This window comes from Agelaius tricolor, unplaced genomic scaffold (genome assembly GCF_023055355.1).
Source record: "Agelaius tricolor isolate 1412-34295 unplaced genomic scaffold, bAgeTri1.0.p SCAF_10, whole genome shotgun sequence".
In the NCBI taxonomy this organism is placed as follows: domain Eukaryota; kingdom Metazoa; phylum Chordata; class Aves; order Passeriformes; family Icteridae; genus Agelaius; species Agelaius tricolor.
In genome coordinates, this window is record NW_027269270.1 from 24,860,825 (window position 1) to 24,978,097 (window position 117,273).

Consider the following 117,273-nt stretch of genomic DNA (forward strand, 5'->3'; position numbering starts at 1 on the left):
TAGCTAACATTTTATAGCTACTTTTTGTTAGAAATGCTGGTCATCAAAAATGTGTTTGCCAAATGTGACCTGAATGCAGATGGGGAAAACTCCATGCAGATTATCAGCTACACTTGTGTTACTCCCTTATTTGAGCTCTTTCTCCCCTTACAAGCCAGACTTTTCCTAGTAGCCTTCACCAACATGGCATTTGTCAAGGACAGTGATGATCAGTGGCTGTGGCTATGTTTAACTCAAGATGCAAGACCGTTAAACTATTTAAGAAGTTCTTTCCACAATGACTACATTTTAGAAACTACCACCTGGAAGGAGTGTACCGAGCTTAGTGGGGACTTTTTATCCCCAGTAGTTTGTAAAACAAATGGACTACTAAAAGATTAGAACCCATCTCTGCCTTTGTACTTTCCATTTGACTACCTCCTGGTGATGAAACAACAGCTACTCACAGGTGAATAACTGAGGGCCCCAAGAGAGAAACTTATTAAAATTTTAATAATGTGTCGCCTATATTTATAATTCTGTAGAGCTGAGCTGAGTGAACCAATGAATCTACCATGTTACATCAGAGCCTCTGATCCAAATCACCTCTACTGTGGAAACAGTACATGCTGGTGCTGCACAAATCTCCCTAAACCCAACAAAAATACATGTGAGATTGTCTGTGCTGTACAGGAGAATGATTGCTGCCACGTAACTTCAGCTGCTGCTCAGTGGGAGCAGCTCTGTGATGGGAGGCTGACAAACAGCCAGTGTCCATGGGATGTGTGTGAAGGCAATATTGGATTGATCTGAAGCTTTCTGGGAATTTGAGAGCAACACCCAAGCAGGTGCATTTGTTGCTGGAAGTGCTGAGGCTACAAACTGTGCTCCCTGCTCTGTGGTAGCTGTGAGTCTCTTGGGTCTTATCAGCAGCTCACACCCCACAGAGACCTCCTGCCTGATAGAGATGCTCAGCTGAGAGAGGCTGCCTCACAGCTGTGTTTTCTTCACCTTGTGCTTCTCTGACAAGAAGGATGGGCTGTACAGATGGTAAATTTGTTTTCCAAGCTAAATGAAAACTGTAATTTCAAGCTTGCTTGCCTTGGCACTTCTCACAGCTTTCCAGTTCACAGGGATACTGGCAGGGTGCTCATCAGGGAGGGAAACAGTTTGGTCATCCCACAATAAGGTGAGGTGACTGTTCCAGGTAGTGCAGTGGCTCAACAGCAGGGATCCTCACTGCTGGACTCTGCTCAGGTGAGAGAGCCACACAGTTTAACACCCAATCAATTTGCTGCACTACCACAGTGTTCCCAGACTGCCACAAGCCCAGTTCCAGTGAAATCAGGCCCCTTGGCCTCACAAATTTCTTTTCTACTATGCTAGCATGAGCTTCCCTCCTCCCTTCTCATGCAAGAGAGTATTTATGCCACAAGTCTCTCACTCCACTCTTCATGTAGCTATTCTGTATTGTTTGAGTTGATGCAAGAGTATTTTACGTCGTTACTATGTCTCTTCTGACAAAGGAATGAGGCCCAGCCTTCCTAAAAAGATGCCAGTTTCGAAGCATAAAGACCATCTCAGAAGGGAGACGAGCCTTGGGAATGACACCTGGCAGCCCTTTTCCCTCTGGGTCTGAGTTAGTCACACATCCAAGCTCACAGTCCTGTTAGGACATAACCCACCCAGCTGCATGGTCTCCCAGCCTCCAGCACTACTGCCCAGGAGGAAAGAAAAATCATCAAGTGTAAATGTTTGAGTCACAAACAAAGGGTGGGTGAGTAGGACTAGGTGAGGCTGTGTTGACTAACCCACCCCAGCAATAGGCAAGTATCGCTCCCAATTTCTCCTGAAGGAAATGATCTGGCTGTGTTAAAGCTCAAGGTGGTGTTGAAAGATGCAGAAACATCTTAACTCTGATCATGGGCCACCCTGCCAAAATCCACCCAGGACTAGATCTGTCTGGATTTAGATAGAGACATCACAAAATCAGTGATAAAAAGCAAACAAGGAATATATCATTGTTGCTATTGCATCTGACAGTCAAATCCCTTGAGGCAGAAACAATTTATATGTGTCCCAAAATGACTCATTAGGAGCTGTTTCAAACAATTGGTGTCTTCGTATTGAAAAGGCAAGTCCTGATGAAACTGGCAAGGACACAGTTTCAGGTTACTTTGTACTCTGTTTTGTAAAGCTGTATGCAGGGTTAATGACAGTTTAGTACTAATTGTGTATCTCTGGCAATTTGCAGAGAGACATCTAACTAGAACCTTATTCTTGCTTTTAACATTTCTAGCTCTTGAACAACAAAACAACTGGAAATTAGAGCACTGCTTTCTCAAATGACTTTATCTGGGCTTTCAGGGTATGATACAATTAAGTATTTAATTGTGAGGCTCTCTCTGGACAGTGTAAAATTTATGAATCCCCAACCATGGCGCAGCCTCCCTAGAGTGTGATGGCTGTTTACTAGCAGCCAGCAGTGCCAAAATAACTCCTTGGAGTAGCAGGCTGACATGGGGCTGGGAGGAAACAAGACAGTCAGGGCACCTTTAGCAGTAAAGCAGCTTACCTGTTCAGTGACGCTAACAAACAGATGCAGAAATACAAAAGTGTGGCTTCTTATCACAGGCAACACGTGTGAGCGGGCTCTGAGACCTGGCTGCTTTCAACTTCCAGGAATTAGCTGGTAATGCATTAGCTGTGCTAAGATAAACTCCTGTGTCAGCAAGGCCTGCTGTTAACTCTCCTTTGTGTGTGTGTGTGTGTGTGCTGAGATACACTCTGAAGAAAGAGCATTTGGTGCTGTAGCTTCTGGTCTCAGCTTCAGCAAGATAAAGACAACTCTTATGCAGCAGTTGTTCAGTGAAGGCCATTTGTTCAGCACAAGGGAGAAATGGTTGATAAGTTTCATTTTTCATTTACAGTGGATTTAAATGCCTTTGAGGAGGAACATAGATTTTAAATTCTGATCATTATTTAAATTATTTGTAAAATTCTAACTGACTTCTATCTGATTAAAATGACAATTTGAATTTACAAATCTCCAAGTGGTTTTCTTCAGGGCATGGAAAATTAATTTCCAGGAGGATTTAATAAATGCACAATGACATCCACAGTCCCTGCTCTCAGCTTATTTTGAATGACTGGTGTGTTTTGGTGTTTCTGCACTTCACTCTTCTGCTGATTACCAGCAGGACTGTTGATCCCTATGCACTAGCACAGCTGAACTGTCAGTGGGAAGAGAGTAAAGGCTCTGGGAGCATCCTGTCTCCTGGAGAAGACATGGTGCTTGGACATGGGTTGAGCTAGAGCTACTTCTCAGATTTTCTTTTTCTTTTCTAGTTGCAGTTAGAGGACACCCCAATTGGTAAACGTTTTTGTATTTCATGTGCTTGTAGGTTTCCAGAAGCCTGAACTTGGCATGCTGAATAGGTCAACCTATTTGACCAGAGTGACACCCAACTTTGATTTGTACCCTCTTTGGGCAAACCTTTACTTAAACTTCAGTTCCTCCAGATACAGAAATTTCCAGGAGCTTGTCATTTCCTAAAGAGCTATAGTCAAATACTGGTGACATGCATATATAACTTTTCCTAAAACTGGTGTTTCAGCACATGATACTGGGGGAGCAGTTTGTGGCATTTGTGTGTGAGACAAGAGATGGTGATGTGTTTGGGAATAGTTTGACTCTCTGGACTTGTGGTTTGCAAGGAAATCTGAAGCTATTTGGTTTGGGGCCTCTTCCCACAATTTTCTCAAATTATGAGAAATGTTATTTTTATACCCTGCATGCTTTTCTTTTTGTGCAGCCACAGCTTGCTGAGGAAGGCAGACCATTTTTCCACAGCCTCAGACTGAGACTGTGACAGAACCTCTGGAGCTTGGGATGGGAAGCAGCCCCATGAGAGGTGGAATTGGTACTGATTAGAACTCAGCTCAGAGGGCTTCCCACAGTTAGCCCATGGAGCAGTCCAGAGCAAGACCTTTTACTAATGGATGTCTTAATGATTTCCTGGGCGCCCACCAGACTCTCTATCCAAGACACTGAGAATTGGGCACCTAGAAGAGGACTGCTAGCAGTGACAGAAAAAAAGAAAGACGAATAAGAGTGGAGTCTTTTGGAACATGTTTTCCCTGGGGAACTCTGGAAACAGCTGTACAAACACTCAGATGGCAGCTGCATGTGTCCATATGTGCTGGGCTCAATTCCCTGCCAGGTAACACTGAGCCATGACCGTAAGCTTTGCTACCCTACTTCTCCCCAATTCCTACTCAAGGACCTTCCCCTCATTTGCTCCTCCAGTGGGGATAACAAGCCTTGGCACTCAGGGCCAGGTGCCAGACTCAGGAGTTGCCCAAACTTTTGTTGTATTTGAAGAATGCCATGTTTGGGATCTCCAACTCCCTTTTTAAAAGCACTCTTGATGTTTCAGTTCATCTTGTGATGTTGTTTGCCACTGCTGAGAAATTAAACTTTGCTGTTGATCTACACATGTATGTCTACATATGGGTGAGATGAGAATAAATCCTGAAGGGAACTATTTCCTTTCTCAGTTCCACAGATTGCCATGAGTCCCAAGGACTACCTTTCCAACAGAAGCCTTGAAAGCATAACATATTCAAAGAAACAGGCACGTAAACCCCCCTAACTTTAGCGTGGAGAGAAAGAGGCTCCCAGGGGACCTTCTTGCTCTCTGCAAACAACCTGAAGGGAGGTTGTAACCAGGTGGGGGTTGGTTTCTTCTCTCCAGTAAGAAGTGACAGTGATGAGAAGAAATGGCCTTGTGTTGATCCAGGGGAGGTTTAGGTTGGATACAGGGGACAATTTCTCCACTGAAAGGTGGTCAGGCATAAGAACAGGCTGCCCAGTAAAGTGATGAAATCACCATCCCTGGAAGTGTTCAGAAGGCGTATGGATGTGTCATTTTGGGACGTGATTCAGTGCGGCTGGATTAACAGCTGGACTCAGTGACCTTAGAAGTCCTTCCCAGCCTCAATGGTTCTATGATTTTATTCTGCATTTTTGTTGCATGTTAGAGGAAAAATATCTCCTGCAATTCCCAAGATCTGCTGCAACCACCTCATCCCACAGTCACCCTCACAGAACTCCTGACCCAGCCTGAGAGCACCAGGTTGGCATTGAAGCTGTTTTGCAATGGCTCAGTGGCCATTTAAAGATTTGAAGGTAGTGACGACTGATGAGAGCGGCAAGGAAAGTGCAGAGAGCCCGGCCCAGAGCAAAGATAAACACTCTCCTGGCCGCAGGTCCCGGCACCCGCGGGGGCCCTGGGCTGCTCCCGGCTGCGGCTGCTCCAAAACTTCAGCAGCAGCAAATTTCCGCTCTCCTCAGGCCTCTGTTCAACCTGCCCGCTGCAGGCTGCCCTGACAAAACCTGATCTTTCCCTACCGGGGTGACCCCATTCACTCCCGTTCCCCGTGTTCCCGTGGCTGCTCTGGACGTTCCCGCCCCCAGAGGCCGAAGACAGGCTGGGGACAGGCCGGGGCAGGGCGGATTTCCACGATTTCCATGGCGGGGCGGCCATGGCCGAGGAGCCGGCGCCACCTCCTGGGCACGGCTGAGGGGCCACAGCCGGGCCGGGAGACACCCGCACCGCGGCTGCCAGGGCACAGCCGGGCCGGGAAACACCCGCACCGCTGCTGCCAGGGCACATCCAAGGGCAGTCGGTGATCGAAGAACAACCAGATAGGTTCCCTCAGCCTGGGAGCCCCGCCGGCCTGCCAGCGGCTGGGAGGAGAGGCGGGCACTCAGAAAACCCTTCAGTGTTATTCTGTGTTTTGTATCTGTGCTCCCTTCCCCTTCCTCGCTTGGTACTGTGGGCTTTTGTCCCTTCCAGACTGGTGTTTCTCAACCCGCTCAGCTCGGGGCAGAGAGCCCAGCGTGGTCCCAGGTGCTTTGCCAGCTATGGAAGAACGCGCTGAGGGCCGCCTCCCGGCTCTGGCGTGGGACGGCTTCGTACGGGCAGCATGTGCCATGCAGGCCTCGTGGAGCCCTGGGACTTGCTCTGCTCAGCAGAATGCCAACCATGAGAACACAGGCTTGAAGAAGTACCAATCTCACTGGTGTCGGGAAGCCACGGGCAGGGCGCTTTTCCTGGGCGAAGGCGGAGGGATGTGCTGTGCCGGCACATCACCCCGACAGACACGTCCTGAGGGCTGGGTGAGTACCCGGGCCCTGCCCGAGCGGCAGCCACAGCCGGCCGTGCTGCGCTCCCCCTGCTCCTGTTTCCAGGCGGGATTGGGCTTGTGCCAGGCAGGCCGGGGCTTGGGACTGGTGGGACCTGTGCCTTTCTGTGCAGTCGTGCCCATAGAGTCTCTGGAGGTGTTCAGTAGGGATCTTCTTACTTGCACTTAAGAGCTTCCTGAGTTCAGTGCCTCTCAAGGAGGCTAATCTCATGCTGAGATTTCTCAGAGCTGTAGGAGTTAGCAGGAGGCATGGGGCACTGCATCCCTGTTCCTTCAGTTTACTCAGGGTCAGCCTCAAGAGGTTTTCATGGTTATTATCTGATGGATCAAAAAGAAATCTCATCAGTACATCCTTGCCCTGATAACTGCTACTCTGCGTGGAAGGAGGTGGTCTTCAATGAGTGAGGTGACCAAATAACCTGTGAGAAATGGGAGATTTACACAAGTGAATTGCATTTCTTGGCTAATATACACTGATGGTGAAATAATAAACTTTGGATATGCTGCTGTGGGAATGCATAATGAATGTCATGGAATCATTGCTGCTGTGCCTTTGGAAGGGACTAGCACTTCCCATCCCACCCTTCTGCCATCTTCCCAGACTGCAAGCCCTCTGCTCCAATGCCTGTCTCTCACTAGGTGAGGGAATGATATCTTGCACAATGCAGTTGTTGTATCTGGTGCTTTTAGGCACCAGAGAGAGTTTCTGCTAATGACTATTCCTGGCAGGAACCCCTGTGGTGGTGCTTCTGTTAAAAAACAGGAAACTGTAGAAATAAATCTCTTCCTCTCTAGGGTGTTTTGTGGTTAAGCAGAGTTGCAATGCAAGGGACCACTTTTGCCTTGCCATTGGCTTGGTGTGACTGTAGGCAAGTAATTTCTTCTCTCTGGAGTAACTTCATGTCTCTGAAAGTCTGAGAAGCCTGCTTCTGACATGAAAAATTGGGTGTTGAATCACTTGTATAGCAGTAGAGGAGTGTTTTGTTCTTGTTCAGTTGCCTTTTATTATTTACCACATCAAAGAAGGAAGTGGTGGAGGTGATTAGCATAGGGAGAAACGCCTTTTGAGGAATATGAATTCACTGAAAAATACAGTTTTGCAGAATAAAATTATTTGTGAGTCTGGGTTGAGTTCAGTGAATTGTTTTGGGCAAAAATGAAGACGGAGAACTTTTTCAAGTAAGGGTTTTTCTGACAGCCTCAGAATAAAATGTGACACATTTTGTGGAAAGTGATGTTTGTATAAATCACTACAATTTCTAGGAAGGAAAATGGGACCTGTAGTGTGGCCCAGAGGAGAGAAGGGCTCAGAGGTGACAGAAAAAGCCTGAAAAAAAGTCATAAACCGTCTAAGGTCAGACTAATTTATGGGTTATGATAATTTCTTTCCTCAGCCATCATTCAAACCTCTGTGTCTTCATCCTGATAAACATGGACTGATGAGAGGACTCCCTGACATTTTTCTTATTGTAGAGTTACAGTTTGATGCTGCTCCTACCTGCAGGAAGAATTTGGCTTGCACCTCAGTGAAGAACACAGTGGAGTGATAGCAATTTCAAAAGAACTATTTGACACTGTTGACTGTATCCTGCAGATGGGCTTTAGGAAAGGGAGTGAGCCCCCAGAAGGGGCTGCCTTCCTTTCCTTATTGAGGAGAAAGTGCTCATCATCCTCCTTTACATACCTCTGACACACAGCTTTGTGTAACTCCAGGAGCCTGGGAGGGAGCCCTGCTTTCTGAGGCAAACAGTGCCAGACTCAAGCTGTTTTCAGTTGTGTTGTGCCCCCGCTGTGTTCTAATCTGTTTGAACTGCAGATAGATTGTCTTATGGGGAAAAGCTCCCAACAGACAAATCCTGTCTATCTATTAGTTTTGTAACAAGCCCTAAAATCTTGGAGGACAAGGGAAAAACTGCTGCAGCTATGCCCCAAGATTTGGTGGTGACTGTGAGGTCTTTATGTTGGGAAGCACTGTTTTGGTTTTTGGTTTTTTTTTTCCTTAAAACTGAGGGACTTGGCTTGGTGACTATAGTTATTTATATTATATATATTATATATTATATATTATATATTATATATTATATATTATATATTTTATATTATATTATTACTATATTATATAGTTATTCATTATGTCTGAATGTGCTGATGGGGAAAGTGAGGGGTCCTTCTGTAAGGACTTGATTACTAAGGATCAGGAGCGATGAAATAGCTGGAAGACATGCGTAACATCATCTTAAAAGGCTGGCTTATCCATCACATGTGGCTGCCAATGACGAAGCATTCTCTCCTACGTGCTGGATAGCATTCCTGGGTGTCCCTGGATAGCACCCTGGGTGTCCCTGATGCAGCAGCGACTCGGGATGAGCTCTGCGGGCAGGACAGCCCCGTGAGCGGCACACGCGGGGCGCACGGAGCGCACGCCAGTCCCCGGGCCGGCCAGGCAGCGGCACTGAAAGCACGGCTAAAGGCCGGCCGCCAGCCCGGCAAGGTGTGTGCTGCTGCACGGGAGGCGCGGGGCGCGCTCTCTGCTGGGAGGCTGGAGCGGGGATTCGGCAGGAGTCAGCTGCAGTTTGCAGAGCACTCTGTCCCTTGCCATTTGGCAGCTTGCTCTGTCAGCCCGAGTGTTCACAGTGTGCATCTGCATCCCAGCTGGAATCCTGGGGCTCTAATTCACCGGGGCTGTCACCAGAGGAAAGCGAGGGTCTTTGTTGCTTGCTCAGTTTGCCCTGCAGAATGACATACTTCAGCTTTCCCTTCTGCAAGAGAGGTGTATTTTCAGCCTTCTTTTTCTTCTGCCTCATCTGTCCCAGGAATGAGATGCTGACTTGGCTCTTGAGTGTATCTGCAGACTGCCTGAGTGCAAAGAGAAGCTGGAGGCAGAAGTGTTGTTAAAAGCACATGAAAAAAAGGGAGTGTCTGCATGGCAAAGGTTCTCACTCTATCTAGTGACAAAGGCAAAGATTTCCTATTGATTTTCTAAATTGCAGAGTAGGCACAATGCAACAAATGGTTTTGAGCTGTTGTACTTGAAATGGCTGAAAATATTTTGATGAAATAATTTTGTTCAGAAAATACTTCTCAAAAGGGGGTGGTTTTGATTAAACTCCACTTGGATCGAGGACATAGAGAGAAATGATTGCATGCTCTATTGCAGTGCAGAGCTTTGCAGATCAAACACTGTGAAAACAAACAATCTCTCCAACCTAGTGCCCTGTTTCAGAGCACCATCTGCCTTTTTCTTGTACAATATCTCCCTCACTGGTACTACAGCTATCCCCCTCCCTTGTGTAGGGACAGAAAGGGTGATGGGCCAGTGCAGATTTACTGTGAGTTGCCAGCTGACTCCACTGGTAGATCACTTATTTCCCCAGACTGTCTGAGTTCATGTGCAGTGTTGTTCAGGTTGTTCTTACTGCAACATGAGGTTACCATCTACTTGCCCACCTTTGGTTGCCTTTAAGTGCTGTTCTTTCCTCAAGGTGTCTTTAAGGAATGCAGTTACTGCAACTTGACTTCCTCTGGTTTTTCAACCTCTGAACAAGAAATCAGTTTTCCCTGGTGTGTTTGGTCTGTAAATGAGCAAAGGAATCACAGGGATTTCAGTTAGCAGTGGTCTGCAGCAGTGAGGGACTGTGGTGTGCAAAAAGACCTTAAAGAAGCCTCTTCTTTGGCCTATGAGGTCCTGTGGCTTTATGTAAGCAGCTTGTAGACAGTCCCTAAGACAGGAAAGGATGGAACCAAAGGGACTCAGTCTGTCCTAAAACACAAGTCAAACCTGCTTGGGATGCAGAATGCAATTTTTCCTTTACTGCTCGCTCCACGCCTCTTGCCAGGTAGGAGGGTTCAGGCAAAAACCTCAGCTCCTGGCAGTCCCAGCCTGGCTGTCTGTGCCTTACATCAGCATTCCCCTCACCTAACAGGTATATTGCTTTCCTCCTCTGCTGTCTGTCTCTGATTGATGCTGTCATTTGTGTATTGAGACAACCAGAGCTTATAAATCCTTCCAAATACCCTGTTATTAAAAAGGGATCTCACCTTCAGCTTCAGGTGGTGAGAGGGGCTCATTATGCTTCTGTTTGTTAGCTGTGCTTGTGCAGGCAGTGTCTCTTGAGGCTGGAGATGGCGCTTGGGTGTGTGGTGTAACGCAGTCAGCCAGTAGTTGTGTGTGTCAAGAGGCATCTGGAGGGCAGGCAGGGGTTTCAAAGGCAGCAGCCTGTAAAAACTGAGATATTTGCACCTGCAGTGGGAGGGCTGGCAGCATGGAGACAGGCATTTGTGACTTCTGAGTGACTGCTCACTCCAGAGCAGTTCAGAGTGATAGCACCATCCCAAGGACCCTTTGTTGTTGTTCCTTTCCTGTGGCTGAGGGTGAAGGTGGGTGTAAAAACCAGAGGTCCAACTTAGCAAGTGCAAAGTCTGCCTCACAGAGCCTGTTTGCAGGGCCAGAAACAGCCAGGATGAGCAAGGCAGGCACTGTTATGAACAGATGAGAAGCTCCTCATCCTGCTTCTCCTGTGTTCTAGGGGCTCTGCTAACGTAGGGGAAGGCAGGTGTGGACCAGCCGTGCTCCAAACCTCACTTACAGGCTGATATACAAAGATATTTATGAGAAGAATCCTCCACGTACAGGTTTAGCGGTATTGACTGTCTACTTCATGTCACCTCCAAAAAACCCATAAAACTGAGACAAATGTCTATCTCTGTGCCCAAGTGGATTCAGTTTTCTTGCATTCTGGAGGTTTCTTCCCCATTTTTTATTATGTTGCCTCCGGCAGAAGGTTCTGTTTTAGGGCCAGTGCAATGACTATCATAATTTTGTCAGGCTGACACATCAGTATGGTGCCAATCATGGTTATAGAGACCCTGGGACCACTTCATCACAGCAGCTTCACTCCAAGGTTCCTTTTAATCTTTCCTAATAAAATTTAAATGACAGTAGCTGTTCCAGTCATGAACCAAGAAAAACCTCTTGTATTATTTCCTCTTTTTTTTTTTTTTTCCTAATGTTTGGTTCTCTGGTTTATATTGACTAATTTATATGAGAGCTTCCAGAGATGGATATGTGAGTCTGAAACAAGTGTCACTTCTTTTTAGTGACTCTCTTCTCAGCAGATAGGATTTTTCCAGAAGGATGTGGAAAATTGTGTAGTTGGGCCTTTGCCATCTTCATCATAATCCAGGCTGAGGTTCCTGAGGCTTATGGGTGGTTTTGACCAGGAGCTGTTATTGAGCTTAGATACATATTTGCTGCAGGTTTTTCTAATCAGCCATGAGAGATCTGACCCACTGGTGATGCTGAGGTACCTGTCAGTCCCACATTTAATGAGGTGAGCCAATTCTCCTCATATACTTCTACTTTTCTCTGCTCCCAAGCAGAAGATAGTGGAAGGAGAAGTTTAACAAAACTGCACAACCATTTCTGTTTAAGCATGAGTGGTATTAAATGGCCTGCCCTACTGGGAAATGGGCCTGCCACTTGGAAGGAGAGGTAGAGTGGTTTTTAGCAGATTTTTGGATCTTGCAGGCTGCACAGTCCACAGACTTGGACCAGCCCCTGAGAAAAAATTTTTGGCACTAAAAGTCAACCCACAGAAGACAGTCTCAGCCTTCCTAAAGTGTGAGGGGTCAGGGAGCTGTTTGGAAATCCTGTGGCTTGAACCTCTGTTTGAGCTGTTTCTAGCACTAAGCACAGTGGGATTGGAGCAATAATTTGGATTGTGCCCATGTCTTTTGCTTATTTTTCATTTAACCTGCTGATGGCCTATGTCTTGTATTGCTTTTCAGATCCACTGAGAGTAACTGCTCATGACTGCATTAGTGGGAATGAATGTTTATGACTGATCCCTTGGTGGTTGCAAAACCCATCATGCTTCATCAAAACATAGCACTGCTGTGGTTCAAGTAAGTGTTTTTTTTCTGGTCTGCTCCTCAGTCTGTTTCTAGCAGAAGGCTGGAGAATGACCAGAATCACCAAGGCTGTCAGAGACCTGGTGGGAAGGAGGAAGGATGCTGGTGTGTGTGTGGGTGTCAGTCTGGTGGGGTGGATGCTGCCCTGGTCCAAACACCCCATGAGTGATGAGTTCATGTGCCAGGGTTGTGTGCTCTGGGAGGGGAAGTGCAGGGTTGCTGGGCCAGATTCCAGGCATTGCTGTGTTCCCTCCATGTCATTCATAGGTCATGAAGCTGGAGGGAAGGCAGGAGACTGAGCTGGTAATGTGAAATCCAAGTGCTGTGGCAAAGAGGTGGGAGATGAGGACTGATGTCATTACTCATTTCTCTTAACCTCTCGTCCAGAGAATTTTCACTGGTCTAGTATGGGGAAGACCTGCTGCAGGTCCTTCACCAGCACAGACCTCTTCTTTGACATAAAGAGTTTTTCTTCCTTTCTTTTAGCAATTGGCCTAGTCTCACATGTAAAGAAAATGTCAGTGAATTTAATCAAGGTATCTTCAATCTCCTTTCTGTATGCACATCAGGGAAGGTGATATGTGGGGCCTTATTAATACTGCAGCGGTGAAATGTCACTGACTCTGTGGCACAAGCAGGCCTTGATTTACGTGAGTATGATAGAGATCAGACTGGGAGACTCAGACTTCAGCGTCAAAGGCCTGCAGAGTTACATTATGCTTCCCTCCCTGGTGATGGAAATGAAGTCCTGGGGGGAAAAGAGTTGTTTGGTCTCATCTGAATTCTTTCTGAAGTAGTGTTGCCTTCAGAAACTCTAACTGGCAGCCAGTGCCTCTCTTCTTGGCAGTCTTAGCGGGAAAAACAAGGAATTAGTGATCTGGGAACAACATTTTTGGCATTTCTCAGCCATCTATGTTATCCCATTTAGCTACAAGAGGGATTGTTACCAGGAACATCTGTGGTGTCTGGGTGGAGGATGAGAGAGCATTTAGGAGACACACTGTACATCCCAACCTCTGTCACTTTCTGGAGTCAATCCCCAACAGGCTGTCTTTGAAGGGGATGATATCTTTTGTTCAAATTTCCCATCTTTACTCAATATCCATGTCCTTCCATCAGCCTACACCTTTCTGCATGACTGTTTGGCCCATATCCACTGGCATCATTGTCCTTTTGTGCTGATACCTTGCCAGCACGCCTTGAGATCTGGCCCTTTAGCAACATTGCATGTTCTGGGAGACTTGCCCTTCAAAGACTTCTGGCCAAACTGTGTCTGTCTCAAGAGCTTGGATGTTATAAGGCATCATCAGCTCTTTCTCTCTGAAGTTTCTTCCAGTTGGCTCATTCAGAAAATGCTGCCTAGACTGGTATTTGCTTTCTCAAGTTTTAGAAGTTGTGGGGGAAAGTGAGCTAAGCTCATATGTCTTAGGGATCCTGACATGAAGGTAGGTATACTGATCCTTTGGCCTAGGGAAATGGATTTTGTAGTAAGATGGGAGCTCTGGCTGTTGCTTTTGCAAGAATGACTGTGAAGACCATACATGTGGGTGTCTGGTGGCTGGACAGGCCTTTGCTGCTTGTTCCCTTTTGTGTCTGTGGTTCTCACCTATTTCCTATTACAATGGTGTTCTTGGGAACCATTTATTATCGTTTCCCTTCTGTAAGAATTTTTAGCAGAAACTAAAAAAATTATGGGAAATTTGGCATAGTTACTATTTTTCCTCTTTCAGGTGCATGTTCTCCTATGGCATATGTAATTGCCCCATTCTAAACTGAAAATACCCCCCTAAGTGCTGTCTCCCCAGGGACCGCCTTGTTCCCATTGAGGCAGAACCAAGGTCACATGTGTCATATGAATTTCTGGTGGCAGTCTGAGTAGTTCAGGGGTTGTTTTCAGGGTAGATGGGGACCTTGCTTCTCATTTTCAAGAGACCAAATCCTTTTAAGCTCAGTCTAAACCATATAAAGATTTTACAAGATGCCTAGAGTTTGCCACAGACTAAAGCCATGCAGAGACACTTTCTTGAGTCTATTACTTTTGGTGGATCTCTAAAGAACATTATAAATGGTCAGTTTTGGAGCCTAACAAACCCCTAGGGGGTAACTGAGGCTCAAAAAGATACAGTAACTCAGGCAACACGTTTTAAACCCCTTTTCTTTTCTCTTAAATTTTAAATCCTGTACCCCTGTGCCTTTTTTTACCATGTGAAGTTTCTAGCAGAGAGCGCGCAAGATTCTGTTTATAGGGGACTTGGGTGTGAATTATTACCTGTGAAGCTTGCAGTCAAGGTAGTGGGTTATAATACTAATTAAGGCAAATGTCACAGCAAGAGCATGCTGACGTTGTCAGAATTAATGGCCCAGAGCATTACTACTTAGCACACCTTTTGAAGTTAATGGAATCCTATTAATTGGGATCTTGGAGGGGCTGAGGGACACAGAGTACATCACTCCTGAGCAGCATCTCTGTTATTACATTAGAGCTGGAATAGCATCCAAATTCCTCCTGCTTTTTAGGACCCTTTTGCACAACCATTTCACAGGTGGGTGTCTCTGATAAGCACCAGGGGAAGGTTGTTTGATTCTAGGGTAAGAGGTGGAAAAGTCAGTTCCTGCTGTGGTTGCAGAGAATCACTCTGTCTCCAGAAACCAGTGCTGAGGACTGCCAAAATGCCTCTGGAACAAAACTGAGGGGTGAAGGAAATGTGTTCAAAAATACTGTGTACCTTTGTCCCTGAGTCTGATTCTACAAATTCATCTCCCCTCCAGAGCACTTGTTCCAATGGGCACAACCCAGGGTAGTGGTGCAAGACACAGTGTCAGAGCACTAAAACAAAAGTGTCTGTCAGCAGTTCCAAGTTCTTTTGGATATTAGCCAGCTGTGGTAGCACTGGAACCAGCACAAGGCATGGTTAGACCTAATGCCAACAAAATTCTAGTTTTGAAATAGAAAACAGCAAATCATGGAGGGCATTTGCTTTCTTTGGAAAAAAAAAATCAGCCTGAAAAGCTTATACTTATAGAAAACCAAAGCTCAAAACTTTTAATACAGTGCTGTGAGCAGATGAGGAAAAAGAAAAAAGCCCAAGTTTTCTACTGAGGATTTTGATTCTAAAGCAGAATGTTCTCATTTTCATCCAAGTTTTCCACATGGGGGAAATAATTTTTAAGCATCTCTCATGTAAAGTAATTAACCATAGATGAGAAATGGATGATTTCAGAAGAAAAGGAACACATGCTATCTTTAGATAATGGTATTAAATCCATTGTGCACTGGAATGGAAGTTTTTATGATACTCTAGATTTTCTGTGCCATTTTATCCTTCTTGAGTTTAGATTTTAAAGAAATTACTTAGCTATGATAAAACCTTTTTTCAGTGTTAACAGGAGTACAATTATTAATTGTCCTTTGCAATGTTACTGTAGGTTTGTGATTACTGTTGACTAAATTTGTAGGGTTTCACATTCTCTCCTGTGTTAGCCTAGGGGAAACATACATATTTGCTAGAAATGATGATGATTCGATGTCAGCTCAGTTACCCTGAATAAGTAAGGTAGTAGGAAGTAAGAAAGTAGTACTTTTCTACTGTGTGAAAGTAGAAACAACAGCATGGTTGAGCCAGTGCTGCCCACATGGGAAGATCCCTCTCAGCTCCAATCCCAGAGGCTTGACTGCAGTATCCATCCAGAGCTCATCCCATATGGTGCTGGTCAGCTGAGCAGAAGCTGTAATATACGAGCCCTAAATCTGTTGCAGGCTTCCTGCATGATGTTAGACACACCTCACCCTCACTGCTGGGTCTGCTGTGCAGCCTGTAACTGGCTGCAAGGGAGGGCAGGGCTTTCCAGCAAAAGCCCTTCTGCTTAGGGCAGTTTCTCTCAGGGCTTGTTACCCTGACCTGAGGCTGCAGAACTGCTTTGCTCCCAAGCAAGCGCAAAGTGCTCCTGGCTGTTTAAATCTGTCGCAGTTCTGTTTGAACTGAAAGATTCCTCTGTTCCTCAGAGGAGTGTGTTGTAAAACAGTAACATTTGTTAAATGGAGAACACATAGGGCAAGGACTCCATCAGCTTCAGGAGACAGTGAGTAATGATCCCTTAATATCTGAGAGCTTTAAAGCTACTATAATATTCTTCAAAGTCAGGGTAGCGTGGTGGGGCCCCACAGAGCTATCTTGTGTTCAGGAGCAGGTCAGTGCTGAGCACACAGCCAGACACTGTTCTTCAGCATCATCTCTGCAGAGGGAAGCATTAGTTGCTGTGCAATGTGCATCCCAGCCCAGACAGATTTATGATTTACTTCTGAGCGTTCCGGTAGCACCCATCACTCAGCTGGTTACCTGCGCCTGCCAGACACTGCTTTGCACTTGGGTTGGTGTCTGCTCTGCCCTCTTCCTGACACAAATCAATGTGCTAAGCCTCAGTGCATTTGGGAAGGAGGTAAAAGTTACACAGTCATCACCACAAAAGGAGGAATGGAGGGGAAGGTCATGTCTGTGATTGAATAGGAACCTGTGGTACAGTTGGATGTGGGTCTTGATGTTTTGGATCCCTCAGACTTGTGATACCAGGGATCTCTATGCGGTGCCATGGCTTCGTGTTACCCTTTGGGCAAGGTCCTGGCTTTGCAGAGCTCAGGAGCAAAGATAGGGCAATAACTCCATTCAGGCTGTCTCTTCCCCTCTTGTGTCAATGTCTTGAGCTGTCCTGGGCACATGGCAGAGTTTGCAAAGGCTTCCTTACAGCCACCATGACCTCTGCTGCCATGCACAGCACAAGACTGAGCTGATCCTCGTCTGTCACATGAAGATGTACATTTATGCTATTTGAAACTTGGCCAAATAACAACTAAGTGGTAATGAACTGTGGGTTTTTGGCTTCAGAGTCTCTGGGACAGAGGGATGGAAGCAGAGAGATGATTTATATCCTCAAGTCTGTTATTTACAAGCAGTCATGCTCCTCATCTTTCTGTAGACAAATGGAAGGAGTTGTAAATTTGCCATATACAGTCCCTTGAGCTAATGCTTATGGGAAATATAATTTAAAACATTCATTTGTCCTGAAGAAGTGAGCCTGAACCACACTGCCATGGAGATAGGTATAAGACCCAGGAATAGGTGGATGCACTTCCATACCATCCTTAGTATAAAGAATTTGCTATCCATACAGACACAGCTGAAGAAGCAGGAGAGAAATTAGGTCTCCTGAGTTGCAATTCACCTAATTAATCAGTGCAACAGATGACTAGTTAAGGACTAATTAAGGGCTAGCTGTGGGTCAGGAGAAGTGAAGCAGCTACCAAATAGGCATGACAGCATTGGGCATTCATTCCTTAACAGATCACATAAACCTGAAAGGGTACCCCCCTACTTTTAGTAGGCCTGGGACTACTCACATTTTAGAATTAATCTGAAAAACAGTTATGTCTTGTTGCTTGTGTGTATGTCTGGGGGGATACAAGCATTATGTGAGATAAAGTGTGGGTGTCAGGATCAGGCCTCAGAATTTTTGCATTTCTTCCTTTCTGGACACTTTTATGAGGACAGTGTTGTTCTGTAGAACTCACCCTATGCAGAAGCATTTGTTAGAGCAGGGGTGGTGAGTTTTGTTTGCAAATAGTCTGGTGTTTTAATATCATCACTCCTCCATGCCTGTGCTTACCACCCACATCAGGATTTTAAGGAAGAGGTGAAATATAGCTATTTTGTGCACTTTATCTGTTTTCCTTGTAAATCTTCTTTCCATCTGAAATGAGGATTTTTGAGGGCTAATGTTAAAGTCAATAGATCCAACTAAATGGATTAGATTCCCTTTTAATTCTAGTAATTGTACTGGCTTGACTGGAGTTGTTACTGATTTATAAGGAATTGCCATTTGTGCCATGGACTTCTTTAGTGAAGGACAAAGCTCAGCCTCTGTAATACTTTATGTCTCAGTTTCCTCTCTTCCACCTCCACAGTCTTGTTCCTTGGTGTGAGTGGACCCAAGTACAGAGAATGCCCAGTGTCTGCTCTGGCTCGTGGGCAGAGCTAATGACAGAGTCCCAGCTGGGCAATGGCAAGAGCCTTCTGGCTGTCCTGCTTAAGGCTTCCACTCATATCTGAAGCACATCATTTTTTCGTGCTAGAATGTTATAATGAATTATGGGGATAAGACTTTGCCTGTTTGTCTGGGACTACATCAAAGTAGTGTTACAAGCAGATTGCCAAATTCCTTTGTGCTCTGGATCTGCCGTTCTTCTGGTGTGTACATGGATCAGGCATGCCTGGAGCTCTGCAGGGCATGATGAAATGGGGCTTCAGAGGTAGCTGCAGCAAACTCGTAGTCCTGGGGTTGTCATGGTTCTGCTTGCCTTCCTGCTTGGGTATCTCAGTGCTGTGCTAATACACTGAGTTCCTTTGCTAGCACTGTTAGCTTCCATAGATCTGATGCTCTCTGGCTTTGATCTCCATTTCCCACACAGCTGTTAAGTGCATTTTCTCTTTTAACTGGGTGTTTCATGTATCTGGCAATGGTGACTGCCCTATATTTTCCAGCACCACTTTTGTGGCTATCTGCACTTATTTATTTCTCTCCCTCCCAGATATATTGTTTCTGTCATGCCATTGGGTCCTCCCTCAGTGCAAAGAGGCAGAAAGAAAAAAAAATCTCTTCATAAATTCCCCCATTTCATCACCTGCTGACTCCAGTTCACCCCTCACATTTTTACTGGAGTAATTGTCTTGTTTACTCTCTGTCTGGCACAGGCTTGTCCACAGTGCATTGTGCTTCCTGGGAACCTCTGTGTAAGTCTGGTACTCAATATCTCTTTCTGGTTCCTTAATAATCCTCCTAACTCACTTTGCCTTGTTTTTATAGGTCTTCTAGTCCCCTTGCAGGTAGTTCATATCTTTAATACAATTCTCTTTATTGCTTCTACTCTTTTTTACCTTCTGGCCTAAAAACTAAAAACATTGCCCTCTAATGCCTCGGGTTTTGCTCCTAGTCTAGACTCCTGTAATTAGCACTGAGCTCACAAAAGGTAAAATAGTAATTTTAGAGAGCTGCCCATGAACCTGTGCATGTGAGAGAGCATCCAGGGGCACAGCTTGGGTTTCTCTGCCCCTCGAACTCTCTGCCCTCCAGACTGTCTGCCCTGGATGCTCCAAAGGCCATGCTGTTCCTTGTCTTTTCTGTGGTCTATTGTTTTTTTCAAGTAGTAACTTTGGCTCTTATTAGACCTGTTTGGCATTTATCACAGTGGAGCTTGGCCTGCAGGTGTCTCCTGCTTGCAGATAAGAAAGATGCTTCTCTGCTAGTACTAGGAGGGTTGTTATCTCTCATTTTTAGGCTGATATCTGCAGAAAGTCCAGTGCCAGGTCAGTGGATGCAGAGGGGTGGATTTGACTGGGTGGTCGAAAGCATGTGGAAATTAACATTGGTCTCTCTACATGGACCCTGTTCAAAACTTAAGTGTCTAAGTTAGGAGAAATCTAAGGGTATTCCAGTATTGTACTAAAGCTGGGAAGAACTTAGGAAATTGATGACTGATGGAAATTATGCTGGGGTGTTCTGTAGATCAGGCTCTCTCAAAGCAAGCATGAATCCTTGTGTTAGTTTGTTCTGCTTCACAGGTCCCTTTTATATTTGACGTCATTGATTGTGTGTGCAGTTCTTCAGATGGACTTGGGACTGCTAACAGAAAGGGAGCATCTCTACAGGCAACATGTTAACAATGTGAAAATAAAAATCCTTTCTCCTTCACATTGCCAAGATAAAATGAAGTGCTCTCCATGTCCCTGACCTGTCACCCAAATTCCCATCTTGCTTTTTTGTCTGTGGCAGTAACAATAAGTGACCCAGCAGGATGACTTTCCATTGAAGGAAGGGCCTGATAGCTGAAATTCTGTGAGGTTATTCAGAGAAGCAAAGATACTGAGGAACAATTACATCTTTTCCTTAATGGCAAAAAAAGCTATGTCAGTATGACTTCATCTTCCTGCTGTGCAAAAGCTACAGATGTGCTTTTAAGGCCCTACAGGAGTTGGCATCTGCATAGCATGTCCTTTGCATTGTATTGCTCTGCTTTGGTGCTGCAACTTTGAAACACAAAAAGTTGCATTAAAGCGAGGCAGACCACAACCAAATAATGCCTAAGGGCAGTACAGTGAGGATGTATGATTCTGGCATTACAACAAAAGGCAGTGAGGGCTTTGAAGAGGAGAACGGTTCCTTTGTTTTCAGAACCAAAGTATGCCATGGAAACCTGTTTGCCTTTTTCCCTGGGTACCATTACAAAAATTAATAGATATAGGTACAAACACAGTGTGTCAAATGATTTATTAGAGACACTGTTTCATAAGAAGTTACAAGCAAAATTAATTTCAGTTGTCTGGGAAGTAAATGATACCCCAAGGCTACAGGGACACATTTTGGTTGGTTAGAATATGAAATGCATGCTCCTGTCTCAGAGAGGGGGTATATGTCTGATTTTCTATTATTGATTATTAATGTGTATGTTTTCTTTGTCTTGCTGGAAGAGACAAAAACAGAAAGAAGAGTGTTCTGATTAGTTCCCCATGCTTGTATTTGTGCAGAACTCGGCATGCAGCCTTCTGAATCTTGGGGCAGAGGTCCTTTCCTCTCCCTGCAAGTCATCTAATGACAGGCTGAGAAGACTTTATCTCTTCCCAAGGAAAGGGTTGGAGATGAGCAGGTAAATTGCCTGCCTGAAAAGTTGGTCTCTCTCCAATGATTAGAAGAACTTTCTCAGTGAAAGTGGGTCTCATTGGGTTAGACTACAGGTGTCACTTTTGTTTAGCTACAGGTGTATGAGGGATGTACCACACCTGTGGTCACACTTGCAGAGATACATTGTGGGAGTTACCTGACTGCCTCTATGCTTAAATACTCTGGGAATTCTTTTATTCTGTAGAACACAAGGGAGTACTGAAGGAAAAAAAGTACTTTCCAGTTTGAGCAGTTGAGGAATTAAATGATAAGATAAAACCCCATAATTCTGATTTCCCTGTTAGCTTCCATCTTCTGATATTAAGCATATTCTGACATCAGTCATGAGAACACCTGGCTGTGGAATTAAAGCTACACTATGCCTTGGAGCAGGGCACACCATAATTTCTGTGCTGTCTTTGTTTTGAGGATTCATAGGAATCTTGGACCTGAGGTACAGTCTGGGAGTAAAAGCAAGACAGGCATCACAAGGAGATGATCCTTTTGAAAGGATTTTTTTTTCATTCTCATTTTCAAAATAATCCATATTGTCTTCCATTCCCAATTCCTCATCAGTTTCAGAACATTTAATTAAAAGGTCATATCCATCTATGCCTGGTGCCCTAGATAGCTTCTTCCTCCACTTTAAAGAGAAGCTAAATTTCCCTAGTGAGGATAAATGAGGAAGTATTAGGCCAAAGTGGGTAGATACAGTTTCTGTGGAACACGTGGAGAAGGAAAGCATATGTAGAAGTCACATCTCCTGACAAGACTGCTCAGGCAAGACATTAGTCACAGGCTGGGAGTCAAATGGCTTCCTGAGTAACACCAGGAAACAGCAGTTCTCATCAAATGACGCATTGCAATATGATCGTTTGGGGCAAATTGCTTGATGCATATGCATTTCAGCTTAACTCACTGTGAAATAAGGACAACACAGTGTTCACTCATCCCAAAAAGTAAATACGTGGGGAAGGTAATAAGTTTGCCAGATACTCATGTCATGGAATGATTCATCGGAGTGTGCTTGCACTGAAGCTTATGCACTGCTGCTTGATCTTGACAAACATGTCATTTCATATGGAGATACCTGGAGCATCTATTTAATCATCCTGGATGGGAGAGGTTTTGCCATGTCCTGGGTAGGAGGTTACATCCTGTTCATGAGGAGTGCTCCTACCCTCTGATACATGACAATGAAATTTCTGTACTTGAGCACTCTAAATACCAGATGCATGTTTTTGATGTGTGCCCTTGTGCCCATACATGGGGAAAACTAAAGAGGCTCCATTAACCCCTTAAACAGAAGGTTATTAAAACAGTTAAAGCTGTAAAGCCAGTTTCATAACTCATGTAGTAATGTTCCCTCTATTTAATAAAGCTATTTGTTGATCTGCAGCAGCAAATTGTACTTTTTGAGCATTTAAGTAACACTTCCACTTGGCTTCCAGTTTACGAGGCAGTTTAGTATTTCCCTCTGCTCACTAGTTCTGACTGTACACAACTTCTGGTGTTGGGCATTTAGTCAGTGTAGAAGCTTGAACAAAGTTATTGCTATTTTGTGCACAATATGGGAACATTTCCTTTTAGCTATCTCCCCTTTGCCCAGCTACCTCCAATCCATTGGAGCATACCCAATTCTAGCAAACAAATCCAAAAGGAATGGATAAATCCAAGTGAGTTACATAGGCAGCCAATGTCAGGAGCACCTGGCCCAAAGAGGACTTGGTGCAGATTTCTAAAGCTGGCCTGACTGGTTCACCCTCTCTTCAAAGGCACCAAAGGACCTGGTATCTCATCTGGATAATGGGAAGAATTCAAACAGAGGACTCAGGTGCCTTTAAGAAAACTGTTTCAGAAGGATCCATTCAACAAGAACTGGTGGTGTTTTTGTTTAGCCCTAAATTATTCGAAGATGATTTTTTATGATCCTAAAGCTGTTTTGGTTTTCTTTTTAGGTCAGCTGATGTAATGAGAGATATTGCTCCCATATACAAACCTCTCATCTGTGGTCTTAGACCATGGCAATCAGGATGGTCACAGCTGTGGACAGCAGAAGTTCCTTGACCCCATCCACTTGCAATCATGGCTGTTAAAAATCTGCCAGCATGCTGCAGCTGATTCCATGAGACAAAAATATCCTTCTTATAGTAGTCCTTTTCCCAAATGGATCCTTCTTCAGCTAAGAGCCCACTCTAGCCTGCATTATTTCAGAATATTTCAGAACATGTTTTTTCTAGGATATTCCTGAGCATTTTTGAGGCATTTCCTTTAGGTGGCAGCAGGAGTACAAGAATATTCAGCCTTCACGGTCCCCTGCACCACTGCGATGGCACAGCTTTGTGCTGAAGAATGTAAACCCAGTTTTACCACCCTTTCATAGCCTAACACTCATGAAAGTGTTTTTGCATTATTAGAGCAACTTGCTGATGATCTGAAATCATGAGTCAGGACCCTGTCACCTGTCTGGACAGTCCTTTGGGTCTCTGCATGTAACTGCTATGACAGTCTAGACACTTAACAATAATGATGCAGGAGCACCTGCATCATTAATGAAATGATGCAGGCCCTGCTTAGGGGTCTATCTGGACTTGGTATTGCCTACACATAACATTGTGATGGAGTGTGAAAGGCAAGGAGATGGGGAGGAGAATGCTCAAGATTGTGTGGCATGTTCACCTGTTCTAGGAGTTGAGGCAACACTGACAATATGCTAAACACAGTTGCAGCAGCTGCTGAACTGCAGAATTCCCAGTTTCTGGGATAGCCCTACTTTTTGCTTATCTGCTGGTAGGCCAAAAGATACTTCTCTATACTGTCCCTCATTTTCAGATTCTCTTCCTTCCTGTTTGCTTTGAAAGGAAATTCCCAGCTGTTGTGTCCATCACATTTCCTGGGAAATGCTTTAAAGTTTGTGGTCTGCTTGTGAGACAAGGAAGTCTGCAACATCATTTTGCTTTGAACACCAGTATGCTATGGGGTCTCTCGTGATGAGGAGCTGGGACCTGAACTGTCAACTGTGCCATTCAGGCATTTCCATCCAGCTGGAAATGAGCCAGTAACTCTCATTACTAAGGGGGACCTGTCTCAGGGCACTTGCCTTGGGCCCTTGGGAAGTGAGGCAGAGGCTGAGCTTTGGCTGTTCTCTCCCACACCTGAAGTGCCTGTGGGATCTAGCTGGAGATTCATGGCTGGGCACCTCAAGCAATTGCTTGTATGCTGCTGTGGAAGAGCCTGCTCTGGTTCAGGCCCTTGTACGTTCTGGGCTTGTTAGCCTCAGACCTCATTTCTCAGTGCTGCTCCAGAGAGGAAATGATGTTTCTCCTGTATGTTGGTTCCCTGCTTTCTCATGAGGGCCTTGAAGTGGCTGCACCTTTTCGAGGAACAAGCAGATACACCTGTTGCAGTGACTTGTGAAAGCTGTTGGTACAGTTCCCAGGATCCTGATGTTCTCTGTCACGCTCAAACCTCCTTCCATTCATCTGTCAATGAACAACTGCTGTTGCCTCATACCCTCCTGGAGCCTGGCCATTTATCCAGCTTTTATAGAGAGTAAATAATATGCTCAGTTATATGTCTGGAAATAGTGTTCTGTACAAATTCCTGGGGCAATCAATATACAGAGTCATTTTATGTTAGAAATAGCTTGTTCCAAATGGCCATATATATCTTTATTATACTGTAAATTCTCACACTGTCACTGGAAGCCACATATGCCTTAGTACAGAGCTTTGGTTGCAGAGCAGCTCTTTCCTTCCTTCCATTTCCAAGTTTCTTTCTGTTTCCTCCCATCCACCTGGATCAAGGCTTAGGAATTGACTGAACTCTCCAACGCACCTCAGAATCGCCTTCTCTTTCTAATGCAAATGTGCTATTAGGATATTTTTCTCACCTTGAAGGCCCACTGAAGTTCTCTTCCAAAAAGAAAACCTAATCAGTCTATGAATGCCCATGCCCTCCCTATAGCCTTACTATTTTGGTCGTGTTTCTTCTGTCAAAATTAATTCTATGGCAAAAGCCTTGAGAGCTCCAAGCCAGCACTGAGCCCTGCTCTCCCAGGTCCTGTACACAGAGCACAATATGGCTTTAGTCATCTTGAACCAACAAATCTACCAGAGGGAATCTGTATCCTGTGGTTATGATCTCTCCATATCTGGGGACTAGTCTGAAAGGCCTGCGAAATATAAAAGCGTGGGACCTGAGCAGTCAGATATAGTGAGGACAGTTCCAGCCACATCATGGAATATAAAATGCATTTGCACTATGGGCAAGGATGAGGGATTGGTGGTTACTGCCCCTAGCAGCTGGGGGGCTGCCACACAAACATGTCCATTAGCTACAAAATATCTGGCAGTGGTATAAGAGGGGATTTTGGTAACCGTGAGTCCTCCTGTAGGGAAAATGTAAAAAAAAAAATAATGTAAGAGGCAGAGTGTGGTGATACAGATAGAGAATGAGAGTTCACACACAGACACAGATGCTATTCCCCTAGAAGCACTCTCATCTCCTTCCTGTGATGGGAAAATGAAAGTTATTTGCAGGGTTAAAGTTATGGCCATTGGAGACAGCAAAATAAACAATAATGGCTTGGAGAGAAGACAGTAAGATGAAGCATGGCTGTGCCTTGGGGACAGTCACTGCTTGCACAGCATGTCTTGCTGCTGTACACCATCTCAGACTGAGTCCCACATTCAGAATTTGAATTACTTTAGGGGAGATATTTCTTTTTTACTGTTTTTATCCCTGTTGTGCCCAGAGAAAGTGGGCAGGGCTTGTTCTGCTCTGGCACAACTGGAGCAAAGCTCTGGCTAAGTGAGAGCCAGAAAATGCCATAAAAGAGAGGGATGATTCTTATGGGACTGAGGAACATGGATTGTAGTTTACTGTGGGTCTCAGCTGAGCTCAGAAGAAAGAAATTTCTTTGCAAGTCCAGCAGATTTGAGCAAGTTCTGAGGAGGCACTAAAATGTCTTGCTGGGAAACAGTTTTTGTTTTTCAGAATGAATGTGGCTATCAGGTGCATCCACTTTGCAGAGCTGGGCCTGCGTGGAAGGGCTGAAACATGGCCCACAGGTCTGGGGCTGAGAAGTTTCTCCCCACCCTGTGAGTGGTCCCCTTAGAATAAGGGTATTTCTGTGTGCTGGAGCTGGTGCTCTGCTTAGCACAGAGGCACCACATCTTCAGCTGTGGAGTTAGTAGTGGTGACTGAGTCATGACCTTGGATGGCTGCTCTCAGGGAAGATGTGCTGCCAGCTCCATGGCCTGACAGAGAGGGGATTAGTGAAGCTGCTCAGTGTGGTTGTGTGATATGTTTTGGGAAGGCTGTTTGTAAAGCCCTGCCCCCTGGGACAGGGTCCACATCTCTGTGAGCATCACCTCCCTAACCTGGACACGGCGTGAAACCCCACCACAGCTCCCTGAAGGCCAGCACTGCTTGTGTGGGGAGGCAAAGCTCTGCTGGAAAAGCCAATGTAATCCTGCACCATGAAGTCACAGCTGGAGGCAACAGGCACATCCTTTGCCAGTGTAAATTACCGTGACCTGATTGATTTCGGGGCCAGCCTTAGTATTGAAGATGTCGCAAAAAGTTCTTTCAAAGGACCCTTTAGAGAAATGTCTCCCCCTTGGTCTTCTGTTAACTTGCCTGTGATAATACATCTGCAGTTGCTATCACTGTAGAGCTTGCTCAGAAGAAGAAGAAAGAAAAAGAAAGAAGAAGAGAGGCTGCTGTTCATCTTATTGACTGCTTATTCACTTCTTTAAAAGTAATTAGGACTTTAATCAGAGTTTCTATGGATTTTTGGGGGAATCTGTAATTAAAATCTGCACAGTCAACTTGCATTATATACTTAACCCTCTTCCAGAGCTGCTCAAATATCTTTAATATGCTCACGTCCTCTAATGGAAACTGCCAAGTACCTCAACATAAAAATGAGCAGCAAATCCCCTGCAACAGGGTGCCAAACTGCAGCCCCCAACAGTTTTTTTGTTCTGAGGAAAGGTCTGCTCTGTGATAACAGCTCAGGCTGTAGGTTAACAGGCCTGATCGACTCTGAGCTGATTTTTCTCTAATGAATAGAGATGTTTCTTTTCATCAGCATAGAGTGCAGTGTATGGAGAGGGGGAAGGGAAGCAGAAGAAAAAAAAGCTGTCTGACTGTGTAGAGATGGAGCCAGTCTCTTGATAAGCTTTCAATTAAGAGCAGATTAAAATTAGGTTTATCTTCTCCTGAAAATGGCAATGACGTTAATATAATAATACAATGTAATAACTTAATAGCCCAGTTGGAAGTGACTCATCCTTATTGAAAAGATCACATTTTTGCTGCCTGGTTCTGGGAAGGTTAAGTGTGTCCATCCCTCATTCCTGCAGGTGTGCAGGCACCCATGGGGAGAGGTAAAGCTGAACAGTAGTTCACAGTCTGGCTGCTTCTCCTCCTGGGAGGTTTGATGTGACTGACAAGGGAGCTTTATGGTGCAGAAGCGTGTGATGGGTCCAATTGTAGAAACAAGTGTTGAGGCTCAGCAGAATCCTCCACTTCTTGGTCCTCAGTGCTTACTCAATTCCATTGCTCCACCAGGGACAGGACAAAGACCCAGAGCTTTGAGGTGTAGCAGCTGGTGTCTAGGAAATTGCTAGGAAAAGATCCAGAATCAAACAGTCCCAGATGACTGTTCCTTACTCAGTCCAGCCCATCCTCAGCCTTTACTCCTTCTCAGTCCAGCCTGTCACATTTATGAAGGACTATGAAATCTGCTGGCCATAGTGGGGGTTTATTCCTTCTGTTCAGGTAAAGGAAGTACATTTCCTCTGCCACAGGAGACTGTGTGTGTAAGCTGCCTTGTGCAGTGTTTGCTGCCCCAAGCTCAGGTGTTGACCCCTGAAATTAACCCAGATTTTCACCTGAGAAGAGCCTGACTGAACTGGTGTCATGGGAGAGTGCAGCCGCTCATTCTGCTCAGGCTGGATGATCTCAGATGTGCCATTTGGCTGCAGGGACAAAGCTGGTAAATCCTTTCCTGCAGTCAGGAGATCTGATTTGGCTGAGGATGATTTGCTCATCTCATTTCATGGGATGATCAACTCTAGCCTGTAACTTGTGTGTTGGATGAAGGACTTGTGTCTGTGCCCTGTGAGGTGTTTTATGGAGGAGGGTATAAAACACTTCTACTCTCTTCTCATGAAGGCTGTCATCATCATTGTCTTGGTCCAGAGCCTGAGCTTTACTCATGAAAAGTGATCTGATTAAATTAATTGTCTTACTAGAGCACCCAAGACCTCTAAATAATAAAGTGCAATGATATAGTTATTTTCAACTGACAATGTTTAAGCATTTGAATTAGTTATTGTGATTTTGTGCGCTGGCCACTTTGTTATGTGCTGGAGATTTCCTGCACTTCAGCATGTGGTTTGCTTGTGTTCTTTAGTTTATTTAGCTGAGAATAATGAATTAAAACATCTTCCCAGTAAGACAAACACCTGTGTCCAAATACAAAACTCTTCAGGGCAGTATTTACTCATTCCTGATCTCTAATGTGGGTTTAACAGTTTACCTTTTGAGTTGAGTGACTCACTGTGAGTGACTGCAGGATGGGTCAGCTCAGTCCAGTCCAGGTGCAGGGTGGACAAGTTCAGTGATAAAGAAAGTGAAAAACAACAAAAAGCAACTGAAGTAAGAAGGAAATATCAGGAGAAAAAGGAAGTGCCTGGAGAAAGAACACCAGATTTCTTGGCATTATGGCCAAGAATTTTTTCATCAAAGAAATTGAATGTGTAGAAGTCTTTGGTGTTAAAACTCTAGCTTTAATTCAGAAATGGCTCTAATGCACTGAAAAGTCATCCCATGGAGAGTGACAGCCCAACAGTAATGTGGCCATGACTAGCCCTGTTCCTTGTGATCTTCCCTTTCCCACTTCTGACTGACCAGCTGGAGATGTTAGAATGGGAAAAGAAAACTTTGCAGCCTGTCCAGTACTGCTTGAATGCTCTTCTTCCTCAATTATTTGAGGATAGTGAAGGTAGCAGTTTCTTGTTTGGATTTATACTGCTTTGAACATTGAACTGTGGGCTGCTTTTGGGTACTTCTGTGTCATATCAGCCATGTCCTGTGTCCAGTAGGACAACTGCATACATTTTTTAACACTGTCAAGAGAAAATTAAAAACATGGAGTATTTTGCTACACAAGTCTAATTTTTGTTGTAGCAAGGATATAGACTATATTCTTGGGCTTTAGCCTGTATTATTTTTGCCTGAATTTAAAGTGGTTATTTTTTAATAGTTTTCCATTGACTGACATGGGAGGCTACTTGTAAAATTATAATAGAGAAATCCAAATGTCACACTTTATAGAAAAATAAGACACTCATGCTGAATATCATAAATAGGGAAATTTAGCCTTTGACATAAAGAACAAGCTCAGCTGATTGTAGATGTTTCTGAGGATGCTTTTTAGCTTTGTACCCTTTCATCATAGTCAGGACTGGACCTCCTGCTTGTGTGTGTGAAAGCTCCTTGTCTTTATTCCTGAGCAGCCAAGGCTAGCTAACTGATAACTGTATTCAGTACTCAATAAATAGTGTTTCTTGTTGTTGGAAAAAAGTAATTCCCCTTCTGGCAGTGAAGAAGATGTGACTTGTAAATAGAGGTCTGGCAGCAGTGCTGTGCCTGCTGATACAGCAAGGGTTTGACAAAAAGGCAGCAGAGCTGGATTAGGTATGTGCTGGTCTGCAGGAGCAGAACAACCCTGTCAAAATGCAGATTCTGCTTGCTGGAGCCACCCCTGGATGAGACCCTGCAGAAAAGAGTTACTGTGCAAAGTGGCTCAAGTGCCAGAGTTCCCATGCTTACCAAGAGGGAATTCTCCAAATTATATGGGACAGGAAAAGCATGTTGCCTAAAGCTTTGATATAATTTCAAATGTGAAATGTCTTTAAGAAAAATGTTGTACAGTGGCCATGTCATAGAGACTGAGATGCCCACTAAGGCTTGTCACACAGGTCACAGCTGTTTTCCTTTGAAAATTGCTTTTACACAGAGATCAGTGTTCTTCCCAAGCATCACCACTCACCTGGCACACTTTTGCAGGTTTTAAGCTCTCAGGAGACTTTGCTCTGATCTCCCACCTGGGGTTCTCTTTGTCATTAATTTCCTCTGGAACAGAAGCACCTGAGCTACAGATTCAGAAGCTGGAAGAGCTGGAAGTCCATTTGGGATTGTGACATTTGCCCTGTTGCTGCATTTTTCCCTAAGCATCTTTGGCTGCAATTGGAGGCAGGCTGTTGATCAAAGTGGACACACATCTATCCTGGTAATGCTGGGTTTTTTTAGTTACTCTTGTTTTTCTAACCCACCATTTTACTATCTGCTCTCTGTGCTGAGAAATTGATTGAGGATGTACCTTGGTCTCTTCCCTAATTTGAGCCTGGCAGCATCCACAGGTGGGATGTGGAGAGGGCAGTGAGCATTTCAGGTACTGGTCCTTGGCTGCCAGTTTATGCAGCAACCCCACTGGAGAAGCCTCCTTTTCTTAAATATAGGATTCTCACAGTAACTGCAGATATTGTGGATTGTTCCTTGTAGCATTTATCTCCCTGATGTGTGCAGCCATCACATCCCTGCCTGGAGCCTGGCAGTCCCACTACTTAGTTGGGATATGGATGTTTAGTGTGTTTTAATCTGATCCTCACAAATCAGGCCCAGAAGCCATTTCTGCTGCCTTCCTCCCAGTGTCATGCAGTTTGTCAATACCCAGCCTGCTGCTGGGGATTTAAAATGTATATGTGTATTTTATAACCAAGCAGTTCTGCACTGAGCTCTTGGAGAGCAGAAACTGAAGGCTGTGTGCAGGGAAGCAAAGCTGGAAAAGGGAGGAAGATCCACCAGGATGCTTGCTGTCTCTGAGTGACCCCATTGAGGACCTGCTCAGAGCCCATGCCCTGTTTGGAGCCCGTCACCTCAGTCATTGGGGAGCTGCTGGAACAGGCTGGGAACAGGCTGTGCTAGTGCCAATGGCGCTACACAAAAAGGCATTCACAAATAACGAAGCTCTGAAACACCCTGAAAATAAGTGTCAGCAGCTTGAATTGGGGTCAGTTGTGCTGTGGTGAGAAGCAGGCCAGGCTGGGGAGCAGGGAAGAGATCTCCCCTTCTTCTGCCTGCCTGGAAGAAGGGGCTTCTGAGGCAATGGGGAACACACCTGTTCCTGCTGACTGCCTGTGGGAAAGGCAGGCACTGACAGGGTCCTTAACCCTGCTGCAGATCAGGGTTTGGTCATCTTGGTATTCTTCAGCTCTCATGTAGACACCCAAAAGAAGCATCCCCCCATCTGCAGAGCTTGGTTTCCTGAGGCTGTGGCAGGCAAACAGATGATCCCCACAGACCAGCAGCTCATGTAGCCTCCTGATTGTCTGCAATGCCCTGAGCAGCCATGGACAAGTTGCCACCTTGCTTTCTGCCTCAATTTCCCCTTTTCATATCAGGATAGCACCATGGGGAAAGAGGAGGTGATAAGGGCTTTTGTGTCATTATGGCTGTCACTGCTGAGGGGCTGCTGCTGCCAGAGAGGGAAAGGAGGTTGCTTTTGAGACTAAGGCAGAAGGATATTTACCTTTGCCATTAAACTAGTGGCTGTCTCTGGCCACATGATGACACCTCTAAATGCTGTTCCCTTAAAACAAGAAGGAGGATCCCCACAAGGTTCAAACTGCACCAGGGCTCTTTGAGTTTACCTCTGTACCAGCCAGTCTGTGGTCCCCCTTTGAAGATGTCATGTCTCTGGCTAAAGGACACTCTTCGAGTTCCTAAGGACCCACCACAGCAGGCCATGTAAAACACTGGCTTTCCACAGGCTATACTTGCTTTGAGGAAAGAAGATAAGATTTTTAATGCTGAACTGAGTGGTAGCAAAGCCTGCTCCTCTCTCCCAGGTATTGAATAGCAACTCAGCTGCTAAAGGACTTTGCTAGCAAAATTGCTCTGAAGTGCTGTGTGCAGGCTTGAGCCACCAGTGCTCTCTGCTGTAAGACATGAGGTGCAGAACTGAGAGCATACGGGATGCAGTGTTGCTGTTCCCCACACTGGAGTGGTTACTAAGTGTGCAGATACCAGCTGGACAAGTGTTCAGCATTCTTACAAGTGCCATCACCAAATGCTTTCTCCTGAAACCCTGGGGCTGCTTGGCAGCAAATGAAAGAGAGCAGATGCCTGTGTTATTTCACTGGTCAAAGTGGGGAGAACAAATTAAAGTGCCTATTTTAGCACACTGAGACAGCTGTGCTCTTCTCAAGCTGGTTCCTGAGGAGTCACCTATCCATGCTTGATGGAAGGGTAAGCATCTGGTGCAGCAACAGCGAGTTAGCCAGAAGTGGAGGAGCTGGCAAAAGCTTCCTGCTGTGGAAATCTTTGGATGACACCTTGGCAAAGACCAAGGGACAGATGGGAGCCCTGAACACTTCCTCCTAAGCAGTGTCAGGTGCCTTTCATGGGACTGTCAAGTGCCAGGTGAGAGGGGGCTGTGATCCACACAATGGGGCATTTTAGGGCTCAGCTGCAGTGGCTGTCAGGTGCTGAGTAGGATTTGTTCACTGTTGATCATGACTCTGAGTTACCATCAGTAGAGTGAACTTGGCTGCAGGAACAATCTTCAGCTGCTTCCCCAAAAAGGCAGTCAGTTACTTAAAGAACCTGTAGTGGTTTTTAAACAGTACAGATGTATTAAGTATATCATGTTACTGTTAAGCCTTGGTGCACTCTGGAAATGTCTGGCATTGCTATTCTTCTGTTAGCAAAATGAGGCTTAGGGAGTTTAAGTGACCAGAATCCCAATAGATTCTGGAATGAAGAGCAAGTGGAAAGGTAGAGGTGTTGTCATGCCTTACCAAAGGCATCAGAAATGGTGGGTGGATGGATGTTCTTAACCATGCTTCTTTATTTCTAACATAGGTCTTGTAATAGAAAGGAATTTGGAAATTGGAGAAAATGACATTTCAGTGTTAATAGATCCCAATAACCACACTGATCAGAAGATGCAATCCCTCCCCATATATCTACATAGATGCTGAGCATATTTCCCTGTTTCAGCATGCAAAATACTGCATAGTGATTGTCAGCATTTTCTTTTACCCCTTGCTTAGAGTGATTTATATTTCACATGATATAACTTAATTAAATTAAACCACACCAAATCTAAGCTTAAGTTTCTCTTACTTGATGATTAGAAGCTTACACTTTGGAATAAGTTCAGCCTGTGATATGCATGTTTGGGTGCTCCTGGGCTATTCCTCTGTGGTCCAGAGCTGGGAAACATCACTCTACTAACAGATTTCAGTTTCCCAAGCAGTGTGTACCCATCTCTTGTAAAAGTTCGTATGGATCCACAGTCAATAAAAGGTTGCACGTGATTGTTACAAAGTGCTGACTGCTTTAAGACAAAAGAATAATTCCTTTTCTTTTCCAGGTGAAAACAGGTCCCAGAGATTAAGTGCTTTGCTAAAGGTTCCTCAGAAAATGTAAAGCAGACTCAGGAGATTAACCCAAGTCACTTGACATCCCACGTTAGCCAAACTGCCTACTTGCATTATGGGAAGCTTGGCAAGAAATAAGGGTAATGAAGCTGCCCAGCTGCCTGGAAGAATGTCTCTGCTGCTATACAGCAGATAATCCTTTAGATTTAAGAAATGGCATAACTTTTAAGGAGGAAATTTACAAAATATGTCATCTGAAGACGTTGCCATGTTTAATGCATTTGCTGCCAGTGATTTTCTTTCCCTTGCTATACTGTTTACAGAGCAGCTGGTGCAGAGCTGTTGAGCTTGCTATTGAAGATGAAAGACTGGTTGTTTTTCAAAGTCTTTTGTGCCTGTTTGCTCCTAACTGGAGCTGTCAGTGTAGATGTTTTTTATTTCCTTTATCACTATAGGTCTGAAGTCCCTTCTTTAAAGATTTCCTCAATTCAAAGAAAGATTTCTTTTGCTCTAAGTCCCAAAAGACCTGAAGGGTCTTTGCTCTTTTGTTTGGGCTGAAGACTCCACAGGCAATGCCAGTGCCTCGAAGGGTTGCTGAAAACCTTTAACCCACAGGCAGCCAATGTCCCAGCTGAAGTCCTTTGAAGAAGGCATGAGCAATTCAGTCTGTTCTACTCATTTCTGTGGACTGGGAATGAGAACAGCCCTCTTGAACTATAGAGATGCAATGGAAGACTTCCAGTGATTATTAATTAGTGGTGTTTACAATAGTACATAAAGCATGGAGCTTTTCCTCTCAAAACAGCCACAAAGAGCATGTGTTAGGTACTGTACAACCCCCACAGAGATACTCAGTCAAGTTGTTTAGAAGCCAAGTAGTCAAGGCTGCAGAATCTTCCCCATTCCAAAACTGAGGCACTGAAGTTATGGGAGGTCAAGTCATTTGCCCAAGATCATGGCAGGAGGATGAGACAAAGCTGAGAACTGAAACCAAGATACCTTTTAACAATCTGATTTTCTGTTTGTGTGCCACCTCTCATGTACTGAAATAGGCTGAATTACAGGATTTTCTCTCTCTCATATAGTCTGTCTGCTGGTAGTTCTGCTACTTTGGTGAGGGAGTTATCTTAGAAATCTCTCTGATCAGTCATTTAATCTTCATGGTTTCACTTTTTGGAAATGTTTTAGCCAATGAGTTTCTCTCAGAGAAGATCTGATCTACAATGGCAGTCTGAAAGGCAGTCCCTGTGATGCTCATTTCAAGCATGCAGCCTTCCCACCCAGCCTGCACCACCAGAGTTATCAGTCACTCAAACCAATGCTCCTACCCAGCAACATCACCCAAATGGAAAGCAAGTCTACACAAATCTCATAATGAAGCTGTACTGAAAAGAACTGGATCCTGAGTGCTCTCCAAAGTGCTCCTCGTCAGTGCATTCAAGTGACTTTGTGACTGATTAAATGTTCTTCAGCTAAATGTACTTTTCATTTTTAAATGTGTTTTCTGTAAATGATCCACAAAAGTGATTCCAACTGGTATTTTTCATGTTGCCCTCTAGTCCTGCTGCCAACTCCCTGTCCTTGCTGACCAGAGTATGGCCCTGAAGAGGAGCTGCAGCTGAGCTGATTGTGAGCTGTGTAGGGCTGAAAAGCCCATAGTCAAGCCACTCTGATTTTAGCTGAAGGAGAAACAGTCACAAAGGCACAGTGTTCACAATGGCCAGAGCAGATCTTGCCGTTCTTGTTGAGCAGTTGCAGCACTGAGCAAGAACTGAATCGATACTGAGTGTGCTGAAACCAAAAGAAGAATATCTCTAGATACATTTCCAGTTTTAATGGTCTCCACTTAGCAGAAATTGATGGGATCTGGACACTGGGAGATCCAAGCAACTCTCTGCTTGCTCATATGAAATGTTTTCTTGCTGGTTTATTTCTCAGTATAGTGTACACAGCAAAGCCCATGCAGAATGCACACAAACTTCTTCCTTCTTTGCTGTTTGTGATTCATTAGAGAATTGAGATTAGGCATGCATGAATGTGAGGAGGGTGACTGCTGCCAAAGAAAACTTGTGTTCTACATCTTGAGTTTCAGGTTACCAGAGAACTGTGTAAAGAGTAACCAAAATGCATATAGTCATCACTGAAGGTGACTGACCCTTGGCAGGGCATGTAGTTCATACTCTCACTGTTATATTTAGAAAAATTGCACAATATCAGTGCAAAAACCATTCACCAAACCCAAAAGATAGCTGCAGTCACATGATAAGTCTGCTCAGAACTGGAAAGTTAATGTGAATCTTACATTCTAGAGCACTGCCTTCACTTGGCTTTGTCAAACAGCCTGATCTAATAATGGCATATATTCTTAACCTGACTCCATTACCAACTTTGCTGATTTCTATTCTAAAAAAAGTTTGTTGATTTTTATTTTGTAAATTTTAACCTCTTCAAAAAATATCCCAAGTGCACTAAATAGATCATCTTTTTAGAGCCCTTAGAACCCTTTCTGGATTGATAATTAAGAGATTGATCACCCCCAGCAACAGACATAAACGTTTAAAAAGTACATAACTGTTCTCTGTACTTATGCAATAAAAGTGGGTTTACTTTTACAGTGGTAATTTCAGCAGCAGTCTAAATCAAAACCCTGTTGATAATCAGACAAATCTTGCTTTAAAGAGAAATGCAGTGCAAGTGAGCTTGTTAGTATTATGGGCACATTATTGTCTCCACTTTCCTCAATCAGCTTTTATTCATGCTTTTACAATAGGTGTAAATTTTTATGTTTCCTTAGGCAAGCAGAAGAATGAACTGAACATCTAGAAGATTACTTAAAATAGGTTATGGTGATAAGAAATAGACAATCCTGTACAATGTTGAAAAGGTCAGTAGATTAGAGTGCTGATTTCTGCAAATGAGCAGCCCTGCTCTGCTGGGGCTGGCAGGCAGCTGGAAAAGAAAAAAATTGATGGGGGACGTTTAAAATCCAGTGGGGTGTTTTCTGTACGGATGTGTCAGGGAATTTGGGAGGGAGAATGGTGGGGAAACATTTCTGCAGTATGAGACACAAGCAGGGGGTGAATGGTGTCTGAAAGAGGAATCATGTTGTGTGAGGTTGAGGACTTGCTCAGACCCAGGCTTCCTCAGGTGTGCCTTGTCTTCATCCCTGAGCTCTGGTCTGCCTTGTAGGTGTAGGAGAAGTGAGGAAGCCCAGGGAAGTGGCTTTGCGCCTTTGTGTGTGATACAGTGACAAACAGTGCTCTGGGTTGGATGCTCTCAAGCAGTACTAAAAATGTAGGGCAGTCAGTTTTATTTTTCCATTCTGCTGACAATATTGCTTTAAAAAGTTGAAATAAATCAATGAGATATTTCTGGGCTAAAATTTCATGAGTGCTCCTGTCAAGTACACGCTTGTTGCTCCACATGACTATTTCCAAGCTGCACTGGCTCTGACAAGTAACATGGTCGTTGCTCTCACTTGCATTGCTTCCAAGGTAGAGCTTTTGATTTTGCTGTTTTTTAAGTCCAGCCAAAGGAGTCTGGGTCAGACACAGGGGGCCCATCAAGCCTCTTTGTAGAAACTCTAGATGGATTTATGTTTGTGGTTGATCTGAGAATCACCCCTTTCCTTATATCAGGACTGTAATTCCTGTTGACTCCAAGGAGAATCTGTTCACTTGAATATCTAGAAAGACATGTTAATTATGATCCTTTCTGCTCCTTTAATACCTGGATAGTACCTTGCTGTCCTCTTCTGACCCAAGACCACTCCTGACTCAGTTTGGATGCTCCATGCAATGTGTTGCTCATGCCTGACTAGGGACAGCTGTTCTGTGTGAACAGAGAAAATGCTGTGGTCCTAAGTATGCCCCATCTCAGATAGTTTGACTCCCATCTGAGTGCTGTTTTGTAAACTCATGAATTTTGGTTGCAAAGTGCTATCATTCCAATTTTTGAGCAAAAGGAGAGAAATGGTGGTGTCAGATCCAGTGCAGCATTAACTGAAGGTGGTGACATGCATTACATTAATGTTGGCCTTTTTATCCCTGGTCCTTTCTTTTTTTTATGACTAGCAAGATGACAATAAGTCAGCTCAGGTTGACTGCTCCTTTCCTGAAGGGCCATGAGAGTGTTTTAAGAGATGGCTTTGTGATGGCTTCTCAGACATTTTAAATGTTAAGCCTTTTATGTTTGCCAGAATGCAAGATTCCTCATAAATTACTTCTTAACAGAGCAAGTTCAGATCCTGTGATAGAAACAGCCTCCCTTTCAACCAATAGGGATGGATTCAGCTATGATCTGGCTTCTCAGGCCTGATAAAATTTGTGGGAATACCCATTCCTGAGCAGAGCCTGCACCTTCTTTAGTTGCTTAGTCCAATGGTTCTCCTAGAAATGATAAGATGGGTGTAGCAGTCTGGTTTGCTTTGTCCTGGAGAGCTGTGTCTCCACTCTTACCTCATATTTTCTGCAGTCAATGAGAGATGGGCATGGCTTTGATATCTGCTTGTTTTTTTTCTTGGGAAGTGAAATGGAATCAGCAGCTCATTTTAGGTGTGCTGCTGGATTGGTGCTGAAAGGCAGTGCAGCTGTACTTTGTTACCAGTGGGGAAATGCAGGGCTGATTACCTTAGCCATCAGGACTAGAATGAGCATGGACACTTCTACAGCTGACAGGAAGGAAAAAGACCAGGGAAGGAGAATCTGTGGATCAGTGACCTTTCACATGTTGAAGAGCAGAGAGGCAAATCCATCTGTCAGCTGATAGCCCATCACCATGGTTCTGGAGTGACTCAGAGGACAAGCGCTCTATGGCTGCATGCTGTAGAGCAAAAGGTTCATTGAGCTTCTGTTGTGTGCCCTGAAGCCAAGGAATATTTATTTCATGGACAGTGCTAGAATTGACCTTTTGTATCGTATCCTTTGGGGCAGGTGCTTGGCTCCAGTGCTTTGTGTAAGCCCATCCTTTGTCTTGGTTTTGGCTTTCTTTTGCCTTCCCATTTCTGGCTCACCTTGGTTCATTATATGTCAAATTACTTTCATTTTTGCTGCCTGCCAGGGTGGGTCCGGGGCCAAAAATACAGTAGAGCAGAAGGTGCTGCACACAGAGCTTTTACTGGCAGATTGAGCTGTGCAGTCCAAGCCAGTGGTCCCAAAGGTTTCTCCTTACCCTGTAAGCAGGCAGGGAGCCTGGTGCCTTCAATGACTCTTGCCTAAGAAAGCCCTTTGTGACTTGTCCTACAGCAAGGTGTTAAGTGATGCAGACTTGTCTCTCTCCAGGCCCCAGATAGAGAAGAGGAGCTGCTTACTGTGCTATCTAAGCTATGTTTGGACATCCTGCCATTTGGGCAGACCTGCTGCCCCTCTCTGGCTTGCACAGGAAAACCAACTGCCTCAGGCAGTCACCCAATGCATCTGCCACAGCTTTCATTGGCATGGCCAGAACCATCTGTTCTGCATGAATGGGGCTGACCAGCATCTGGCAAATCTCTGCACCACTAGGATGTGTTGTAAAGGGCAAGTGACCAAGTACTCCAACAGCATGGCTGTAGAGCAGAATTTAGTAAGCAATGGCTCTGCTCTGGCTTGGTTGCCTTTGAGCTTTCAGCTCAAAAGAGTTGGGCTCCTTCCCCCATTTAAAACCGCCTGAATCCACAGTGTCCAGCAGGGTCACAATATCTGTCACATAGGCAGTTTTTTGGGTGCCCATGTCTTCAGATTCAGTGGCTCTGGCAGCCAATGAATAGCTGAGGTATCTGAGAGTGTGCTGCAATGAGGCAGGGCTGCATGGGCTGCACAGGTAGGGCAGATTTGGCCCATGCAGGTGGCAAATAGCCACTCTTTGCCGTGCCCTTCCCTAAAGCAAACACAACTCCAGAACTTGATCCTGGCTGACTGGAAAGTGAGCCGTGCTCACTGAAGAGGCAGCTGAGGCAGTGTAAACCGGTGTTGCCACTCACTGGGACTGCCCTGCCTCACTGCATGTGGTTTGTCTGGGCCAGCGCTCCATTAGTGAGGTGCAGAAGTGGAAGGAGTGTACACTGGCAATGCAGATGTCTGTCTCTAGAAGATCTGGAAATTTAACAGTCTTAGAAACTTAAAGATGCACATTTCCACCTCACCAGAATGTCTGAGATTTAGAAAATCTTCCTATCCTCAGGCAGAACAAACTGCCTGTATTTTGAAAAGAATGAAAACATGAAAAATATGGCTTGAGTCAGTCAAAATATTTTTGACATGTTTTGTTTCAATTGTTCAAGCTTTTATGATGTGTTTGCAGATTTTTTATCTACAACAACTGAAATCTTTGAAATTACATATTTGAATATTGCTGAAATTTCATTCTCTCTCTGATTTCATATATAAAGACAATCTTTTCAATTCCTTTCCTTGCAAGCCCATATTTTTTTCACTGGTTTAAGTGAATGCCTACTTTCTGCTTAGAAAAGAAGTCAGTTGGTGTAATGTGAATCTGCTTGATTAAATTAGAAAGACCTTTTGAGGAGAAAAGTCAGGGAATTTATCTCTTGTATTATAAATGGTGCCAAAGAGGTTACCACTGGTTCTAAAGTTAACCTGGGAACTAGTTTGTCTTATCTTCTAGCTCAGTTTTAAATGCTGGTAATTCTGTCTTTGGTTTGAGTCAGGAAATCAGTGTAAGAAGCTTCACAAAGCACTTAGAGATCATTTGAGCATGAGGCAGGAAGCAGAGATGAACATCCTGAGGTTTTACAGTCCTAACTGCAAACGAAGACATTAGCTTCTCATCCACTGGCAGTTGATTCCAAATCCCTCTAAAGGGCTTCAAGAAAATGTATGTTATAGAGCTGTATCCTCAGCTAAGCGTCCCCTCATACTAGGTCTTGTAGCTGCTTGACTCCAACATCATCGTGGTGCGGGACCTGCTGCTGGGCAGGACGATGCTGGCACATTAAACTGTCTGGATGTGCACATATTCATATGTATTTCAATGATATGTGACACCTGGAATTGTTTGAACAGTTCACCTGAGGAGGGTTGAACTGAAGTGCAAGGGAAGCAACCCTGCCTGGCCAAGACACAGCAGAGGAAATCTCTGCAGTAACCAAGAGTAACAAACCACAGCAATTACCCAATTAAAGCTAAGCCCCTCTTTAATCTAGCAGTCAAGTTAAGGGGCCCTCGGGATTTTTGTGAGAAGGAGGAAGTCCTAATCATTGCAAAGGGAATTGCTTCTTTTTCTACCAGGTTTGAAGTTGCCCTCAAACTTGCAGATGCTAATTTTGAAAAGGAGAATCATTAGTTTTTAATAAAGAATTTGCTCCTTGGGAGGTGTGGAGATGGACTGAAAGCATTTTGCCATTCAGTTTAGAGTTCATTAGTGCACCCATCAGGGAAAGTGTGCGAGAAAAGTGAAATCAGATGAATATTCCTTATTTAACCTCCAAACCAGTAATTTGGAAAAAAAAAAAGGCAATTTCTTCTAAATCTGGGTTCCAGGTGACTGCTTTTTATCTGAGCTCCATTAAATTATTCCCCTGCTAAATTTTCATGAAATAGGCTTTTTGCTCCAGCAGACGCTGACTCCCTGAGATAATTTTGAAAGCAAAACATTCTGTTTTTATTGGTAATGATCCATCTTCCACCCTGGTGCTATGAGGGGCTTGAGGAAGGTGTTTGTGCCTCAGTGTCAATTTTCTGCACTGAATCCCTGTTTTTTCACTGACGTGGGGATGGGCAGGATGAGCTGGTTCCTGTTTGTCTCCCTGGCTGTGGGTAGCACCAGCGTACAACAGAAAGTCATGAGAGCACCTGGCAGTGATTCTGACTGCAGATAACTCAAGAGGCAGCATCCCTGGTCTCACTGCTCAGGCTTGTAGCTAGATCCCTCTCACCCTCAGTCCCACTGCAGTGTGAGACTGCAGAGAGGAGACTCTCTTTGGGCACAGTTATGGTAATTTCTTCCTTCCTTGGTTGTCCCATGTGATTCATTCCCAGCTTTTATTTCTATGTGGCAACCACCAGACACAATTTTTCTACAGGCTCCTGTTTATTCTGGACTTACACATGGCAAGTTTCCTACACAACCCTTTTTAAAAACACACATTTATTTGCTTTTACTGAGTCTGGTCAAAGCAGCTATTCTGAAATCCCATAGGGATGGAGCATTAGGGGCAGACAAATGTGATGAGCTGGAGTTGCTCCACATACCAAGTGCAGCTGGTTGAAAATAGCCTTGACCTTTTTATAACCTGAAGTGTTGTCCAGCCCTATTTTCACTGACCTGACATATTAATGTGCTGAGGGGACTGGGCAGAGCAGCCTCAACATTTCCCAGATGGTCATTTCTTGGGACATGTTTGCCTTGACAGATTTCTTCCTGTGCATGAACTCTGAGGTAGAAGGAATCTTTTACAAAGATTTTGTATTACTGTCTATGATTTTTATGGCAAAATGAGCTCCCTTCATGTTGTTTTTCTTCCCTTCTTTCTTCTCCTTGGTGACCTCACAGCCATTAGTGCCTAAATTCCAGCCTTTATGTACCTCATTTCCTCTCTCTGCTGTCTCTGAGGAGGGCTGTGTGTCCATGACCCAGCCATATGAGGCTTGGATGCTTGTACTGCAGTCTGAAGGGCTGTTCCCATGGTATGACCAGACTGGGGCCTATCTAGGTGTGTAGAAGATCCCAGAAGTCTGGGATTCCCTGCCATAAGCAGCAATGGAAAAAACAAGCTTGGTTTGGGCCTTCCAGGCTCCTGCCTCTATGCTGGGAAGCCTGGAAGCCCCCATACTCCAGAGATTTGCAGGGTCCTCACTGTGGGAATGAGCTGGGTTCCGTGGGCTGCCAGGGGCTACTGAGGTCTGTGACCCAGATATCCTCACTCCAGTGCAGTCCTGCCAACATTCAAGGAAGGGATTCTTCCTATCAAGCCATTTTACTATAGGTTTGGCTTCACAGGCAATGCAGAGCCTAGGTGAGAGGAGAATCATCATCCTTTCATCTCAAGGAATGCAATGGCATTTTATCATGTCCTCTGAATTATTCTGCCACAAGCATCTTGAATGTCTGGTTTATCTCCTTTAAAAGATCTCTACACTGCTCATCAATCATCTTTATTTCACAACTAACATGCCACAGGTGGTTCAGCAACCTGAATGTTTGGACTGAAATTATTGAATTTTCTGGAGCTCTGGGCCTGAACCAGGGGGAAGCTGCTGGTGCATTTGAGATGTTTGGGTGCTGTGGAGATGAGGCATGGGGTGCTTGGGTGGATGGCTGGTCAGCCACCTGTGTCAGGCTCTCAAGAGCAGCAAATTTCAGCTTTGCAGTAGATTATGAAAGCAAGACTGAAGTAAGTGAAAACTTCTTTTCTTTCTCAGTTAAAACACTCAGGGTTGCTTTGCCTTAGGAACACAGGTCTACCTGCCTGGCTTGCTCCTATTTCACTGTAACGTGGACTTGCATGTCAAAGTGATTCTTGCATGAGTAGAAATCGGGGGTGCCTGAGAAATGTTCAGCGCTCACAGGAGGACTGGCTTTTTGGAGAAGCTGCTTGTCAATCACCAAAGCCTAAATCTAATTTTAGACATTAAGCTGAATATGAGCTCTTGGAAAACATATGGCATCAATTCTGCTTACTGATCAGTTTTGATATAGTTAAACCCTTTGAGTTGCTTTCCATTCCCCAACAGAGAATGTGAAAAAAGGAGGAAACTCTAGGGCTAAGAGAGAGAGAGATCAGGTCTGGCCAAGCTAGGTCCAATGTACCTGTTTTGGCCGTCTACCCTTTCTGTATGACCAGCTATTTATTTTGAGCCCTGCTCTGGAACATGTGCAAGTTGGGAAGGGACCTCACCAATAACTCTGCACTTACAAAGCCACTGAGTGATACAGAAAATACAAAACACTATCTGAAATACATGAAATGATGAAGTAAAGAGTTAATGAATCCTCAAGAAGTTTCAAGTTTGCATAGAGAAATCAGAGAGGGGAGGTTCACCAGTACATTTCTCTGGCCAAACCCACAGATGAAGATTAACTGAAAGTCTCCTGGGACAACAAACAGAACAATGTTCCTGTGAGGCCAAGAGTTTGTTTTGCCATTTGTTCTCTGTATGTTACCATGGAATACAAGTGCTGCTGTGAGTACAAGAAGAAATAACTTCATACCCTGCATTTATCTTGGACACATCCTGAAGCTTAAACAGGTCATAGTGCTCTTCTTTTGCATTGGACCATTTCACTGCTTTCTCCATGGAAATGCCTCCACCTGGGGACACTCCGCCGACACCTTTGTGTGAGACTCTCGGCAGAGATTTCCGTAAGTAACATGCTTGGATTGTGTTCCTGTTCTTCCCATGTTCCCTGGCTGGGTGTGCTCGAGCAGACAGACATTGTGTGTGGAATGTTGGTGGGAGTGGGCTGTTTGGAGGCAATTGTCCAAAATATCCATGCAAGAGCTTCAGAATGAGAGTTGTGCAAATCTGCACTGCAAACCTGTTTCTAAAATGTGTGCTCATCCAGGTGGAAATCTGGGAAGCATATAAGGCAACCTACTGTCCTGTTGTGCCTGTATTACAGATCACTAATACTGTTAAGTACCTGAAATGATTTTCAGAAACTACGTGACAAATTGCTCTGAAAAACATATAAGCCGAAGGAAAAAACACCCCTGTTCATAGGGGGAAAGAAAAGCAAAAGGTGGAAAATGAGCAAGCTGCTATTAGTTTTTTGAATTAATCACCCATCTTCAGATCTCACAAAATACTCAGAGGAAGTTGGAGTCTCTTTTGCTCTATTTTCAGCTGGTGCTTGAAGCAAAAGTGTCAGAAATCTCTCTGCAAAGCCTGTTCTGATGAGATTTCCAGCCAGTTTCATGAATGAAGTTGGTTTGGATTAACTGTGAATAAGTTCCTTTGCAGAGAACTAGCAAAGCATGGGTTCATTGATCATAGACACTTCTGTGTGGGGTGTCTGACCCAACACTCAATAAAGGCAATGAGAAACCTAGTGGGGCAGCTTATCCAATTGCTGTGGAGCCACTTTGCAGTTCCAAAGCAGCTAGAGTCAGCTGTTCCTAGACACTGGAAACTGGATGGGAGGGAAATTTGCTTATGGTCTATTCACCTGATTTATGGGGGTTTGCATCAGGCCCAGGGACAAGTTCTCTACACCATACACTGCTCATTTACAAAACTGGTGTAGCAGAGACCTAGTAAGAGTCAAGGTCTCATCTTTTCCTCCTTCTGCTCTCATGCCTTACTTCCCATCAGTAATTAACAGGGATGGATGCCTACTTCTTCTGGGATTGTTTACTGTGGGGACAGTTCCAGGGCTGTCCCCTGAGGCTGTCTCCACAAGTAACAGGCTTTTAAGTTATGCCTCTCTATTGATCCCCCATCTGAACAATTAGCAGTGGTGATTGCTCTGAGTCCAAAGGTGTGTGCAATCAACCCCACAATGATATTCAAGGAGAGCACTGTTTTAAAAAAGCTGTCTCTCCTGAAGTGTGCTGTGTGTTTTAAATGTGACAGGCTACATGACAGGACCTGAAAAAGAGACATTTGAGGAAGCTTGGAAACTTCTGATCCTTGAGCCTGAGCCAAGCCATACTTCCTGAATTTTTGGCTTGGGAGTCTCTGATTCAAGCACAGCATTTTCACCTGCTATCCATAGCTTTATCATTCCTGCAGAATAATCAGTGTTTTTAAGATGCCTGCCTTAATATAACAATATAACAATTCTCTGCATGACAAAACCCTAAAAATCTGGTGGCTGGTAAATAAGAATTATTGAGAATGATTGTTTCATTTGAGGCATCAATAACTTCAGCAGAGCTGTAAGGAGAACAGCTCAGCTTCCCTGAAAATTGCAAAGGAACTTTTTTTTTGTTGAGAAGCTCACTTTGCCTGTTCTGAAAGCTCCAGCCAAGGCTCCTGGGGGTCAGATTTTCTGGAGGTGGAAATCCAATATTGAATGTCTGATGGGGCATCAGGGCTACCAATTCTGCTTGTGAGGCTGTGTGAAAAGCTAATATGTGCATTGGGAAGTAAAAGTACTGACTGAATGATCTTTCAGGAGTTGTGGACTCAGTTCTTGTTTCTATGCAAGAATTCAATGTGTTCTGTATGTTTCCTGACAGCCTTGAGGTGATGGCTCTTCTCCTTGTCCTCCCATGGGTTTAGTTGCTAGACCAGTCTTGCAGTAGGTGGAAGAGAGTAGGAGAGGTCAGTCCTCCCATCTGCTTCTGTAAGCAGCCTGGACAGCCCCAGGGCTGGCAGGGCTCTGCCTGGAGTGTCCAGAGTCAGCAAAGGGGCAGCAGGGCACTGCCATCCTTATCTCATGTGTGCTGTCACTGTGCCCCCATGCAGCTGTGCCACCAAACCACCTGTGCAGCCAAATGCCATACAGGAGATGGACGTTCAGGGGGCATCCTAAGGCACTGCTTTTCCTTCACAGCTTCTCTTTTAGAGAGGGGATAGTCCTCTGTCACTTCTGAGCCTAGTGGCAAAGCTGCTGGGGCTGGCAGCCCTCAATTTTGGGGCAGATGCAGGAAGACAGGTTGGGGCGAGTCTGCTTGAAGAGTTCTGTGCTGATTAGGGTCAGATGTTATTGCCATAGGGGCAGTTAATTGAGGGGGTATCAATAGACAGCAGGCCACCTCTCTACTTTTCCTTCCCTGCCTGTTATTTAACAAAACTATTGAGAGAAAGGCTCCATTAACTATACTTTTGTCTTTAATTCTGCAACTGCAGAAAAAGCCAGTACAGGAGAAGCCTCTGAATACAGGATAGAATTGGTTCTGTAATAATAATAATAATAACTTGCTTTCCCTCTTTGAAAATAAATATGGTTCTTAGTAGAGAGATTTACCCGTTGCTGGCAGTCAATCAGGCAGGACAATTTGGGCTCTGAGTACTTGATTAGAATAACTTTAAGGAAAATTGCCTTCCTGAATCAAGTAAAGATCCATTAACCTGATGAAACAGCGTTTGCTTATCTGGGAGGTTAAGACTCATAACACAGCTTGGACTGCATTAGATGAGGCCTCTTTTAGAACAGAAAGTAATAAAAACACCATCTGTCATGTCTAGTCAATCAGACCTTGTATAAGAGAGGAATTATTCCTCTGACTTGACCATTATAAGATCATCTGTTTGTTAACAATGGGAAGTGTCAGGAATGCTGAAAACTAGTTTTATGCCCTCAAATTATTTCTAGCTGCCTTTATCTTGGAGAGAATTAATATTAATCTGAGTTTATACAGGAAAGAAATATTTCTAGATGAATACAATGCCAAATCATTCCATGTTGAGTCTCTTGTGATTTATTGTTAGAGGTAAAACTGAATGGGAGATAGAGGAAAAAGTGCCATGTACACTTTTCTTCTGAAAGTGATTATTTCTATAAGCAAATCTCTTGCAAGTTGCTGAGCAGTCAAAGGTTCTTTGAAGTCAATTGAATGTATTCAATTCACTCAAGTGGCTGGCTGCATCGTAAAGGACTGGCATGGCTAGACCTTCTCATGTAGCATAGGTGTAGCTGGAGGTTGTGGAAAAGGTGTTTGCATTTTTTGGCATGGATTTATCAAAGTTATTAAATGTTGTCACTAATGGATTTCTCTGATAGTGTGGTCTCCTCTATTTATGAAGGAGTACTTGGAGACATGTAAAGACTGAATGCCAGACAGCAAAGGCAGCTGTGGGCACAGGAGGTGGAAAGAGTGGTGGAAAGCATGTCCCAGTGTATCCCCAGCACCCCTGTGCACCAGCTGGGGTGGAAACAGAATCCCCACTTGTCACACACCACAGGTGAGACTGCAGTGGATATATTCATATACATCATTGCCTGCTGCTCGGGTATGTGCCATGCTGCTGCCCAGTGCATTCAGCACTGCTCCATGGGTGGCCACAAGCTGGAGAACACCAGAGTGGTTTTTGTGTGCCCATGGAAAAAACATTTCCTTTTTCAGGGTTTGCTATTTGCACAAGAGAAGCACACGGAGTGTTTGCAGGTGTGTGATGCAGAACTCAGCTGTTGTGTGGTGGGCACAACCCCATGCAAGATCCCAAGAGGAAGGAGACAGACTGGGAGTAGAGGAGGAGGAAGATTAAAGCAAATGCCTAATTCAGTATTCAGTCACAGCCAGAAGATGTGCTCCAGTTAAGGTAATGAGACTGGAGATTTGGGAGAAAGATGGTTGAGCAGAAGGAAGACAACATGTCCTCTGGGGTGGCATCAAGGGAAGGCTGAGCACTCCTGGTCCCACTGATGTCAGGTGGATCAGATGCCACTCATCTCCTAGGAAAAAAGGACCTTTTTTGGGAGTTAGCATAAGGATGAAGAGTCACAGATAAATTCTTCCTTCTATAAGAATATAACCCTTATCCCTGCCAGACTCTTGAGGGGATTTGTCATGAGTGCCAGTGGAGAACAGACTGCCCTGGGCACAGGATGGCCAGAACAAAAAGAATTGTGCTACAAAGTGTTAGGGTCCCTGGAGACCCTATGGTTAGATCAACATTAAAAAAAGCAAAAATATCTCCAATTCTGTGCCAGTTCCTCTGGGACCTGATGCAGGGAAAACCCACATGACTCTGCTTTCCCCTGGATCTGGTGAGAGCTGCTTCCACTCACTCTGTTAGAAAATTGATCCCCCTGGTCAGTGCGGGGGGAGGCTGAAAAGAATAGATGGCACTGCAAGCTCGTTATGAAAATGCAGGGAACCAGAGTTAATGAATCTTGGACGAGCCTCTAATCTGCCTGGCCCTTGGTGTGGTGGTAGAGGAAGCTGGCTGGGGAGGATCTGATTAACATCTCAGTGGAAATGACAGACCCTAGAATGCATAAGGTCGTATCATACCTGTCAGTGCTTGCATCTGGGAGGGGCCGCTGTCAGAGAGCTGAGATCTCTGTGGATTAGATCAGGAAGGTTTTTTTCATCAGAACAGATATATTTTTGGGATTTACATCTTCTCTGTCCCTGGCAGCTTGCCTTGATGAAATACTGATTACACAATTGCAATCTGACTTAAACCACAGCTAAAAAATCAGCTGTGTGCTGGGTTATGGTGAGAATACCCTTTCTGTGATGGCAAAGATTTGAAATTGTGCAGTGCATTATGTCTCCTGACACAGGAAAACTTGCAGAGAACAACAAACAGGCTGTTTACTGTGGGTGTATGGAAAAAAGTTGGAAAAACTGGAATTCATGCCTTTTCTGAGATTTTCTTAGTCCAGTAGCCAGATTAATGAATGAAACCACTTGCCCCAGATGTACAGGAGATTATGCTGCTTGATGCTTGTTTTATGGGCAGTGCAGTTAAGGTTAGGAAACTTGAAATAAGTGCTCCAGGGACTGACAAGCAATGTAGTCAGAACCAAACCCCAGGGTCCTGCTGTCACATCCTGTAGCCCCTCCTTCACTGCCCAACGGATACCCCCCCCCCCCCCCCCCCCCCCAGTTCCAGGCATCCCTGTGAGCTGGCTGTGAGGAGCAGAGTGGTTATAGGATTTCTGGTTTCTCAGTAGCAACTGCCTCACTGAAGCCAGTAAAAGCAGCATTTTACTCAGGAGCAGGGTGGGAGAGGGAGTGGGACACACCACCAGAAGAGAGCTACTGGTCAGCTGAGAGATCAGTGCAGAAAGAGAAATCCCCAAGGCAGTTTCTGTCCCAGAGGCTGGAAGTGAGCACTGGCAATGCACCCACGGGGTGGCTGAGACACTGGATTCAACTGTCTTTCAGCATTCCTCCAGACCCAGGCTGCTGCAGGCTGTGATGTCTTCAGTGGCTGAGCTGTCCCTCAGAGCCTGTGGCACAATAAATCAATAGCTGTTTCTCACTTGTTCTGATAATGCTGCAGGCGGGGCAGCTTAAGGGAGAGACTGCTGGGCTGGCATGCAAGAGGTTTTAGAGGAGTCTACCTTCAGCAGGATGTTTCTTCCTTCTTTTGCTCCTTTTTGAAATGGAGGTATTGATATCTGCTCAGTGAGATGCCCTGAGATATCTGCTGCTGAAAGGCACCATGTGAGATTCTGCTTCTGAAACCACCACGGAGAAAATGTTCTTGGGACACCAAATGGTCCTCAGGTGTTTTCCAAAGTTCTGCTTCATCACATACATCTTTCTTCCAGCTGCAGGGAAGCACCTCCCACCTTCTCACACCAGGAAGGGGACGACCCAGCCTCAGCTCCAGGCAAGTGGACTGGGTAAATGTTTAGATTTTTCTGTTTCTAGGCTCTCTCTGATAGTCAGAAGTTTTGAACAGAGAGCCTGAGTTGAGCCTGAGACTGACAGGTATCTCAGTACCAGCAGGTGTGGCACTGGGTGCCCAAGGGACCAGCACACCTTGTGACAGTCAGAATTGATCACTTCCACCCAAGAGAGACAAACAGCACTGAGTTAGAAATGGAGCTCACATGCACTTACTTGCACACCTATCTTGGCTCTCCTTTTCTGCATTTGTTTTTTTCCAGAGCACTCTCTCTGTTGCTGACTTTACATACCTATATGAACATTATAAATAGCTATTGTTTCAACTAGGAACTGTCTCCAAGCAGTGGGCAGCATTGCTAAAATGCCTGAAATTTCTATAAAAGAGAAACAAAGGACTATCATGAAGGACAGAACATAGAAACATCCCAGGGACTGGACTTGTTCCCGTTGCCTGGAGCACCTGTATGTACATTTTCTTTATGTCTTGAACTTACTGAAACCAGTGCTTCTAGTCAGTGCATGGTACTTTATACCATAGCAACAAGTACATCTTAGAAGTGGAGGGGAAAATAGCTGGAAAATAATTCAAGTGGTCCTGTAGCCCATTTCCTTACTGACAGCCTGAACAGTTAAATTATCCCTGATTTTCTCTGCAATATATGGCTTTCCTTGGTATTCACTTGCCTGTTAATCAGTGGTCTATTTTGAAAGACCACAAGTCTTATTCTGGAACCAACTTCCATTTTTTTTTTTTCAGTGGTTTTGTGATACTCTCAACTTGAGAGCCTAGAAAGTAATTTAAATTCATGGTTGTATTTTGTTTTGTGCTGTTTTCTTAATTTCCTGCCTAAGCTCTCTCATGCTCTCATGTGTTTTCCTTGAACATTCCCTTCAATGAAGAGAAAAATCCTATTTTTTCCTTCCTACGATAGCCTCTTAAATAATTGTTTAGAAATAAAAGCCCTTCCTCATGTGTTCCTTGTCTCTCCCTGCCCAAATCTTCTAATATAAGTCACAAGCATTACCAAGTGAAGCCTTTTATTTCTCCCAAAAACTATTCTCCCTCCAGCTTTTCTTCTCTGTTGCATTGTCTGGCCTGTAGTGCTCATATGTCTTTTCTGCTTGTTTTTCACAGTGCTTGCCCAGAGTCTCACACTGCTGGCTTTGCCATGCTGTGCTTTGTACTTATCTATGCTGTATCTTCTTATAATATGAATAACACTCCCTGGATCCTGGCCATACTTCCTACATTATAGATTTAAATTCTTCTTACCATCTATCTTTTCTTTAATATCTCTTCTGTGCACAGCCTGCTCTTTTTTAGCCATTATTAAAGTTTTGCTTCAGTCCTCCTTTAACAAGCCCCTCACGATTTGCCATCATCTTTTTATGAGTTGTTCATGCTGTTCTTCATCTTTTACTTCAGACTTTGCATCCCTTGTTGCTCTATCAAATGAATAATCATATGTAGGAATTTATTCTTAATTTCATTTTGGAGTTTGATTGTGATGAGCTTAGGCTTCTCACTATTGCACATTGTAGCTATTGTTGTGTGCTTCTTTTCTCTCTTAAATTCAGGTGTCTCTCAGTGTTTCCCTAATGCATCTTTCTAGTTGTCTTGCCCAATTCCACTGGTCATCCTATGTCCAGCTAATAGCAGAGTTCATCAGGAACTGACTGCCTGTTTGTAGCCTTGACTTTATCTTGAGGTGATGATGATAGATACAGGACCTTGAAGCAGGTGGGACTTGACTGCAATAAAAAGGTGAAGGATGCAGATGGCTTCAGGGCCATGATGTGGGTGATGGAGACCCCATTTTACTCTATTGCTGAACTCACTCTAAACTACTTCTGTGTCTGCAGATAATATCTGGGGTTTTCCCCTGCAGAAGAATTTCCCTAAAGCCTCTCTGAAAGAAAGTCACAGCAGTTTAGAGAAAGTTACGGGGGAAAGCAGAAAGGAGTAAACAGTGGAAGTGCAGTAGAAAAATTATTGATTCTCCTTCAGGCAGCTCATGGCTTGAAGGTGAAAAAGGGTCTGGAGGGACAGCTTGTCAATGTTTTATGTGCTTTTCTGTGTGATATGTGAAGAACTGGAAACTGAAGCCAGTCTGTCAAAGGTTGGTGAAATCCCGTGTCTTCTCAAAACCATAATCTTCTCACTAGGTGCCCCATCCCTGGAAACATTCACAATCAGGTTTGACAGGGTTCTGAGCAACCTGATCTAGTTGCAGATATCCCTGCTTATTGTAGAGGAGTTGGAATGGATGGACTTTGAAGGTCCCCTCCAGCCCTAACTGTTCTGTGATTCTATGATAGTGAAAGACATGTATAGTTAAGACCAACTCTGTAGCTGGTGTACAGTGTCAAAAATTTGGATTTATGGCCAGCTGTAGATCCTGTCTAGTCACAGAGCCAGTTCCCTATCCTCAACCAGAAGTAGTAATTTTATTGAAAGATAGTGTAGCTGCAGTGTGCAGTGATTGATCGTGAACATCCGTGAAGGGTGCCATTTAGCCTCAGAGGCTGTATTCAAGAAAGGCAGATTCCCTATGACACTTGAGAGCTTAGCAGAGATGACTTCAGATCAGAAATAAATGGAAGTTTAACTATTTTAGTGGTGGCCAAAGGACTGCTGTTGAGAAGGGAAACATTAACAGCAGGGTGAAAGAGAGCCAGGATTGCTTAACGAGGTTCATCTTCAGGCACAGCAGAGCTGGGCACGTCCAAGGCACAGAATGGCAGAGGGGGACTGCACACCACAGCCTGCAAAGGAAGCCCAAGCTGGTGAGGAAGTGTTTAAAGATTTCTTCTTGCTGATAGTAGGAGAAACTGAGGGCAAAAAGGCATGAGGAGGGATGAGAAGTTTCTCTAATTGTTACAGGTTTGTGACCAGATGACAGGTTCGTAAATGCAGATTAGATACTTAATATTGTTAGTGATATTGATCTAAATACCTTCACAATTTTAAGTCTGTAATGGCTGGTGAATAGAGGAGAGATGTGGGTTTGAAGGCTTCTGGCATATTTTCCTGGTTGTTCAAATGATTTGATACATCATTTTCTTAAATTACTTTGAAGTTTGGGAGAAGTCTGCAGGCAATGGAAACCACTCTTGATCTGTATAAATCAGTTAAGCCCTGCTCTTTCTTGTGATCAAAGAATTGGAGAAAATAAGCCAGAAGAGACCTCCAGAGGTTATCATGTCCTTCCAGGGTCTGGTCATTAAGCCTGAAGTGTTGCTGCCACGTACTCATCTAGTTTCTTAAAACCTTCTCTCAGAAACAGAGAAAGAGGAGAGAAATACAAATATCGCAAAAGGGCTATAAAAGTATGGCCAGTGTGTATGAATTAAAAACAAGACTCATTATTAAAAGACAAGTGTGGCTGAGCTGAAAATTAGGAAGGGATTGTACCATGAGATGAATGCAGGTAAAAATGAAGAGATTAGTTGAGTATAAACAGATTAAGGTGCACAGCACTGCAGCAGGGAGCAGTGAGAATGTGAGGATTGTAAAAGCAATGTGAAAATGCAGATTCTCTTTCTGAGGATTTGGGAATCAGAAAAAAATTAAATTATGAACTGAAAGTCGTAGCAAAATGTATTAATGGGAACTTCTGGCTATGCAGGGCATCTGGTACCTGAATATAACATGTAAGCATGAATCATCCTACAGAGTCCCCAGTTGCATAAGGGATAATTCAGAAATGAGGAAATCGTACAGAAAGTAGTCCTTGCTTTCACACTTAGCAGGTGAAGTTGTTTGGCACAAGATTTTCACAGAAACTCAGGAGGGCACCTCATCTATATGCCTGCTCTGGAACAGGACTTGATATTTATGTAGTCCCTAATGCATTCTTATATAACAGACATTGCTACACCATCTCTGTTCCAATGCTCATCTGTCCTCACTGAGAGGGAAATTGGAAAAAGGAGCCCCAAATATTCTTTACTGAAAAAAGTCAGTTATTTCTCTCATCTTATCCTCAACAAAAATGGATTGTAGTTCATCTCTCTGGCTGTTTTTCCTGTCAATGGAAAGGAGTGGCATTTGGTATTCTTCTTTCCCAAATTTCATCGTTTTCATTCCAGAGTTGTAAAATGGTTTCTCCCATTTTGCAACACCATTTTGGGTTCATACCCAATTGTATCCCAGGCTTCTTCACCATGGTTTTGAGTGCAAACAAAAGCACCATGCTGGCTGTGCTGAAGTTTTCTTTGCTCATGGAAAAGCTGAGGACCTGCATGCTTCATGCTTTCCTAATGTGATGGAAAATCATTGATACTCTTAGAGGGATTTCCCAGTTGTCCACTATTATGAGCATTTCATGTGAACCCTATTTCCTTGTGAAAGATCAGAGGCACTGGAGTTAGGATATATCACATACAGAGCTGCTCTAGGTGTTACTCCGCTTAACAAAGAATAAACCAGTCTGGTTTGAGAGCATTTTTTTCCAATCTGAAATGGCTGTTTTGTAATCCTTATTCTCCTTTTGGTGCTTAGAAGGGATTATCTGATCAAGTATCTCTCTTGTTATGGAGGAACACTCCTGGAGGAACAATCTGCTTTTTAAAGGCAGTGGTGATGCTTGTTTTGCTTTTGCCCTTCACAAGGGAAGTGGCTCAATGTGGTATTCAGCACTTGAAGGTGAATTTCATCAGGCTTTGATGATCTGAACACATTTGAGATATCCAAATATTATTTAAGCAGTTTTTGTCTCATTTCACACATACTCCTACTGGTTCATTTCAAAGGTGTTGCATGCCTTGTTGCAATTTATTTTTTTAGTAAAAATAATAAAAAGGGCACAAGTTTCCTGGCTTCTCTGGATGATTGTTTTCTGGTCTAAAAAACAGCTTTTCATTTTCCTTCCTCTTTCTCCAATATTGACAGCATTTCTAACACCTTTTCTTATTGCCTTTTATGTCCCCTTGCTAGCTGTGGTTCATTTTGTGCCTTAGCTTTGCAGGCACACTTCTACCACTCTGTTTGATCTGTTTGTCTATACCTGTCTTCAGAAATGCCACCTTATTTCCATTTGTGGTACAATTCCTTCCTGATTTTCAGTCTAGTCGCACAGGTCTCCTTCTATCAAGTATCATTCTGTATTTGTATCTGAGGTGCTTGCAATTTTATTCTCCTAAACTTGTTTTTGCTGTTTGCTACAAGTTACCATTTATTGCCAGACATTTAAATTCCTTTTCTTCCTTTCTGTCTGAGAAGACCTTCTGGCAGCTAGTGGCCTAAACAGCTCTGCAGTGTATTAGACAAGTAGTATGTTAATCCTACTGACTGATAGGGTTTTTCATGCTAGCATTAAAAAAAATAATCATTTAGCTTATGTGACACACAGGGCTGTATATACACAGAGGAAATATAGCTGCAGGAGGCTGAAAATGTTAAGGCATCACACTGCAGCAGCATGGGATCACTGTGCAAGGGATGGTGAAACCCTTCCTGTCTTCCTTTTTTATTATTCCTTTAGTAACTCTGCTGCTGTGATTGCTCTGCTTGCCTGTGTATGGCAGAATACAGCAGGTTTCTACTGGGAGCTGTAGAGAAATACCTGGGGCATGAGATGCCAGCAGAGGGTTCAGAAATATTTCTGCTGCCTCTAGCATGGGGTCAGACTTGCAGGACTTGAGTAGATGCCAGCCTGGTGTGTAGGGACAGAACCCATGTGAACAAGATCTGTTCTGTCCCCAACACTGGGTATTGAGCTTTTGAGCACTCATGCCCATGAAAAGGGCTTGATAAACCTGAGCTCCCTGGAGGCTGCAGAGGCTGCACCCAGGTGAAAAGCAAGGCTGTGCAGGTGTGCAGGTCACTGGGAGGGCTGAAGACAAGGAGCTGGTTTGTGGCAGTACCAGAGGAGGTACCCATCTCTTATTTTGCCACTGCTGTAGAAGAAAAAAGGTACAAGGAAGGATAGAACTTTCTGGCACCATTTGAAGTTTGGCCTCCAAGTCAGCTGCCCAGCTGACCCCATGTTTAGCTGCCCAGTTAGCAGGAGTGAGATGGGGTCTTTGGGGATTTTCAGAGGAAGCAATGCCAGAGGACATGATGGGTAGTAATTATACTTTTTCTGTGCAGTCCATCACATCTGATTCTCTTGTGTAAGTGTTCTCCATGTCTTGTTAACAATAACTGAAACCAGATTAAGGATCTGTGGTGTGGCCAAAGGCCTCTTTCCTGGTTCATCAGCTGCAAACTTGGTTCTTGTGATAACCAAACACTATCAGCAACTGAGTACTTTCACTAAGGACTAGTTTATGGAGATTCCTTGAACCAGCTGTGGATTCTGGGTGTGGTCTGTGCATTCCTGATAAGAGAAGGGAGAAATATTTGGGAAAATTCTTTGAACATTTGCCTTTTAAAGAAGCCAAGTGTAAGAGGAAGAAGAAACCTCTGCACTGTGTTGAGGATACAGCAGAGCCACAAGCACTGAGGATAGTTTATGGGAAGTTTGTGAGTTTTGCTCTGCAATTGCAACTGGCACTGGAAGAGTGCAGATGAAGAGCTCCACTATTGCCATGGGAAGGGCATGGAAGGAGGGACAACTGTGTACCTGCAGGGAGCTGAGCCCACGTGGCTGCAGGGGGAATCCAGGGACTCCCAGCAGAGATGGGCTGCATTTGTCACATAGGGAGCCCCAAAGTGGTCTTCTGGATAATAGAAAGTGAGAGAGAGGGGTTGGGGCTACTTCTGTGTGCAGGCTGTGCCCGCTTGATTGAACTGTCCCATGGGAAAAGGCAAGGTCATTCTAGGGAATTGCTGTGGGGATGAACCCCGGGTCACTTCACTTCTGCAGTAGCAAAGAAATGATTTAACACAGTGCAGGCATCTGTGACATCCAGTGTCCAAGGGTTTGGTGGGATGAACATTTTAGTAGTTATGTCTTGGAATGTGTGGCTTTCCAGGGAAATGAGATCCCTGCAGAGTAAACCTGTCATTACCACACTGGGAGGGAGATGCACGCTCTGCTCCTAAATCCACAGGCAGTAGGTGTATCTGGGACCTGGGATTTTTATTCAGCTCACATCTGTGCAGCATCCAGCACCATGCTGGGCTGGTGCATGTAAAATAGCTGGGGGCATGCCAAACAACAGGGAGGTCTGTGCCACAAAGTGCTGACAGCCCCAACCTGTGACTGATTTAGGCTGTGTTCCCTCACTCCTCTTGAACTCTGGAGCTGTCTTTCCTGGTAGCATCTCCCTCCCCTTTCTGCCCTGGCTGCACAAATGGGCTCAATTAGGGTTAACTCAAACTGAATCAAACTTCGTGCCTGAGGTTGGAAATCTTCCCAGTCAACTCACCACAGCCACATAGCATGGTGGGAGACAAGGCGAGAGGGGAGATGAACGCTTTTCAGAGAAATGAATCCAAGGAAACTTTGTTCACTTTTATTTCTGCAGGAGATGATCCCCCCAAAGGAGATTTCCCTCTTCAGAAAAAATCTCCGGTAAGTGTTACTGCTGGTTTCCTTTGCTTTGCTTTCTGCTCAGCTTGTTTTAAACATTGCAAGATCTCTCTGTTCTCTCCTCTGTTGTGCTCTGGCTACAGACAAACACCCTTTCTTGCAGAGGGTTGAAATAAGCCTTAACAACTCAAGGCAAAAATCCCTCCACTAACCTGATTAAGTTAAGAAAGTGCAGCTTAAAGGGAAAGCACAAATGTCTGAATGTTTGGGGAAAAGGATAAGGGTTTTTATTGCCTTTTCCCTGAACACTACTTTCCTTGTGGGAAACAACTTAGATCTCAGAAGTGGATGGAGCTGTTGTGCAAAGGAGGGAGGGAGCTGAACTCTGTTTAGTTTGATGAAACCCACCAGGGAAGGGTATCCAGATGATGAAAAGCAGAAGGAAGGACAGGGATTGAGGACAGGCCACTGGTGAGTGTTATAGAGCCCAACTGTAATGCCAGAGCCATGAGTTTACATCTTTGCCTCTGATTTAAAGCCCGAGTCAGGTGCATGTGTTGCTGCCTTGCAGCTTTGATGTTTGTGCAGGTTTTCAAGCTAATTCTTGTTGAATGTTTGATCCCTAAAAACTGTTTGCTGCATAGGATTCAGGAAGAATTTAGCTTATGTTGTAGCTGCTTTGACTTGCAGGATAACATGTAATACTTGGTCTTAAAACTCACAGTCATGTCATTAGCAAACCAACTATTTAACTCAATTTTAATTACTGTGCAGACATTAACTATTGGATATCCAGAGCTCCTGGGAAATATTAATCTTCATCCTGTTTTCCATTAGTCAGCAAGAAGGAGAGCTGAAAACAAACGTCTTCTGTAGTGGGTACTTTAAATGAACTTTCTTTTTTCCAAAGACACAGTCTATCAACTTTCACAGTATCTTTAAGAGATCCATAATCCCACAGATCCCAGGCTTGCTGTGGAAGCTAAGCACTGCAGACTATCTGTGTGTTCATGAATCCAGGCTTAACCTCTTTGCTTTTGCTGGGGCTGTTTGCTGAGCATGGTCCTCCTCTGCGAAAGCGAGCAAACTGCATCTGGCTCCCCACATGGATGAAAGCTTCCCACTTTTGGATGTCCAGGCAGGCCACAGGCAGGTCAGTGATACAGTGGAGACAATACATGAGGGTTTCTGCACGTGCTGATGCCATCTCATGACACACAAGCCAGATGGAAGTACCCCTGCTTGTAAGTCGTTGCTCTGTGTTTGTAAGCACTTACTCAGGGTGGTGGCTCAGGCACTTGGCAAGGTTTAGCTGGGAAGTCACTGCCCCCTGCTCTCCTTTCCCTCCTTACCCCTGCTCGTCTGTAGGAGGTGCCCATTCCAGAGCAGGAGTGGCTGAAATGAGTCACTGCACCTTAAACCGGTGCAAATGAATCCACTGGAACTTGTGCACTGGGTGTGGAGGGGTGAGTTCAGGCAGCAGAGCTCCTGACACCTGTCCACCTGGTTTGGACAGTCACTCTCTGTACTTCCACCAAATGTTATTAAATGCCATGAGTATGTATAGTAAGGTCTGGGAAGGAGAGGAAGAAAAATATCCCTGTTGTACAATTTTACTTCCAATTTCATAAAATGCCTCCCAGCACAAACATGAAACATAACCTGCCTCTTATGGATTTTCTTCTATTATGAAAAGCTTGTTGGAGAAAAATATTCTGTGTGTTCATATGGCTGTGTATTTGTGCATTTACAGCTTATATATGCCACCATTTTTAGACTAGTCTAAAAGCAACAGGCCCCAGTGCAGTTTCCAAGGGAGCCCACTCTTTCTTACAAGCCATATTGCTGAGCACAATTGTTTCAGAGTAAATAATAAATTAAATGGATAATTATGTATTTACTTTAGTAAAGTAAGAAGGGTTTCTTACAAAAAGGCAGCCCATATTTGGTGAGAAAAATATATAAGTATATATTAGATGTAAAAAATGGATAAAAATATTTGTCTTTAGAGGATTAAGTAATGGAAAGTAGGGGGGAGGTGGGAGTTGTGGAGTTTTGATTTTCTGTCTGTTTTGTTGCTCTTTCGTAATGTTGAGGAAGACAGCGTCATTAAGCTATACTCTTCTAAACTTGATGCCATTGCTTTGGGAATCCAAATAAGCTTAGGTCTCTTGGTAGTAAAATAAACCTGAATAAACACATCTATTTTGGTACTTTATTTGCATTTGGGACTCTGGGAAGAAATACAGGAATTCATTATGTCTGACATGAGGCACAGAAATGCATGTGAAGAGTTCATCTCACTTCACTGGCCCATACCATGGCTGTTTAAGTCCATAAGTATAGTTGCATCTGTTAATATCACACTCCCCCCAGATTCCTCACCAAATCCATGGCCAGCCCCTCTCCTGCTAATTGGCAGAGGCTGGGCAGTGCTGTGCAAACCTGCTTTCCTGTTGTGAGGCAGTGGAGCCACTAAGCAGCTGGAATCTGAAAGCTGCTTAGCTCAGACCACGGTGGGGTAGCAAGAGGGACAGAGGCCCACACAGGGTCATGCCAAGACTCATCTGTTTAATGCTTTGTATTTCACTTGGGAAGTGCTGATGTTAGCTGCAGTAAAGTCAGGCTCAGACAAAGAGTGGCCACACTTAGACAGGTTTGACAGTCTCATCACTGGCTTTTTTTTAAAGTTCTGATTAATAAATTGAATTATCCATAGCTGTGCCAGCAATCTTGAAATATGAAGTGGATGCCATGCCTGAGGGAGTGTCAGACAGAGAGCTGATGCTCTGCTTCAGGGAATGGTGGCACAGCTCAGCACAAGTGAGGAGCAGAGATTGAGAGAGGTAGCAGCTTTACACACAGAAGCAGACAGCAGATCCCTGGGGTTTCCCAGTTTCTGAGGTAAGGTCTGATACTGGAAGAGGGAGCAGTTTTGGGGCAGGGTGGTAGCTTTATGTGGAGTGCAGAAGAAAAGGCATCCAAAGGTGTTTTTTTTGTATCAGTGACATTTTAGCATTGCAGTCGAGAGTTGGTAGCATCCTTCCAGTGGAGTTCCTGGAGCTCCAAGCATGGTGGGCTGCTGAATCCCCATGACAGTCCTTACTGGGCTCATGTCAGCCTGGCTGATTCACTGGGGAGCCTTAATCAAACCAAGAGTACTGTGAGGTCCACTCTCTCCGTTGAGTCCAGATCACAGGCCAGTCAAGCAGCTGTGGGCACTTGGTTTTTGGGCTGGACTTCTCTCCACCACCCAGACACTGTGGGAATCTGGTGCTGGGATGGCGGCTTTGACAGTTGATATGTTCTTGTTTGTCTCCCACAGAAACTCTGTGGCTCCAACTACCCCCTGAGCATTGCCTTCATTGTGGTGAACGAGTTCTGTGAGCGCTTCTCCTACTATGGCATGAGAGGTATGTGGCTGTGACTTTGCTGTCCTGAGGTCTTTACACAAACTGCACTGGTGTTTCTGAGCTGTGCTGGGTGTAGTATCAGCTGTCTTTCAAAGTTAATTGATATTTTGGAATGCACATATGAACAGTGTATCCTAACATTGTTGCTGTATCTAAGATGAGAGGAAGTTGGGACTAGAGGCCTCCAAATGTACCTTCCAGTCTAAATTATTGTACAATCATTTATGTCAAACCTGGTTTTCTACTGTGTGATGTCTTTCATAGTTGATGTGCAATCAGTGTGTTTGGGAATTGAATCTTACAGGCACCTAATCTGTAAATAGAAAAAGTGCATAAACAGAACTACAGGTTAGGGTAAGATAAGCTAGAAAATATGTTTTTCAGCTAAACATAACTGTTTATGAGCAAAGGATGTCAGATTCTCATATATCTCATTTTAGCTTCTCCTGTGTCAGAGATTATGAGGAGCAGGTCTGGAAGCACAAATCTTTCTACAGCACTGCACAGTTGCTAGACAAATCAGTAGTTTTCTTGCCACCATGATCCTGCTTACCTTATCTACCTTGCAGATATACACATTAATTATCTGATATGATTTTTTTTGTTGTTTGTTTCCTTTTAGCTGTTCTGACACTCTATTTCTTAAGCTTCTTCCACTGGGATGAGAATCTCTCCACTGCTGTGTACCATGCCTTCTCTGCGTTGTGTTATTTCACACCTGTCATCGGAGCCATCATGGCAGACTCATGGCTGGGCAAATACAAGTAAGTGAAGACCTCTCTCTAATTTAGTCAGCATGCAAGGACAGTGCTGTGTGTGCTCCCAGTTTTGAGCTAGCTCAGAGTGCAGCAAAGACACACTTGTGAAGGTCAGCTCCTCTCTTTTAACAGAGCTGATCTGTTTGCTCATGCTGTTCTGTGCTTGTCTAAACACAAAGGCCAATAGGCAACAAAGTTGGGACAAATTATATGTTGCAATAACCCTTTTCCTCCACTGTCCTTCCATACCTGACTTCAGGAAGAGTGTAGAGCAATTAATCTTCAGTTTACCATGGTCTGCTTCTGAGAAGGATTCAAAGACAGTGAGGAAGCAATGTCATCATGTAGATCTCAGATTCAGATGAAATATCATTAACTGTAATGTACTTACTTACACTTCTCACAGCATGGGTAATGTATCAGCACACCCACTTTTGTGCCTAAGAAACCTGTGTTCTCTCAAATCATCTCCATCAGTACATAACCAGGTAGATTCTTCCTGAGTAAGAGTCCTTAGGCAGTCTTCCCTTCTGATGATAAGCTGTGGAGAATGTGTGGGCACAATCTGCCCCAGAATGGTGATGAGCAGCTGGATATAGGACTTTCTTTGCTTGCCACTGTTTTTTCATTGTCTGAGAAGTCTTGGCTGTCAGGGTGATGAAGTGCACCTGAACTTTTTTTTCTAAGACTAAGCTATCTGGCAGAAGTGTCTCTATAGGAAATAAGCAGCTGCCATATGCCTATCCAGAAGAAAGTTCTTAAGAAGCTGTCAGTGTCCTTTTTTTCTCTGTGCTCAGTTTTAGTCATTTTCTTGTCCATTTGAATGAAAAAAAAACCAAACAAAAAACAGTGGGACTTTATTAAATTTATTATTTAAGGTCACATAGCAATGTTCATTAGTTTTGAGGATGTTTATCTTGCAGCATGATGTTGTGAGAAGGTAAATCCTTATACAGATGCTCATGTTAGTCAAGAGACTTTCCTTGGAGTAATCCCTATAATTTCATGGGCAGTGGCTTTTACTGTAGTAGCTGAATCTTGGCCAGTATAACAGATAAGAGGGGCTTTTAGGAATGATCTGATGTGGTGCTAAATTAGCTGTTGCAACCAGGGTTTGAATGCATCAGGGACCTCTTCCATGCTCAGAGCTCATAGGACTTCTAGTGTTTCTGTCCTTACAAGTCCTTTGATTCACCTCTGTATGTGTCTTCAGCACAAGAATACATAGATTTCCCTTAATATAGAGGGTGGTGAAGGAATAGAATACACTCAAGAGTCTGATCATCCTGCTCGTATTTCTTCTTCCCCTTCACCAACGCATGGGAGACAGATAAATGAGCTCAGTCTTTCAGGGATACTTGGGACCCAAAACAGACTTACAATGAGGAAACCACACTCCTAATTCAGGTTTGTTGGTTAGGTGAGTGGAATGTGGGCGACAGTCGCTAGATATCCCTTCCCGTCAAGAGATTCACTTATGCACATCCTACAAAATGCCAGTTATTAGTAATCTGGAAACTGAGTTGGGCCTGAACAGTGCTCTTCTCTTTGCAGTCTTCCATGCATGACAAGACTGGAACACTTTTCATTTATTCTGTTCAGTAATGTCTACAAATAAAGCATGGGCTATCCCTCCTTAATCTGATCCCATTTGCATATCTATTCCTTCACTGTTGACACAAAGGAATTACAGCTGCCCACTGTACCACTGGTAGAACAAACCAATTCCTTGTGTGCCAGCCAAGTAGAGCTGCCATACCAGGCCCCATGGGCACACTCTGTTTTCAGCTTGTACATCACCCAGCACCTCCAGTCACTGCTGTTTGCTTTCCTCGCAGGACGATCATCTACCTCTCCATTGTGTATGTTGTTGGCCATCTGATAAAGTCAGTCGGTGCCATACCATCCCTGGGCAACCAGGCAGTTCATGTGTAAGTAGCCCTTGAAGCCACAGTGCTCTAGTAGATTGTGATGGTAGTTTACCCAAGTCTGTAATTTGTTTTATCTCCATCAGACCAGCATTTTGGGGGCTGTGCATGGATTACTTTCATCAGGGAAGGGTTAGGAATGTCTGAGTAAGAGCAGAAGGGTGGATCTAGTGTGTGAACATTCCAGACAGAGTTGGAAGTCACCACACAGACTCTAACCCCTTTGGCACAGGCATTGGGATCACTCCTCTCTGCTATACCATGCTACTGGTTTGGCCTCCTGTATCCAACTGCCTGCACCAGGCTCCTTCCTGGAGCCTGCTCATTTCATCAGCACAGCTGCCCAGCTCAGCAAGGTTCCCCCATGTGCATAGGAACACAAAACTGAAATACATTTTCTGATGACAGGGGAAGGGTCTGTCTCTTCCACAGGATACAACCCTCCAGATTCTGAGCTGATAGGTTTGTCAGAGTAGTGTCTCTGAAACCACCAAGCTGGTTTTGTCTGTGTAGTCATGGCTCAAAAAATATGCACATGCAGGCAGGAGCACATGTTGTTTACAGAACAGTTTTCTTTTGTCCCAGACCTGGTCAATCCTGATACTCCTGTTCCCTAGAGACATAATCTGTCAGGCCAATAATGGTATTTCGAAAACCACTGGGAAGTAGAAAGCATACAAGAATGAGCCTTATTCAGTTTGTCTGCTCTTACCCAGGCTACAAGGTTGCAAAAAGTACTCCCCTTTTTCTTTTTTTTCTTTTTCTCAATTGATCTCTGATGCCTTTTGTTGTCATATAAGTAAAAATAATTCCACAGATCTTTGATCTCCTATATGTCCATTGGACCTCAGAACAACAAGAAACTGACAAAACCAGTTTGGTTAATTGATTGGTATGAAATGCAGAAATTAGGATAATTAATTTGTTTTTCAAATTATTAGGATACTTAATTTGTTTGTTTATTTAGCTCATCATCATTACCCATGTGCAAAAGACAACACTATCAGAGGAATCATGGTTGGGTGGCACTAAAATGCTCTCATAAACTGTGGAAAGGTTTTGCAATGGTGATATTTTTGTTCTTGCATGAAGGGTCCTGTCTATGGTTGGTCTGTTTTTGATCGCCCTTGGAACGGGAGGTATCAAGCCCTGTGTCTCTGCATTTGGTGGGGACCAGTTTGAAGAGGAACATGTAAGACTTCTTTTCTTTCCTAAAATCTTCAGTGTCTGCTTACTTTGTGAGGATATTTATGTGATGAAAATCCTGTTGTGCTAGAAGAAGGCTAGTTTGCTGGAAAAGACATACTAAGGCATGAGGTAGGACTTGAGAGAATCTAGATGCTTCAGGAAGGCAAAATGACAGCAGAACAGAATTGATACTGAAAAGGATAGGTCATAATTGCATCAAATCATCTAAACGTTAATTGGACAACAGAGTAGTTGAAAAATCCTGTCTTGCATATCACAGAACTGTATATATCACAGCTTAATAAGGGTGATTATAATGCACTGCAGTGGAATATGGCAAATGAAAGAAAAGACTATCACCAGCCTATACTTCTGTGGGACTTTTTCCTCAAATCAGTCATAGTCTGTGTCTCAGATGTTGTTCAGAAATAACTATAGGAAATTCTAGTCTTTTGCAAGTAATGCCAGAATGTTTTCTGGATATTTCAGAATGGAAAGTTCTGAAGAGTTGAGAAAATGTTTTTGTTTAGCTGTGTTTGTGCTGTGTATCCTGAGAATTGTAGTCCAGGTGCTTTGTGTCCTCATTCTCTGTCCTGAATGTTTAGCTCCTCATCTGCACTAATCTCAAACTCCCATTATTCAGAACAGGGGCTAAACCAGGGATAAGGTAGTGCTTAAGGAAGCAAAGCAGGTCAGGAAGTGCTAATCCTCAGGCAAAATGCTAAATTTTTCAATTGATTTGAAGTTAAATAGATTTATGTTGACCTAACACACAAATAAAAATTTCTGTTTTCTCAATGACAAGTATTCAAATCACCAAGTTGTGTGCAGGGCATAAGTCTTCAAATATGTAGAAGGCCACTGCTACAAAAAAGAAAATAAGTGTGGGGGTCTGTGGTGAGTAGGCTTAAACTGAAGGAGGATTATTTAGGACTGACAGTGTGAAAATTTTTTCCAGAAGTAGATCTAGAGAAACACTGGAAAATACTAGGGCCTTTGTGAGATGGAAATTACCATCAATGGAGGCATTAAAGAAGGACATTAGACTAACAGTGTGTCAGGAAAAGCACTGGTAAATTTAGATAAGAGTTGGCCCCTTGGACAAGGAGCCCAGTAGGGCAGTTTTCTCCTTGTCTTTTGCAATACCCCAATATGAAGTCAACATGTAATGAAATAATATAGACTAAATTTAAAATTTTGGGAAGAGTTGTGCTTTCTGCACATGAACTGAGTGATGCTGAAGTGATGAAGCTTATGATTACTAAGAAGTAACAAAACATAGGATGTTCTGTGGTCACTTGTCCAAAGCAGATCCTCCTGCAGGCATGTCTACATGATGTCATGTGCTTCATGGCAGCACAGCACACATGCTCTGGGATAGCTGCATGCATCCCAGTGCATGGACATCCTGGCTTGCTGCACCAATAGCTGTCCCAAAAGAATTCTATGAGGTCCAACAGCAGCATTTACACAAGTGCTACTTCTATGAATATTAATGATTAATAGTGTTTATCCAGCATCTTTCAATTACCACCTAATTACAGTATGATAATAGGTAACACTTATCTTCAGAGTGTTTTATAGACTTCAGCTAATGAATCTCAGCACCCCTCTCAGGCACATACATATTATTATTCCAACTTTACAACTACAGCTGCATCACAGAGCAAAAACCTGAACTGCCTGTGGTTGTGCAGGCCTCTGCCTATTCTCCAGCATTCAGACTACATCTCTCCAACAAATTTATCAAACATTCACCTGTGTGCTACCTTCAAGAAAAACTAATTTAGAGAAAGAAGACTGTAAAAAGCATTCTGATAAGAACAATGTTTTCTGCTCTATTCGTTCTTTTTCAAACGTTCTTTTCAAAATAGAACGTTTTCTATTTTGCCATTTTGAAATGACTTGGCCTTTCAGAAGAAACAAATGTTTTATGCTATGTGATAGGAAGTTTAAGTCATCAGAATTGGAATGAGAAGTTTTGATTTTGTAAGGAGTGAAAGGTTTGAGGCCAACAGAATGTTTCTTTCCTCTGGAGTGGTGTTTGAGGGGTCTTATGTTTTATTTTCTTCCACTCCAGGTAGGCTGAAATAAGTTTTAAAAATTCACTATGAAATGAAGCATTTGATTCCCCCTTAATTTTCAGGATGCCAATAAACTTCATCTGAGTCCTTAAGTGCACGGGCTTATTTGTTTTGTCTGAAAACTTGGAATGAGGTATTTCTGTGTATAAATAACTAAATTACCCCTGCTATTCCTAGAGACAAGTTTATGTTTTGAGGTAAATGCACAACATCAATCTGATTCTCTCTAAAGTACTTCAGGAGCTTAATAGTCTTGGATCTGCCGCTTTGAGAATGGTACAACTACAGACAGTGATGGGGACTAATTTGGTGGGAGGTCAGATAGGGAAAACAGATTTATCTGCAGGAGATTTCCAAATGCCTTTGTCTATGGGATTAGAAGTCCAAGTTAAGAATGCCTGAACAAAATTATATTTACAATATGTTATATGAATGTGAAGCTGCTGCACACATTAATTAGGGACCAAAGCTGCTTTCAAACAATGCAGTATGGTGTTTAAGGTGCTAAATAGCTTTTCTTTGTTTCTTTATTTTCTGGTTGCCAAGGAGATCAGGATTATCATGTACAGTACCTTTTCTCAAATTAGCTAATCCAAATCATGTTGTTAATGTGTGTCTGCTCTAAAGATTAAGACAATAGGGACGAAATTCTTTATTCCAATCAGTATAATTTGCAAGCTGCAGGGTCATTGTCTTTGTAGTTATTTCAGCTTTTCTGACTGAAAATCAGTTATTTCAGTCAGTATGTAGTTATTTCAGCTTTTCTGTTTTTCTTTCCATCACTAAAATCTGAAAATGTGTGAAATAAGATGCTCCAAATTCTTTATGCATCACTATCCTCCTCTCTTACTACCACATTCTTTTTAGTAATTGTTGCTCTAGACTTTGTCATGTCAAGAGTGGCATGCTTGAGTTTATCACAGCTCCCAGAAATTTTGATTTGCTCAGATATCAGGGGTTAGAGACATGCCATGACAATTTGGCTAGAAGAGGGCAGGACTGTGAGGGTTTTACTACACCACCCTCGACAAGTCATGCAAGGGCTATCCAGGAATGGGGAAGATTGCTGAGGCTGCTCATTTCTCTAGTTTTCTCTATGATGACAAATAACTGGTCACAAAGGTAGAATGAAAAAGAAAATATAATTTTACTAGTTTAGCAGTAGAAAGTTCTGGATTATCAAAACTACCAGCAAGGAAAGGAATATAACAGATAGTAAGACCCACTGCTGTTTTCTATTAACCATGAGAACATGCCATTGAGATGATTTTTATAAGGCTTTCAAATCCTTTTGCCTAGGATAAATAATTTAAGAGGAATGTATGGGTCAGCCTTGAAAACTCTAGGAAATAAAATTGTGTAAAAGCCAAAAGCTCACTTGATGGGGTCTTCCTAACTGTGCTGGGTCACGGCAGAAAGCCCTTAATCCAAGCAAGGAGACCCCCAGACTCCTTGGTGGGTGGCAGTGGGAGGTGATGGGGCTCTCACCCTGACCTTCTCAGCACCCACTTTACAAGGGGGCAGAAAGAAAAGCCCTCTCACAGTCTCCCACCTCCCTTTCTCCCCTGCAGTAATCCCCTGTGATAAGAGGCTTCTTGCCATACCCAGTAGCAATATTTCCTGTTGGCTGCACCATCAGTTACAGGAAGTTTTGTTACATTTTTGGAGCTCAGGATTCATTACTTTACAGCTGTCCTCTTTTAGCTGCCTGCAATTCTTCACACTTTCTCCAGTTTTCTAGCCTCGTGAGTATTGTTGTCTCAGGGAGCAGACGGAAGCAGGACACATTAGAAGGAAAGGAGACAGAACAACAGTCCCTGAGGAGTTTCCTAGCCCTCAGCTAAGTTAAAGCTTTGCATTCAAATGTTGCTCAGGTCACAGAGATGAGGCTCAAGGTGCCCTGGGAGCTCTCTGTCGGGCACCATGCAATGTCTGATGCAATTTTCCCTTCTACCTTTATCAGCTCAGGTGTCCCAGAGCTGCTCATATGCATGAGCACGGGGTGGGTCAGGTAGCCTGCCTTTGTTTTCCCTCTCTGCTGGCCCACCCAGGTGCAGGGAGGAGGTTAACACTGTATACAGCACAAGTGTGACTGTGCATGAATGTCCCTCCCACAAGCAAGGAGAGACTGCACACACACATTACTCCTGCACAAAGGACCAAACTCTGCATCAAATTCTTGATTCCTTCCAAATTATGAATTATGCAGGAAGAAAGAAGATCAGCATGAATTCTTTGACTCTATAAACTATAATATATTACAGCTTAGGTTAAATTCAAAACTCTTTCTCTTAGAGTTCATCCCTCCATCAGGCTCTTGAATTTGCTCCCCTAGATTTAATTTACCCTATATAGTTTGAGGTTGATTGGCCTCACCTTGATGGTCTCCTCTTTGATGGATACTTCTCAATTGCTGGCACTCTTTCATCTATGCTGTGATTACCAGTTCCTTAAAATATACAGGTTTCTTTTTCTATTTGTACGCAGGAGAGGAGGGGAAAAAAAAAGAGCTCAGACATGGAAAGAAATTATGAGCTTGTCAAACCATGCCAAATTGGATTGAATTAGGTGACAAAGGATCTGAATCATGCTACTTGTTCTGAATAAGTAAATGCTTTCCCCTCCTTCCAGTTTCAATACACTCTCAAAGCAGCAGCTTTTCCTCTGAAATGCCAAAAAGCCCCAAAGCACTTCTCAAGTAACGTGAGCTGATTTGTGTGAGCATTTACCATCACCTGAACACGAGCTTGTTTGCTTAACATTTTATGCACTTTGTGTCAATATTTACCCAGCCTTCCTAACGAGAGAATTGATAGTGTTCAATTTGCAAGCCCAATGCTGTGTATTAGCCATGACATTGACATTGTCTTCTCTTGTTTTAGACCTCAGAGAGAAGCAAGTTTTTTTCCATCTTCTATTTATCCATTAATGCTGGAAGTTTGATCTCCACGTTTGTAACTCCTGTATTAAGAGGTCAGTGTGGATTTAGAATAAAACAATAAATTACCTGCCCTCTAACTACTCTACTGTGCATAGTTAGACTCTTATGACAACAGAATGGCAGAAATTATATTATCTGTGGAGTGGTCAGTGTATTGCATTTACACCTTGTTAATCCTGCTGTAGCAGCATAACAGATTTATGATACAGACAGACAACTCACAGAAATTATATTCCTGGTTGTATTTCAAAGCCAGCCTGAACTGCAGAATTAAAACATGAAAAGTGGAAGGACCTATATGGTCATCTATTCCCCACTGCCAGTGAAGAACTCGGCTTCAGGTAAACTATGGATGGGAAATGAGCTCTGCTGTCCTGTGCAGTATCAGGGCTGAAAAACTTAGCACGTCTGGTTTTAAACTCCTACCTTCTCCCTCCCATGGGGTGCTGCTGACTTCTGGAGGGCTCTGTCCTGGCACTCAGGCTTGTCTGCGTGGATCTGCTTGCAAGATTGCTGCCCTGAGCAACTAGCCTTGAAGACAAAGCACAGGCCTGTGCCCCATTTAAGTCCTACTTTATATTCCAGCCTGCTTGCAAAACCCTTTTTAGTCCCTAAGCCTTGCTGCACTTACTTCATTGTATTGCAGCGCTTCGAAGCCAGAAGGATTGGCACACTCTAAACACAGGCACAGGGGCAGAGCAGCAGGCCATAGGTGATGGGGACAGGGACAAGGTAGTCTTCACATTTAGTTGCCATGTTTTCCATTCCATTCCATGGCTTCCAGAAGGCTCTGTTTGTTTAGAGTCTCATTTTAACAGGCTCTTGTCTTGTGTTTACACCATGCACAGGGACAAAGACAAATGCTGTATTTCTTACTTGTTTATTCTCTGGTGTCTCTGGGTCAGCATTCGGTTGGGAAGGGTTTTTGCTTAAAGTCGTCAATGGGCAGATGAAAATCCAGTTCCTTGAAGTATCAAAACATGAGCCAGTATAAACTAGTTGCAGCATGGAACTGGAGAGGATGGGGAAAGAGTAATGTTCTTGCTAAGTGTGAAATCTTATCTTGGAAGAGCAGGAAATGCAGTTTGTAGACATTTGGTACAAATACAAAATATATACTTCTAGGTAGAGAAGTCCAATTCATTTAACGTGTTAAAAGCTCAGTGTGCCCAGAGAGCCCATGCTCTCAGCTTTGTTGGATTTTAGCTAATTTGCTGAAAATAAGTAAATAAATGCTATGCATGCCCACAGCTGTGCAGCTGGAATTTTCCAGCTACAACAAACAGGAGCAGCTGAGGGCTTCATGGATTGGTCTCCTTTTAACTCTGTTGGCTTACTTTAGCCATTTTGTCATTATCCATGTGAGAATTCAGTAATGTCTGGCCCCTGGCATTCAAAGACAGAGTCCACTGCTGGTTTGCTGTTTGCAGTCGGAGGACGGTGCAAGATCTGACCTGGTCCAAGAGGCACAGGTTTCAGTGACCCAGAGCTCAGATTGATGCAACCCATGCTGTAACTCACCTGGTTTCCTAATGGGTTGCTGCGAGACCTGACATTTGAAGCAGGCTGCCCTAGTGAGATTGGTGGTGGTGAGAAAGGGAACTGGAGTTCTGGGGCTTATCCTGGGCTCCCACTTACACAGTGCAGGCATTGGCTCCCTCTTTGTCCACTGTAGGTCGCTATGAAAACAGATTCAGGTTTTTCATTTAAGACTGATGCAGCACAGTACTGGTTATTTAGATCTAGTCAAATACAGAATGGCTTCAGGTTATTTGAAATGTTGTGCTTTTTTCCCTCAATTACAGTTCCTAGTACTTCTTTATACCTATTTGTCTGCCCCCTCCCTTCTACTGTTTGCATCAATATTCCATTATCAGCTGCTTTTGCTGGCAGACACTAACCCTGCTTCCAAATTGTCTTCATCAAGGGAGGACAACTGTTTCAAGGAGATTCAATTCACAGTGTCAAGCACCAGCAAAGAAGATTTAAAACCAGGGGAGGTGACTGATTTAGGGAATCAAATCAAAAGCCCCAGTAACATAAGTCTAGATGTAATGAGCTGCTTTTATTCCTGACTTCTTTTTCAGGGGATGTGAAATGTTTTGGAGAGGATTGTTATGCACTGGCTTTTGGTGTCCCAGCAGCACTGATGGTGTTGGCACTTGGTGAGTGGAAATAGGAGTTACCAGTTTTGAGTCTGTGGACAGATGAGAAAATGCACAAATTCACTAATTCTGGATGGATACTGTGATGGGAAATGAAAGGGTTCAAGGTCACCTAACAATTCCCAGTTCAGAACAGCAATAAATAGCAGTAGTTGATGGATGGTGGGTTGAGCATGGTTTTACTGTTATCTTTTATTGTGATTCTGTTAAGGGGGTGGTCTCATGGATGTTTACAGTATAATTGCTTTGCTCTAATGCAAAAGCACCAAAATGATTCTCCTGATGGCTTGCAGCTTTGCCTATGAGCAGACATGGCCTTTGAGCTGCAATCTGAGCAGTCCTTAGAGATCCCCAGCTTATAGAACAGAAGCTTAACATGGCACTTCTAACCTTTCCATGGGCTTCGTGCAGTTCAAGGCCATGTTCAATGGCTCAGACTTCTGCTGCTGAATCTGTGTGCTGCAGAAGGAGCTAGATGAGATGTTAGTTTGTTCTGAGCTGTCTTACTTTGCTTGGCTGAAGTAATTCCCACAATTGCAGTGACAACTTATTATTATGTTGCAATAAAAAAATCCTTATTGTCCAAGTGTCAGGAGACAGCCACAATCCCTGTGCTTCTTAACACTTGCATCTTAACCCCATTAATGTACTTGTCAAGATTTCTTCTTCAATCTTTATAAAACATTCAACAATCTCCCCATTTTTAATGTTACTCCTTTGGTAGCCAGTACAGAGGACACCCCATCAGCTTTAGTATCACAGCTGCAAGCTCTGAGAAGACCAGTTCCCTTATTATACTGCATGTGTGAGCTTTTGACACAGCATGGGGTGACTTCTCATTCTGCTGGTTACCTTCACTGAGAGACCAAGCAGTTGTGTGATTTCACTGCAGCATCTGGAATTTGAAAAGTTTGTCCCCCAGAGAATGTGAATGTTGCTGTTTCCACTCAAATTTCCATCAGGGAGAAGAATCAGGAAACTGAAGAAATGTTATCAGGCCACAGCTAACATTGCAGCAATTATTTTCAAAAAAGTGCATGGTCACGGGCCTGAGAAGGTTCTATTTTCCCCTGTGGCCTGTTCCTATCAGTTTAGGGCCCCACTGTGTGCACCATGCTGTGCTGAATGTTTCTAGCACAGCAGTAGTTGCCCAGGGGAAAATGAACGTGTAAATATTGCAGTTTCAGTGAGGGCATTGGTGGAAATGTGTTTTTAGCTAGTGTCCTGCTGCCAGATTCCACGTCCTGCCTGGCAAAGCAGCTCTCTGTTCTTTTGTAACATGCTAAAATGCTCTGGGAAGTGATATATTTGACTATGTGAGTAGCATGCAGAAGTGGAGAAAATACCCTTTAGGCCCTGACTGGCACTCTCCCTGTGTGGCAAGGGATAGCAAGGATAGATTTAGAGGCAGATTTAGAGCAAGATTTTCTGGGCTGCTACTGCTCCTGAAGGATGGGGTAGATTGATACCATTTAATTCCAAATTCTAAACCTAAAGCAGGAACATAAGCTCCCAAAGGAGTCAATGGCATCACCAAAAGGTGTTCAGCAAACCTAATCACATTTTTAAAAGCACGAACATTTTCACAGGGAAATGCTAAAAATTATGTAGTGCAGCTACCCACTCTGGGTGACTTGCACAAATGCAAAGTGCTACTCACCTAAACTGACTTCAGAGGTGTCTCAAGTTCTGCAAGTCAAACCTGGGTGCTAAAAGTCTTCATAATCAGGTAAAAGCAAAGGTGTGTTCCCTGCAGTGTCTCAGGCTTCCTGTGTTAGGACAGAAGTATCTGCTATTCTCTATTGCCTATGGATTGACCCAGACAACTGGGTAGTTTTAAAAGCTCAGGTTAGTTAATTATATGCATTTCATGCTCAGTTTTAAGGTGCTTCTCCCCACTAATCTCTTTGGAATTCCAGTGTCCTCGAAGACTCTCATAGAACTGGATAAATGATACACAATCAGGTAACTCCATCTCTGACAGGATTTTGCAGTCTCATTCTGATATTCTTTGTGCTTTGAGGGAGAAAACCAGGATAAAACAGTATCTTAAATTGTATATCCCTTTGTGGAAATCATAAATGGAGGTAATTTCTGTTAACATCTCTGTGTGAGGCAGGGATCTTTGGGCAGTTTCCATTGAAATGTGTGTGAGATGCAAGTGCACAGGGCCTGTGCTGTATCTGGATTAATCCTCACAGGTTTCCAATGGGTTGATTTCCAACATCAGGTGCAGCAATTAAATGTGAATTGTACTATAAGTTTCATCTACAAAAAACATAGACAAAGTGAATTTTCAAAGTTTTGTTTCCCAGAGTGAATCAGATGTGGAGGTGCCTATTGTGCCAGAGCAGATATTAGGACAGTGGTGACTTTCTAGGGATCACACTGCCTCTTGTAGGATGTTGCATTTTCTTCCATCTGTAGGCATTAAAGGACTCCTGTATATTCATTTAGTTAGAAGTGCAGTCCTGTGTGCCCCAAGGGCAGAGCATTTCTGTTGAATACAGGGGTGGGTGATCCTTCCCTGAAGCCAGTGCAGGATTGAGCTTCAGCCATGCGAATCCACATTTGGATAATAATTTTTTTTCAGTTGTGTTCATTGCTGGAAGTGGACTGTACAGAAAAACACCACCACAAGGAAATGTCTTGCTGGAAGTGTGCAAATGCATTGGTGTAAGTGTGTGTAATTTTCTTTTTCATGTGTGAGTCAGAGGTTGCAGGACAAAAAGATGCAAAGAGAAAGGGGAGGTGACTTTTGGAGTTCTTCTCTATGCTGCTTTGGGATGTCTTGCAGATGAGCTGTAAGGACTTAGAAACACATTTAGGTCCTAGTTTATTTTTTCATCTTTTCAATTGTTTTCCCTTAGCTCCACAAACTGTTCAGTTGATGTCCACCTAATAGAACCACACGTGGCAGATGCTGGTGGAAACTGAACTGAAAGGAAAATTCAGAAACTCAGAGAGTATCAGATATATGACTTCCTTTTTATTCAGTTGAATAATTTTTCTGAACTTTATCAGTTCAGCAGACAGTAATAGCACACATTCACATTATGGACATTCAGCATGTTCATGTAAATGCAAGAGACACTTGCTGAAGTTGCATTAGAGCCTTATAAATTGTTTTTCATGGTGTGTGAGCTGAATACAGTATGTGAAAAATACTCTCTTATTATTAGGTGGATAATGATGTTTCTATTTCAGGAAGCTGTTGCTAACAGCAGATGTTTTCTCTTTATCTAGGTCAGTCCTAGTGCCAAATTTACCTTGGGGAAACAGGCAGGATCTTAAAGACAGGATTTCTAAGTGAGGTCTGCCACTTTTTTTGTCAGTGTGTTCAGTGACTGGAGCACACAGCATAAACAGGCCAGGAGCTGGACTTCAGTGACCCTTGTGGTACCCTTCCAACTCAGGATATTCTAAGATTCAGTGATTCTCTGATTCATTGCCCCTTCATACCTTTAATCAACCGATGTCATAGAAACTTCCCTGCAGATAATTCATCATAAAGCCTCCAATCTGAGACTTTAGAGGTATCCAGCAACCCACCCCCTCTATGTTCTGGCACTACTTACATTTGGAGATGGGGAAGGTAGCCTTGAGTTGGGAGTGTGACAAGGGCAGGTATGGCATGAGTGAGTTACTCACCTGTTTTTCTCCCTAGTTTGCTATTAAAAACCGGCTGAAAAACCGCTCCCCTGAGATTCCAAAGAGAGATCACTGGCTGGACTGGGCTTCAGAAAAATACTCAGTGAGTGATGCTCTACCTGGTAGGTTTGGAGTGGGAAGGGGAAGATAGGCAGACAGACAGGGGAGAGAGTAGGACTAGCCTGGCCACACCATTCCTCACATGCATTTTCCTGTCCCTTCCCACATCTGTACTCTCCTGACCCTTAATGGACGGTTTAGGTGCTGCACTGAAATTTAGAAATGCAAACATATCCCATGTCACAAGGAAGAGCAATGGAGAACTGCCATGCAGAAAGAAATAGGAGTTATGCTTTGTGGCTTGAATCACCTGTTGGCTTTACACCCCTACCTTACCTTTTTGCCTGTTCCCTTTTAGAAACAGCTGATTGGGGAGGTCAAAATGGTGACTCGTGTTCTCTTCCTCTTCATACCACTGCCAATGTTCTGGGCCCTGTTTGATCAGCAGGTACAGTACAGTGGGTACAGCTCTGCCTGCCAGCCTTGGTTGGCACCTCTGTCCTTTTGGGGTAATTCCAAACCATCCTGGGGACACAGCACGCCATATTCCTACCAAGTGTCCAGGGCCTTCCACCATCACTCCTGGTCAGCCCTTCAGAGTCCTGCAAAGTGTCTGGCACAGGAGAATGAGAGGGGAGAATGTGACCTGCCTAATGACAAGTGTTACAGGGAAGGGAAGGAATAGATGGGAAATAAGACCTCCATCACTGTCATCTTCTCTGTCTCCGTGTTTTCTAGCCCCACAGAACATCTTGAAGGCTTCACTGCTGTCTGTTTTCTCTTTAGGGATCCAGGTGGACTTTGCAAGCCACAAAAATGAATGCTGATTTTGTAAGTACTTAATGTCATCAGGGCTGGTAAGACTAGTAGTAACATCCCCGCTCTTGCTTATTAACCGGAGTCTTGCAGTACTAAGAGCGTCTGCTTGGTGAATCTGGGTGAGTCTCACTTCTGGTGATTAGAAGCCAGAGGCTCTGTTCATGCAGCCATGTTCAGTTCATCACAACTCATCTCAGCTAGAAGTGAGGGCTGGGGAGATCAGCAGCCTACAAGGTCAGGGGTGCTGACCTGCTGGCAGCCAGTGGCCCTGTGACCTAGAGCAGGTAGGATTTTCAACCTGCTGCCCCCATGGAAAGCAGACAAGTTACTCAGCCCTTTTAAGGTGTGACTAGAGCTGTTGTACATTTCTTCACTGGATCACTTGGTGATACATTAATGAAGCCTCTCAAAACCAGCAGGAACCTTGTGTATATGTTAAAGATGTGATAGGGATTAATTAGCTAGTTTCCATAAAGGTCTTCAAAGGTGTGAATGGCTACAGTAGCAGATAAATGTAGATCAGCTATCTGCCTGAAGGTGTCCCCACACTGGGCTGTTTTTCAGCCCCATATGTGTTTTAATAGGCCATCTAGATCTGTTTAGACATACATGTTTTAACAGGCCATCTAGGTCTTGCCTGCAGATGCTCACATCAAAATCTAGGATTGTAAGTGTCCATTTTCCAGTTTAAAATTGTCTTAAAGCCACAAATCTGAGACCTTCTATGTCACTCCTGTTAAATTTGGGCTCTCAGTATGTGATACTGATTAGGCTTAATTAGTTCAAATGAGGCATGAAAAAGACTACACCTTGGGTAATATTTATCCACCTCAGAAAGACAGAACAAAGTCCATGCAGTCTATGTGATGTATATCTAAAACATTAGTTTTCTGGTGTTTTGCTCACATGCACTTAGTGATCCATTAGCAGGAGAGCTAAGTATCACCAGGTGTCACTACTGGCCTCTCCCAGGTGAGGAAAATAGATTCAAGGCTTTTTTTTTTGTCACACCAACTTGGATAGCTCCTTGGCTTTTGTTTCAGTCTCCTCTGCTCTCCCCTCTTGAGCTGCCCCACCTCAAGAAGGTGAAAATTAACTGCAGCATTGGAATGATCCCACCCTTAGGCTTGTTGAAGTTCATGTTTGTAAAACTCTGTGACTTTCAGTTCTGTAGACAAGGGCTCAGCTAGGAAGTCTGGAGTCAAATAGGGAATGGTTTAGTGTCAGATGAAGTATTTGCAGGCTCATTTCCTAATGGCACATTTCTATAGTGTGTGCAAAGTAGCAGGAGGGGGCATTTGCCTGGTATTTTTCCACTCTCCCAGGATGCAGCTGTGGGCAGAGACAGGCAGCCAGTCTAGACTCTGCTCAGGACAGGACTGGCAGACAGGAGAGAACCCCCCAGTATTTTCTTGGAAAGACATTATTTCCTTTATAATTTCTTCCCTCCTGCACTCTTCCCCCTGACCCTGAACCCTTCCCCCCATCTTCTTCATCTTAATTTCAAATGAAAAGCATTTAATGGAGTTCAGAAAACCACCAGTCCCTTCCTGGAGACAGGTCCATGGTTCCTTTTGGAGTTTGGGATCCCTCATCCATCCATTCCTGTTGACCTTGCCCATTTGTGGGGCTGGGATAGTGATGCAAGTGTGAGACACCTCTTACAGCCCTGAGGACTCCTGCCTCAAACCTAGAAGTTGCAGTTGTCCAAAGCCTCTTAGATGCAGATGGGGGGAGGAAAGAGGTGTTTGTGCAGCCCACTGGCTCAAGGATGGTCTTCTATTATCCTTTGGGGAACCTGGGAGAAATCATGGGGTCCTGAAGCTTGGGAACACTCACTTATAGGATTGGGGCTTTTCACTTCATAGAAGCAGGGAGGGAGGAAGCTGGAAGCCTGCCTCTCAGCTTGGACACTTACCACCCCTATCCTCCTCCCCTCACCTAGTTCATGGCTCAGCCAGCCTGAAGGATGGGCCTCAGTACCTGTCACAAGCTGTGTCACAGCTGCCAAATACCAAGGATTGAGTGCAGCTTCCTTCTGCAAAATGATCTTATTAAACACTGTGTCCTTAGACAAAAAGTGTCAAGAACACAATATCAGCTGCTAAAGCCAACATAAAGCATTTGAGGAAACCACCTTGGCTGCAAAGGCCTCTCTGGGACCGATTGCTTATTTACCATATGCACTGATATGTTATAGTGTTTATGAATCACTTGGACTGTCTTTTTGTTTCAGGGAATATATGTCCTTCAGCCTGACCAAATGCAGGTAAAAGACATTACAGGGTAGGAAATAACCCTTTGAATGTATCTTCTTCTTTTCTCTCATTTATATTTTTCTCATGGGACCAGTGGCCATTCTCTGCTCCTTTTCAAGGTGATAGCAGTGCCCCTGCTGCTTGCTGTGGTGTGGCTTCTGCCTTATTGTTGACAGGCTGCTTTGCAAGCCTGGGGTTCAGAAGACCCTGAGGATGTCCTAATGCAGAAGTTGACTCCTGCAGAACAGTGCAGAGGTGTGGGGTAACATACCACCATAATAATTCTTGAGGTAGTGCTGGCATGTGGAGAATACAACTTGTATCTCCTTTTAACAGGCTCCTGTCCTGGGATGAACGTTATTCTTAAAATATGTTTGGTTCCTCCCTTTCTGCAGGGGAGATGAAAACATGAAAGCAAGATGGTGCTATGTTGTCACAGTTGATTACAATTCTTATGGTGAATAGCTCTGGAGAAATTCAAAGCTGTTCTGTTCCCTGAAATCTTCCTTTGGAACTGAAACAACATTTCTCCCTGCTTGTTCTTCATTGCTCTCTATTTTCTTGCTTTGCCACTTCTGGCTGGCAGACAAGCTGTGCCCCTACCGGGAGAAACTTTGTTCCTGGGGGATTACTTGGTTGTGTTGAAGTGTGAGAAATTGCCAATCTCACAGAATAGTGCCTGTTCCTCTGGGATTTTGCCCAAGATGTTTCCATTATTGCTGATTTGTTGTAAGGTCCCACCACAGCACCAAAGGTCACCTGTCTCTATTGTCAGTGGGGTTTGTACTCTTTAAAAACATCATCTTTCAGTTCTCTCTCCAGGGAAACTGGGCCACTGATGCTTTCTTGCCTCTTGGAGAGGAGGATATGAACAAAATATATTCATGCCTGTGAAAACTAAATAGCAGAAGCTGTTAAGTGCAAACTGTGATTATATTTTAAAAGGAGGTTTTAAGTGTTTGTCCATGTCCCTTCTGTAATGGAATTATTTCTGGAGGACAGTGCTTTATGGGTTTAATTACTAAAAGTTGCTTTCTAGTCACTGAACTCCCATTCTTTTGTATTGCAGTTCTTAAATCCACTTCTTATTCTTGTCTTCATCCCAATTTTTGACTTTGGGCTCTACCCCCTGATAAACATGTGCAAATTGAATTTCACGTAAGTACTTGGGGACAGTGCAAATGCACCTGTGCTTTTTCTTTTGCTGTAAATGTGCAGAATAGCTTTTAAGGAAGAGAAATACAAATTTCCATTCACCTTTCCCAATACTTGAGTATACTTCAGTCCTAAGAGGCGGCATCACCCTCTTCCACAGAAGGGAGTGACTAATTTCCCCATGGAAATGCCAGAGGGTAAAACTCAATGTTGGATTCTGCTCTGTACAGATTTTTCCAAAAGCAGATACGAGTAGTCTCATTTTGAATTTGATCAACGTGTTTTCCGCCTTGTTTCCCAGGTCATGCCTAAATAATTCCCTCCCTGAAAAAGTCCCCATGGGACCAAATTCATGGTCCCATGCTGGCTAGGATCTTCCACATGAGCCAAGCATTTTATCCTTAGTCTATGTTGGCAAGAAGTGCAGTGTAATAGGAGCAGACCTCAGGTTGTTTATGAGACCCACTTTATGCAATTTGTGTAAATTAACTTCAGAGTATCTGTATTCTGCCTCTGTGGACTGATGCCCTGTAGCAGTGCAAGTACATTATGTGTACTCTTGGAGTGCCTTTGTCAGTGGAATTTCAGCTGAAAGGACACAAGTTTCTATGCCCCAGCACCACTTCTGCATGTGAGCCATAGCATGGGAAAGGGTAATGAGTGGGGTGACTGGCTTAAAAAGCATATTCCAAATCCAAACTAAAATGCTGGACAGACAAAACCACATAAAATGGGGGTGGCAGGTGCCTCAGAAACCTTCCCCTTCACCCTGCTGGTGAAGGGGAAGGCTTTCCCACCATTTGAATTACTTGCGCCTGAAGACATATCAAAAACATTGTCCAGCCCTGCAGTGGTGCCCCTTTTGGAGGATACACATCAGAGCCTGTGCTTCTCCCTGATACCATTGTGAGCCCACGGCCTGGACTGTGCCTTGACTTGGCAGAAAACTTCCTGATCCAGAACCAGATTTGTCTCAAATCTCAACAACTCAATACTCATATTGAATCTGCTGTTCTGGACATGAATTATTCTGATTTATATCAGATTTTCTCACGTAATTCTGGTAAAGTTGCACTAGCTTTGCCTTGAGTTTAAAAGAAAGCTCTTTATTTCCTAGAAATGTAAATGTATTGGCATGAGAAATAACCCAGAATGATGCCCCAGATGGTCAGAAACATTGAGGACATAAACTACACATTTTTCTATTCCTTATTCCCACTGCTAAATAGAATGTTACTTTTCTTTTGCCTTTCCCAAAAGGGACTTGAAGATACATAATTTCTGGTGTTTCTTCCAACATCATAGATTAACATAAAGTCATGAGCTATTCCCACTAGAAGAGCTGGGAAAAAGATAATATGAAACTTGCAAGGAAGGAACTTCTTTTCATGGCATATCAGTTTTAATTGGCCTCAGTGAGTGCTGGCCTCATGCAGAATAATAAAATAGTTTTAAGTTAAGAGATTGGCAATATAAACAGCCTGTCATCCTGAGTGCCACCTGTCGGACAGTTTATTACATGGTTCTGGCACATCTTTGGCTCTGAGGAATGGTATTCTATAGTTTAAATCACTTTTTTTTCCTTAATGGCACCTCTTTCATTTGCTCCATAGACCTATTAGGAAAATGGCAACAGGTATGATCCTTGCAGGGCTGGCATTTGGACTTGCAGCCATTATAGAAGTCAAAATAAATGTAAGTAAAGCACAAGGCATTCCTCAGAAATACTTTCTTTCCATGGGTTGTTATTAGTGATGTCTGGTAGATAATCCTTTAAGCCATTGTGCTCCTTTATGAAAGTTTGTAATGTTTTCTTTACAATTGAGCATACTGATCCAGTTGCTAATGATAATTCTTACCTTGTCTACTTTTCCCTCTCTTTGTCTCTGTGTCTTTCTTTCTAGTCTTTGCAGTTTTGCTGTGCTGGTCATCTGTATTGGTCTATATTCTAGATTTCCATCGTCAAAGTGCTTGACAGACATCTAGTTAATGCTAGTGATTAATTTCCGAAAGGTAGTCTGTTCTCTCTCCTATTTCTTGCTGTAGCTTGCCTATACTTTTCTGTTTGGGGTCTTTTGTGTGTGTGTGGTGGTTTTGGTTTTTTTAATTGTTTTAAAATTTTAAAATGTAATCACTTTCCTGCTTTATGATGGGGATGGCTTTTTTCACAAGCCAAAGTGTTTCTCTGGAGAGGCAGGTGAATGCTGACACAGACATCAAGGACTGCCAGGCATCCCCAGAGAGGATGGCAGCACATCTCTTATAAATTCCATGTTAGCTCCTGCAGATTTGTACTGTTTGTTTCTGGTTCATGACCAGCATTGTGTAGACTTTGGCTGACCTTTGTCTCGCAAAAGTTACTATAGGATTAATTTTTAAAGCTTCTATGTATACCTAAAACATTCTGTTAGAGTGGCTGGCTCACAGCCCTGGATTAACATCTGCTGGTTCCTCAGGTGAATCCCCTAACGAGCCTCCCACTGAAATGAGACTCTGTGGGTTCAGGTCTTTTTTCTGCTCTCTTTATGTGAGCAAAGAAATGCTCTCATTGCCACCACCAGAATCTCTGGCCAAGTGCCAAAGTTTGCTCTGGCTGGGGGTGAAAGGTTCCCTCTGCCTGTGCATGAAAATTTTACCCTAAAGGCATTTTAAGATCTAGCAAAGAGGAGGGTAAGATGGTCCACCTTCGCATGTCTGTGGGTAGCAGAAGTGAAAAGCTACAGTAATGGAATTTGCTGGATAATATTATCTGCCTGTTGGTCCAGAGCAACATATGGATACAAGGAAATCAGCTCATTCTGACTTCTTTGGCAGTGTGTCTCCCCACCCAGTTAGGTTCAAAATGCCCTGCCTGCAATACCCAAATTATCAGATAAGATAGAAGAAAAATAAATAGCTCTGCAGTATTGCTTGCAGCTACTTGAAAATAAAATGAGAAAAAAAGAGAAGTCAAAAAAATATTAGCTCTGCAGGTAGTACAAGGCTGACACTGATTGATGTACTCTTTCTAGGAAATGGTTCCTGACAGAAGGAGATACCTCAGTGCTGGAGGCATCAGCTTACCTCTCTTAGAAAACAAGGAATAATATCTATACAGTCAGCTGTATAGATAGCAAGGTCCAGTAATGCAAAAGCACTGATTACAGACATGAAGCTGGACTGGGATTTTCAAATCTACTTAACTTCTGGTCTGATTCTTTTCCCAGTCACTAACTGCAGTGGGAAATAATTATTCTTGTCACTGCTTTTGAAAGCTAAGCACAAATTTTTTCATTCTGATATGGCAGTTGGTTAAATCCAGGCATGAGGGAGCTGTATAATGAAAGTTGTGACATTGTTCTACCTCCTCAGTAGGTGTGCAGTCTGTACACTTAGTGGTGTGAAGAGCAATTTTTGGGAGGAATGATGGGTTGGCCATTGAGCTACTATGAGGAAACCTCCCTAAAAATGATTTATGTTCAGTTTTCTCTGAGTGCAACTTCTGTTGAGGAAGGGATGGATAAGTGTCATTACAGAGAGGAAGACTATTATGGCTAAAAATGAAGAGATATTAACGTGCTAATAAAGCATACAGATGGCACTTAAAGCCTTTTACTTTAATTAGGAAACCGATATGCCTCGACTTGTCCCAAAAGAAAGTTTAATTCGGGTCCTGAATTTGGCAAAGAACCCTGTTCAAGTGGCAATCCAAGATAAGGACCTATTTCAGCAGCCTGTGGAGTCTTTTCAGGTAAGCATATATTTGGGACTGAAAGGCCTGACTTGCATGTCATTGAAGAAAGGATGGAGATTTTTACAGGTTTTTTCTAATAAAGCCCACAGATGCAAAAGCTTGTTCTGCTCCATTGCCTTAGAAGTGCATGGGAATAGCTTTACAAATGAAGCATAATATCTCTGTTGTATGAAACGGAAATTGAACATTTGGAGAAGAATTTCCCCAGCAAAGGATACACCTTACATTCACCTGTAATTAGGAATAGAGGATAACAGGATTACAGACTCCCTTAAAGAGGGGATAGTGTTGCACCTGGTAGGAAAATACAAATCCTTTCTTATCTGAAGAAAGTGTAACCAAGTTTATTTTCTTCCACAGAACCCAGCTGAGTACTCAAAATTAATATTGAATGGAGAGCAACAGAGCCTTCACTTCACCCTGCAACATCAAGGATTGACTCTTGCTTTTAACTACACCGTGAAGGAAAAATCAGTATACAGCTTAATTGTTTTTGAGGCAGAAGGAAGCCTATCAAGCCGCTTAGTGAGTGTGGGAGTGAAGTGTAAATACAGTATTAATTCAATGGCTGTGATGCTACAATGGGGTGATAGGCTCATTAATTCATTTGCTCAGTTGCAATGTCTGTCTGATTGCTCTCAGATGGTCTAAAACTCACTTCTTAGCTAGAGGCACTGGATCTGTACACATTTCTGCTGGTTGATTAATAGAGGCGTTGTGGCATCTGAGAGTTTCTGGGCACACTTTAATCCACTGAGTGCTGCAGTGGGAGAGCAGAGTCATGCCTGCTAGGCAGCAGAGCTGGAGAAAGCTGGGGAAACAGAGCCAGGGGTTTTCCCCCAAGATGGCTCTATAAAGCAAAGATGTTAAAGGGGCTCTAGGGCTGGCCATGGAATAAAAGCATCAGAGGAATGATTCTGGGATTAGTTATTGCAAGTGTTTAGTGAAAAAGCACAGAAGGCCCATTTGTTTTGCTGAACAGAATAAATGATTAAACTCATTTCAGGCTCTGCAGTAGAGCTGGCTGTATTTGGACTTTTGTGTATTTCTGCAACAATCAGAGAGGGGCATATGGGATATGGGATGTATAGGGCAGATTCTGATACCTTTTATGCATAGCTGTATCCTAAGAAGCTCTCTTGAAATTCATGGTGTTATTGCACATTGTGGCAGGTGTGTAAATGCCATCAGAATCTGTCCTCATGCTAAAATACCCATTCTCTTTGCAGTTCCTGAGCCTTTTACCTTGCAGGGTAGCCATATCAAGCATTCAATGTTATATAGTAGAAACCATATAACTTTTTTAAAATTAATTTAAAGAATTTATTTTGTCATAGCCTCAAGGTTTTTTGCTGATGATCAGACTTTTTGATTTGGAGTCTGGGGCTCAATAGCACACAAAGTTTCCCTGTGACCCTGAAAGCTGTGTGCTTTCTTTAGGAAATGGATACTTGTGATTTTCATACAGTCTTTAAGAAGCAAAAGCCTTCAACAGGTTTGGAGCATAGCAATCTCAGAGCTCCAGTACATCTATGCTGCCCCAGCTGTCTAGACTGTGCTTAAATTAATGCCCACCCTGGCACAGGCAGGCTCTTATGTGCTAGGAAACATCTGTGCTGTTGGGTGATGCTATTGACCTGTCATTCACAGCTCTAGATAAGGGAGATGTGGAAGACAGTGTGATAAATGATACTTTTCCAGCATTGCAACACAAGGAAAACAGTGCCAGCATCACTGCTGTGTTGCAGGGCTCACCCTCAAGTTACCTCCCTCACTGCTGGGTTGGCCCACTCACTCAGGTGGGAATGCTTTCCTGGAAGAATCCTATCTCAAATTGGTTTCTTCCCCTTTGTGGGCTGTTGAGTAGGCAGGAAATGAATTTGAGAGCTCTGGGGATCATCAGTGAAAACGAGTAATAGTTTGGCTGGTCTGTCTGCAAGGAATGAGAGTATTCATCCCCATGTGTCTCCCATGGAAAAAAAATGATGCTGCCGTTTATTATTTATTGCTCTGACATTTATTATTCACTGTGGCTATTTATTATTTAGGGCATATGTTATTTGTGGGTAGCATATTACTCTGAAGTACAATAGACATTAATAGATATACTGAAATTCTGGATCCCTGGTCTCAGAAACTCAGGGGTTTGCATCAGGGAAAAAAGTGTGGAGAAAGGGCCAGAAAATTTTGAGACAGAGCCAGTTTCTAAAGTCCCTCTTGGCTTGCCTGGGTTCCATCTGTGGGCAGTGCAAATTGAAATTGCCCTGCCATCTTCAGTGGACATGGCACAGCTCTGGATTTCTACCAACCAAGAGCTTTGCTTTGTGTTCTTTTTTTGTGACATACAACCTCCAGGGCAGGGCTGTGACTTAACTGTGTTTTTTCAGTGTTGTACACCAAACAGGTTTCTCCAAATGAGTGTCAATTAACTATCTAGCTGCTGTGCTAGCTGTGGTCTCCAGGAGAGACACTCTCACTCCCCAGTGTGCCCATCCAGATGGCCATTGCAGGGACCTGTCTGCAGGGATCTGCACAAACCAAGCATCTTGGTTTCTCCTACTCTGTGCCTGCATATTAAAACAGTTTAATCTCTTGAGTATTGAGGATCAGGGAAAGCATGAGTGATGCTTTGATCATCAGCATAGTAACCTAGCAGTTCCTCTCTGCTTTAGACTTCTGTGAAGTCTATGAATATGACAAGAATCAGGGTTTGAAAGTTAGGCATTTGGAGATTTTTTAGGAGTGATGCACTTAAGTTTAATTGTAAGTAGTCACTGAAAGATGCCAATGTGGATAATGCTCTCTTGCTAGCTCAAGATCAAGAAAAATACTTTTTTTGGAGAGTGTTACATGCCTCAGTAGAAGGGTGACTGGCTGAAACTCAGCAGCCTGTGTTACAGAAGAGATGAGGAGAAAAGGTATGATCTCATCCTAAGCCCTTGGAGGAGATGAAGTTTTGCCATTGGCTTCACTGTACCAGGGCTCCCCAGCTGTGGCCTGATGTAAAGCTTATGTGAGAGTCCAGTCAATTTCCACAGGCTTTGCAGTATGTGTGTAACTCTGCAGACACCACTGTTGTCTGCCACACATTGTAAGACAGCATTAATAAATATGTTTGATGTTTTTTTTTCTTCCTCTCTTTAGATTACAGACTTGGAAGCAAAGCCAGAAAATGGTTTGGCAGCTGTTAGGTAGGAATGGGGTTTTTTTTGAGGATTTGGCGGTGGTTGGGAGAGGGAAAGTGCTTTTGTCTAATGCATCTGTATGTAACATAGCCCAGATGTTCTCGGGTTGGAATCCAGTCCACACTTCTCATGCAAGACTTGGGTGTCAGCTGTGGAGGCTTGACAGAGTGTCACCTCCCACACATGCCATGCAGAGCTGAGAACTATTGCTGCTCACTGCCTAGGGTAGTCTGGGCTCTGATGGCAACATAAAAGAGCTCCTTCCTTGGAAAAGTGGCAAATTCATCTCCCCGATGAAAGGGAAGCAGCAATTTGGATAGGAACTGTTGCTATGTCCTTTGCAAATTGGCCAACCCATGATGTTCACCCAAACTCATGTACAAGTGTCTACTAAATTGGATGCAGCAACAATTTTACATCCTCATAAACAATTCAGCTGGGCATTGGACTCTGCTTAGTGCACTCTTCCTAATTTGAGCTATCCCATTTAGTCCATGAACACTCCTGTTCTGGTTTGTGCTGGCTGCTGAGGTGCAAAAGATGCAAATTTGCAAAAAAAACTTCAAAAAACAAAACAAACCACCAAACCAAAACCAAACAGACAAAACCCAAAAAAACCCCCAAAGACCCCAAAAAACCAGGATTCCAGCTAGACTTTCTAGAGGATTTGGGCAAGGTGAAATTAGAAAAAAAACCAAAGCAACAAAATGAATCCACCACAAAATAAAAACAAAAAACCAACCAAACAAATAAAACCTTAAAATCAATGTCCAACCCCTTTATCTGAAAACCTGTATAAACAAACTAGGAGAGCAGTATCTCTTCATAGCCCTGTATTTGTGAAGGTTTCTACTGACTAAACACCTTGAAGACTTGATTCAGTCAGAATTTTTTTTGTATTTTCTTGGGGAGATTTTTGACCAAATCCCCAGACTTCCCATTTAAGAATTTGTAAAGAAGTTTCACTAGGAGGAAACTATTTTTGCACTAAAACTTTACTTTTGTTAAGCGCTTGACTAACTTCAGGGATTTCACCCCCACTTAAAGAGCTGAAAAGCAAAATATCTTAAAACATAGGTCAAATGAAAAGCATTTGGTTTTACTATCAGTTTTTGAATTGCCAGAAGGAAACTGTCTTTTGTCTATGAAAAAACACCAAACAAACTGTTCCCATTATAAGTTTTAGTTTTGATGAAGATATCTTATTATGCTGGAAAACTCCTTGCTGCTGGTAGAGGCTGCTTCTTTGCCAGCATGGTGCGTCTGCTCATCAGGATGCACAACTTCAGAGTTTCCTGTGATCAGCTGAGACTCTGTCCCCTCACAGAGCCGTGGAACAGTCACCATAGTGTCACAGAATGGTCTGGGTTGGAAGGGACCTTGAGATCACCTTGTACCAACACCCCTGCCATGGACAGGGACCCCTCCCACTAGAACAGGTTGCTCAAAGCCCGATCCAACCCAGCCTTGAACATTTCCAGGGATGAGGCATGCACAGCTTTGTTGGGCAACCTATTCCAGTGTCTCACCACCTTCATAATGAAGAGATTCTTCCTAAAATCTAACACAATTTAACTCTACCCTCTTTCACTTTAAAGGCATTCCCCCTTGTCCTATAACTCCATATCCTTGTAAGAAGTCCCTCTCCAGCTCTCTTGCAGGACCTCTTCAGGTACTAGGAAGATGCTCTTAGGTCTTCCTGGAGCTTTCTTTTCTCCAGGCTGAACAGCCCCAACTCCCTCGCCCTGTCTTCACAGGAGAGGTGCCTCAGCCCTCTGATCATCTTCATGGCCTCCTCAGAATTTGCTGCAATCTTTGTTGGTCTCTGAAACTGGATTGCCAGGAGGTTCTAGACCCCAAAAAGTGAGGATCAGGTTTCACAAAAAAGAGAGTAAGAGGGTAAACTAATGCAACAGGGAAAATAATCTTGTATTGAAAAACTAGGCAATGAATCAAACAAATATTTTGGTAACTTGCAGAAGAGACTCTCATAAACTTGTGGAATTATAGAATGCTTTGGGAGACTATGCAAACTTCTAAAGTGTCTGCTATTATGCTTCTCCTGCCCTGTGTGACAGGTCAATGAAATATGGTTTCTTTGCAGATTCGTTAATGCTTTGAGCCAAGATGTCAACCTCACCATCGATAGCAAAAGTTTCATTGTTGTTCAGAAAAACTACAGTGCTTCTGAGTACTCACTGCTGGAGAGGGACATGTAAGTCTCTCTTCCCGAGCTGAAGGTCCTTGCTGAGGCATTTCCTTGGGTACAAAGAGACTTTTCTCAGCCTAATAACAAAACCTGCATTGCTATTGTCTTGGCATGTGGTTGTGGGGGCAGATGTTTGTAAAAAGCAGAATTATCAACTCAGTGCAGAGCAGCTGCTCCAGGCCACTCATGTGTGCAGAAGTTTTTATTCACATTATGTGGGGGCCTGGAGGGAAGAGACTGGCCATTCCTGTGCATCTGCCAGTGGAGTAAGGTGGAACATGGTAAAGTCTCCTCTGCCATTTAGTGCCTGCTTTATTTTGTTACTCTCTCAGGCCCAAGCTCCTCGTGTTATGGTTCTCTCAGGGAAAGGCCAGTTCATATTCCACGCTACCAAGTGTTAGTATGTGGGCTGGTAACATCAAGTAGCATTACATGGCTTTGCAGGCTGGGCTTGTTAGACAGGGGCTCCATATGGCCTTGGTTTGGCAGCACTGGAGTTGGCTCTTGTAGGGTATTTCTAGCATTTCCAATGTTTCAAAACAAGCTTCATGGCTTTTCTCTGCATCAGCTCCATCCAAAATATTTATTGCTGCAATTTAGTAGGACGCAGCATCCATTGTGGCAATGCTACTGAGCTTCTGTGCCATCTCGCACATCCAAAATCAGAAGAACAAATATGAAAGCTAATTTGCTCTATTGAAAGGAAACAAAGTTGCTTCTGGGTCCATATCTCTGAGATCCTGTTGACTACTTGTCTGGCCTACATTTCCTGAAGAAATGCAGCAAAATTTCAGGGAGGGAAATAAACCTAAGGGGAGGGAAAAAAATTACATCAGCGCTAAGAAAGAGCAGAAACCATTAAAAATGTTAGCAATGGCCTGGGTCATTAGGTGAATTCCAGTCAGTGCCCAAGTGCTTCTAGAAAGATAAGATAGCAAGAACTCCAGTGATTGTTTGATGTAAACGCTACTGTATTTTTACATCTTGCATCCTCCCTGCTCCATTTCAGGGGTGTGTTTGATAGCTCTGCTCTGTGTTCTTTGTTTGTGGAACTAACTGGGAAATACTGTCCTTCATCCTTTTATCTAGATATAATGATGGAAAATGCATAACTGAAACAGGAGAGTTCCCCCTGGAGCTGGGGCTGCTTGACTTTGGTGCCTCATACACTGTTGTGATAACTAATGTAAGTGTTCCTATGATGGTCACACACTCCTACTCTCTGGTAGTGCTTTTGTTCCTGTGTTAGTGACTCTCCTGTGCTTTGTCCACTCTCTGATCCCTGGGCAGTAGCCCTCTGAAGGCAGCCTGTTATCAAAGGGATTGTGAAAAGTTTTGGTACCTACATTAGTGAGGTGGGTGTATATTTGTTCCACCTTACACTGTGATCATGTCAGACTGCATGGGTTAAAAAGTATTAAAATCTTTTCCTTGATAGAAATCCTCCATAGAAAATCATGTGATCTGTGGTTTGTGCTGGTCTCATGCCATCCTTGAGTAGTTAACATTGACCCAGAGCACTGCAAAGAGTTATTACCATCTGCCAAGAGCTGGCTCTGCTTGTGGTCTTTAAAATATTGTACCTGGTGGTGCCTCACACTCAAAAAAATTGCAGAAACAGTCTGCTCTATCCTCACATTTAGCTTACTGAACTAAAGTCTGATCTTCCAAGATTTTGTAGATCATGCATAGGGGGAAGAGGGACAAAGTCTTGAGGGAGGAGGTTGGTGAGGTTGTACATCTGTTTCCTCCTCTCACTGTCTGTACAGCTAATTTGGAGCCTAGTATAAAGTCAAGGCTTGGTTTTCTGAACAGCCTAGCCCTGATAAGGTCTGAGCACTTCTGAGAGGGTGGATTCCTTTCCCTGCCTGCCAACCTCTCAGACACACTGCTTCAACCCTGGTCCAGCTGGCTGGAGCCACAGAGATGAACGTGATCAGCTTAGTTCCCATTTTAACCTTTCCACCACAAAGGCACAGACAAACTGGGTCTGACAGGACACACTGCTAAGCTGCCCTCTGGGACTTTGGCTGCTGTGTTGTGATGAGCAGAGCAAAGTGTTGTCAGCAACTCCCTGGCAGTAGCATCTCCCTGTTGGGCAATTAATGGGAGCTGTTCATGTCTGCAGAGTCCAAATACATCGGGGGAAAAATATAGCCATGAAGCACCTGGCATTTTTTTTTTCCAATTCCAGTAGCTGGAGTGGGATGTACAGCCCTGGAGGGAACAAGCAGATGCTGCCATCTGTGAGTGCAGAGATTTATGTACATAAAACACACACACTTGAAGTGATGTTGGCCAGACCCCTCTCCCATGGCTGCAAGCCTCTTTCACCAGATGAGAAACCAGATAGAGAAGTTGCATTAAAAATATAACTCTAAGAAAATGGCCCCAGAGCCACTGGTAACAGGGCCAGCTGAGGTAAATGTGTCCCATGTCACTGTGCCAAGGATTCCAGTTTGTGGTTCCTGCTATAGCCCTGGCTGCTCAAGGTGGCTCTGTGCCTCAGCCCTTCCGAACCCTGTGCTAGTACTTCAATATTTTTCATCCTCTGTTTTTCCATCTCTCTCTCTGTGGTTTCTGCTTTCTGTAGAGAGTTAGTTTGCTTGAGGCCAAGATCACTTTTAATTATTGCAGTGATTTGTACTGAGCCCTGCTCCTCTGCCAGGAGTGCCATATAGAAGAACCAAGAATACAATATATTAGTCTGCTAATGTAGCTGAACTGTGAAACTTAAATCATGGGGATGCTGCCTTCTACCCAGCCTTCCTCAGTGTCCAGTTACAGCATGGTGCTTGTGACATTTCTTTATGGGCTAAAGAGCAATGCACAGCACTCTTCTCACCCCTTTTAGCCTGCTGAAATACAGTCTCTTGATTTGCCTCCCTGGCAATGATTGGTGATTAAGAACATCTCGTAAACATCCCTTGTATTTTCCCAAGTACTCTCCTTAAACACAGGGCTTTCTGCCTGAAGTCATTTCAATCTAGTGTTTTCCTGGCTTCTAGTCAAATCTTTCTCAGCCTCTGAGCCTCTGTGCATCACAGGCAGTATTAATTACACCTGGGGAAAGAAACAAAAATAATTAGGAATACAGCTACCATAACTATCTGAGTAGATCTAATATGGAGCTGTCTTTGCTACTCTTGGCATTCCTGAGCTGAATTTGTTTGGGTATCAATGATATCATAGGGAAGTTGTACTGTGCTGATAAGATGGGAGCAGTGACCACATGGATGCCATGAGCACTTACACCCTCTCATCCTTTTTCAACCTTGGGGACAGCAGCAGGTCACAGGCTCTGCACTGGAACCTCACAGGCTTTTCCCAGCCCCACTACAGAAGACAACTGGTTGGTTTGTAATAATTCAGGGAATTCTTGTGGTACTTAAATGAGCTGGAATGCTTCCATCCTGCTCTCTCTGCCCCGTGCAGGAGGAGTCATCCTATTCCCAACAGGCTTGAAAATGGCAGGGTTGAGAGCCATAGTTTGCTTCAAAGGCAGGGCTTTTTTTCCACCTTTGCTTAAAACTTTGTTTTTTGGTAAATTTGCTGCTGTTGTCCAGGCTAAGAAAGATCTGATCTTTCAGCAACTAATCAGTGTGCTTTTAATTTCCTGCTAGATTTCTGGAGGTGCTGTTGAGACTTGGAAGTCAGAAGACATCAAAGCCAACAATGTCCATATGGCCTGGCAGTTACCACAATATTTACTGATATCTGCTGGGGAGGTGATGTTCTCCATTACAGGTCTGGCCTTCTCCTATTCTCAGGTACTCCACTTAAAGATAACGACCTTACAATTAGACTTCAAGATTTATTTCTGCATCTGTCATTGACTTGTCATACCACTTTTGACATGACACTAACAATGTTATCTATCCTTCAGCTGAAAGTGGGATTGTAACACAGCTTTCTGGGTGCCCTGAAGCTAAATTAATTCATATTCCGAAGGTACCTGTTCTCAGTGATATTCAGAAATATCCTTTTCTGGTATGCCTGAGAACACAGAACAGAACTGGATAGTTAACGGGAAAAGTCTGAATATTTTTATATCAGGGTTTTCTCCTAGTGAAGTATTTTGTGCTATGTATTTTTCAGTGATATAAAGGCAAGGTATCTCAAGGGCTACAGGGTGGCATAAGAATTTGGCACCTGGTTTAAATTGAGAGACTGAAGGGGTCTAAACATGCAAGGTTGTAACAAGGGAGCAAGGGGTAATGAACCTGCAAGGGATGATTTGATTGTTGTCTGGGGAGGTTGATGAGAAGAGAGGACTGAGACATTACATGGTCAAACAGCTACTGAAGCTGCTCAAATCTATCCCTGGAGTAAGGTGCAGATGTTTATTAATGAGGATGATTAATGCAGTGGGATGATCTGTAATGGGATGTGAAAAATTTGTCCTCAGCAGGAAATTTAACATCAAGATCCAGTCTCTTTTCCAAAGGTGTACAGCCACATGGCACCAGATCCCAAGCTGCAGGGCTTGTGTGGCTCCTTGGACGTCCTGATGGTACCATTTCAGATGCTGCAGGTTGGGGATGACCCGGATTCAGCTCTGCAACACCAGCACCTCCTGCGTCTTCATGTGTCCTCCTGTCAATGTTTTGAAAGCTCCTTGTATGCAGATGTTGAGATTAACCACAGATTAACCACTCCACACAGAGGAAATTCCAGCATCTCCTCCTAGGCTGAGCCCAGTGGCACCTGCACTGGGCAGGACTGCAGAGGGTGAAGCAGGGCCGAAGGGCGCAGCGCGGTTCCCACTGATCAGGCCCTTCTCCTCTTTTCAGTCTCCAGCCAGCATGAAGTCGGTGCTGCAGGCAGGCTGGCTGCTCACCGTGGCTGTGGGGAATACCTTTGTGCTCATTGTTGCTGAGGCTGCACCAATGGCACAGGTATGGTTTGGCTCTTAAAACAGAGGTCATGCTTTGCAACAGGCTTCTGGTCCTTCTGGATGGCCATGTCCTGGTGCACAGCTTCTCTGCCCAGCCCCAGGCTCCTGCCCCTGAGCTGACAGCAGCTCACTCTGAGCTGTCCCCCTGCCCCTGCTCTGTGGGGCCCTCAGTGGAGCTCCCCTGGGGAGCACTGGCCTTTCCTGGCCCTCCAAGGGCTGGAAGTACCTGACCTGTGCTGGTAATGCTGCTGGAGCTCAGCTCTAGGCAAGCTGGCTGTGTCTGCACCTGGAGCCTGGACACAGTGGCAGCCACACATTGAGTGCTCCCCAGAAACGAGACCCGTGGGCACTCAGCTCTTCCTCAGGGGTCTCACCTGGGGAATCCTGCCAGGCTGCCTGAGACATCCCTGAGATGTCAGGCTGACAGAGATGGTCGTGGTAGTTAAATTCAGGCTGTGAAACTTCTGGGATGATGCCATGAAGGTGTGAACTGGGGCTTATTTCTGGCCAGCATAAATCTGCCTCCCCAAAAGAATCTTGTAGGCAAAAAGCCCAGGTGGGTATGTTCCAGTCAGATTTGTAAGAACAGATTTAATGGAACCAACTCAATCTGTTTTGTTTCAAGAGGTATCACATATTTGTAATCACATTATTTGTACAAGCATTTACCAGAAAAGCAGGATGAGAAAGTTTCTATCTTGTGAGCCATTTTGGAAACTAAGAAATAATTTTCATCCAGCTCTTTAAAATGCACTTGAAAGTGCAGAGATATCCTCCGGACTGAGAGTCTGGGGTCTCCTGACCTGCTGTTCTTTTTTCTTTCCTAGTGGGCTGAATTTGTCTTGTTCACTGTTCTCCTCTTTGCTGTGTGCATTATTTTCTCCATCATGGGATATTTCTATGTCAGTGTGGATCCAGAGGACCTAGAAGAAAAGGAAGAGAAGAGAGAGACCTCAAGCAGAGGAAACATGATTGGTCTTGTTACTCAGAAAACAAAGCTCTAACACATCATGGGTTGGGATTTTTGTTTTTAAACTCAGTTATGAGAAGGTGAAAGAAGGGTGGGGACAGAGTTATTTTATTTTAGAGCATTGCAGTCTTTGTTACTCAAAATGTAACCACCTTATAAATGGGACCAAATGGCCCTATATAAAAACAATGGGGGTCCTGAAATCAGAACAAAACTCCCTGGGAAAGCTCCTCAGGTATTAAAAGCCCTTATTAGTAATTACAGTGTAATTTAAAACCTGCCCATCTTTTTAAGCATGGAATGCTTTCCTATGATTTTGCCTTAAACATATATTTAGGGCAGCAGGTAGGAAGGGTGGAAGGAATGCCATATGACACAAAAATCTGGAAATGTTATGAAAGAAGAAAGGAAAAACTAGTATAGGAATTAGGGAAGAATAGATGTTAGTGACTGAAGGATTTTTAATGCTGTCATCAAGGACTGTAAGGGTTACACACAATCCCAAAGGATTTCATCATGTAACTCTCCTTATGAGTATTTCATCCCATTATTGCATGTTATGAATGGTTCTGATTTATGATTTTCACCTTCAGGCTCAGAAGTAATAACAGGGAATTAAATTCTGCAGGCTAAAATATTCCCAAAACACTGCTGACGAAGACAAGCATGCTGCCACCTCTCCCATTTTTCCCCTAGAAGTTTTTAACAACTGATGGTGTTCTTTGATTAGACATGATTAGAGAATTGCTTTATGCTTTCTTATTTCAGAATTCCAGACAGTTATTTGCCATCTTCCTATACATTAAGCCTTTATTGAGCATTTCCTTTTACAGCACCTGTCACTGCAAGTTAGGATATAGCTGATTTCTTATCTCATGCCTCAGTTAGTCCCCACTGGGAGACAAGTTGCAGTAGTTTCTATAAAATTCCAGGCATCCTGCAGTGAGTTATTTACAAGGATGCACTTTATCATTTTTTCAGTCTGCAAGAGGAGACCATGGCATATGAGATTTTTCTTTTTCCTACTTGTTTGTCTGTCTTTACCAGACTTTGGATATAGCAATTTTATTGGAATTGTGATATAATTGTCTGATTTTCCTCAATTGCATGAAGCTGTGATTTCATGTTCTGCATAGGAGTAATCCAACCACTGCTGATCTAGTAAAACTCCTGAGAGAGTCCCTGCCTTCCTCTGTCACTTCAAGGCCACAGTTGTAACAGGTCTGGCCTAATTTAAAACAAGGTTGTCAATAGGATCTTCAGGTTCACAGAGAATAGGTGTTAAATTATGCTTTCCTCTTCCATCTTGGCATTGGCCATAGGTGGTTGCTGATACTTTGATTCAGGAGATAAATAATACATGTTTAATTTAATTCCTGTTCAGGACAGTGATAGGAAATACACTTAGTTTGACACCACCTCAGCTCCTTTGATGTGCTGCCACTGTGTGTGTGTATCTTCTTGAGTAACACTAACAAAACACAGCTTTTTGGTTTTAACTCACAGCCTAAGATTGCTCCCTCTGCTTCCCGTCCTAAGTGGGCATGGCCTTTCACCACTTGTTCTGCATGAGCTCCTGCCTGCTGTGAAGTAGCATCTGGGGTTGTGCCAGAGGGGGCCCATGGTCTCATCAGATAAATGAGAAGAGGCTGCAGATGTGCACGCAGGAACACTCGGGGTGGTTCAGTCCATGCAGAAACATTTATTAAGCTGTGGTGGCTGGATCCAGGCAGCTGAACCCTGCAACTCCATGGAGAATGAAGGGCATTGAAAGCCACCAATTAGGTCATCCAACCTGCTTCTCAGAAGCCAAGTGAAGATTATTCCCCTCTGTTCTTTCTGGTATTGTTCTCCTGCTGTGATTCTTTGTGTGGGTTCTTTCTCGTCCAAGCATTGTTGTTTTCCTAATCCCATTTTATGACACACTGTGAATCGGCTCAGAGGCTGCTGAATCACTCTGCTGTGATGCTGTTTGACTGGCTTCCAATTTGAAGCACTAAGAGAAAGCATTTCTTCCTCCACCCACTGCAAACAAAACAAAAATCCCCAAACTAAAGGAATGGACAGGCTCCAGTAACACTGAACAAACACAATTTAGAATTATTGGAGCATTTAATTTTTTATAAGCCTTGAATTTAAAAGTATGTTGGGGTTCGAGGGCATATGTGGTGTAGAGACAAATTAAAATTATTGAAGCACTTTCCTTGGGAAGCATTGGTAAGCAGTTCAAAGTTGCAGGAGGGAAAGCAAGGTCTCCAGATCTCTAAGACTACATATGCTTGAGAACCTCTTGATTTTTTTTTTTTTGTTTTATTTCCTTATTGGCGACACTACCAGAAGCTGTCACAGACTCTGAGCTTAATTTAAAGGAATCGTTCCAAACTCATAAAAGATACATTTAGGATGTCATCTGTATCTGCTTTTTAGACTCCTGATGCCAAATTGCCCCTTTCCAAACATCTCCGCGTTCCAAACTGTCACCATAATGCTGGGGGAAGGAAAAATTGCAATTCACAGTTGGGAAGATTATGAACAGGAAGGCAATGCTATAAATAAAGTGCTAACATGAGGCCGGGGGCTGCTCCTGCAGCCCCTCCCAGGAATTGCTGGGGGGACTGTGAGGCTCTGTTCACATTTCTCTCAGAGATGAACTGGTTACTTCTTCCTACCTGCTCATCATCACCTATTGGAAGCTTTTCCCTTCTCTGATCTGCCTGCTTGGTTGCTGGTATGATCCTTCCCCACTGCTTCAGCTGCTGTTGTAGCTTTGTTAAATTGGACCCATTTATTTGGAATGCACCAGCAGTTTGGAGGGATTTCCACTGGCATGCTCACAACCAGCCAGGAGCAGGCTGGGGGCTCTAACAATGAGCTGCCCCTTCTGTAGTGGGAGAAGGTGGAAAAATAGCACATTCAGCCTAGCACTTCTCCAGTTTTAGAGCCACAACTCCATCCTTGGAGGCCTTGCATCACTTTCAAATGGACTCAAGACTGGATCAAAGGTTTGGGACTTGATTCCATAGAGTAATGAGGTCTCTGGGTTTTTCCTCCATATTATCACCTCAGAGATGGGGCCATGCTCAGCTCTTCATACCCTATTTTAGAAAAATATTCTTTATTCCTTACAATTCTTTGGTTTAGGATCACAGGGAGGATCCAAAGTAGTGATAGCATATGTAAAGTTGAATGAACCTCTATAGAGAAATAGCAAACTGCTGCCTGTCCAGCTTCACCTGTCACTGCAGATGCTCAGCTGCTGGTGAAGCTTTCCCTGGCACAGATTAGGGAAAGCTCACTCCAACTGACCTACAGGATTTATCCTCTCCAGCTGAGGGACAGGGAAGAGGTGGTGGAGACCTGTAGATGTGTTGCTGCACAAACTTTCATGGAGATTGCAGGGGTTTGGCTTTGCTCTGCAAGTATGTGTGTTTATCTGTTTCTCTGAAAGGTGCTTTCTGAGGAAGAATTTTGTGCAGAAAATTCATTTGCACTGGCTCTTGCAAATTTTCCCCTTAGCAGGTTGTAAGTGTGACCAGTGTTATTTCCAGTTTTGCATGAGATAAGCATAAAAATGAGATTTCAAACTCAGCAAAATAACATCTTTGCTGTCAGTTCCTTAAATTTACCTTTTTCTGAGGAAGTCAAATGCCTTTAGGTAGCAAGTTCTCTGTGCAGCTCAAAGGGCTTGCATCTCTCCTTTCTTCCATCTTCCTTTCACCACAATCCCAGAATTCCAGAAGATGAGCCCCAGGAAGGCTGCATGGGACAGACTTGAATGCAGCTGGTGTGTGCTGTCACCACTCTCTGGGAAACAGGAGCCTGGCCAGGTCAGGAGCTGGTTCCTCTCTGGATACTCAAATGGGGCCTGGCAAAGTAGACTGAGGCAGGGCTGGCCCTGGTGGAAGTTGTGGTTTACTGAGCAGTCAAATAGATGTGATTTTTATTGGGAAAGGGAAATGTAAACGAGTTAAAGAAAAAGTTTTCACTTTACTTGGCTTTGGCCTGAGGCAAGGAAGCTGCAGACTGATGGGCAGGGAGGAAACAAAGGGCTGTTCGATCAAGGTCTTCCCAAATCCTCAGTGAACAGCTGAAGTTACATTGAATTAATTTCAGAGAACATGAGAAGAGAGAAGAGGAAATCTCAGATGATTAAAAAGTGGATGAATTCAGAAGAGCACCCTCCTAGCTGGTGGTGAAGGGCCATTGTTGGAGATGGTCACCCATGGTTTGAAAATGGGTTTGGCATTCCAGAGTACTGCAAAAACCAGCATGAAGACCAGCACTGGTGGGTCTGCACTGAGCAGAGAGAGGAGCAGGTGGTTTTACCCTGGCAATGTCCCCACCATCCCTGGGAGCCACCACCTTGGCTTAGCCATGGGAACAGAGCAAACAGCTGAATGTTATTACATGTGATTAGCACAGGAGGGAGAGCTACAATTAGATTGGTTAACAAGTTTTAGCCAGGGTCATATAAAGAAGGATAATCTCTTTTTTCCTCTGCATTGAATTTCTTTTCTGAGCTACAAGAACCACTTTCTAGCACAAGCTGCTTAAACCTGGGAGATCAGCACCATGGCAAATACCACATGCTGAATTTTGGATGGTCCCAGACTCTGCATTTCATTATCACTACATTTGTTATTGTGATACAATTCTAAAACAGCATTTAAGAGATGTGTCTAGTCCCAGATGTTGACGGATCTGGCCAGGGTTTTCCATGTTGATAGCTGGATTCACTAGCTGTTGATAGCTAGTCTTTCATGTTCATGTGTGTGATAAACCTCTCATGTACTGGTAAATGTGGGGCCTTTAGAATTCTCCAGCAATTTAGAAAAAAAGCCCTGAAATTCCACATGAAGCTGGATAAACATGAACTGTGGCATCGCTTCCTTGAGGGAGCTTCCCATGTGCTTTGTAAAGCAGGGACCCTCGTTCATCTCCTCCAAAGTGCTCCCCAGAGTGACAAAAATGGGGGACACATTTGCCTTGAGAAGGGCTCGTGTTGCCTAATGGAAAATTGCATGAAAGAAAATAATTGCTTTGCTTAAAATCCCTCCTTCCTCACCATCTCAGATGGATAACAAGGAGGGAAACAGTTTCTTATTAAGCTTTGTATCAAGGAGCTACTGCATCTTCTCAGTCTTTCATGCTGTGTTTTGCCAGCAGATCAGCATTAACCTGGCCCGAGCACCTGTAGATCAGAAGACTGTCAGGATGCAGAGCAGCCACACAGCAGGCTCCCACAGTCTGCTGATCAGCTCTGATCTCTTCGTTTTTAATGAATAGTTGTAGCAGTTATCCTGCAGGGCTCAGTCAGTCAGAATTGCTCTAAATTTAGGCCACAACTAAGGACCTGAGAGAACTGTAATCAACAAGATAAATAGCTAAAGTCTCAAAAACCTGCTAAAACACTGACTTAGTGCTTAATTAAAATTCTAATGTGCTTACAGAAAGTAAAAATGTAAACCTGAATTTAGCAATTCAGTCAGAGCAATGGGGAGCTGTAGCTGGAATCCACCAATGTGACAACTGGCAACCAAGATGAAGATACACAAATCAAGCAAACATTTCTCTTTGGATTATTTTTTGTCATCGCATACGTTGTACAGTCTGCTTGGCCTGTCCTGATGGATCTAGCCATGTGTGTAAGGAAAAGAAGCTGAACTAACTCACCATGTACCCTTTCCAAGCTGCAGCTTGGTTCTCCTCTTGCTGCAGACTCCCAGGTTAGCTCCAAATTACTCCCTTTGCTAGCAGTCAGCCCCCTCAGTCCCACATGCTGATCTTCCCTCCCCACAAGTCACTTCTCCCTGATGACTTTGCCAGCCCTCAGCAGCTTGCTTGTTCCTCCACTCATGCAGCCTCCTGGCTGGCAGCACCATTGTGTTTGTTTGGAGCTGTCCTGGACAATGCTGCCCACTTTCCTGCATCCAGAAAAGCTGCTGACCCACAGGAGAACTGTGTCTGGGCAGAGACCACACCAAGCCAAATGTCTGGGTGGTAACAGTATCTGCCCTGGCTGCTTTGCCTCTGGCTTTTTGTCACGGCTTTGTATGCCCTGACACATCTTCTGCAAGCAAATCAGTTCAGAGCACTGACAGGGGTTGTCCAGCATCTCCCTCCCACCTGTCCTGTGCCTGGTTAGCTGCCCATAGTCAGCCCTTGTGTTGTGCCAAGTCAAGCCACAGGGACTTTTGGACTGACACACTGCTGTCACCAGCCCTGGAGCATCCATTGGTGCTGCCTGTGGCCCCAGCCTGTTTACACATCATTTATGGCCCTGCCCTGCCAGCCAGTTTCAGAGTCTCTTGTACAGAAGTGAGAGAAAGCCACACAGGCTGTGTCCATCTCAGCAGTGGTGTGTGGTCAGTGGGCTGCCTTTGCAATCACAGACCTGCCATCAGCATGGAACAGCAGCTGGTAGAAAGGGGCAGCTCTTCTGTCACCAGTGCCAGCTGGTGTCAGTGGGGCTGGCTCTGTGGCCATTCCAGGCTTGGCCTGACATAAGTCAGTGTCAGTGTTTTTTGCTGAGAGCCCTGTCCCATCCCTGTGTATTACCATGTGCTGCCAGGCTTCAGCTTCTGAATCTTGTGGCTGAGGACCAGCAAGCTGCACCCTGGCAGGGCACTTTCTGCTCCTTCTTGGTCTACTCGTCCATCCCCAGTGATAACTTGGGTAATAACTGGCATCTCCCAGACCTTGCTGTGTTTGTGCACCACTCACAAATTAAGTTTCTTCAAATGGAAGTGAATTTCCTTGAAGCTCTGACTCTACCCAAGTCTTGGAGCTGCTGGGAGCCTTTGTTCAGGCTCTTTCTCTGTTTAACCTGTGCATCAAAACACTTTCCAAGCAGCTTCATGCTGTCCTCACCAAAGAAAGAAACCTCTCAAAGGTGCTGTACCAATATGGATTTTTCCTGCCCAGGTTAGAGGTGTAACAGGCCAGCAGGAACCACCAGGCACCAGGAGCTGCTGTCTTTCAAAAAGACAAAGTGCTGTCAGTCACAGTGGCTCCCCTCATGTGAGGCCATGCAGTCCAGCTCCTGCTGTGCCCTGAGCTCCACGGATGCTCCAATGCCTCTCTGGGGGCTGCAGCTCCCGGGTCCAGCACTGGCCAGCCCAGTGTGTGTCAGTCATGGGCTGTCAGTGCCAGCTTTGCTTCCTGACACTTTATACAGCCCAAAATCTGCAGAGCAAGGAGAAGACAGTCCCCTCTTTCCATAGAGGGTATTTAATTTGTGTGTTCCCGCTCCTTTCTCACCACAGCCAGTGTCATCAGTGCCCTGTTGTTTCAGGGATGGCCAAGGAGCTGTGCAGTCCCTCCATCTCATCACTTGGAATAAGGGAAGGTTTGGGCTTTCCCACTCTCCCCACCCACAAGCACCTTCCTGGAAGCTCTCCTCAGATTCAGGTCCTCCACCTCTCCAAAGAGCACTCATGAGACCAAGGATTTGACATGTTTTTAACCAGTCAGTCCTTTTGTGGGGATTAGCCAGCCTGGGTAATGTTTGCATTTTACCCTTTTCTGTCTGCTGGTTGTGGATTTACTTTTGGAGCTAATATCACTGTTTTTCTTTACATTTTCTCCCCAAAGGTTGTCCTAGACCACCTGCATTCACTGTATAAAATAAATAAATGGCCTAGGCTGTTTTCAGGTAGATGTTTTATCCATTTTCCACCAAAACTTTGATAGTGCCATGAAGAATCCATCTGTACTAATGGTGCCAGCACAGTCCTTTACATCCCTACTGGAGGATTTCTTTGTTTCTCCCTTGCACCATCTTTTTGTATTTGCTGCTTGTAACCAAAGGGCTTTGTGCTCCATTTCTCACAGCCCACATCACTTCTCGCTTCTGTAATGCAGGCTCTGAGTTCCCTCTTCCATTTGAGCTGAAAACTATTAAAGGCTATTGAGAGCTTCAGAACCAGCTGAGTTTTATCTAGTAAAGTCCTTTTTTTTTTTTTTTTAAATTTTTTTTTCCCAGTGTGTTCACATCCATCACTTACAGCTCAGGAGTGAAACACTGTTCCAGTCTTCTCCTGTCAACTCTCTCAGGAGAAGGCTGGGCTTTTAGCTTTTCTATTAAACCCTTATCTGTGATACCTTTGGTCCTAATGTTCATTGTTAGCATCCCTTGAAGCCAGGGATTTTAGTTCCTTTCTTTGGGTTTTTGCTTCAGTCTGCTCAGCATTTTTTAGCTGGTGTCACTGTATTGCACCTCCTGGGGTCCACTGACCTGTTGGGCTGAAAATGAGCAGAGAAGTCATCCCAGTGGTTTTAAAAGATGGTCAACTCTGAAAGATTTGAGCTTCTTTTGAGCTTAGGGAAGAGCAGGCACTTTTTTGTGTAAAGGTGTGTTTTACATGCCTACTGCATCCTGCTCTGTCTGGGAGGGGATGCTGCCAGGTCAGAGCAGCTCCACCTCCACAGCACTTTGTGCCTGCTTTTCTCTGGCTCTCCATTTCCTAGCTTAGATTTTCCTCCTCTTGGCCTCTCCTTGGTGGGTGTCTCACAGCTGTGATATTCACTCAGAGGTAGATATTGCCTCCAGCAATTTATTTTACCAGTCTCATGTTGTTGCTTGTGGTGACACCAATCACGGGATTTATTTTGCCTTTTCAGTCTCCACTGTTTTTCCAGGTTTCTGCTGTGATTTCTCTTGATTCAGACTGTCAAGCTCTTGCCAATTTTGTCTTCCTCCTCATGGTTTCCCATTATCAATGCTGTACTTCGAGTCCAAGTGCCCTTCATGCCCCAAATCTGCAAGATAAGTAAACTTAGAAAATCATTAGGGCGGACTTTGGCTGCTGGTGTCTCCATCAAAGCCTGGGATTAAATGAAGTCCCTTTGATAAGCCGAGCTGATGGGCCCATTTGGAGCGCACATGTGGTATTAGGAGCCTCGTGGGACTTATGATTAAAAGACACAAGAGAACACAATTATTTAGAGAGCTACCAGGAGATTGCTATAGCTCACTAGTCACTTCTTTATCAGAACAAAAGGAGAGTCCAATTCTCCAGGGCGACAGGCAGCTCCCGGGAAGTGTCTGTGAGTCTCTAATTGCTGTGGGAGGCGGGGCTGCCGCTTTGATGTGTGCTGCAACTCTGGGAGGCTGCTGGGGAGAAAGCCACTGCAACCATTTCTGTCCCCAAGGCACTTGGTCCAGGACTGAAACCTTCCACACAGGTGGCTTCTTTATCTCTTTTTTTGGTTGCTTGGGTAGTTTTGTTTTTTGGGTTTTTTTTCCCACTATAAACTGCAGTTGCTTTTGCAGCAAGATAGAGCTCAGCTGGGTTTCTTTGCTGTGATCACATCCTGACTGGCACAGGGAGCTCGGTGCAACCAGGGCTGACTCCCTGCATCAAATCTTCAAGGCTGGGCTGGATCCTGACCCAACAGGAAAAGTCATGTTAGCTTAGGCTCTGCAGCAAGCCCTGGAGATGAGAAATGTCTGACTGGACACAAATACAATTCTGCCTGTTCTTTTTTTTTTTTTTCCCCTCAGGGTCAGGCTATTGAGTCAGGGCTGGATGGCATATGTAATTGTAGCAAGGCTATTTTTCTCCCTTTTTTTTTTTAAGGAACATTCATGCTGCATTTTAATTACAACATTTAGAACATGTCCAAATAGCTTGAGCTCAAATTGATCTTGCTTTTCAGCCAGGAAGCTTGTTTTTCATCTATTATTATAATAAATGTGCTATTGATAATAGTTTAGGTGCAATACAGCAAAGCTTTGTGTTATGCATCAGCTCTGGAGGCTCAAAATTTTCTTATTATCCATTACTGACATGACAGTTTACAAATATTTAACAAACAAATTACCAGGTTTTCCTTGTTCCCACTTAGTTTGCAGTCTCAGTCCTTTTGACAGCTGAATTCAGGATTAATGATGATCTTGTTTAAGACAATTGTTTGCTAGCAAACAGGTTTACTCTCTAAACCTACAAGTACAGTAGGAGAACTAACACTGACACTTTGAATTAAATCTCATCCTCAAAACAAATTTTTTAGCTTTATTCCATCCAGTTCTCCAAAGAAGAAATTGGATTTGCCTGGTAAGGTGCTTAGACCTGTTAATAATTTTTTAGTTTATATAGTCATTTTATATATAGACACTTAACATGAAAGGCTGGCAAAAGGAGTATTTTTTCTCTGCCAGCCCTGAGCTTGCTGGGTCAGTCAGGCTGTAAATGTTTTAAAATCCTTTCTGAGCATAAGCAGGGGAGCAAAGAGACCACCTTGACCCTTCATGGAAAAAAAAGATCCAGAAGGAGAAGCTGGATTTGAGTCTAAACCACTGGGAAACATTGAGCCCAGGTCCTGGGAGTGGTAAAACACATCCACACTTTGCAGCAGCTTCTTCTCTACCTGCTCCAGGTCTGAGCACGGGGTGAAGGGCATGGAAAGGGCTGATGGCCAACATCTGCTTGGGAAGGTTCCTTCTGCTGTAGATGGCTGCAGGTGAAGCAAGGAAGGTCCTACAGCCCCTGGGAAAGCCTGATGCATCCCCAGGGGAATCAGGGGCATCTTCTGGGAGAAAGCTCAGCACTGGAATAGGGACTGAAAGAATGTGTGAAGCACCCCCTTCAGAGCACGTCCTGGGCACTGGGCCATCCCTGCCCCGTGGCTTCTGATCCCGGGCTTTGCATGCACAATACAGGAATTCACGGGTGTGTGGGCCTGGCTTTGGAGATGAGAAGTGAATTTGTTCTCAAGAAAAATCACTCTTTGTTGGCAGAAAATCTGTCAGTTGGGCTCCCCAAGGGCATAGTGTTTGAAAATCACCGATGATTAAAAGATAACACATTTGAGGGTTAGTTTTGTTTTATGTTGTTTTGGGGTTTTTTGCTTGGTTGTTGTTTGTTTGGTTTGTTCTTGTGGAAGGTGTTTGTTTTTTTGCCTTTTGGGTATGACAAACTGAATGTCACACATAAATTTCTCTACAACTGACCTGGCCACGTATTTTTTTTTGTTTTAACGCAAGAAAAACTGAGACTTTCCTTAAAAGAGGAGGCCTCCCACCTGAGCTCTGAAGTATCAAATGTCACACTAGCAGAAATAACTAAAGTTGGCAAGCGTCAGTGTAGTTTATCACATCAATCTTAAACAAAGATAAACCAAATCAAATCAGACTTGAAACAGAATAAAAACATGCTTGGCTTGAAATAATGTGTTAATAGAGAGTATTTCTTATTATATTTTATTTGGTAAGCAATAAAACCACAGACTCACAGTGCATACAGTTGTTTGCAAGGCAAGCATTCATTTCTGACTTCCCATGGAACCAGTTTGGCCAGCATGGAGAAGCAGGGACAGGGACAGGGGCACAGCTGAGGATGTCAGCATCTCTGCCCATGTGTTTTCAACCCTGGAATAATCTCATAATATGGACATCTTAGCTTGGTATTTAAGCCTTCATCTCACTTCTTTTTAAGGCTTGCTTGACACTTTTGCAGTTGATTGATACAGCATCAATCACAGTAATGTGCCAGCTATGATGTTCCTGTTAATAACTCCTGAGGAGATGGGTGGCTCAAGGCCCTGGGCTGAGCACAGGCATTTTCCTTGCAGATGCCAGGGAGGATTCACTGACAACAGCAACTTGCAAAATGTGTGGGGCAGCAGCAAGAAAGTGCCCATCCTTCCAGCCCCAAGCACCTCCCAGTTTGGGAACATGCCTGTCACTGGGGTTACATCTGCAGCTTTTTTCTGCCCAGGGGTAAAGACTTTGAGGAAAGTTTGGGAAGTGCAGCTACCAGCTGGACCCACCAAGGGTAAACTGGCTCCAATTGCCTGCTTTGCTTATGCCAATTGCCATGTGTTACAAATCAAGCCACTCACAAGGAACCAAGCTATTAAGCTGCTTTCTCATAATCATTAATTATAAAGATAGCATCACTCGTGTTTGTAAAGTATGAACTATCCTGTGATAGCTGATTTACTTTTTTTTCAGTTCAGTGAATTGTGATGGTGAGGCTGCAAACAGTGTTGGCAAGTGATTCTCACAAGGATCTTCAGGTCTGAGCTGGTGAAACCCCCCTGTTCATGACACAAAGTCAGCACAGTGACCTTGCAGGTACAGATTTATGCTCCCCCCATCCTCCTGGCCACCCTGCACAGTCTCTGGGAAAATCTCAACCCTGCAGAAGAAGGTCAGGTAAATATTTGATCCTCTGACAGCCAATTTAAGGAGAAGCTTTCAGACCAAAAGGATATCACCCTAAAGACTTTCTCTGACATGCTGAGCACCCCAAAACTTTACTGGGATCCATCACTGTAGGTACTGATTTCTCCTTTACTTTGCCATCCCTTATGTGTTTAGGTTCAGAGTGGCAGCACAGCGAGAGGGACTCTTAAACCCTTCCCCAGGGCAAAGGCAACAGTTCTGGGGAGACCCCATGTTTTTTCAGCCCTCTCCCAAGTCATCCTGGTTCATCCTTCCTTACACATCAAGGGTTCAGCCTTCCTTACACACTTCTGCCATTTCCTGCTGCTGAGTACGGCAGCCAAAAATGGGTCAGAATAGGAAAAGCCCTTCAAAGCTATTGATGCCACCAGAGCCAATTGCTGCCCAAGTTAGTAATGATCTGAAGACTGAGCTTCCAGAAGGATTTGCCACCACAGCACCTGGGACAGTCCTGCACAGTTTTGAGCCATTGCTGCTCTCTGGACAGATGTGTGCCAGCTGCTCAGTCTGCTCAGGCTGCGCAGGAGTGATCGGATCACTGATCGATGCTCCGCTGCCATCTGGATCTGGGGAAGAAGTGACAAATCTTCCTCCCTCATAACAGCCATACCTTCCATGAGATTTTGATGAATGAGATCTTTATTGGCTGCTGGGCTAATTAAATAGAAGTTGCATCAGCTTCTAGCTGACAGGCTTTAATTGCTCCTGAGCAGATTTTGAGAGGACCAGATGAATACAAAAATAAGAGGAAGGACTGTGGATTGGATCCAAGGATGTCTCTGACTGCATTGTGCTTCAGCTGAAAGTTTGTTCCTCCTTTCCCTGAGGAACTGGGAGGGGACAGGGGGCTGCTGTGCTGCAAGAGTGCTGTCAGAAAAGCAAAAATTAACACAGATAACAAAAAGCAGAAAATAGTGTCCTGGTTTTAGGTAAGAATTTCTGAAGTCTTACCTTTGCCCAGTCTCCAGCTTTGGCCTTGAGCAGCTGGTACCCATCCACTCTGTGCTCCTGTTCCCATTTGTCACACAGGACTAACAACACCTGCTGAGCGCTGAACTGCCTGGGATGCTCTCACACAATATGTAATCCTGAGACTGTTTTTCTCTTCTTTCCCCCCCACCCCCCTCCTGTTTCTTTGAAGTCCAAACACTGAAAAGGGTGTGTCAGGCATCCATCAGCCCCAGTAGCCAGGCCCAGCCCTGTGCATTTCTGCTGAGAGCTTAGGAGTAGGATGCTCCCTTCCATCAACAAGGACTTTGAGCCTGGCCCTTCTTTGGCACAGGTCCTTTGAAGACAGGAGATGCTGTGTGTGTCCCACAGTGTGTGCTGGCTGCCAGCAAGGGCTGCAGTGCCCTCTCAGCCCCTTGCTGCCTTTTCCCCAGGGTAGGGGGCTGATTTGCATCATTCCTCCAGGCTCCTGTCTAAACCCCCAAGTGGGTATGTGCATGGCTCAACAGGAGAGCCACTGACAGAAAAAGTTTCTGGGTACCCAAGGTTCAGGTTGGTACAGGACAGAGACAGATCTGGTTCAGATCAGTAGATTAAAAAGCTAACTGAAATTAATGACCAAGCCCTCAGTGACTTCAGTGGTGTCATGTTTTCCCCAATGGACTCTGCAGTCTATATCTGGGCACATCCAGTTTAAGAGGCTTTTTCCATGTTTAATTTATGGCATGATGGATGAGTTCTTAGCATACAATGCACTTAATTCTATTTTGGGCTGATTTATGGTGTGTTGTGAACTGCACGTGAAGTTTTTAATTCAGTAGGTGGTGACTCTGACCCAGTCTATGGAGTGTGACAGAAGAGATGATAAATTTGATTCCAAAGATGATGCATCAACTTCAGTGTGAAGTGCATCAAATTTATCACATGGCACATTGGTTTCAGTGCATGACACCCCAGCAATGGCAGTGCCAGGACAGTTCAGTGGGATACTTTGACTACATCACCAGTGGTCCCCCACATCCACCACCTCCTCAGAAGAAAATGGCCCTTGCTCTTTGTCTTTCTTTTGATCTTGCAGGTCTTGAACAAAATCATAAAGATGGCCCATTAGGTGCTGGTCAAAATATTTATCTTCAATTTAATACATGCACCAGGTAAGGGCTTTTGATATCCCACATAATTTCAGGTCTCAGGAAGATGCTGCTGCTCTGGGGAACCTCAGCACCAACCAGCAAACTGGCTTAATTTTAAATTAATTTTATGACTCAGTATCTTTGCTTTTAGCTCAACATCTGGCTGACTCACATTGCTGAGTGGGAATGTGGAGTTTGAGTCCTCTCTGGGAGACGTGGCTCTTCAACATCTGCAATTTTTGACAAATGTTTAAAAAACCCTCTGGAGAAAACCCCTTCTCCCTCGCTCCTCCCTGGGGATGCTTTTGGGTTAAGACTTCCTGGCTGAAATAATCCCACGTCTTGATCAGGAGTCCCTAATGGCATTCACACATCAGTTGCTTGGGACTTGGTGCACACAGTCTGGAGAGCCCAGGGTGTGCTGAGCACTGAGGGGCTCCCAGTACCCCCAGCTCCTTCCCCATCCTCACACTCTGTTACACCAGCACCACTGAATCCAGCTGGGACTGCAGAGCATGGCAAATCATTGAGGCAGCCAGGAAAGACATGAGAGGGCTGATGAGAGGATTTGGTGACAAGCTGAGCAAGAAGTAATTACTTTTCTTCTTCTCTCCTCCTTTTGCTGCCACAGCCTCTGTGGCAGTGACGATAAATGCAGTGTATTAGCTGCAGTGAGTGGCAGATTCACTGGTCTGCAATTTATAATATTGTCCTCCCCAAAACCCCACTGGAGGGCATTATGAAGTTAGCTAAATAAAGGGGAATAAAATTATGAGAGGGTCACTGTGGAAAAGTGTTTGGAAACCCTCAGAAGAGAGGCTGTTTTCTTCTCTCCAACTGTCTTGTTGAGCTCTGAGGGAGGGTTAGTGCTCATACACCAGATATTAAATTCAACCCAGTGAGAAGGAGCAGATGTTGATGTGCCAAGCCTGTCTGCCACCACGTCTAATGCATAAGGATGGCTGAAAAATCTTCCATCAAAATGTTTTGATTTTTCTTGAAGCAAAAATAAACTTCTGCTGGAAAAAAACAACAACGAACCTTCAGGGCAGAAAACTTCTGGCTGAGAAAACTTTGTCTTCAGACTGTTGATAAAGGGTTGCTGCTGTCAGAGGGGATAAAGAGGAGGATGTTTTTCATCAGTCATGTTAATCTGATCTATCCCTGCATGCAGGCTTGTGCAGACAGATAAAATAAACCAGATACTGATACGCTGATGAGCCAAACTCTATCAGTTTCCAAGGGACTTTGAGCTGTCTGGCTGGAGAAGCAGGGGATGGATTTGCTTTGAACTTAGTCCCTGGTGAAGGGTGTTAAGCACTGGGAAAGGCACTCAGGCTAATGTGCATCTGGTCTGCCTGCAGGGAGCTGTTTGCAGGCTTGGCCTGTGCTCTGTGTTCCCACCACCTCTATAGCAAACAGGTTGTGCTCCTCCGGCTGCTCACAGCCCAGTCCCTGTAGGAAGGGGAAGCTTTAAGCCTGGTCTTCCACTCTCCAAAAGGGTTAAAATCCCCCCCAAATGTATGGTATAAATGGTTTAAGGAGTACAAGGGAGGGGAAATGCTAAAAATAACTCCTTTCAATAGCAAAAATGCTCATGAATCTGAACTCCTATTTCAGCACCACCTTGCAAACAGCTTTGTTCATGACCAGGGTAAGAATCACTGGGTTTAGGAGGTTGCTGTGCCTGCTCCTCTGTCCCCCAGGGACCCCCTCTGAGGGGATGCTGGTGCCCCACTTAACCCTGGCTGGGGAGAGCAGACAGGCTCAGGGATGCTCCACTGCTGCCATCCACAGAGAATCTCACTGTCTGGGCCTGAGTGGAGCTGGCACCAGGAGAAAGGCAGAAAGGAGCATCCCAGCTGAACAGCATGGATCCTGCTCCTGCATCCCAGCCCACTGAGCCCCTGGCACACACACTCCTGCAGGACCGTGGAGGAGCCTCCCATGTTTGAGCTGTGGAGAGAATTTATTTCTTCATTTATTTGCTTTGCATGGGAGACAAGGCTGCTGGTTTATAATGTGGAATAATCATTTTAACTGACTGAAATCAGTCCTACAAATCAGTTGCCCTGTCCATAGCATTAACCAGACCCAGGGATCAGTAGTTTTATGATATCTTTCCATGTTACTCTGGGTGGCTTCTGGGCCAGAGTCTCAGCTGGTGTAACTTGGTGTCACTCTCCAAATCTAGGTGATTTACACTGTCTAATGCTGCTATGAACTTCTACAAGTTTGACAATCTCAAGTGCCCTAGTTTTTACTGAAGAGTTTATATTGTTGTTTCAAGGTGTTTTAAAATACATTTGATTGAGAGAGAGCACACAGGTCAAACTGTATATTCCAAACAAATGCGTCTGTCACTTCAAAATTAGTCCAGGCTGAAGGACTGGAAGAAAGGAGGTCCCTCTCCAGTAGTATGTACTCCAAAGGCTACTGGTCCCAATTAGCCAAATTAGGTCTCCTGCAGCCTCAATTCCCTCCTCTTTGCATTGCTGAGGCTCTCAGCAGATTTGATGGTTTTCCTCCAAATCCTTTGACTATCACCAACAATGAAGCTGCTGGCACTGCAGGCTGATAGGATGGGTCCTGCCTCCTCCTTGGTTCACCCTTGTCCAAGATTTCCATCCATCCATCCATCCATCCATCCATCCATCCATCCATCCATCCATCATCTTCTATTCAAAGTGCAAGATCCTGGGATAGGGAATATTTTTCCTTTTTCTCTTTTATCCCATTCCTTGAGTTGCAGGTATTTATTGACTCACAAATACACACAAAGGGAATTTCATCCTCTAAAGGATGCGGTTGAGTGAATCTTTTTCCAAGCTGCTTAAGAGTGAGCCCTCCCTTCTGATTTAAACTGCAGTTTTTAATTTCTGATGGCTAAAATGAGGGGTTTGTGCCTTGTGAGCCACAGTGGGCACTCACATGGCATCTCCACTACAGGGTGGGCATCACCACTGGAGAATCTCTTTATCTTCCTAGATGCAGGATCCCTCACATCTATCATGATCAGATGGTCACTCTGTACTGTTGGATTTCCTGGGGATGTTTGAGACCTGGGTGATTTGCACCATTTTCTGTCTCTCCATTTCTCCACCCTGCTCTGCTATTTTTTTTTTTTTAATTTTTTTTAAATTTTATTTACACAGAGAAGAGGAAAAGATCTGAGGACTCTGAGGGATACTCATTCTCTGCAAACAGAGTGCAATGCACACTCAGATGGACATGGGCCTGTCCTGGCTTTTGACATGTTTTCAGATAGAGCTAAGCTTAGTTTCACCTATAACACTTCCCATTCACATGAGAGGATGTTTCAGTTAACTGATAATCCATGATGATGACTTTTCTGTGAACCTTAGGTCCCAGGAGGTTTGAGGAGAGTGTCTGTCTCTCCCTTTGACATGGGGGCATTTGGGAATGGCTGAGTTCCAGGCTGTTTTCTGTACCTCAGCTTTAAAAGAGTGGAAGTTATAAAATTTGGGCAGTTCCTTATTTATTTTGAATCAGCTTTCCCCAATTTCTACCACCAGCATCTCATCTGGCTTTGTCATGTTTTTAATGTATAGCTTCAGCTTGCACACAAAATTGAAATTTTCAGCCACACGGTGCAAGATTTGTAAGTGGTAATTGCATCAACTTAGGATCAATGGAGCAGAATAATATCTGCCCACTATTAACAGCTTAATAAAATTAATAGTGCTGGCTCTGCCATGAATTACTTTAAAATAGAGATTGTAGGATAGTAATGTAAACAATCATTGATTTTTCTTGGGAGAGTACTGTGAGTTAGATATGACTCTCTTCAGTGTGAAGTTGATACCAGACAATGCAGAAAGTGCATCTGAGTACCTTTAAGGTGGGTGGAGAGGGAAAAAGTGAAAGGGCCCCTGTGGCACTGGGAAGGTGATTAAATAAATGAAAGCAGCCCAAAACCAGAAGATGAAAGCTCAGAGCCTCCTGGCACTCGATATTGCTGCCACCCAACCCGACCCAATTAATAACACATTAGTGCAGGACAGGTCTGTTCAATGGTTCAGGGCTGTTAATTGAAATAGTGTGATTAATGGCATTGGAGGGGATGAGGAATACCTAGAAAAATGACAGGAGTCTGCAGCCCTGCAGCGGAGCTGATGCATTACTTGGGGGTGAGGGAGATGGGAGGTGGCTTTTATTCCCACTGAGATCCCAGCAGCATCCCAGCACTGAGCTCTGTGTCAGAGCCAGAACAGGAGAGCTGGCAGCTGGAAAAGCCAAATCCACCCTCAGCCCTGCCCACAGGCACAGGGGAACTGTGTGGGCTCTGGTGCCTGTGGGGTTCCCATGCTGGTGTCTGGCTGCATCTGGATGTGGGGCAAAGGCATCTGGAGTGAAGGTTGGGCTGGGCATGGAGTCACCCATCTGATGGGGGCAGCACCCACTGCTGCCCTTTGGGGGACACTGGCAGCAGCATGGCTCTGTTCCCACCACTCACACACAGCCAGCTTCCCCGCTTCTCCTTCCAGAGGCCAATTTTCCTGTCGATTCCAATTAACCCCAGTGCTGACATCTCAAGGACAGCTCTGGAGGCGACTTTGCAGAGGAGAAGCAATTTGGAAATGTGTCGTGGGGCGGAGATGGCACTTTAGAGCCCAGCCTTAATTACATCAAATGGCCAGAAAGAGCTGTGCAGTGGTTTGAGCTATTGCCATTTGCAGAATGATTCTGCTGCAAGATTCCCTTCAGTCCTGCTCTTGTCCTGGTGTCTTTCCTTTACATCGGTGCCTGTGCTTGAACTCTGGGCTCAGCACTGGGGCAGGTGTGTGTGTGATGCACACCCTGGGTGTTTTCCTGGCAAAAACAAGCCTTCCCTTTCTTCTCCCTGTTAAATATACACCCTGCAGCTGGTGCATGAGTGTGTGAGGGAGGGGGCCAGTGGCTTTTCTTCCAGGGAGGCAGGGCAAGCTAGCAGCTCATCCCAAACAATTGCCCCTGGCTGTAAGGAATGAAGCATCATTTCTCAAGATTTGCTCTGCCTTGGTCCTTTCTGCTGTTTCCATCAACCCCATGAAAGCTGGGGGGGGAGCTCTCCCCCTGTGTTTGGGTCAGCCATGCTCCCACACCTCCCTCCTGGTGCATGTGGGGCCACCCTGTTTGAAATACCCATATCCACAGTAGGATTTTGAAGGACAGTATGGCTAATGGGGACAGTTTGGGCACCTTCATTCCTGGCAGAGGCTGCAAGAGCAGCAGACATGCTGTGTTTGTTTTCCAGTCCTCAGAGGGAAAGCGACAGAACTTCAAGAGCAGCAGCAACACCAGAGAGAAGCGGGTTCAGAAGGACAAGCCAAAGCACAGCTTTTAACTTGGGGAATAATAAATGAATAGAAAGACCCACAGCGCCACAATAAAACATCCCTTAAATCCTTTGTTTTCATTTTGGATGATAAAGGAAAACCATTAGGGCTCAATTAGTCACGAGAGACAGGGGTCCTTCTGCATTGCACCCGCTTGAGAAAGCGCCTCCTGTTCAAGAGCACACCCTCCCCATGCAGTGGGGGATCATTAAATATCAAACACTTTATTTGTGCCATTTGCATTGCTCAGAGTGCCCTTGTGCAGGATGGAGACTTGGCAGAAATAATTGATGTACGTGGATTTAAAGGCACCTGGATCTCTTAAAACAGGCAGGGAAATGAAGGAGAGGCTCTAAGTGGTGGCCGCCGATTCTGCTGCAGCAGCACAGTGAGGTAAAATGGGAAATAAAAAGGGGAAGGAGGGACAGAAGAGTTTAGGTGACCCTGACACGAGGAGATAAGGGTTTTAGGTACATTACCTTTCACTTGGGGGTGGAGAGGAGGGGACCAGGTGGGTGACAGCCACTGCTGGACATGATGAGACACAGCTGTGCCACTGGTCCCAGCTTGTCACTGGGGTGAACTGGGGCTTCCTCCCTGCTGTGCTGGGGGGAAACTTTGCTGGAACAGACCATGCACATGAGCACGAGACCTTTAAATATTTATAATGCAACAGATGATGTTGAGATGCTGGGCAAGAGACTGAGAAGATTCCCAAAGCCCTCTGCACACGGGCCCTGCTGCAAGCTCTTGTTTAGTGGCTGCTGGAACTCTTGGCAATGTCAGTAGGGAGCTATGGCTTGCACTGAGCAGACAGAGGACACCCCAAGAGGAAATAAAGGAAATAGTCCATTTTAAAATCCTCTGCATCAGAACAAGCTCCCCAAACCCCCCTCTCTTCCCAGAAGTGCCTGTGCTGCACAGAGGCTGTGATTTGTTGGTGTCACCATGGGAAATGTGAAGCACAGCAGCAGAGCATCACTTGCTGCTTTATTACCCTCCCTGCTGCCTTCATTTCTTTGCCGAGACTGCAAACAAAAGAGCAGACAAGTGGTGGCTGTGCCACTGTCCCTGTCCTCAAAAGCAGAGTGGGCAGAGATGGCCAGAGGGGCAGAGCCCCAGGATGTCCCCGCAGAGAGGAGCACAGGGCACAGAGTGGGGACAAGCACACAGGGCTGTGCCTGTTTTGGCACATGAGAGCCTGGGATGGGCAGAGAGGGCAGCTCCAAGCAGTTACCTCAGGACAGGTCACCCACTGGGGACAGGCTCTGGCACAGGGTTACAGCAGGAGGGGCATGGGGTGGGGTCAGGCACTAGGAGGAAAGATGTTTGTGCTGCCGCAGGCACATGGACAGCTCTGGAAGGAAAAGCCTGACTGAACCTGCCCAACCTAAAGCAGAAGGGACCTGCTGTGGCTCTGGGACTCAGGGATTTAATTTTTTCCTCTCTCTGCAATTTTTTCCTCCCTGCAAGCAGAGTCTGCAGCAGGCTAAACAAATAAGGGGCTGTAATGTAATCTTAGACATATGCTCTTGAATTCACATTTAGAGTGCAAACCATAATATTTTGGTTTATTATTTAATTACATAGCTTGTAAATGTAAATGGATTTAGACCCTTAATTTTAGGAAGCTTGAATTACCTTCCATTCCTTGTTTAATATTCAGGTGGAGAATTTCCATGTCTGGCTGCAGCATGTTTGGGGTGTGCAGCAGAGCTGGGTGAGCCAGGCATTTTCACCACTCTGTCTTCTCATTTGTAGGAGTTGGGCCAAATTATGTTTTGCTGTAAAGTGTCTAAAATTAATTAAGTGGTATAGCATAAGGAGTTGGTTTCAATCCTTCTTCCCCCAGCAGCCCTTTGCAAACTGTGATAACCTCCCTGGTGAAAACCAGGAGGAAATTGAGCCCCCACTCACACGTTTTTCTTATGCACCTGGAAAGAAAAATCCTGTATTCTGGAAATGTTCCCCTATTAAAAATTGTTTGCCTAATATTAATTGTGTCAGACAAGCCCTCCCCAGCTTGAAATGTGAGCTCTGTTCCTACCCAGTACTGGGAGCATGAGTCTCATTTTGAAATTTTTCAAAAGGCTTGAGCATGTGTGTGGGACTGGTACTGGAGTATGCCAAAGAACTGCTCCTATTCAGTGCGATTGATGCTTCAAAACACCAAAACCTGAGTTTTGGAAACTGCTTTTGAGACCTTGAGTCTGAGCCCCCTGCTCTTGGGGCAGCTCCTGCAGGGGCTGCTGGGGTCACCCCACAGCAGGAGGGCAGCACCCAAATGGCCCCAGTGAGCCCAGGCTCCTGAGCCATGTGTCCCCTGGCCATGCCTCCTGCACATGCCACCAACCAACAGGAATGGGAATTAGGGGAATTGACCCCTTGCCTAAGCAAGGTGCCAGCAGGAACACTCCCACCTGGGAATGAGGTGGTTATTTAGAAAACTCCATCACTGGGTGTTTTCATCCCCCTACCTGTTGGGCTGTCCAAGTCAGGTATCACAGAGCCCCTGCTGTGCAGGCTCTTGCCCCAGGAGGCACAGCATGCTCTGAGGGTTTGGGATGTGGTCCCCTGGAGGTCCTTCCCCGCTGCCTCCCTGGTGACCCCCTGGTGTCTCCATAATGGGACTGAGGCAGGTTTAGGGATGCTTTGCTTGTACCCCACGAGAAGGGGCCTGAAAGCAAGCTGCATCCTTTCCTGCTGTGACCAGAGGAAAAAAGTGATTAATTTTATCGATTTGGAACTGTATTGAACTGAGGCTGCTCACCCCATGCAATTCCCATCTCCTCAGGCTGCCTCCCAGCATCAGTGATGTCTGCAGGCAGCTGGTCAGAGCTGTGAGTGACTCCACAGGGACACTGCACGTGGACACATCTAAACCTCTTATTTGCTGCTCAGGCAGACCCCAGCCAAAATCGGGGAGGGGGCTGCAATCACATCCATGCCTTCTCAGGCGTGTGCCCACTCCCACCTGGCTTTTGAGCAGCAAGTTATGGACAGTGTAATCTCCAGGCCAGCTCTTGTACACAAAACTCCTGCTTGTTCCATGCTGAGTAAATCATTTCTCCATGAGAAGACTCTGTGGAGGGCCTTGCCAAGATTGGTAACATATTCTCTGGATGTACACTAAAGAATAAGTGTGTAACTTTTCTCCCTCATGGACATCAGGTTTTAGCAAAGCCTGGTGGTGGTTTTTTTTCCCTTTGTAATGTCATATGATTTTAAACCACTGCGTTCAAGCAGATGTGCATTAGGCATCTGGATAGACAGTACAACATAAAGTAAAAACCATCTAATTCCTATCCATCTGGATTCACCACATAAATAATCAGAGCAAAGCACCTGGAGAAAGGAGGTGAGGGGG

General features: G+C 44.2%; 1 protein-coding gene across 9 annotated transcripts; it reads left to right on the forward strand.

Annotated features, from left to right (window-relative positions):
- The first annotated feature begins 43,473 nt into the window (after window positions 1-43,473).
- On the forward strand, window positions 43,474-105,249 carry SLC15A2 (solute carrier family 15 member 2). Of its 9 annotated transcripts, none has more exons than XM_071435255.1 (23): window positions 43,474-43,566; window positions 56,878-56,924; window positions 60,208-60,295; window positions 60,918-61,059; window positions 62,892-62,984; window positions 64,074-64,173; window positions 69,136-69,226; window positions 71,282-71,359; window positions 73,953-74,035; window positions 75,027-75,113; window positions 75,429-75,518; window positions 75,857-75,901; window positions 78,126-78,158; window positions 79,217-79,305; window positions 80,916-80,997; window positions 82,907-83,032; window positions 83,396-83,560; window positions 86,180-86,226; window positions 88,325-88,435; window positions 89,519-89,615; window positions 92,053-92,199; window positions 93,223-93,327; window positions 94,154-105,249. In XM_071435255.1, exons 1-23 carry the CDS (start codon window positions 43,500-43,502, stop codon window positions 94,328-94,330), a joined length of 2,190 nt encoding a protein of 729 aa, XP_071291356.1. In that variant the 5' UTR covers window positions 43,474-43,499; the 3' UTR covers window positions 94,331-105,249. The 9 variants fall into 9 exon arrangements, with proteins under 9 accessions (XP_071291356.1, XP_071291360.1, XP_071291355.1 ...); XM_071435259.1 differs by lacking the exon at window positions 43,474-43,566 and adding an exon at window positions 56,582-56,795; XM_071435260.1 differs by lacking the exon at window positions 43,474-43,566 and adding an exon at window positions 56,590-56,666.
- Window positions 105,250-117,273: the final 12,024 nt, after the last annotated feature.

Bases quoted from the DNA above. Each gene is read 5' to 3' on its own strand.
- SLC15A2 (XM_071435254.1), top strand. From the start codon at position 56,793: ATGGTGGGAGACAAGGCGAGAGGGGAGATGAACGCTTTTCAGAGAAAT. The intron at 71,360-73,952 runs GTGAGTGGAAAT...ATTTTTTTTCAG, and splicing joins ACTGATGGTGTTGGCACTTG to TTGTGTTCATTGCTGGAAGT. The intron at 75,902-78,125 runs GTAAGTACTTAA...TTTTTGTTTCAG, and splicing joins CAAAAATGAATGCTGATTTT to GGAATATATGTCCTTCAGCC.